The 141,242-nt window shown below is 41.8% G+C and overlaps 9 protein-coding genes and 4 non-coding genes across 17 annotated transcripts; 8 read left to right on the top strand and 5 right to left on the bottom strand.

Moving 5' to 3' along the window:
• The first annotated feature begins 3,119 nt into the window (after positions 1-3,119).
• Positions 3,120-3,192, top strand: trnar-ccu (transfer RNA arginine (anticodon CCU)). Its single transcript has one exon. It is a non-coding gene; the product is annotated as a tRNA-Arg (tRNA).
• An 18,795-nt stretch (positions 3,193-21,987) lies between these two features.
• Positions 21,988-22,059, top strand: trnaq-cug (transfer RNA glutamine (anticodon CUG)). Its single transcript has one exon. It is a non-coding gene; the product is annotated as a tRNA-Gln (tRNA).
• Positions 22,060-22,350: 291 nt separating this feature from the next.
• Positions 22,351-22,423, top strand: trnar-ccu (transfer RNA arginine (anticodon CCU)). The gene has a single exon. It is a non-coding gene; the product is annotated as a tRNA-Arg (tRNA).
• A 911-nt stretch (positions 22,424-23,334) lies between these two features.
• On the top strand, positions 23,335-23,407 carry trnar-ccu (transfer RNA arginine (anticodon CCU)). Its single transcript has one exon. It is a non-coding gene; the product is annotated as a tRNA-Arg (tRNA).
• A 1,872-nt stretch (positions 23,408-25,279) lies between these two features.
• endou2 (endonuclease, polyU-specific 2) lies at positions 25,280-29,015 on the bottom strand. The gene is made up of 6 exons (XM_030793842.1): positions 28,914-29,015; positions 27,480-27,585; positions 27,001-27,122; positions 26,606-26,718; positions 25,986-26,139; positions 25,280-25,531 (listed from the first exon to the last, which is right to left on the bottom strand). Exons 1-6 carry the CDS (start codon positions 29,013-29,015, stop codon positions 25,280-25,282), a joined length of 849 nt encoding a protein of 282 aa, XP_030649702.1.
• Positions 29,016-30,626: 1,611 nt separating this feature from the next.
• On the bottom strand, positions 30,627-36,687 carry rnf14 (ring finger protein 14). Its single transcript, XM_030793841.1, has 8 exons — positions 36,642-36,687; positions 35,863-36,023; positions 35,656-35,786; positions 34,207-34,692; positions 33,796-34,024; positions 32,323-32,495; positions 31,986-32,116; positions 30,627-31,630 (listed from the first exon to the last, which is right to left on the bottom strand). Exons 2-8 carry the CDS (start codon positions 36,011-36,013, stop codon positions 31,573-31,575), a joined length of 1,359 nt encoding a protein of 452 aa, XP_030649701.1. The 5' UTR covers positions 36,014-36,023; positions 36,642-36,687; the 3' UTR covers positions 30,627-31,572.
• Positions 36,688-39,014: 2,327 nt separating this feature from the next.
• Positions 39,015-51,712, bottom strand: hspa4a (heat shock protein 4a). Of its 2 annotated transcripts, XM_030793493.1 has the most exons (19): positions 51,421-51,712; positions 49,802-49,859; positions 49,522-49,662; positions 49,181-49,303; positions 48,768-48,867; positions 48,507-48,640; positions 47,378-47,622; positions 46,762-46,838; positions 46,471-46,622; positions 45,538-45,650; positions 45,204-45,337; positions 44,210-44,391; positions 42,994-43,086; positions 41,261-41,416; positions 40,970-41,095; positions 40,703-40,810; positions 40,455-40,574; positions 39,957-40,118; positions 39,018-39,769 (listed from the first exon to the last, which is right to left on the bottom strand). In XM_030793493.1, the coding sequence occupies exons 1-19, from the start codon at positions 51,525-51,527 to the stop codon at positions 39,566-39,568; spliced, it is 2,535 nt and encodes an 844-aa protein (XP_030649353.1). In that variant the 5' UTR covers positions 51,528-51,712; the 3' UTR covers positions 39,018-39,565. The 2 variants fall into 2 exon arrangements, with proteins under 2 accessions (XP_030649355.1, XP_030649353.1); XM_030793495.1 differs by lacking the exon at positions 42,994-43,086 and having other exon boundaries at positions 39,015-39,769; positions 41,261-41,409; positions 44,206-44,391.
• Positions 51,713-52,783: 1,071 nt separating this feature from the next.
• zcchc10 (zinc finger, CCHC domain containing 10) lies at positions 52,784-55,952 on the top strand. The gene is made up of 4 exons (XM_030793496.1): positions 52,784-52,824; positions 53,270-53,431; positions 54,244-54,288; positions 55,659-55,952. Exons 1-4 carry the CDS (start codon positions 52,784-52,786, stop codon positions 55,906-55,908), a joined length of 498 nt encoding a protein of 165 aa, XP_030649356.1. The 3' UTR covers positions 55,909-55,952.
• A 2,424-nt stretch (positions 55,953-58,376) lies between these two features.
• On the top strand, positions 58,377-81,783 carry aff4 (AF4/FMR2 family, member 4). Of its 2 annotated transcripts, none has more exons than XM_030793582.1 (20): positions 58,377-58,622; positions 67,643-67,769; positions 69,619-70,419; positions 71,921-71,965; positions 72,221-72,307; positions 72,694-72,730; positions 72,880-72,949; positions 73,237-73,329; positions 73,744-73,891; positions 74,522-75,385; positions 76,182-76,267; positions 76,399-76,639; positions 77,073-77,170; positions 77,586-77,649; positions 78,323-78,459; positions 78,701-78,772; positions 79,114-79,207; positions 79,528-79,571; positions 79,865-80,085; positions 80,676-81,783. In XM_030793582.1, the coding sequence occupies exons 2-20, from the start codon at positions 67,647-67,649 to the stop codon at positions 80,801-80,803; spliced, it is 3,453 nt and encodes a 1,150-aa protein (XP_030649442.1). In that variant the 5' UTR covers positions 58,377-58,622; positions 67,643-67,646; the 3' UTR covers positions 80,804-81,783. The 2 variants fall into 2 exon arrangements, with proteins under 2 accessions (XP_030649442.1, XP_030649441.1); XM_030793581.1 differs by lacking the exon at positions 58,377-58,622 and adding an exon at positions 64,839-64,918.
• Positions 81,784-85,545: 3,762 nt separating this feature from the next.
• Positions 85,546-110,126, top strand: shroom1 (shroom family member 1). Of its 3 annotated transcripts, none has more exons than XM_030793706.1 (10): positions 85,546-85,715; positions 94,294-94,393; positions 94,541-94,632; positions 100,550-103,289; positions 103,416-103,459; positions 103,701-104,267; positions 104,391-104,993; positions 105,322-105,448; positions 106,268-106,540; positions 107,335-110,126. In XM_030793706.1, the coding sequence occupies exons 4-10, from the start codon at positions 100,728-100,730 to the stop codon at positions 107,587-107,589; spliced, it is 4,431 nt and encodes a 1,476-aa protein (XP_030649566.1). In that variant the 5' UTR covers positions 85,546-85,715; positions 94,294-94,393; positions 94,541-94,632; positions 100,550-100,727; the 3' UTR covers positions 107,590-110,126. The 3 variants fall into 3 exon arrangements, with proteins under 3 accessions (XP_030649566.1, XP_030649565.1, XP_030649567.1); XM_030793705.1 differs by having other exon boundaries at positions 85,546-85,727; XM_030793707.1 differs by lacking the exons at positions 94,294-94,393; positions 94,541-94,632 and having other exon boundaries at positions 85,546-85,727.
• A 3,932-nt stretch (positions 110,127-114,058) lies between these two features.
• sowahaa (sosondowah ankyrin repeat domain family member Aa) lies at positions 114,059-115,507 on the bottom strand. Its single transcript, XM_030793865.1, has one exon. The coding sequence runs from the start codon at positions 115,505-115,507 to the stop codon at positions 114,059-114,061; it is 1,449 nt and encodes a 482-aa protein (XP_030649725.1).
• A 638-nt stretch (positions 115,508-116,145) lies between these two features.
• septin8a (septin 8a) lies at positions 116,146-131,302 on the top strand. Its single transcript, XM_030793537.1, has 10 exons — positions 116,146-116,231; positions 120,312-120,426; positions 120,637-120,832; positions 121,930-122,116; positions 123,843-124,004; positions 125,195-125,291; positions 128,416-128,584; positions 129,043-129,175; positions 129,657-129,826; positions 131,085-131,302. The coding sequence occupies exons 1-10, from the start codon at positions 116,202-116,204 to the stop codon at positions 131,086-131,088; spliced, it is 1,263 nt and encodes a 420-aa protein (XP_030649397.1). The 5' UTR covers positions 116,146-116,201; the 3' UTR covers positions 131,089-131,302.
• Positions 131,303-134,091: 2,789 nt separating this feature from the next.
• On the bottom strand, positions 134,092-138,390 carry ccni2 (cyclin I family, member 2). Its single transcript, XM_030793864.1, has 7 exons — positions 138,329-138,390; positions 137,594-137,747; positions 137,368-137,502; positions 137,203-137,277; positions 136,874-137,014; positions 134,945-135,175; positions 134,092-134,451 (listed from the first exon to the last, which is right to left on the bottom strand). The coding sequence occupies exons 2-7, from the start codon at positions 137,705-137,707 to the stop codon at positions 134,092-134,094; spliced, it is 1,056 nt and encodes a 351-aa protein (XP_030649724.1). The 5' UTR covers positions 137,708-137,747; positions 138,329-138,390.
• Positions 138,391-141,242: the final 2,852 nt, after the last annotated feature.

The following is a 141,242-nucleotide window of genomic DNA, read 5'->3' as shown; positions in this document are numbered from 1 at the left end:
ATTGTATGCCCAAGGAAGGTGTATCTAATAAACTGGATGGTGATCATGTACTTGCACTTACGTTTATTCATTTAGCAGATGCTATTATCAGAAGTAACCTCCAAAACAGGCAGAATACAAATCAAATATGGCCATGTGTTGGATGGTATATTGAATATTGTCTGTACTGTACACTGTGTTGTGTTGAATATTCTTATTATATACTGATGCTACTGTTGATTAAGTTATACATTGTGTATTGCACATTGTGTTGGCTACAGGCAGAGTAAGTAAAACCAGCATGAATAAGAATTCCAAACCGTATGATATTACAAATAAAATTCTTGCATATTTAATCTTGATGTGCAATTAGCATGAGTTCACATAGAAAACTTCATAGTAAATTTTCTGTTATGATGACGTTAATGTGTAATGCCAACACAGTGAATTTATCATTTCTTACAATATACGAAAAACATGTTACTAAAAAAACAAACAAACTATGAAACAAAATAATTATGAAATGTACTGATTCCATGACACTATTTAATATTCTATTATATATGTATCTGTCTTGTTCTATTTTTACTGTAAATAAATATGTAAATACGTAATTTTATCTATTAAAGTACATACGTTTTCAACAAGCAATTAATGAAACAATTAATACAAGCTCAAATGAAAAAAAGTCTACTGCATAAGCAACATTCACACCGATAAAGCAGATTATAATGTATCCACCACATCACTACTATTTAAAGTGAGCTGTTTGTACAGAATCCTGGGATGTCTGCTGTCTATTAGGACTAATGTGTGTAGTTGAGTTCAGAGGCAGGTGTGAAGGCCAGTCTGTTGTAGTTCAGTAGGCTCTGCATAGAGCCACTGCACAGCTCCACAGGCAGGACAGACAGGACAGTGAGGCTCTCACACATGTCACATAAAATCAACTCAGAAACAATGAGAAATGGGTCACCTCACTTCCAAAGGAGAAAAAAAGAGAGAAAGATCAAAAACATATATATATATAACATATATATATATATATATATGTGTGTGTGTGTGTGTGTGTGTGTGTGTATGTATATGTATGTGTGTATATATATATATATATATATATATATATATATATATATATATATATAACTCCCTCACTCGGATGAACTTGAGCAGGCAATAGAGGGTCTTGATATCAAAATCCTGTCCAGGATGGAGACTGGTAAACTGATGGTATGCGTGAATATATGGCAGACTAGATAAATGACTTCTTTCAATAGGTAGCCCAATCTCAGAAATACAACCAATAGGAATGTTTTAATTTGGAAATTGATCATATCTAACTATTTTAGCTGTAGTAATACGCATTAAAATTACATGAGAAGACAATGGGATATCATTCTGCTTAAATGATTTCTGATGATACACAATTACATGCTTCTAATCATATGATCATGTGTCTGTGGCCTGTCATCCTGAGGGTGGTCTAATTTAAGCCATGTACTAACCAAAGTCACACAGATAGCTGGCGGTTTCAGAGCACAGACAAACTCACGAGAGCTGATATATATGTTTTACTGTATCATCAGCATTGATCAGTAGGACATAATGGAGTTGACCAGAGATTTTGGAATTGATAATTTTGTGCTTTTGAATGTTAGACATGAAAAGTCTGATTAAATAATCAAAACTACAACATGTTTTTCCTCAAATATTTTTGGCATATATATATATATGTATCCTAAAATGAAATAATTTGTTTTCCACATTTATCTTTATACCTTTATCACACAGTGACCAGACTGCACTTTTAGGTGGTTCCATGGTGTAATGGTTAGCACTCTGGACTCTGAATCCAGCAATCCGAGTCCAAATCTCAGTGGGACCCTTTCCAAATTTCCTGTCATGTCTTCTTGTGCTATTCTACCTGTGGAGAATCTGGCTTTTGACCCTGCTTCTTCTTGAATGCTAAATGGGTCACATTACACTAGGAGACTGGCATCCCAGTCCTAATACAATAGATACTATAGGTGTACTCTTTTCAGACACTGCATGCTGACCACGATGACCAGATTTTTCTGGAACTATCAAACGTGTCCACATTGTCCATATATAGAGGCACAGTCAAGTTCCCACTAACCATATACAGAGCTGTTGTCAGAGCAGTCTCTACTTCCAGTTTCTTTGACAGGTGAAGGCAAAGCCGCGGAGACTCAGGCACGTCACCTCGGCAACCAAGGCTCTGTCGGCTCAGGCCTGTCTTTTAGAGCCTCCTCTGCTAGATGAGATTTTAGATCTTTAGTTAAGGGGATTCGTTCAAAAAGGACTGTGCTTGAGCAAAAAGACTGATTTAGGGGAGTAAAAAGCATAATGTTTGTGGTCGGCTGGTGAGCAGAGTGGCGCAGCGGAAGCGTGCTGGGCCCATAACCCAGAGGTTGATGGATCAAAACCATCCTCTGCTAAGCAACCTCTAGGTGATTTGAACCAGGTCAGTTTGGCTGAGTGTTGCTGGGAAGGACTGAGGGACCAAATGAGAAACAATGCATATGGTGCTGCTACAGCATCCATTTCATGCTCCATATGTGCTTTAAATGTCATTCCTTAAAGACATTACCCAATTAAACAATGCAAATTCAGTTATACACCAAGCTTCATAAAACTACAAGCAGTCCCTGGGTTACGAACAAGATCCGTTCCCTAAGTCTGTCTTTCAAGTCAAATTTGTAGGAACATGTACATACGGTGCTTACTTACCTTTCATCCACAACAACCAATGGGCATTATTAAGTGGTTCCATGGTCTAACGGTTAGTACTCTGAAACCAGCAATCCGAGTTCAAATTTTGGTGGGACCTTTTCCAACTTTCCTGCCATGTCTTGTTGTGCTATTCCACCTGTGGAGAATCTGGGTTTTGACCCTGCTTCTTCTTGAATGCTAAATGGATCACATTACACTAGGAGACTGGCATCCCAGTCCTAATACAATACATACTATAGGTGTACTCTTTTCAGACACTGCATGCTGACCACGATGACCAGATCTTTCTGGAACCATCAAACGTGTCCACGTTTAGTTGACACCTGATCTAGTCTAATTGGCAACAATGGCTGACTTTAATAATGAGAGCAAATGGGAGGGGACAACCAGCCCCAGTGGCCTAATGGATAAGGCATTGGCCTCCTAAGCCAGGGATTGTGGGTTCAAGTCCCATCTGGGGTGTTGGTGAGCAGAGTGGTGCAGCAGAAGCGTGCTGGGCCCATAACCCAGAGGTCGATGGATTGAAACCATCCTCTGCTAATCAACCTTTAGGTGGTTTGGACCAGCTCAGTATTGCTGGAATGGGTTGAAGCACCAACTGAGAAACAACACATGTCAGGCAACACATGTGAGTAAGACAGGCCTGTGCAGAGGTTTGGGTGGTGATGGAACGGCACAAGAGGAACAAAGAACCAAACATGCCCTCTATTCTTCGCAGTCCTACGAGAAAATTCAGATCACCTCATTCCACAGACAAGTTCAGATGCTCTTGCCTGAAGCCACGCAATGTTTTCATGAGAGTCACAAAGTAGTGTGTACATTCGTTATTACAAACCATTGTATTTCATTTACATTTTTAATATAACAGAATTTATGGCAATCCATTGGTAACCCAGGAACTGCCTGTATACACTATAAATACATATTTACATAGGTACCCCTTTACAATAAATCTACCCTTATAAAGGATTCACAAATGGCTTACGATTGGTTTATTAAGTAGGTTGTAAACACTTTATAAATCATTAATGAACAGTTATAAGCAAGTTATAACACAGTTTTCATATATTAATGTGGGCTCACTATTTGGCAAGATCAAGTTAATGCAACACTTTTCATCCATCTATTCTGTTAAATCTCAGATCTTGCTAGTTGCTTAGCTCACTTTATGTAGTCTCTTTATCAGAGAGCACGTTAAAAAGTCTTCGTCTTGTTTTTATGACCACTGCTTTACTAGTTACTGACATTTATAACTGGAAAAAAGGGAGCCTTCCTATGAAGTGTAAAACACACCACCATTTACTAATGAGTTGCTGGGTTGTTTCTAGTGTGATGACTATACATTTCGTCTCATACCGAGTAAAGACAGCAGAAATTCTCTACGTGACACGTCATTTTTATTACTTTCTCTATCTTACACTATGGGTAACTTTGCTGTGGCTCGTTTGAAAGTTTCTTCAGGTACAAAAAACATAATGTGTTAGTGAAAGTGAGAAAGGACAAGAAATAGGGAATTCACACTTTCATCAAATAAATTAGAAAAAATCTGCAATCAGAGTAGGGCTGCCCCCTACAGGGGAATGATAAATATATTTTTATATTCTAGAAGGGCTAGCTGGAGTGTTTGCTTGCTAAGAAAAAAAAATCCATGTGACAACATGGGCTGGTGTTTAAATGATGAGAGAAGCTGAAACCCGAGGGGGAGTGGTTGGTAAACTAGACTAGCTATAACCATGTCTCAGAAGAAGTCTAAAGTATGGCAGCATTTAAAACCTTTAAAGGACAACCCTACCAAAGTTAAATGCAAACTCTGTATGTAGAATTCACTTATCATTCAACAACTTCGAACATGGCAAATCAAGAGAAACAGGTAGGTTTCAGAGCAGGTAACGCCGTGAATTTATTTTAAATAGTTTCATTTCTTTATTCACTTACACGCTGTTTTAAATGTTTAAAGTGAAATAAAAAAATTAGTGCTATGAGAGCTTGATTTAAACAGAAACACATGTGTGCTGCCTGTCTCATTATTCTGACAAATCCTTATGGTAGCCCAACATTACATATCAGCAATTCAAATAGGCCACAATTCAAATCACATGCAGCTATTTATTGATTTTAAAAGCTAAAAAATATGTTCCCATGACTCTGTTGCATTGACTGTGTTAAAGTGGTCAAAAGGGTACATCCCTAAATCAGAGTGATGTGATTTCTTATACTGAATATCTTGGGTCGTCTTCTATATCGCTATTATCAGCCTAGCTTCGCTGTCATTTCAGGAAAGGTGATAAAAAGCTCATATTGTGAGTGAGAACTTAGAGATACCAAGGTGTAAATGTTCACTGCACCTTTTCATGTACAAATTCAGAAAATCATGATCAAAAATGTACTTATTTGGGTCTACTGAAACATGATTAAGTATGCAAACCTCATCATCAAAATTTTAATAAATTCCTGAAGAGTAAATCAAATCCTTGGATAGGACTTGAATCACAAGTCTTACAGTCGTATACGAAAACTGACACAACAAACTGATGATAGTGCTCCATCATTTATTGTTCCAAAATAAAAGGGGAAATTAGAGGATGAATGTATGATGATGTGGACAGAAGGAAGAAAAAGAATGCAGAATGAAGGACTGAAGAGAGCTGGTAACGAGGGAGGGCGTCTATGAAATCGTAGAAAATGTTCATTTAGACACCCCGCCTTCTGCCAGATCAGCTCGTATCGGCCTGTGATTGGCTGCGGAGCACAAGCCGGTCATAAATCTGCTGAAGTGTCCGTTGGTCCTAAGGGGGCAAACGTGAGTTACAATACTGATAAATATGCTAATTCAGTTCTAAAACACTGGTTATTGTCTTAAAACACCATTTTTCAGATTCACTTGTAAAGATCCACTGGACAAAAATTCATTAACCTATCGTTAACACTCTAACCCATGCATCGATGCAACTTGTCTATCAGTCAGCACACTCAAAATGATGTAAAGGCGGAACATTCACCTGGGGCTACATTGGACATGTGCTATTCAGTGGGTCCTCAGGCCTGGGTTTGAAAAGGAAGGAGCTTGAATACTCCTACTCCTGAATAAAGAGGCCAGTCTGCTCAGAACCACTTATAGTCAAACTGGCAAAGTTCTGCTTCTGCTGATCCATCATTAGCATCTGAGGGTTAAAGAGAAAGATGGAGAGATCATAAGACAGAGCAAAATCCTGGTGTATTGTACATAAGAGAAATATTCCAATGTTAACTCTCATGGAGAGAAAGCTCCTCACATTTACAGTACTTGTGACTTGATGCATCACAAAGGTGATGTGTACCATATATATATAGACCGAAGGCTGAGAGGTTGGTTTTTAAAAAAATGACATTTCACACATTACGTTTAACAACAACTGCAAAGGACAAGGGAAAACTCACCATATGGAAGGCACCTCTATGGCCTCACCTGGTACATGTGCAAAGATCTGCTGAGAAAAAACATCATTTGGTTACAAATGAGACAAAACACTCAGAACATTGTAAGAATCTAACGACTTGTCCCTGTCCATATTAGCAAAAATTGAACTGAAGCCGACACGTTAGTTCCGACCGATGGAAAGAGAAACTTTTTTACCTGAGGGCCAGCAGCACCTGTCAAATCTCTTGAATCAGGGCCTAGGGATGGACCTGTGGGGGAACCTGGTGCAAATGCTGGGGGCTGAGTTGGGGCAATTCCAGTGGCTGGTCCACAGCCAAATCCCAAGGATAGTCTGTGAGAGAACCACAGGGTTGATTTGTGGAAAACCATGAGGGTGGTCCAGGAGCAAATCCAGCTTGTGGTCCAGGGGCATATCCAGGGGCTGAATTTGGTGCAAATCCTGGTGGTGGTTGAGGGGTAGATCCGCTTGGTGGTCCAGGGTTAAATCTGTGGAAATTCCTGGCGGTGGTGAGGGATTAAATCCAGGGGTGGTGCAAGATTAAAGTCCAGGCGGTGGTCCAGTGGTGAATCCTGGGGGTGGTCCAGGTGCAAACCCTGGGGGTGGACCAGGTGCAAATCCTGGGGGTGGTCCAGGTGCAAATCCTGGGGGTGGACCAGGTGCAAATCCTGGGGGTGGACCAGGGGCAAATCCTGGGGGTGGTCCGTGGGCAAATCCAGGAGGTGGTCTCAGATTAAATCCAGGGGGTGGTCCAGGATTAAATCCAGGGGATGGCCCACGGGCAAATCCTGGGGGTGGTCCGTGGGCAAATCCTGGAGGTGGTCCGGGATTAAATCCAGGGGGTGGTCCAGGTGCAAATCCTGGGGGTGGACCAGGTGCAAATCCTGGGGGTGGTCCAGGTGCAAATCTAGAGGGTGGCCTACAGGCAAATCCAGGAGGTGGACCAGGGGCAAAGCCTTGGGGTGGTCCGTGGGCAAATCCAGGAGGTGGTCTCGGATTAAATCCAGGGGGTGGTCCAGGATTAAATCCAGGGGGTGGCCCACGGGCAAATCCTGGGGGTGGTCCGTGGGCAAATCCTGGAGGTGGTCCGGGATTAAATCCAGGGGGTGGTCCAGGTGCAAATCCTGGGGGTGGTCCGTGGGCAAATCCTGGAGGTGGTCCAGAAGGAAACCCTGGAGGAGGCCTTGGTTCGGTGGGAATTCTGATGGAGTGGGTCTCCTCATGCTCCTCAGACGCCACCACTCCGTCCCGTCCAAATGACACAATGTTGTGTGACCTCGTCACCTCTTTCTGCTGTGATACACACCAAACAGACATGATTAAAACACCAGTTTGCATGTTAGTTTATCACAGTAAATTGATTTTTGCATCTGACAGCTGGACAAACTCTTACTTTGAATCCCAAAAATCTTTTGGTGACCGACTTGGCCTCCCGGCGGTAGGATGTCACCCTCAGAATTTGCCCTTGAAAGTGCTACAACACAAAATGCAGACACTCGATGTTCATGACAAACAAAGAGACTGAAAAAGACTGACTTCAGAAGATAATAGGCCAGCACAAATGAGCCTCGGAATTTACCTTCATGCAAGTGACATCCTGCACTATTGCAAAGCACTCCGGAAGATCCTGGAGAATAAGCATTGAAAACAACCATTGAAGAAGGACAACAAACATATTTCTTACAGTTCATAGACACAGAGGCCAGAGATCAAGACCCTGTGACACTTTCATATGTGTGAATTCACTACCTCTGCATTCAGGGTAAAATACTCCCGCGTTGAGACCCACCAACGCTGGCTCATAGCTCCTCTGACCAGGTCCAGGTGCTGGTATTTCACCTCACAAACCTGTACAAGCACCAGAAAATGTACGAATAGTAATTAAAACCACTCATGAATATGTGTTTATGAAAGAAAATCAAATCAAATCCGTAATTAACAGTTTTGGAAGCGTACCACTGAATCGTTTAACTGAATGAATCGTGACATCTCGAAACACCGTGCAAGGTCTGTGCTTTCAACTTCAGTGGGGTACTGTCACGGAAACACAAATAAACAATGAAAACAGACAGATTAATACTAAGACAAATGCCCTTTACCTCCACAAACAGCAAATTTACCAGTGTAACTGTGTACAATAAGTTCACTAAGAGTACAAGAAATTCCACCAAACTTACTCCTCTAACATGTTCAAAATGTGGAGCCTGATTCTTCTGTGATGACCATGCTCTCTCTCCTGTGCTGAGGACACATCTGAAAATCTGCAATGTGGGAAAAGAACTTCATTAAATTTAATGTAGTAAAACACAGAGAGTAGTTCACATCTTCTCCGTAAACAATGGGTTGATGCACTAATAGTCTGAGTTGTAACTGGCAGATACACTTTCTACTGAGAGAGAGTTCTACCTCCCTCGGCTGAGATGACACCCATTAGAACAGTCTTACCATTAGAATGACCCAGAAATTGTAATATTACAGACCACAGAAAAAATCAAAAGACTAAAAATCAACAGTTCTGTCTGCTCTACTTGTCCTTTGTTGCAGGGAAAGAGACTGAAATCTTACTGTAACTGGCATCCCGAGTCCACAGTCTAATGGTCTGTAAACAGAAGGAAAGAGGTGTTCCTTCAATGCCTCCTGCACCTCTGGAACAAAAGGGCAAATCAGAGGTCTTCCTCACTTCATCATCAAAGAAAAATAGATAGAAATACATGAAAGTACAGTATATACAAATAAGAGAGAAATTATTTCTCACCATAACAATGACCAACGGATCACAGTGCACAATGTCATAGGGAAATTTCTGCACATTATTAGGATTCTTCTCCTACACAGGAAATATGATCACAAAAGATCAGTCAGATGTTTTGGAACCTTAAGACTCCACATACCACAATATATTCATAGATTACTGTATTCACACTCTATATATACTTCAAGATCTCACTTTCTCTTGCATTCTTCCGAGATATTCTTTTATGTAAGTATACATTTAGTGATGAAAGCAATACTGAAGATACAACAGACCAATCAGAAGACCCTAAGGAAGTTCGTGGACCGGAGTGCTCTGTTAAGAAAATACACACTATGAAAAATATACACTGTCTTACTTTGACGGCGACCAAGGGTCCACAGTATCGGGGGCTGTAGACAAAAGGCAACAGTTGCCCGTTCTGAGAATTCAGCTCCTACAGAAGAGAAATGACCCCAAAAAAGCCAAATCAGAACATTTTCATTCTGACTCTCCCCAAGGCTATTTCTTTAATCATTAGCCCCAATAACCCAGAATTCTTAAAGGGGAAAAGATCTCTACCTCTGCTTTGGTGACATCACACAGCTCTATGTCCTTTCCAAAAGTCCGATGTCTCACGGAGTCATCTGTCAGATCGGCAACACACTCCACAGCGATGGCTAGGCCCACACCCTCTCTGGTTACTGATACAAGAGAAAAGACCTGTCATTAATGCTAATTGTCATTGTCAGATGATTGCTCCATTGGGGGGGGGGGGGGGGGGGGGGGTGTAAGAACTTAGTAACGGTTGCCACAGCAATGGAAGACCAAGATGGAAACATACAACGTTACCATGACAGCGCATCAACTAAACCACCTTTGTCAAATGAAGAGCACTTTTTTGCTAATCCTAAATAGCCTATCTAATACATTTACATATTTTATCTAATGACGCTATTTAAATCCTTTAAATAAGTTTAGATACCTTCGTCAGCGGTCTGGCGTTTAGTCTCCGCCGTTTGCTTTTCCCGGTCACTCCGTCCATCGTCATCCCGCAACCTAGAAAACAAATAAAAAGCTCCCACCGCAGCGGCAGCTAAACTGGCGGTGTAAATCACCGGCCGTAGTTTCAGCTGGCCAAAGCGGTTTGTTAAAACGGCAAAGTGAACCTGCATTTGTGATGTTTATCAATTAAACAGTACACAAAGATCAAAAGTTAAAAATTAATCCAAATTACAAATATGTCGTCTTTTAGATGTTGTCTAAACACCAAATATGATTATGAATAAATGAGGATGCAGCCGCTAATACAGCAAGACGTTAGTTGTTTCCCCTGCAGATAGCTTGGTGAGCTAACGTAGGTCCTCGGCGAAGATCCGTTGAATCAAGTAGTATTTTAGATATATCAAATTGATATTTTTGAAAAATGTTACCAATAATAACAAATAATTCGTTATCGGTAATAAAGTTTCAACGGTGGTTTCAGAGTTGTTCGATGTATGAAGAGAAATATCACAGCTGTCTGATCGCTCTGGGGTCGGTTCACGACTGAGATTCTTTGTCATTTTTGGACTTTTTGCAGCATTCTGTGGAACGTTCAGTGCATTCTATTTTCGACGGCATAATTCGCTTAAATGTAATCACGTTTTTTAATGTTTGCTAGTGTCTTGTTCCCTGCACTCAATTGCCGGAAAAAAAATAAAATGAAAAGTGGGAGTAGAGGGAAAACCTCTCTTTCTCGTGGGCCATGTGCGTTTTGGGATGTTTATTTCTCCGCCAAATTAAAGTTGCACAAAGGGCAGAACTAAATAATTAACGTCTCCTTGAAGTAAATCATACAAACGACAATGTACAGACGCTCTTTAGAATCGGGTTAAGGTGTGTGTAAGCCTGTCAGCTCATTTGTCGATAAGTCGCGTTTCATCAATGGCCATGCGACAGGTGATGTGTTGTCGGTCCAGTCTTCTCTAGCAGCAGAAGGACTATGGTATGGCACTAATTCGGTCGGGTCTTTCGTTTTCATCGTTTCATACATTTCAACCGACGACGAGTATGTTCAAGATGTTTTAATTGGCCTTGAACTGGATTTCTTTTCTGAAACACATCGCCTTCCCAATCGCATAGATTCTTTCTTTTAAAATGTCGATCGCCAGACACAACGACATTACAAATACGCGAGTATTTCTTTCTCATGACAAATTAGCACATATTTAATTATATACCGCCTCATTTGCAAATTTAAACATAAATTTCCAGAAAACTTGTAATACTAAAAATAATAGGCTATAAGTAATCAGCTGAGGAAGTTCCATGGTGACATCTATTAGTTAAAATGTTTTCCCTGTTCACCTGTAGAGTCTCGCCTTAAAGCCAAATGAAATATACAGGAACATGGGATAAGACGTCCTCCTTAAGAGAAATGTCCGAGAAATACAGAAAGAGAAAGAGAAATTTTCTCATTTTCAGTTATAAAAATAGGTATATGTATAAAGCATGCATGTTAATGTCCTACTTCACCACTTTCTCACTCAAAAGTGTTCTTTTGTTGTAAAATTGTTTTGTTGTTGTTGTTGTTGTCTGGGTTTCTTTATTTGTTCTGGTTTTTGTTTTGTTTTGTTTTCTAGGTAAAGTAAGTAATACACACTTGCTTAAACCTGCTAGTTTATGCTTATAGCACTGATTAGGCTATGTCAAGTTCTTATCAAATATAATTCACTGTTTTTCATGCCAAATATTTCACAGGAACCAGTTTCAATCTACTGACTTATAACATTACTCTGTAAATGCAAAGATCATACATAACAAGGACAGGCAGTGATGCAAATACATAACAAGGACAGGCAGTGATGCAAATCAAGTCTTTATTTATTTATATGAAAGTTTTAACAAAAACATGATGCAAATCTACAACAGCACTTAAAATAAAATAAGCTATAGCTTGTGTCAAACGGGCAAATATTAGGAATCATTAGTACTACTTAATTACCCGCGATGGTACAAACAAGCAAGCAAACAAACATAGAATTCTCAAAACCAGACCAAGCTGTACTATAAAAATACATTATCCTGAACAGGTGTGCATTTGGCTATTTCACCTGTAATTTCTTCTTCAGAAGCTAGTGTAACAAGGGTTTGTCATTTTGGTTTTAGGTAATTCTTACTCAAACTGTGTATTATCCGCTGGATGAATTCAAAAGTGTGATGTGCACACTTTGGGTAATTGAGGTGTAATGCATTAGTCAGACCAAACAGAAGGCACACAGCTTGTGTGAGGTCCTGAAGTCTGCTTATCACAACCTTACCTTTGAGGTTGATGCCCATGGATGATGGATTCAGATACAGGGATTTAGGATTCTATCCTCCTTCTACACATTGAACAATGAAAATCCCAGTGGGGATGTGTTAGTAGCACTGCTCTACATCAGTGTCCTAAACAATGACAGGGCCTTACAGAAGATTATGCTATGGCTATGAGTTTGGATCAGTTTTGATTCTACTAACATGTGTTGTGATTTCATTTTACAAATATCATATGCTATATCATAGCTTATGATATTATAAATGATAAAGATTTGCCAGTTTTGTAGAGGAAGATTAAGGGACCATTGATCTGAATCCCCATCCAAATTTTGCCGTTTGCTTCTTCTTGCTACTGTGGATAAATCAAATATGACTTTTTGCATCAGAATGCTCAGTGTTCCATTACAGTTTTCACCAGTCAAACACGACAAAATGAGACAGACATGATGCTATTTAGAACTAGAAACTTGTGATGCATACATTTTCCCTGCAGACTAGGCTAATTAAGCTGGCGAATATATTGAAGGTGTGTGATCAGTGGCGGTTCTAGCTTCTATGGCACCCTGGGTGAACCCCCCCCTTCAGCCTCCCGCCATCAACACACAGATGCCGGAGCTGGAGAGCTGGGGCCCCTCAAAGCACCAGCGGGACAGGAGCGTATTTTCAGCATCCAGGGAAGCCTGTGTTAGATGGAATTACAAAGAAACTGTGCTTTACAATCAGAGATACCAAAAGTAAAAGTAGAAGCACTTTTGCCAAAAGAAAATTACTCTAGGTAGAGTTAAAATATCTCTCCTGAAAATGCTTAAGTAATAGTAACATAGTCACTCACTTACACTTTACAAAAATGGTTGTCAGTTTAACTCTTCTTAGAGTACTTTTTTTAGCAAGAGTACTTCTGCTTTTACTTTTGCCATCTCTGTTTACAATCAAGTAATCTCTGTTGGTCATTCCAACTTCCCAAATCAACAAAATACATTGCACAGCCAGTGTACGCTTTCCCCGTCCTCTTAAACATTATCACGTTATGTACCTTGCGATCCTGACGTAAGATTAGCTGGATGTACGGAGTGACATCTTACCAGAAGTCAAAAATTAATCCTAAAATAATGTGGACTGGGCTTCCTATGAGCTCCCTCGTTTATGAGCGAGAACATGTTTCTGCTTATTCTTGTCCAGAGTTTATATGGATCAGCTAAAGAGAGGCAGATGAACTGTGGTTTATTTGATAGCATTTCGTAGTGTGACTGATTTTACTAATTGCATTAGTAATGTACAAAGTTAGAGGTGCACTATTTGATAGATTCCCCCACTCCCCCTACCTCGGGCCTCCGGTGGGGAGATTTGTCACAAATACAAACAAACATGTATTGTTAACAGGGATGGATAAAGTAAAGTACTCTTCTGCGATGGACTGGCCACCTGTCCAGGGTGTTTCCCTGCCTTCTGCCAAATGAATGCTGGGATAGGCTCCAACACCCCCCCGTGACCCTACTTAGATAATGAGTGAGTGAGTGAGTGAGTAGAAGTACTCTTGCCAAAAAAAAAGCGGTTGCGGGTCCCCTTGCGGATGATACGGCGACGTCCGCGACTTGCGGATCCCCATCAAAGTCAGGAGCTCTCGGATTAATCTGCTCTCGAAATCTCTTCCTTGATCCGAATGGATCCTGGCAGGCAGTCCATAATGTATGAAATACTTCTCCATCAGGATCTTTGCCACAACTTGGGCCTTCTGGCTTCTTGTTGGGAAAGCCTGAGCATACCGTGTGAAATGGTCAGTGACCACTAACACATTACTGATGCCTCGGGAGTCGGGTTCCATAGAAAGGAAATCCATGCACACTAGATCCATGGGCCCATGGCTTATGATCTGGTTCAAAGGAGCGGCTCTCTGTGGAGGAGTCTTGTGGGCGACGCAGTCTCCACAATTCCTGATATACTCCTCAACATCCACTGACATCTTGGGCCAGAAGAATCTATTTCTTAGCAGGTCAATGGTTCTCTCCTGTCCAAGGTGTCCTAGGTCATCATGCATGGCCCTCATAACTACCTCTCGGAACTCTCTTGGTAGGACAAGTTGACTGACCACTTCTCCTGATGGTCGCTTACTAAACCGGTACAATAGCCCATCTTTCATGGAGAGCTTCCCAGACTCAATTTTTAACCGTGACAGCTCTGGACTGACGTTCCTGTCCGCAGGCCAGTGTCCATGCTTAATCGCCTGGATTGCAGGTCCAATGGCTTCATCATCTTCCTGAGCTTTTTTGAGACTCTGCTTAGACATCAGTTCCAAAGGCTTTAGCTCCATATGTGTTGGAAAGGCATAGATATCGGGGACACAATGAGGAGATGCCCCCAGTTGAGTGACATATCCTGGTGGACTGTTGGAAGACTCTGGGACACCAACTTGCTGGCAGATGGTTTTGACCCCCGACTGAGGTATAGTCACCCATTCATCTGTTTCCTCTACCTCTGGCATGTTCCTGGACAACAGGTCAGCATCTATATTGTGTCGGCCTGGGCGATACTGAACATCAAACTCATATGTCGATAAGGCAGCTAGCCAGCGATGCCCTACCGCACTGAGCTTTGCTGTCGACAGTACGTAAGTAAGAGGGTTGTTGTCTGTCCGTACTGTGAATTTTGCCCCATATAGATACTCATGGAACTTGTCGACTACCGCCCATTTGAGTGACAAGAACTCCAACTGGTGTATGGGGTAGTTTCTCTCTGATGAGCTCAGCTTTCGGCTCGCAAATGCGACTGGTCTTAGGCCTTCAGAATACTCTTGGTAGAGTACTGCACCAAGTCCTTTTAAGCTGGCGTCAACATGCAGAATGTATGGCTTTTGGGGATTGGCAAACGCCAGGACAGGTGCATGTGTCAGGCAGTGGATAATCTGGTGAAACGCATCTGTACAGGATCTGTCCCATCTCTCCCCAAAAGGCTCAGACTCTTTCCAATAGACTTTCTTCCCATCTTGGACATGTTTCTTACTCTTCTGAGTGGGAGCATAACCCTTCGTGAGCTCAGTCAAAGGCTTAACAATTGCAGAATAGTTCGCGATAAACCGCCGATAATAGCCGCAGAATCCAAGAAAAGACTGTAAGGTCTTCAGGTTTGTTGGTATAGGCCATTTAGTGACCGCTTCAATTTTCTCTGGGTCAGGGGCGACACCTTCTGCAGACACGATATGTCCAAGGTACTTTACCTTTGGCAAACAGATCTGGCACTTATCCACGGAAAGTTTCAACCCAATTTCCCCAAGACGATCTAGGACCTTGAGCAGTCTTGCCTCATGTTCCTCAAGCGTCCTCCCAAAGACAATCAGGTCATCCAGGTAGACTAGAACCTGTAAGAGATTCATGTCTCCAACAGCCTTTTCCATTAACCTCTGAAAGGTTGCCGGAGCTCCCGTGATGCCCTGTGGCATCCTCTCAAATTGGAAAAAACCTAGTGGGCAAATAAATGCCGTTTTCTCTTTGTCCTCTTCGGACATGGCTATCTGGTAGTAGCCACTACGCAGATCAAGTACGGAAAACCATTGGCTCCCTGACAAGGCATTCAGTGCATCTTCAATGCAGGGTGTAGTATACTGGTCAGGGATGGTTCGGCTATTTAGCAATCTGTAATCTATGCACATCCTAACAGTTCCATTCTTTTTCCTAACCACTACTATTGGAGATGCATAGGGGCTTCGCGACTCAGTAATGATCCCAGCCTGCAGCAGCTCTTGTAGATGTTTTCACACATCTTCGATGTCAGCAGGAGCCAGTCGTCGTGATCTCTCACGGAAAGGTCGGGGATCAGAAAGCCGGATTTTGTGTTCCACCCCTTTTGCTAATCCTACATCCCACTCGTGCATAGAGAAGACATTAGACTTTTGAGCCAGTTTCTTACGTAGTCTGTCTTTCCATTGTTCTGAGATTGGCGAGTCTCCGAAGTTTATAAGACTTGCATCAAACTCAGGAGAAACAGTCTCCTTGGCAGGGATAGTAGCGACTGAATCAATGTGATACATACATCCAATCACTGTTCCCACAGGTATGGAAGTCTCTTTTGAACATTCATTCTTAACCAACACTCTGAAGCTGTTGATATCCAATGCCCCACTGGGCACAACCATAGGATGAAGAAATACACCAGCAGGAAGAACGGCTACTGGCGCTGAGTCCATCATTAGGATTTCTTGCTCAATGGAGTGCTTCAACTCTACCTTGCACACAGCATGGGTGTCGCCACCAGGCGGTACGATCAAAGGGCCTGGACCTTGCCATCTGACGAGACCAACCTCATCTTCCTGGACCGGAACACTGCGTGTAAGTTCATCATCTTTGAGACAAACATGAAGGCCTAGGGTTTGTGCAACATCAATACCATTGTCTCTACATTGTTTCACCAAGCGTCTAACATGACTAGCATTAGTGCCAACAATGACAGGTGTCTGATCTTCTGTCCGGGGATTTGGACATATGAGAGCAAGGACAGTTACCATCTGTCTGGTCCCCACCACCTCTGCTGGATACTCTAGATCTACCACTACATAACCACGGTAAGGATAGCTGGTGCCAGATTCACTCAAACCCCAAAGGGACAGGCCAGAGACTGGTTGAATGGGGATGCTAGACAAATATTTCTGGTACCAGGGCTCAAAAATGATCGTCACCTGAGAGCCACTGTCAAGCAAAGCAGTGCAGGGTTGCCCATTTACCTTCATTGGCACAAGGCTAGGCGGCCCAACCAAACCATCAGGAATACGTGCACTGTCTGGCACTATGGCATTGCTGTTCTTAACTGCACAGTTAACCCCACTAGCTGAAACTTCACCTGACGGCTGGTGGTTTTTTGAAACCCTCAGAGCCTGAATAAGTCTCTTGATGACCTTAGTCTGGTTTTCTGGGTTCTGACATTTCCCTGCAAAGTGCCCATTTTCCCCACATCGATAACAGAAGTGCTCCTCCGAGCCCTTGGGTGGTCTCTGTGGTGAACTGGTAACTGGTTTTGAAGCCTCTGCCACTGCAACGGCAGCTTGGGGTTCAGCCAATTTCTTTGAGAATTTCTGGTGTAAATGCTTCATCTGTTTCTTCAGAGCTGTAAGCTCTCTGTCGGAACAGCAGTCACTAGGCGATGCGTTCAGGGGAGTTTTTCCTGCATTGTCAGGCATGGCTTGAGCGGGCTTAGACACTACAGCGGCAACTAAAGACTTGAGCTCTTTTATCTCAGATTTCAAGTTCTGAAGTTCAGTCTGCCTTATGTCAATATCCTGCTTTACATAAGCACTTTGCACAACAGGACTAATCTTTCTCCTTGAGGCTTCATATTCCTCCTCTGCACGTATCTCTTTTAACAACTGAAGAAAGGTAGGTGGTTTCGCTTTCCTTTCTCTTAGACGAAGATTAACCAACATCAGATCAGAAACTATAGCACCTCGCAATAGCTGTTCTAGTCTTGCTTTATCCACACAACCAGGAGGGAGACCACCTCTCTGCACAACCTTATCTAACGATTGTTCTAATCGCCTAAGGAAATCAGAGAGCTTCTCACCTACCTGCTGCTGCAATAAACGAAAAGCAAAATACAGATCCTCTCCTGACTCTGCAGTCCCAAAAGCATGCTCAAGTGCCTCTAGGCAGTCTTCGGGGCTTACCTCAGGATCACTGGATCGCGCTGCTTTAACGATTTCCAGTGCTGGGCCTCTAAGACTTTCCATCAGTCTCCGCCTCTTCTCTTTGAGAGAGCAGTCGCACTCCCCCACCAGGAGCCGTGCCTGCTCCATCCAGTGTTCAAACTGTTCTTCCCCTGGTGGAGTGGGCAATATCCCAGAGAAAAATCGCAGGCGGCGATAACCCCCCTGCTCACTTGAAGGTTTCGATGTTATAGCAAGTAAATCACTCACTGCCCGCAGAATGGCCTCTGTTGGGCTTGTGTCAGCCTCTTCTGCAAGGAACAAAGTGCGGAGGTCCTCCATGGTCCTACCTTCAGCCTGCAACAGTCCTGCTAATTTCTGACTGAAATCTTGGGCATCTGTCGGTGGGTCTTCCCCTACTATGACAATAGGCCACGCCTGCCCGCCTTTAATAGGGAATACCTCTGGAGGTACACTGTCTCCCCTTAACACTTCTCTACATTCACACAGGACCATAAACCTATTGTGCCGCATGTTGAAAGTGCGCCCTCTGACACGCACGCGCCCCAAACTCTTCACTGTCTGCAGGGTCTCTTCAATTTCACTAATGTTCACTTCTTCTGGAGTGACTACCATGAGCCCATGAGCTTCATCTAAAACCTCACCACGGCACCATCCCCTAAGCTCTGATACTAGGTCTACTCGGCTGGTCATATTTGCCAGTCAGTCACAAATCACTATTTACAGCTAAAACGTGCTATTTTTTACTGGTTTATACTACTAATTACTAAAAACCCACTCTACATATCCCATTCTACATATCCCATTCTACATATCCCAGCGGTGCCTCCATTTTATGTAGCCCCTTTACCCCTATGATTGTCGAGTACGAGGCTCTGGGTTCTTTTAACTTACACTACTAACTCTTATATATACACTATGAATTATTGTAGAGGGGTTTCTTATTTATCTTACTAAAAGTCTATGAACTTTCTTGTACTTAAATCTACTTCCTGTATATATTGGATCTATAATAAACACAAAATTATTAAAGTGCAAAAAGTATTTACATTTAATTGAGTTTCAACGATAATAATTCAAATTCAACATCAACTATCAGTCCAAAACATACAATAAGAACATCAAAAGGTTGTGGAAAAGGAAATACAACCTAACTTTGCAAATAACTTATCAATTCAAATAGTAAAAGTCATCACATTCACATATACTTATACACGAATGACAATTATGTACAGAATGACACACTCAAATAAAAAGCCGGCATGAAAAAAGAAAAAAGGAAAACCAACCCCCGTTGCAGGCCTGATCGCTGCAAAATGGCGGCTTCCTCAAGGTCATTTACTTACAGTTCAGCGTCAGTTGTGCGAGCGAGTAGATGTCGATTCGGAGAAAAAAACAGGCACTTACGAAACTCCAACGTCGCCAGAGGAAGTTTGAGCATTCCCGGGTAGCTCAAACCGCTATCTGGGTTGTCCACGGTGCTCCTAATGTGTTCGTCCTGAGGCTCAGCAGCATTCGTTAACTGTATTAGCTGACGTGCTAATAGCTAAGTTATCCCGTGAACTCACACACAACACGGTAGCACTGGAAACGGCAGCCACGCTTCTAGCCAAAGTGTAACAAGTTAGTTTCCCTATACTCACTGCTATCACATAGAATAGATTAATTTTTCATCAATCGTCTACGTTAGACACTTTAAATCACCGTACGTATTACTCGGTTAGTCACCAAGCCCGAACTTCACTCTCCTCTCCCCTTCTCCTCTCACCTTCTCCTACTCTTCCCCCCGTTCCCTTGCTCCGCCCATCTCACCCCTGACCTGAGCTTTAATTGGTTACACCATCTTGTAAAATCAAACAGAATAAACATTTACAATAAGTTTAACAATGACAGTACAAATAACATGCAAACAAAGCATGAACAATATTAAAACAATAACAATATTATTATATATAATTCTAAATTATTAAAACGATTAATTTAACCCTTTAATTCCCTACTGGGTTACATTTAGCTTTAATTTCACTGCCATAAAGGAACATGGATACCATTGTGTGCATAAATTCATGTGATTTGCATGCGTGTGTGTGTTTAATATAATTACACATCATAATTAGGGGTTTGAGAATCTTTATGTCTTAATAGGTACACTCAGGAAACCAAATGAAAATAGATTATTTAAGTGTACCATCGAGGACAAGATATTACCAAATGCTATGTTACTTTAGAGGTCAGAGAGATGACAAAGGTCTGTCTGTGTACAAGGAACAGAACACTGCTACACAGCACACAATGGGACAGAGGGGCAGTTTTACAAACAGTCTGTTATAATACACTGCATCCAGTCAACAGTGGCCCTTTGGTCAGAATCTGACTGTTGATGAGCAGGATAGAGGTAGAGACGGGCTACAAACTATAGTAGACACCTATATAGTTTACCCATATGGTAGACAAACCTCATAAAGTGAGTGTATGCCCAAGGAAGGTGTATCTAATAAAGTGGATGGTGATCGTATACTTGCATTTACGTTTATTCATTTAGCAGATGCTATTATCAGAAGTAACCTCCAAAACAGGCAGAATACAAATCAAATATGGCCATGTGTTGGATGGTATATTGAATATTGTCTGTACTGTACACTGTGTTGTGTTGAATATTCTTATTATATACTGATGCTACTGTTGATTAAGTTATACATTGTGTATTGCACATTGTGTTGGCTACAGGCAGAGTAAGTAAAACCAGCATGAATAAGAATTCCAAACTGTATGATATTACAAATAAAATTCTTGCATATTTAATCTTGATGTGCAATTAGCATGAGTTCACATAGAATACTTCATAGTAAATTTTCTATTATGATGACGTTAATGTGTAATGCCAACACAGTGAATTTATCATTTCTTACAATATACGAAAAACATGTTACTAAAAAAACAAACTATGAAACAAAATAATTATGAAATTTACTGATTCCATGACACTATTTAATATTCTATTATATATATATATCTGTCTTGTTCTATTTTTACTGTAAATAAATATGTAAATACATAATTTTATCTATTAAAGTACATACTTTTTCAACAAGCAATTAATGAAACAATTAATACAAGCTCAAACGAAAAAAAATCTACTGCATAAGCAACATTCACACCGATAAAGCAGATTATAATGTATCCACCAGATCACTACTATTTAAAGTGAGCTGTTGGTACAGAATCCTGGGATGTCTGCTGTCTATTAGGACTAATGTGTGTAGTTGAGTTCAGAGGCAGGTGTGAAGGCCAGTCTGTTGTAGTTCAGTAGGCTCTGCATAGAGCCACTGCACAGCTCCACAGGCAGGACAGACAGGACAGTGAGGCTCTCACACATGTCACATAAAATCAGTTCAGAAACAATGAGAAATGGGTCACCTCACTTCCAAAGGAGAAAAAAAGAAAGAAAGAAAGAAAGAAAGAAAGATCAAAAACCTATATATATAACACATATGTATATATATATATATAACTCCCTCACTCGGATGAACTTGAGCAGGCAATAGAGGGTCTTGATATCAAAATCCTGTCCAGGATGGAGACTGGTAAACTGATGGTATGCTTGAATATATGGCAGACTAGATAAATGACTTCTTTCAATAGGTAGCCCAATCTCAGAAATACAACCAATAGGAATGTTTTAATCTGGAAATGGATCATATTTAACTATTTTAGCTGTAGTAATACGCATTAAAATTACATGAGAAGACAATGGGATATCATTCTGCTTAAATGATTTCTGATGATACACAATTACATGCTTCTAATCATATGATCATGTGTCTGTGGCCTGTCATCCTGAGGGTGGTCTAATTTAAGTCATGTACTAACCAAAGTCACATAGATAGCTGGCTGATGATCACTAGAGCTGATATATATGTTTTACTGTATCATCAGCGTCGATCAGTAGGACATAATGGAGTTGACCAGAGATTTTGGAATTGATAATTTTGTGCTTTTGAATGTTAGACATGAAAAGTCTGATTAAATAATCAAAACTACAACATGTTTTTCCTCAAATATTTTTGGCATATATATATATATGTATCCTAAAATGAAATAATTTGTTTTCCACATTTATCTTTATACCTTTATGACACAGTGACCAGACAGCACTTTTAGGTGGTTCCATGGTGTAATGGTTAGCACTCTGGACTCTGAATCCAGCAATCTGAGTTCAAATCTCGGTGGGACCTTTTCTGACTTTCCTGTCATGTCTTGTTGTGCTATTCCGCCTGTGGAGAATCTGGGTTTTGACCCTGCTTCTTCTTGAATGCTAAATGGATCACCTTACACTAGGAGACTGGCATCCCAGTCCTAATACAATAGATACTATAAGTGTACTCTTTTCAGACACTGCATGCTGACCACGATGACCAGATTTTCCTGGAACTATCAAACGTGTCCACGTTTAGCTGACACTTAACCTAGTCCTATTGGCAACAAAGTTGACGCTAATAATAAGAGCAAAGGGCAAGGTAAAGCCAGCCCCAGTGGCCTAATGGATAAGGCACTGGCCTCCTAAGCCAGGGATTGTGGGTTCGAGTCCCATCTGGGGTGTTGGTAAGCAGAGTGGCGCAGCGGAAGCGTGCTGGGCCCATAACCCAGAGGTCGATGGATCAAAACCATCCTCTGCTAATTAACCTTTAGGTGGTTTGGACCAGGTCAGTGGTGCTGGAATGGGTTGAAGCACCAACTGAGAAACAACACATATCAGGCTGCTACAGCATCCACTTTGTGTTCTGTGCTTCAAGTGAGTAAGACAGGCCTGTGCAGAGGTTTGGGTGGTGATGGAACGGCACAAGAGGAACAAAGAACCAAACACGAGAAAATTTTTTTCTATATATATAACTGCCTCACTCGGATGAACTTGAGCAGGCAATAGAGGGTCTTGATATCAAAATCCTGTCCAGGATGGAGACTGGTAAACTAATGGTGTGCGTGAATATATGGCAGACTAGATGAATGACTTCTTTCAATAGGTAGCCCAATCTCAGAAATACAACCAATAGGAATGTTTTAATCTGGAAATAGATCATATCCAACAATTCTAGCTGTAGTAATACGCATTAAAATTACATGAGAAGACGATGGGATATCATTCTGCTAAAATCATTTCTGATGATACACAATAACATGCTTCTAATCATATGATCACGTGTTTGTGGTAATTTGGTTTCCACATTTATCTTTATACCTTTATTCCACAGTGACCAGAGTTATTCCACAGTAACCATAGCTCTGTCGGCCCAGGCCTGTCTTTTAGAGCCTCCTCTGCTAGATGAGATTTTAGATCTTTAGTTAAGGGGATTCGTTCAAAAAGGACTGTGCTTGAGCAGAAAGACTGATTTAGGGGAGTAAAAAGCATAATGTTTCAAGAGGCATGGTCTTACTCTGGGTTTTAGTGAACATATTCTAATTGGCAACAAAGTTGATGTTAATCATAAAAGTAAAGGGCAGAGGAAAAACCAGCCCCAGTGGCCTAATGGATAAGGCACTGGCCTCCTAAGCCAGGGATTGTGGGTTCGAGTCCCATCTGGGGTGTTGGTAAGCAGAGTGGCGCAGCGGAAGCGTGCTGGGCCCATAACCCAGAGGTCGATGGATCGAAACCATCCTCTGCTAATCAACCTTTAGGTGGTTTGGACCAGGTCAGTGTTGCTGGAATGGGTTGAAGCACCAACTGAGAAACAACACATATCAGGCTGCTACTGCATTCATTTTGTGGTCAGTAAGACAGGCCTGTGCAGAGGCTTGGGTGGTGATGGTTCTGAAAAGGAGCACAGATTCTGTGAAAGACTAATGGAAGAACTCCTATTCCATCCACTAGACCTCCTGTGTCACTTAAATGGCACAAGAGGAGCAAAGAACCAAACATGCCCTCTATTCTTCGCAGTCCTACGAGGAGATTCAGATCACCTCATTCCACAGACAAGTTAAGATGTTTTTGCCTGACAGTCACAGAGCACAGAAAGGCATTTAATTATTGTTCCCCACGAGCCCAAAGCACAGTGAGAGCTGGTCCATGCACTGGCAGGAACTTTTCTGAAAGCTGCCTTCAGGGGCTAATGCCTGATGCAGGCTCCATTTCATTTAAAGACAGTCACACTGACATGGATGGGATAAGCACAGTGGATCAGCAGTCCATGCCCTGACCCACTCGGACACCTCATCTTATCAGTGCCACTGCCCTCAGCTGTGTCCTGCAAGACATGAGAACTGCAATATCTATAGCTAAGCCTATAAGCTCTGGCCTCTTACCTCCTCAGCCTTCCCAGGTGTGTCTCCAGGGTGTGCTCTGCGAAGTGGCTGGGACCCCTTTAACCCTTGCAGGCTGAGTGAAATCCCATCAGAGGACAGTGCATGGAAACAAAACTGAAAATAATCATTCAAACATAATTAAAAAAAAAAAAAAAAAAAAAAAACGCTATCAGAATAACCAAGAGAGAAGTACAGACATGCAGCGTAAACTGGTTTTGGGAAGGTCTGACTGTGATGATGGTCCTCCCTCTCCAACAGCGCTATCTTGTTGATTTGTACCTCAGATTTGTACCTCCAGTTTACCATCGCTGTTACTAGTTACTCGTTGAATGGTGGTAAAATCAATAAATGATTTCAAGAGGCACTTGTAATGCTAATGAGGTATTTGAATTTAAATTTAGCTGCATGTAACCACCTTGTCTCCGCCCCCCTCTGCTTCAGCCATTCAGCACTCAGCATCGCCGATCTACCGATCACTGGCTTGATCAGTTCAGTGATTCAATCATCCTGTCCACCTAAATGTGTTAATCAAGCCTGGGTTCTGTTTGGTATAAAAGTCACTGCTCTTCCTTCGTGGAGTCTTGACCTGACTTAATGTATGTGACCTTGGCGTTATGCTGTGATTCCGGGTGGTGTTCTGTGTCTTTTCCTTTCAGTTTTTTTTTCCTGCTGTATATTTGGCACTCTCAGCGTGATCCTGGGTCTTTGCTCGTGTGAAAATGTGCTAATGAACTCGATGTGTAGTCAAACTATGAACAGTTAGCCTGCAAACTGCACATCATAGTGCAAAAATAACTTCGACCGCTATTGCTAGTCTGTTAACGGATGAGCACTCAATCACTGGTCTTTGTTTGCCGTTGTTAACCACTCATTTTGATACTATGCTTACCTGTCTAGCAGTTTATGGCCTGGATAGCACCTGCCCACTCGTGGGTCTTGCCACATTGCTTTTTTTGCACTTGATGTTACATGCGTTATATTCATGATTCAGATCTGCATAGCTCTTAAATCTCACGTACAGGTGAAATTATTAAAAAAAACACAGAAAGTCAATATTCACAGTCATGTACAGTTTATTGTGTTTTTATTATAAATAAAAATACAAAAACAATACTAGACGGGCGTGACTGCGGCTGGTTTGACAAAGGCTCGTTCTTCTTATACTGTCTGGTATTTAACGAGGACGGGGTAGGTGGTTCCTATGTGCTTCTGGTTGTGATGGTGACAGACGATATCTACCTCGTAGAGGTTGAAGGACACTCTTACGCGCTCGTTAGGCGAAGTGAGGAAACACAAGGTGTAAAGGGCAAACTCAAACTCAGGGCTAACTCCAATGAAGATGCTTCCTTTAGGTTTTATTCCGTTCTTCCAGCTGAATTGTAGCGCCAAGATATGTCTATTCTCATCGGGCTGGTAAAGAATTTGAAACATATCGTTAGGCTCAGATTAATTAGAACAGAAGACACCACGGATACTGAAACAAGATACGCTCAAGTAATAAGAAGATCATAGGAATTTTTGAAAAGAAACAAACTGTTGTGTGTGATTGTGTCTGTCGACTCTAGTCATCTCCAGTCTCAAGAGATATTAGTCTCTTGGACATTTTAATCAAAGCTCGGATCTTAATCCATCATCAAGAGTGGCTATTTCCCTTGTCTCAGTTTGAGTCTACACAGAAGATAAACATTTAAAATGCAATTTCCCCTTTGATCTGGAGATCTCAAAGCAACATAAAAAGAAAAAAAAAACACACCCTGTTCAACCATCAGTATCAGTCATGTCATAGATTTGTAGATGAATCTCTCAGACAATATCTGAATGTTTTGATCAATGAACAAAAACTTGTCTTGATTCTGAAACCTACTTGGGGAGAGTGGGCGTTAACGCTGTAGCCTTTGTAGTCAATGTGTCCCAGTTTCTCTTGCAGGTACAACTGGATCCAGTTGTGAAAACCAATGACAGTGCGACCGCCTCTGGTCTCACCAACGAAGACATGCTCAAAGCCAGATGAGTCCGGTCTAGGAGGCAGAGTTAGAGAGTTTGCCAAGTGAAATCTCAGAATCAATTCTCAGAGCGATGCTGTTTACGAGATCAGACGGTGATAACTGATTTGCAAGTATGTGGTCATATAAAGATGATAAATTTACACTGGATGTTAACTGATGCAATAAGAATATAACATTATCTTCCACCAAAGAAAACTTAATTCTGATAGAGTTTACTTTCATAATAAGGCTGGAAATTTTGAAAGACTCACAAACAGGTCAATAACAACATGCTTATACTACTTAAAGAAATGAATTCCATTTACTTTAATTTCCCAATGAAGCAATCAATCAATAGCTTATTCACAACTCCATGAATTAATTAATGAATAGATCAGTTTGTCACAGTATATAGTGCTTCATGTTATCTGACAACAAATGTCACCAAAGATGACATACGACCACAGAGTCATTTTGCTGTTATGCTTGGTCTACTAACCGGCTAGAACCCCTTCTGGCATACAGCTCAAACCAAATTCGGTAAAGCTGCTCCTTGAACCCCTCTGTGTCCTCTGGGGAAAGATGCTTCTTCGCGAGATATTTATGAGCAATCTGAAACAGCCAACGCAGATTAGCGCCAGATTAGCAAAGCAGTGCTAAAGCAAACTTCCATAATGTCAAATTTACAAATTCTCTATTTCTATTTCCCTGTTGTTTTCAGTTGGATTGCTAACTAGGTAGCCTGGCTCCGGTTTGACATCTCGCCTGTTTGCGCAATCCTGTGACTATTCAGTGCAATGCTTCATACACTCTACAGCATTTAAAGTGTTAACGAATGTGGACATTTCTGCACTTTTATAATACGTTCATTCTTTGTGTCCTTCATTCTTTAACCTTCATTGTGGGCGTCTGTATGATGGAGTCCAGAAACTTGTGATTTTCTGCTTCCTCTTCGGGGGTCACGACCTCTGGTTCTCCAGCATCACTCTCATAGTTATCAAGAAGGGAGATGAAGGCTGGAAACACATATGCAGATGATCGTGTTTGAGTTGATTTGTTTGTTATGTGGTTTCTGCTGACTTGGATCATCTTTACATGCTGTTGAGAGATTATGCAATCATTTAAGATGTAAAGATTCCAAGAGATCATAAAGTCCCATGGGTGTTTCAGACCATATTTAAATATCCACCCCCCCCCATTTAAATGATTCTACTTTTGAAACTGTTGGACCTGTATTGATTTTGTTGTGTAGCCTTGTGTAATACATTTTTAATTATTTTGTAATACATTTTTCATCATCGATGAAAACTGATTTGAGGATAATTCTGTCGTTGCTCACAGGGGCCAAAGGACGTTCAATCCTGAGCCTTTACCTAAGAAAGTTTCCTTTTTGAAAATGTTCTCATCGACATATGTGAACAAAGGGGATCCCGCTCCATCATTTAAGTCATTCAACCCCATCACGTCGCCAGCTTTTCCCTGTGAGGAGCACACCAGAAATACAGAAACATATTAGTTATAACAGATGGTGTTTGCAGGGTTTAAGCCCATCATGTTGCCAGCTTTTCCCTGTGAGGAGCACACCAGAGATACAGAAACATGTTAGTTATAACAGATGGTGTTTAGAGGGGTTAAAATGAGATGTGGTCATAGTTCATTTTTTAGGGTGAACTCTGAATGAACGTTTTCACATGAAATCAGAACGTTTCAAGTGGACTGATGGCGTAATTGTTGACTTGCTCATTTTCTATGCACTAGTTTATGGGGGTCATGAATCATGTTTAGGAGTTTTGTAACAGCATGTTTGACTTTGTCAAAGAAGACAAAGTTTAGTTTAGGAAATGTTTTGGAATACTCTCACTGGAGTGACAAAATCTTCCAATCAAGCAAACTGAATAGTTCTGAGTTGAAGAATTAACCAAAAATGAAGTACTGCAATTTTAGCATTTGGTTTTACAGGAAAAAAAAAAGATCAAATGAGTTTATAAAATATTCACAACATAAATTCTGTGCATCAAGAATTATCAATCATTTTTAGAACTGGCCTTCAGACACTTGGAAATCTTAGAGAATGTCTGTATGAATAAGTTACACGCACGCAGCTGCTGCTGTTTATGTAAGTGAGGTAACATGATACCTGTAACTGCCTCTTACAAGACAATAGATATTTTTCTCTTATGTCACTCATATGTCACAATTATGTCATACCCAAGACATCATAATACATTAAAATAAAACAGCTGTGACTTTTTTGGTGTTATATCTATGTGTTCTGTGAGATTAAAAAAAAAAACAACAATGTGTGGTCATCTTGTGGTCAAACACAAAACCAACATTGCCAAACCTATGAGCATTTACACACTGCTCACTAAATCTTCACGTTTGCCAAACCACAGGCATGTTTCCTTTATGCAGTTTGGCTACAGGTGCAGGTTCTAAAGCGCTTTTGTGCTTTTATTTTCTCTAAAAACATACATTGTTTGGTGACACCAAAGAAGAGCCTGATTTTGTTCAATTTGACCTATGACCTTTTTTTTTTAAGAGACAAATGCACCTGGTATTTCATTTCAAGCCAAGCAACAAAAAAAAATTTTTTCACTTGACAACAGTTAAATAAAGGACTGTCACGTGCTCAATTTGACCTAGGGCTGTTTTTTTTTTTTTTCAATAAACAAATTCAGATGTTGTTTTATTTATAGGGAGATGACAAAAAACGCTTTAGATAAGTACACACACCATAAGAATCCTAGAAACAGTGATTGTATGAACAGTTTTGAAAGTCAGGCACTCTGAACATTTTGTTGTACCTGCAGAGAAATGCGATAGTCAGTTCCAGGCCGCAGACGGTTAACGTCATTGTCCCAAAGCTCCTGGACCATTGTCGACAACTCCCGATCACTCTCTATCATGCTGTGGGATCTATGGATACTTCTTTACGTCCAAAAACTACAGAGCTTCTGCTGCACAAAAGACTTAAAACACACACACACACACACACACACAATTTTTACTGATACGGTACAACCAGTATGGTGGCAGGTAATGATTCATACTGTATTGTCTAGCTGGTAAATCAATGAATATTAGTGAGAAAACTAGACAGTGTATGTTTTCTCTTGATCTAAACACATTCTGGCATTCTGAATTGCCCTGACTCCTCAGCCCTTGGATTTAATCACGTTTAGAAACCAAATCAACACCTATCCATCCCTGTCATAGGAATGCATTGATTCTTAAGTCTAAACAGGGGTAGACAATCTAAAACCATCGCGCAACAAATTGATCTGGAGACTTTCATTACTCATTTGTATGGTCAATTAAATGACTCACAAAATTAGAGTGAAACCTATGGGAATTCCTTTCCCCGTTATGATGAAATAATTAGGTTCGATGCTCTCCACCTGGAATTCCCCAAACAGCTGGCATGGACTCACTTTCCAAAACCGTAAGTCTACTGACCTTATCCTCTCCTTCCTGTATCTGCTTAGCGTCCACTGCGTGTGACGAGCTCTGAAGGTATGAGTGAGTAAAAAGTGGGGAATTTTTCACTAGCGTTACCTACTCGCTTCCAAAAAAAAAAAAAAAAGGAGGTTCCACTGGGATACAGACGTGGTGGTGTCCCACCAACATCACGAGGCCACGGTGCCAGGGACTCAAAAGGGTTATTCAGTGTCAGCAACTCTGGCCAAAGGGATTAAACTGGGCTGGGGATGCTTTTGAAATTCACTCTACAATGTAGGTTGGTGGGTAGGTGGGGGCTTTTGTTCTTTAGTGGCCTCAGTGTTCCTCTCCTAAAAAAAACTCAGGTTTCTCCTCAGGAGAAAAAAAGAGCCAGAGCTTATCTAAAATCACTCCGTCTCCATTCTCCTCAGAGCTCCAAAGAAGGAGAACAGATAGGTTTGAATATTTCATGTTTTGCCACATACTTGTGACGTAGATGATGAATCCAGATAGTTTTTGAGGTGCATATTTGGATTACTGAAAAATTTCAAGAACTCTCCAGGTACTGTCAGCGCTGTATGCTGTCCTGGCACACGTTGGACTGAAGTGCTGGGACTTGCTACTGAGGATTCTTTTCAGATGACATCAGCATCATTGACGTCGACTTACATCAACACCACTTGAAAAGCAATGGAATTTCTGTCAAAAAGGAGCAGACAAAAACGTTCACAGATTGATGATCCTCAGAAAAACTGGCAGTTGCAAACACTGAAGGCATATAAAAATCATTGATAACTGCAAACATGGTAAACTATTGCTTGTCCTAACCGTGGTTGTCCTGTAGTGCCTAACCACCAGGGGGCGACATAACACCTGGTTGTCAGTATCGGAAAGGGACTTATAGGAACACGGCTGCTCTAGATTAGGGTTGGAGAGAGTGGATTAAAACATGCGAGACTACAGTGTGTTAGCATCCTGCCATGCCCTACTGTATCTCAAATTCATTCAAGCACACTCCAAATTCATAACCAACTTTACCTATCATTCAGAAACAAAGAACAGCAACAGAACTCAACAAATAACGGTTTGTTTGAACGTTTATTTATGTATTACATTATAATGTAGTTTCAATAACATATTGCAATGATGTGCACGTCCTGCAAATCCTCATCTGTAAAGTCAACTGAGGTAACTGTTCAATTTGAGAGATGTCCAAACTATATGGTGACAACCCATAGGATGCTCAGTGAGCATGTAGCGAAAAAACAACACAGGGGATGAATTCTTATGCTCTCTGCCTGCCTTTAGAACTTCAGCCTGTTATTTACTTATTTTTTTTTGTCAAACAAAGTAAGAAAAGAAGTGATTATACAACAAGAGAACTGTACAGAACTGTTTTTTTCTGAGAAAATATCCCCAGTCTTCCCAATTACAGGATACAACCTCGTCATACAAGTCTACGGCCTCGAAAACTGCCAGTCACTGCTGAGTAATCCAGAACCCAGCCGGAGACAGTCCAATCATATTTCTGCTTCTTATTTCATTTACCTACGGCTTGGCTAATGATTGTGGGAAAGAAGTGAATTCAGAAAAGAAAAGAACAGGAAACCCTAAGCAGAACATCTTAAATAAAAAGACGATGCATAATCCATCAATCCTCACATTGATCAACTTAAGAATGAAACCATGTCCAAGATTTCCCTGCTTCACACTAATCAAATGAGCTCTTTTTGTCAGTGTAACATGAAACAAGGAAAAAAAACATTATCTCCAAAAAAACTGTTGGTAATTACAGTTTAGTACACTAAAATCTCTTCTTAGGGTTTGTTTCAAATCACACAACTGTTGATTTGAACCCAACATGAGTGTACCAAGAACAAAAAGATGGAATCTTATGGAGACAAAAAAAAAAAGCCAATTTATCGATTAGAACTCCTGCGCTAGAACCGATTTTTGGTACAGGTAATGACAAAGTGCACTAGATAAAGTGCATTCAGATGAAGCTGCTCTTGACTCCAACATCGTCTAATCCTCCTCATCACTCCAGAAGTTTTCCTCCTCTAACGCCACCCCTTGGAACAATCTAGAACAAAAAAACGAAAAATCACATATGACAGACCGACCCCTTTTCATTTCATACTAATCTCTACACAAAACACACCTCAAAGTGTTTCTCTGATTATTCTCTGAGGTTTCGTTTGTTTTTGTTTTTTTTGATTAGCCCATTGAGTAAAAGGTCTTCAATACAGGTGTTCTACACATTCTATGCCAAACAAAAAGTTTTCACACTACCACACAAAAACACAGTAGCTATTAGACGGCAACCCCAACATTGCCGACCCAAATTCAGCTTCAGTAGGAGGGGGAGAAGAGACAGGCTGTTGTGTTTCGGCCTGTGTGACAAGGGTCCGGGAGACGGAGAGAGAACTGATACTCACTGATTGAAACATGGTGAGTTTGGATTGTTGAAATGACTGTAAGGGTTGACTCGTGTCAGAGTTCCCAGACAGATCCAACAGAAGTATTGCTGACAGGACATACACGTCATCTTATTGCAGCCGTGCACCTTCTGCAATGCCCGAGAGAACAAAAAAAGGCAACAACACAACATAAGAGCAATGGAGGTCATTCATCGTGTCAAACAATATCAGAGCGGTACTATACAGGGCTAAAGTACATGAGCCCAGTCTCATTCTAAATCAGTCGCCTCTCAGACCTGTGGCACGCAGCTGTGTGTATATATGAAAGTGTTGCCATAGCGACGGCGGTACTGACTTGTATGTTAGTTCCGCAGCGAGGGCAGTTTTTGCAGTTTTCCTTGAGCCACTCTCTGCTGAAGGACTCCTCCACCGCTTTCTGGATGACCCGCTTCCCGTAACGCTGTTCCAGAAACTTCTTTCCCTCTGGGGTGGCTGCTATGTACTCATCCCTCAGGCCCTTCAATTCGTCTGAAAAAAGAAAAGAAAAAAACCCCCCAAAAAATCATCATCACTTCCTGGTGGGGGTGGGGTGATGTGTAAATCAAATCTACACAGCCAATGGAATGCCTTAGGAGTATTCATACAAAACAGATGACATCTGAAGGCCAAACCTTAGGACACATATAGAAATTTCTTTTCTGAAATTTCCACAAGAAACACTGGCTGGCCCTGGCACCCTTAAGTCACGGTTTGGTTAAATCAGCAGTGAATCATGCCTTAAGTAAAAACTAGGTCCATATATACACTGGCATATATAAGCACTAGTCTACATATACACTAATCTATAAAACTAGGTCTACATATACACTAGTCTACAAAAGTAAGTCTACATACACACCAGTCTACCTATACACTGGTCTACATATACACTAGTCTATAAAAGTAGGTCCACATACACACCAACCTACCTATACACTAGTTTATAAAGCTAGGTCTATATACACACCAGTCTACCTATACACTGGTCTACATATACACTAGTCTATAAAAGTAGGTCTACATACACACCAATCTACCTATACACTGGTCTACATATACACTAGTCTATAAAAGTAGGTCTATATACACACACTAGCCCATTAACTCAGTAAGGCCGGGTGCAACATTTGCACGACCTCTTAAAACCAGGTGGGACGTTTTCGTGCTTCTTCCTTTAGAGTTGGATGCGATGTGAGCGCGTTTTAGATGATGTCATCGTTTTCAAGACCCGTGACCCATGACATGCATTGTGATTCGTTGAAATACACACAGGGCAGGCTAAATGCTTTGTTTGTTTGTTTTTCAGCGCGAAATGCTTTGTTTGTTTGTTTTCAGCGCGAAATGCTTTGCTTGTTTTCCTGAGTGAGGGGAGCGCATCAATGTCTCTCCCTTCGCTCAGGTCGTCAGCCATCGTCACTGTCTGAGGTGCAACTTTAGAAACGCTTTTGCGGTCCAAACGGAGACTCAGAGACGAAGACAAGCTAAGAGCGCTGAAAAAAACAAACAAACAAAGCATTTCACCTGCCCTGCGTGTATTTCAGCGAATCACGATGCATTCCAAGGGTCACGGGTCTTGAAAACGATGATATCATTTAAAACGCGCTCACATCGCATCCGACTCTAAAGGAAGAAGCACGAAAACGTCCCACCCGGTCTTAAAGTGATCACGCAAATGTTGACCCCGGCCTTACTGGTTTAAACTAGGTCTCCATATACCTTGAATAACACAAAAATTATAATTCACAATCTGTATTAATAGACTCCCTTATGAAGTTACCATCATGCTCACCTGCAGTGGGTGTGCAGTGGGAGAGGCCGTGGTAGCCACGCTTACAGAGGGTGCAGAACGCATACTGGCATGACGGGCACATGCCCATCGTCGTGTCTGGCTCCAACATGACGGCCGTGTTGCACATCTTCCTGGGGCAGTAAACCACGTCGGCCATCAGGTCCAGACTGGACTGTAAGAGGAGGCGGTCGTAGCGAGCAAACTCCTCCTCTCCGACCAAAAGCTTCACCTGACGGAGACAAGAGTCGAAAAAAAAAAAAAAACCCCATGGTGTCAGAAGTCGTTTAGACTGCAGTTTGTTCATTTTCTGAGAAAGGTAAACAGTGTCTTAGGCTTATCTGGTGAAATAAAATAATTTTCCAGCAAGGGGGAGGGTCAGAGAGATACTCTACAAACACTTTCACACTCTACCTGAGACGGTGTGGCCAGAGAGGTGCATTTGGGCTCGGGGCAGTTAAGGCACTGGACTTGTCCGTCCCGTATCTGAATTTGGAAGTATTCCGTCAAACAGGCCTTACAGTAAACATGTTGGCACTCCTTAAAGAGCAAACAACCAGAGCCCAACTTATCCACAAAGCAGATGCCACAGCAGAACACTCTAGTCTCAAAAGCCTTCTGCCTCTGAGTTTCATCAAAGTCCAGGAGTTGAGACAGCGTGTCGGAGCTGGGATCCATCTCCTGGACCGCTCGTGGGTCCAGCGGGGGGTCCGCTTTTAAGCCTGCCTCGCTCTTTTTCCTGTCAGCCGGAGCGTCACCAGCGTTGACCACCACCAGTGGGCTCTGGATGTCCAAGAACATCAAGGTCTCCTCCTTGAGAAACTGGATCCAGGAGAAGAGGACTACACTACCCCTGAGCTCCTCCCACACTTCATCCAGGCGTTTGCACAGGGCTGCCAACTGGAGGAGGAAAGAGAGAGAGAGAGAGAGAGAGAGAGAGAGAGAGAGAGAGAGAGAGAGAGAAAGAGAGAGAGAGAGAGGATATAAAACTTATTATTGTGTTATACTACACTAGAGAAAGCCAATATGTGCTATACCATATCAAGGACTGTCAATCATTGACAGGTTATCTGAGGGAAAGACAGCCATCCATTAAAAAAGAAAAAAAACCCTCTTATGTAAACAGTCCTGTTTGTTCTTTGGTCCAGATCTATTGAAGCTATACGGGTAAAAGAGACAAAGGATGAAGAGTATTGAATACTTCTGAGAACTGATCAAAGAGGGAATGTTACACTCACATATTTGAGGGGGGCATGAGATTATTTGTAAAGAGCATGAATTGGTACAGCTCTGATGGTTAGTGAAGTTTAATTGAGTGCTTCCTCTGGGCTAATGATGGAAACTAACAGATTCAAGGTGGGTGCCCAGATTACAAGGCTGTGGTGCGTTTGAAGATAGTTTGCTTGACATGTTTTAGTTGATTTAATTTTTCTTGCTCTGGAATATGTTCATTCTATATGACTTGTCCAAGTCCCTTTCATTGAGGACCTTAATCTCTGACCACTGACTGAACATAAAGCCTTTTTTTCTGAATGTCTTGCTCAAGGGGTTTCTGTCCGAAAGCCACAAACAGACCAAACACACTACCTGTGATTTAGTTTGATTTCTTAAGGTGTTTACTTCAATCTGAACACATCTTTTCATCTTTCAAACAATTTACATATACATATACATACATGCATATACATACATATATATATATACACATATATATGTGTGTGTGTGTGTGTGTGTGTGTGTGTGTGTGGTGCAGTATTGTATTTTTTTCTTCCATTAAAAAATAAAAGAATATGAGGGTAGCAAAAATTGCATCAGTAGAAATGGATTAAACACACGAACACACAAGTACTTGTACACACTGACCTGAGCCCTTGAGAGCCATTTGGAGCTTAACGTAAAGAGCGGTGGGGATGATGAAGGGTAGTCCGCAGGGAGCTCAAAACTCAAGATCAACGGAGGTAGAAAACTTACACTGTACTCGGCGCATTTCTCCCCTGCCGGGACAAAAAAAAAATCGAGTTAAAAAAATGGCAAATTGGTGGCGTACGTGTAGGGGTAATCACGCATTACCTTTCACTGACAGCTTGAAATCCGAAGGAAGCTCGAGACAGATGTGGATCTCGCCCTCCTGCCCGGATTCGGCCCTGCGAAACTCTTCTTCATCATAAATACTCGCTAGAGCCAGCAGTTCGTCTTCTTGTGCTTCCTGGTCCTCCGACATTTGTTCATTCCTGTGAGGTTTACACAGTTCATTCAGTTATTTTTGTGGAATTGCTACTACGCTACAATCATAGATTATAATAAAGTTTCACGACCTCTCCCACAGCTAAACTATCAAAAAAGAGCGCAGTGCATTCACCTAACTAGCTCACTGCGATGTCAAACGCCTCACAACCCGTAAAACTGTAGACCTGTTTGACAAACAGCACAAATATTCGCATGCACAATCTGCATTTATTGGGTCTGAGCACAGAACAGTAAGTGTATGACAGGTCACTGTGACTAGGCATGTTTCCGCTGGTCATACCAAATGTTTCAGATAAGATTCATGGGCGCCAAGACTAAATACTACAACAATATTTTGCAACTTACACCAGTGCACATTTCTAGCTGTGAATACAGTCGTGCCTGCCGGGGACTGTGCATTAAAAACTTTATTTGACCAAAACGAGGCCCAAGTCTGTGAAGTTACTGTTCATCGGGTGACTGATTTTATAGCTGGCTGGTTGGAGACTGACAGCAAAGATCTCGCTTCCTGAATCTGGAGCATGGCAAACATAAAAAGGGGAGTCGACTTACTAGAACTGTAAGCATTTCGAGCCATTTTACGAGGAAAGCGAGACATTTACCTTAGCTGTTCTCAGCCGTCGGCACCTATGAAGCAGCAGGCTAAAAATGATAACTGGAAATGACGAAAGCATTCCGTCATGTATGAGAGAAGAGAGTGAAATGAGACGCTCCCTCTACAGGAGGAGAAGAGTCCGGTTTAAAAAAAGAGTTCACCCGCTGTTGACGGATATTTTGGGTAAGACCTCATCGCTTACTCTAAAACTAATTATAGATATTGCTTTATATAATACACTGAATCATCTATCCACTTATAATCGATTATGATAAAGATTGCTTGGATTACTTCGTATGTTTCTTCGTCTTGACATCTGTATTACACATCACATATTTTAATATTATTGTAAATGACAGTAAAAAGTGTCCGAAACTACCAGAAGAGTGTCAAAAACTGAGGGGCATCTTATTAGTAACGACAGAAACCTTTCGATAACAGTGTCCAATACAATGGGTTACTAAGCTACAACACTATTTAACTTGCAACATAGAGGCTATAGCACTTTGTAAGATTTCCATCGACCTTGCACAGTGTTTCAGGACTAACTACGCCCTTAAATATAACGTGAGTATATACCCTTTTGCCTTGCTTTCTCTCCCTTAATTAATGGAGAGGGTTTTTTTTTGTTGTTGTTTCCCCCCTTTTTTGTTACCTAATAATCTTCATTAGCTTAAGAGTATTTTGAAAGGGAAAGTTGGAAAATAAATCTGAAAATGAAACAAAATATATATATTTTTTGTTTCTGTCAATGTTCTCAACCTTTAGCTGTAGTAATATATTTAGGAGGGACTTCACTACTGAACAAAACACCCCACCTAACAGGACTTCAGAGTACACACAACCATAGGGGAGTCTCTGCTGGCTGAGAGATTGAGCATCAGTCAAAATAAACCAATCAGATATATTGATCCAAGGCCTCCAGGCCAATACCAAATAAAGCAGGGTTACTTTAGATGTATTTTAGGCTAAATGAAACTTGCAAATGATCCAGCTTTATTCAAAATACAAAGTAATGCCTGTGGTGTGAAGCATGGCTTGGGCAGAGTGAATGATATTAGAAAGTTTCTTGTTTGCAGGGGCTTGGAGGTTAGGCAGTGTGAATCAAGACTTGGGAGATAGTGTGTTGTTCCTTGAATGGTGTCGGTTTGGGACAAAGCTGGTCACAAATCCTGAAAAAAAAAATCATGTAAATCTACACTCTGTTACGTTAAATACATAAGAGGCACCCAGGGACATCTGAAAAAGGTGTTCAAACAGGTTTGACTCCATTTTACACATGGTCTTTGATGAAGGCTTTTAAAAGTATCAACTGCTGATTTTCATCCAAACCGACTCCCAACATGAAAAAGACTGGCAAGTAGAAAGATGATATTCTGGTCCTATGAGCATTACGAAGTTATTACTCTCGTCTAAGGAAATACTGTTTATAGAAAATACAGCTTCATTACAAGACATGATCAGAGCGTGCATTATGTAAATTTTGGTGTACAAGGCTTCAGATAAATCTTTTTTCCTCTAGGAAATCCCCCCCCCAAGCCCCCCCCCCCCCGACTAGGATTTTGATAACTTGAAAGACAAAATGCAAACAGCTTAAATAAACAAGCCGAAAACCTCCAGATGTAGTGAAGAAGACCCCATGAGTTTGCTTTTATTTGAATTGAGCAAAAATTGACAGCGAACTCCTGGTGGCACAACAGATCACCGAATACAATCTTTCTGCTACTGCTGCGAGACAGAGAAGATTGAGAAAAACAAACTTAAAAAAAAAAACAGAAAAAGAAAAAAAAAAAGTGTGTGTTTCGACTAGCATCAGTTTATATTACATATACGATTATTACTGTGTACAGTCCTCTCACAGGGTTTTGAAATAAGTCTCATGTGTATATATACCAAAACGTCTGGTTTTATCAGAACACGGGTGAGCGACACCAGAACTGGTCTCAGCCATTCACTCTTTTTTTTTTTTTTTTTTTTCCTTTGTAAGAGTAGAAAAACAACATTCAAGGCTAGAAAAAAAAAACAGCTATCGCACTGACCAGCTCTTTGTCAAATGACACTGGCGTACTGCTTTTAAAAACAGTAAACTCACAATCTACTTCGGCTGTGGACATTTCACACCTCCACTAATACTCACGTCCGAATACACTAAGAACTTTGATTTTTACTTCAGTGCCTCTGCCCTCAGCTCAACTGAAACATCAAGTAAACAGTTCCACCTTGTTTAAATGGACAAAAAAAAACCCCAAACCAATGTCCTCGAGTGTGATGTTCACTAATCTAGAAGCCACAGATCCTCTATGCCAGAAACACCCCATATATTGGAACAGGAAATAAACAAACAAAAATAAACCGAAACATTAATATGCGATTGTACAGTCTCTGGTAACTTTGTCCCTCGTACCACCCCCCCCCCCCCCCCCCTTCAAAAATATTCCTCAAGCCCCCTCCTCCAAAAAAGTAGCAAAAGAAACCTGTAAATGCTTAAAAAGTACAAATTGAACAGTTTCCAACAAGCACCTACAACATGTTTATCTTTATTGTGAAAACAGCCTTGCTGATGTGCGTGACACATATTTATTTATTTATTTATTTCCCCCAACAGCAATAATGGAAATAATAATAAAAGAAAAGAAAACAAACAAACAAACAAAAAAACCATGCCACAAACGGCACAGGATGGCGAATATTTATGGGATAGTCAGGCGTCGTCGTCAGGGGAGTACTTCCGAGATGCGCTTGCTGTTATCGTAGCTCAGAGGCTTTTCCCTCAGAGGGAGAACGGAGGGAGGGGGGCGAGCCAGGGAAGGAGGCAGAGAGAGGGAGAGAGAGAGAGAGACGGAGAGGGAGAGACATGTGTTGTATGGTGGTGTTGGGCTGGGGGTCTGGGGTGAGGTTGAACACAGAAAGAGGCCCAGTGGCAACATTAACTTAGTCAATGTCCATTTCAGGCAGCTTGGCCTGTGGCTCTGGGGCGGGCTGACCCGTGCTGCCTTTCTCTGGGCTGCTGGGCTGTGCCTCTGTGCCCTCCTGTCCGTTTACGGGCCCGTTCTGTTCCGCCGCCTTCTCCTCCTTGGGGAGCTCCACTTTGGGCTTGGGTTTTGTCACAACTGGATTGCAAGTGGAATAAAGCTCCTATAAGGAGAGAGAGTGGGGGAAAGAGCAGACAAAATTCTTTGGTTAGAATAAAATGGAAGGCTGTAACCATGGCAACACACGCCCATGATGCCAATGCTATTCAATAATTTAGAATGCAGGGACACATATCGTATCCAACCATCGGGAATTTCGTTTTTTTTGCTCCATTTTGCTGACACATTACCTTTGTTTTGGCCTGAATCTCGCTGACTTTAACTACAGGATCTTCATTGAGGTTCTGTTTGCTCTGCTGGTTCATTTTGCTGTTCATCCAGACCATGGCCTCGCTCACCAGTTTGTCCACTTTCGTCACCTCCGCCTCATCCAAGTGGTCATACTGCTCGTCCTGAATTTGACAGAAAAACAACCATCCGTTAGCTGTGCATCGCTACGCTATTCAGCTCAAGACAAAAAACAGTCAAACGCCCATCTCCGTCTAATTCATTTCTCACTGCACAGGGGTTAGAACCACGTGGAAAAACTACGATCACTGATAGTTATATAATTCTCACAGGCAGCCACTGGTTTGGAAAATTTACAACTGCCACTACCCCCGCCCAGGTACTAAAGATCTACCAGACCATGACTCACAAACCGTGAAGCGGACTGAACTTTGAGTTGTGTGTGTGGATTGTGACACCCTTAGTTACCACTGATAATCTGTGAGCCCCGGGGACGTTACCTTTGTTTTATAAGCCTCTATGATTTTCATGTACTGCTGGATCTGTTTGCCAAGCTCCTCAAATGCCTTTGGCCTCTCTTCTGCTTCGACGTACCGATCCTGGATCGGCTGCCCCAGTTTCTATAATCGATCAGAGAGACAGTCAGTCAGTTTGGCTTCATTACTTCACATCTCTACGTTCCACCTACACTTGTCCCAGTAATGAGGAGGGGAAAAAAAAAGGACACATTATCTCTGTAAACACGCACCTTTAACTCAGCTAGTTTATCAATGTACACTTGCTTCTGTTGGTCCTCTCCATCTTCATACAGCCAGTTTTCTGTGTCCTCAAGTTTTAAGGAGAAAGTATCTCTATCCTGGAAAAGGAAAAAAAAAAAAAAAAAATAGAGAACGCAAGCGTTAATAACTAGCAACAGGTTGAAGGAAAACTACAGCCATCACCAAAGGATGGCGATGTTTAAATTAGACATGGAGAACACTCGGGACAGCTGTATGGAGACCAGGGGGGTCCTCACCGCCTCACTGACGAACTTCTCCAGAGAACCGTGTAATTTGTCTCTCATTTCGTACACATACTCCTCCACGCAGTTCTTAGCATCGTTCCTCTCTTTCTCCAGCTTGTCCTGCATGATCATCTTCCCCTGTAAGGCAGAGGAAAACAAACAAACAAACACATCCAACGTCAGAAAACCCTTCAGTGCCATCAGCCAAAAATGTGAGATGAAAGCTCTTCATTTAGAGGAAGATGAATGTTTAAACTCATTATGTGCAGTGGTTAGAAATCCCACAAGTTCTTGTTGAATTACCTCATTCTCCACAAACAGATTGAGCATGTCGTTGGCCAGCTGCCAGTGTAGGCTGTTCTCGATGGGGAGGTCGATGGTTTTTGTCTTCACTTTGGCTTTCTTAGCCTGGGGAGGTTGATCGTTCTTCTTCTCCTGTTTGTTCTCCTCTGCTGTCGTCTGAAAAATAAACGCTTATTATTATTATTGTTATTATTATCTTTCTTCAAGACTTGGCCATTTTTGAGGTGGTTCCCATGGGTGAAAACTCATGAAATTCTGTCACACATCAGTGCATGTGACAGTTACTCAGAGACGGAGGCTTGGCCCTGGGTGTGGCCCGGGGACTCCATAGCGCCCCCATATGGCATTGAGTCTTGTGCCCGGCATGTAGTTTCACCTACATGCACCAAATTTTGTAGGCATGTGGGTCTCCCCAAGACGAACAAATTTGCAATTACATTGTATGAGCCATTCCCAACAGAGAGTGAGTTACTCTGGATTTGGCTCGATTTGAAACGTTACATTTTGACGTTCTCCTCCTAGACAGTTCATTGGATCCATGTCAAATTTGCTATATATGATGTCAAGATGTTGCAGGTTTTAAATTGCCGAGGGATTTTTGACATCTGGCGAGATGTTGAAACGGTGAAATGATGAATTTATGTATCGCCACACAAACAGGAATGTGTCATAAATTCTTCATGCGTTGCTTGATGCGTCTGAAACTTCACAGGTTATTGGTTATGACAGTTATGATAACCACATGCCCAGAGTGACACCCCGGTATAGTGCCACAATCTGGCAACAGAAAGAGTGGCTTTTTCACCCATCGTGGCTATAGTGCTCCTAGACAGTTCATCGGATTCATTTCAGATTTGGTGTACATGAAGATAGGTGTCTTGATTTTATACTGTGAAGGGATTTTTGATATGTTGAACAGTTTAGCCATGGGGAAAGGATGAATTTGGGTATCTATGAACACATTTTTAGGGTGTTTCACCAGTCTGATGAGTGACAGGATGTATAACCAATAACATTATGAGTTGTAGCGTGGAACGGCACACAAGAGGGGTGTGGTAGTTCATTACACACTCGCACATGAAGATTAAACTGCACAAAATGTTTAGAATTTGAGCATTATGACTTACATGCCAAAACTGTGCCCTTGTAGGCTACTTGATACGCAAAAACTGATACTTCCAATGTGTAAAACTGTTTAAAAATTTTTGTTAGCACATGCATGTTAAGTAAGGGCAATGTCTGAAAATAAGATCTTACATGCAATTCAGCATCCTGCAGGGAAACAAAGACAATTTGTGAGATGCAAGTGGGTAGGGCATATTATGTGGTTGTGTGGTTTTAAGCCCGAATCCTTTTAGCTGTTGCTATGATCATGTGATTTGGCGCACGCATCTGAGGGCTGTACTACGAAGCGAGGTAACTGGTTTATCCCGGTAACTTCTGGTTAAGTTAACTCAGAGTGCGTAATAAACCTCCTTACAGAAGAGCCATGGCTTTGTTCTGCCAGGAGAATGAAGCCATAGGGGTCTTTTGTTATATTAATATTAAATATTAAGAACTGTATCAGATCGCATCACATCACGGCGAATTATTCCATATTAAAATGTATCGTCCCTGAATCGTATCGTAGCCCATGTATCTAGATGCGTATCGGATCGTCTTAAGGGAGAGATGCACATCCCTACTGGACATGCAAAAGCTTTTGCCCCAAGGGACCTTCTTAATGTCCGTACCTCCATATCCTCTGTGTCTGACTTTTTGTCAGTGCTGTTGGTCTGGGCGTCACCTTGAGCTTTCTGGTCCTCTTGGTCCACTTGCATTTTGGTCTAAAAATGAACAAAAACATTTTTTTTTTTCCTTTCAAATGTTTATCGCCTTTTCTCCAAATTTGGCATGTCCAATTGCCAGCACAGGTCCATCCTCCTATACATGTGAGGTCAGACACCGTGTCTTTCCATCAGTTTACAAACGTTTCCAAGGAAACACAGCACACGTGCAAGCTCACGCTATTTCCCTTGACTCATCTGCAGTTGGAGTCACTGTAACTGACACTAGGAGTCACTGAAGCGCGAGGCTTGGCTGACCCAACCAGAACACGGCCAATAGCGTTCTTGGCGAACCCTAGCCCGGTCAGTGGTAATGCTGGGATTCCAAATCAGACCTTGGGGCAAAGCATAATTTACTGCTATGCGGCCAGAACGCCAAGAAAAGACACATTTTCCAAAGGGTAGCTTCATCTGCAAACAGCTGGGACTGAAACATGTGTTCTTTTGTTTGTTTTGAGGGCATCTTGGGACAGTCTACATGTCGATCTGGTATAAATCGTGTGATCATAGGAAAAGTACAGGCAGAGAGAGAGAGGAGCCCAAAAAAGCTCAATAATTCAGATGTTACATGCCCAGACATGCAGATATGGTTACATTCCCAATGGATGAATGTTTTAGAGGCAAACACACGCTTGGTGTTGAAATAAACCTTGTTCTGGTCTCGGCTTAAACAGTGGGTGGACAAAAATCGTTCTTCCGGGCTAAATATGTGTCCTGGTTTACTTTATACTAAAGGAACCATCTGTATTACAAGCCCTCTGAACTGGACTTCAACTGAACTCAAACGGAACGTTCTGGACACTTGCAGTCCCCTCAGGAAGTCAGTGTCATAGCTCAACATATTAGATTCAAATAAAGCATTCTTATTCATTTACTGTTGGGACAACATACGTCTTATCAGTTCATTTGCCCTTTAAATGAGTCCTTTTTTTTTTTTTTCAGGTTTGACTTTGACTCTTATTTAATTAGCATCATATCCATTCATACATTTTCAACTCTTCGAGGAAAACGGTGGTATAGGGTTCATACAGTGACATTCCATAACTGTCCAGCATTTTGTATCGTAACTATCATGGTTTAGCCGCTCCAAACTTCTACCCATCATCAGCGTAAGTGAACGTACCTCCTCCTCTTTGCCGGGGTTGTCTGTCTCCATGGGCTCCTCCCCCTCGGCTGGTTTGATCACCTCCACCAGGGAGGCGCTGGAAACGCTGAAGACACCGTGCACGTTCACTCGCACCTTCACCTTCACTTTCGAGCTCTCTCCCGACGCTTGGGGCACCACTTTCTGGATCAAGAACTGACCTGTGTTCAGGCACAGTCATGTTAGAGGATGTAATTTTCCATTTTCGTGCACTGAAGGGAAAGCTAGAGACAGAGACAGTACTTGGCACTACTTGTGTCAAACATGCACAAAACTGACTCAGAAGCCATGACAAGCGTCAGATGTAATTTTCCATTCCATATCCATCCATACATAGAAACGGGGCAGCGACTGAGACTTTTTATAGTGAGAGGAATTTAGGGTTTTTTTTCCCTTCATTCGATGTTTTTTATTCTTTGCATTTAACATCGAGAGGAATACATACAAAAGACGAAAGGGAGCTGGAAAAGAGACAGTCAAAAACGCAAGAAATACATTATTCTGGCTACACTGATTCAGTGAGAGAAAGCAGAGCCTCAGAACTTGTGACCTGGTCACGTGTGTTTCCACAATCTTCTGTTCCACCAGGAAACCATTCTTGGGTTTAAATGGTCTTTCATAGGCAAATTTGGTACCTGTTACTTTAGCCTCTGTTCCAACACTACACGAACTGGGTTTGCTTGTCACATTGTCCCAGACTAACACTGATTAGAACAAACTGCAACTAGTGCTTGTCAAGTTGATCATTTTGGACAAGATATCAGTAATACAGTCCACTGACCCATCACTGCTGTAGGAAAAACATACATCTGTCGCATTGTTCAAGAATGAAACAGGGTCAAAATACGGCTCAAAAACTAAATCTAACAAACACGTTACACAACCGCCCTTTGGTCAATTAAATTATATTCCACAATCGACAAGGAATGTGGAATGAAGAGGGAGACAAAAAAAAAAAAACTTCTCACTGTACCTATTGTGGGGTCGGGATAGGGCAGCTCTTTCGGCGTGTTGTAATACGCCTCCAGGGTGAAGGGCTCCTTGCGATAGAAGGTCAGGACCTTAGAGAAGGGTGCTGCGTGGTTCTTGGGGAACACCTCACAGTCGCTGCAATGCGAGAGGCAAACAAGGGGAAAAAAAAAAAAAAAAAAAAGGATCCCATTAGGATTCCTCTCCATTAATTCAATAACAGGGAGAGCGAACCAGGACTTAGCGTCCACATGAGTTTATGATCTCTCTGTAATAGAGCACAAAGGACAGACAGAGGGAATGCGTAAAATGACGACTCAAACGGCACAAGATCTCACCTCAGGCCCCCCTCCTCTGCGGCGTTTGAGCCCCATTTGAGCGAAATGGGGTAGGGAACCACGTCTGTGATGGAAAACTCTCGCACTTTAAAGGCAGGGGACAGGATAGCACACTGAGGAGGAAAGAACGGGACAGGACAGGAGAGGCATCCGTGAGTTTATCTGGTCACTAAGAAAACACTGGAGGTTGCTAGTGCTTGACGGCTCAGGAGGACCGGGCTGGTCATAAATCTACACTTTCCCTGTGGAAGACACAAGCCTGTCGCTCTGGTAGGGAAGATTTACCGGCTAAAAATCAACAAATCCGCAGTTTATCTTACGAAACTGTAATGCAAAATGCCATTTCTAGTGAAATCTCAACCGTCACCCAAAAGACATCATTCATTCTAGAATTTTCTGTAGGCCAGAACATTAAAAGTTTGCCTTAATTCTTAAAGTTATGGGAATTGAAACTAGATAAAGAGAATGTCACAAATTAAAAATATTTCAATAAACTGTTTTGGGTTAATAAACATAGTATTAAGTTTAAATAAATAAATAATGTATTTATCTAAATAAATGTATATTATTATTATTATAACTATTGTCATCATCATAATTAGTATTAATATTATTACAATTATTATTATTATAAGTTCCAGACTCAATTAGGAGAAAATTACAAGGAATTAATTTTGTCATGTACTTCAATGATAGTCCTCCAAAACACTGCCCATAAACAGTGCAAACAGATACTTTGAGAGGTGTCACTGCAGTAAAAATGTATCTCTCTTAATAGCCAGCTGTTTATGCCATTGTTTTTCTGAAGATGATCCACTGGGCTTTTACTGTCCCAGACTCATCAGTCTTTACAACGAGTGATCATGAGCAAGCCTGTGCTGAACAGCTGTGAGCGATGATGAATGACAGTGAACTAATCGATCAGAGACGGACCTGGAGAGCACATCCTCTGGCCACGGCCTCGTCAGCGTTCAGCGTCGTGCTCAGCTCCTTCCCAAAGAACTTGCTGACCCGCTCCTTCACGGCAGGCATTCTGGAAGCGCCACCTACGATCTCAACCGCATAGATGTCTTCCTTCTTCAGCTCTGTAGGAGAGAGAGTGAGAGAAAAAAAAAAAGGAAAAACACAACACGTAGGTGGTCAGCTCCAGCTGTCTGTGTCATGAGCACGTGATGACGTGGGAGCAGGGGGGTTAGGCTTTCGGGTGGGTGATTGTGTACTCACTGGCTTGCTCCAGTATACTCCGAAGGGGGCCTTCCACTTTGGCCAGCAGCCCTGCACACATCTCCTCAAATTGGCCCCTGGAACAAGAGCGTAATGCGATATTTTTAGTCGTACCAGACCAGGCTCCTTACGTCATGACGCACATGGAGTGAAAACAAACCTTCAAGTCCACTGCTGACCACCACGCTCAAGTTCGGACTTTTCCTAAAGCCTCTGGCATGACATCGGGGTGCACGGCTATGAACTGGGCAGACCTGTCGCTTTTACTGACGCTACGAAAATGGGAGGGTCACGACTGTCTGCCATATTCATAACGGAAGCTACAGATTCAGAGCGCAAGCTCTCACAGTCTCTGGCCTTACTGGACTTGGCAAACAACATAAATCCTAAGTAAACACTTTCAGGCAAAAAATTCTGAGGTTCTATGACAGATTTCTATTACAGAATCTGGACCGTTTTATAGGGGGGGAAAAACTGTTCAAAACTCATACGATGCCGATTACATCCTACTAAAATTCAACAATTATGTAGCCACAGCCACTCCCAACGGGTTACTGAACAGCACTCTCTTACAGACTGAACCTTTCACCCTAGCGACAGTTTTCTGTGCACTGACCTGTTGAGTTTTCCACTGACGTCGATTTCATTCATGAAGCATTCGATGTTGAGGGGCAGGTCAGAGGAGTTGGCACTCATCAGCTTCTTCAGCTTCTCACACTCCTGGTAGAGACGCACCAGAGCCCTGGGTTTGGAGCGAACGTCCAGCTTGTATTTCTGAGCAAACTCGTTGCAGAAGTGCTGCACAAGGATCTCGTCAAAGTCTTTGCCACCCAGCTCGGGGTCAAACGCAGACGCAAGGACCTGGAATCACCACAAATTTACTCAGAGCTTTTGAAACAGCGAACAATGAAATACATAAATTAACGTATGATTTAATGACACGGTATGTAATGACCATTTATTTGTTAAGCATCTGGTCAAATCTCTCCCTGATTAAAAACGTTTCCACTCAGTAAACACTGTATTAGCTTCTTATGCATGATTAAGACTTTACTCACGAACATTATCAATAGATTATTTTGCTCATAAATTACCCTTTAAAACTGATGTACTGGTATGAAGGGGGGGAAAAAAAGGAGCAAACAGCCTCGTGTTATTCCGAGAGCCAACAGTCAGTTTGTTTTTCAGTGAAGTTTTCCGTTTAGCGGCATGTGTGTCTCCTTTGTTGTCTCAACACAATACACTGGGTCAGATTACTGACTAGCCATTTAACAGGAGCACGCTCTAACAAAATGCAGTTCCATGAGGGTGCAAGCAAAGACCACTATACTGTTATTTTGCAGTTAAAGTCTTGTGCTTTGTCTCCGTTTCTCGAATAGTACTGATATGCAGTCACCTAAAACATTTTTCCTTCCGAACACAACTCATTAAAACACAATATTTCATTCATACTGACATATTAACTTTGACACTCGTTTAATTCTAAACATTTTAAAGACAATCAAAAGACCAAACACAAAAGGACACTATGTTGTTCAGAGGCATGTGCCAAATACTTAGAAATACGTTTAATTCAGTGGAAATGGTGCATTAAATCAGCTTTTACAGGCACATTAATTGTAATAAATTAGAACCCACATTTTACTGGGTAACCTTAACAAGCATGACGTCTAATTCATCGACCGTGTGCGTTTCTACTCATGTAATAACCACATCACATAGATTCAAAATGAATATCAGCTCACCTTCAGTTTCCCCTTGTTGAAGGCGCACACGGAGACCTGGTACCCGGAGTGACCCAGATCCACGAAAACCACGGTCCTGGGTTTCTCCTCAGGCGCGGGGAGGTCCTGCTTATAGATTCCGTAGGCAAGAGCAACTGGAAAAAACCAAAAACATTCATCACAATTACAGCACCACAATTCAGTTAATCAGAGGATAAATGGAAGCTGTGGGGAGGACGACACTGGGGGCTGAGGGGAACCGGGGCGGGCTCGCTGGTTTACCTGCCGTGGTGTCATTCATCAGCCGTAGACAGTTCAGACCAGCAATCTGTGCTGCATCCATGACTGATCGTCTCTCCGCATCCGAGAAGAAACTTGGGACCTGAACGGTGACAAAATGATTACAACTCGATTCAAACTGACAGTTATACTGACAAGGACTTAAATCTTCTGTCTAATTCAGCATGAAGGGTAAGAGGCAGGATCACCGCAACTGTCCGACATGACAAACGTTATCAAATTATATCTTTAAAAAAAAAAAAAAAAAAAAAAGTGTGTGTGTGGAGCATGAGACAAAAATACAACAAACAACATGTGTTATCATATGGAATTTGTTGAGGTCTTAAGAAACAAAATATTCGTTCTGTTCATTAGCCATTATGACACGTTTTAAAATTTATTGGAGATGTACATACAGAAATGACGCAGTCGGCAACTTGTTTTTTAAGTGCGCTCTCAGCTGTCTCTTTCAGTTTGGTCAGCAGCATGGCAGTGACCTGCTCAATACTGAAAACCTTCTCCTCTTCCATATACATGACCTGCAGGTGCACATAAACAGCAAACACAACCATGAGAAACATCTCTAGGCTTCAGCAAACAAGTGGTCATTTAAAACAGCAAGAACTGCTGATAAAACATCACAAGCAACAGGCCCCCCTGTGTGTGTGTGTGTGTGTGTGTCTGTGTGTGTGAATGGACTCCTGTCGCTGATTTCCATTCAAATCTTGGCTGTCTCCTCAGACATTTAATCCATTACCTTGATGCCGGTGGAGCCCGTGGGCATCTGGGCGAGGTCATAGACCAGGCTGGACTTGGTTGACTGCACATAGGGATCTGAGAACGCCCTCCCATGAAACCTCTTGAAGCCTTGCACAGTGTTTTTACAGTTTGTGACAACCTTATTTAAAAAAAAAAAAAATTAATAAGTAACATGATGTGGTGACCATAAACAAAAGAATTCAGAATATTTGCACTTCGTTTAACAGAGCGAGTAACTGTTGTGTCTTTGAAATATTTACAGTGAAAGTAAAGTTTACCTGACTCTTGGCTGCTGCTCCTATTGAACGATTCCGTGGGCCGAAGGAGACAAATGACCTGAGAAAACAAATTCCGAAGTCAATAGTCTGATTCCACACGTGACGAACTGAGTTTTCCCTAAACAAACTGATCGCCGTGATTAATTAATGCGTTGCATTAAAGTACATCTCGGTCACTATCCCTAAACCCTCTTCGACCATTTCTTTTCCTTTTAAACTCCACTCTATGAATGTGGAGAAGACAAAAATTACAATAAAATTGTATCAGTGTAACTCATTGAGAATCTCAACACTAACTAAAATGACCTCCATTAAACAAAACTAAGTTTTGTTTTGGACCCTCATTACAATAATGGGTATTCAGTTCTGAACATACAAAAAAAAAATTCCCCTTACTTTGTACGAAGCAATACTTTGACCTTTTTTCTATGAAAGCTCATAAAAAAGTAAAGTTTAGGTGAAAGTAAAAGTAAAAGTGAGGACACCTGTGCTCCTGTAATCTGTATACCGTTACTGCACAAGTTCTCTTCATTCAGGGATCAGCAGGTGCCAACAGCATAACGATTTGTTTCAAAGCACATGGACCCAACATCTAATCATACTGGGTAGCGCCCTAATTTTTAATTAATTTATTTATCAACAGCAAATAGCACTTCTCTAGAAATGATCTCTGTGACATAGATTGAATGCGGCAAAAGGGCTGGGAGGCTGATATGCAAATAACGAACATAAGCCCACAACCGCCACATCGACGAAAGATATGTCTTATCATGAACATTAAGCAATAAATTGTTTGGGGAAACTAATAGTAATTCATAAAAATTCTGGTGCGTGTTAAATAGCCACATACACATATAAACGTCAATATTACGACATAACGTTACAAGTCTTTCTAATGAAATCACCTGACCACCAAGTCGGCAATGACTCTAATTAGATTAGCTAGTAGCCATCTATGTTATTAGCCGCACAATTGCTCGCCGCTGCCTGGAAGCGTGCGAAGGCATGGGGATACGGTGGCAGGAACATTAGCACAGAAACAGTTTCATATTGGGCCAGATAAAGTCATTAAAGAATTAAGATATCCGTGTTCGCACTAACACATACGGTTAGGTGAGAATGACTTCTTAATCATGTAACATCTTCTTAATTTACCCTGCGCATTCATTTCACACTAGCAATGAATTGCTAGAATTTTCCTACCGGTGACAGCCCGCTGTCGTCATTGCTAGCTTTAACTAATCAGCCAGGCTACTTGGCTATGCTAAACCTAACTCACATGCAACCTAACCTAACCTAGCTAGCTCAGCTATCTTATTGCTTAATGCGTAGCACTGAACTGCTTACACAAAATGTATGAAGTCAAAACATTTATTTTTAGTTTCCGTCCCGTTCTCTCCGGTCAACTTTGAGCTCCCGTTACAACCGACAAAACGATGAAAGAAAACCTCAGAACAGTATTGTAAAAAATTAACCAGGAGGTGTGCTTCATTCACGTGCACTGTAACCATTAGGCCGCTGACTGTCTCAAATGTAATTTCTCTCAATCTCTTGAGCATGAATTGCAGTGAAACCAGGACTACAACTAAAAAGTATCACATCTATAAAAATTTACTTACGGTGTACACCGGTCGCTGTATTCGTTTGCAACAGTCTCGATTCCTCCGGCTCGGGCTACCGCAACATAACAGCTTTGAAAGCCTAGATCGAATCCCACCACTGACATCTTTACGGTAAAATTTTAGCCAAGTTGTGAGTAAACCAGGCTACAATATCTACGTAATAGTATTCTGAAGTGTCGTCGAAAACAAAGAAGAATATCTGCAACACTTTAAACGCTCAATGGACAGTATAAAAAAATCTGAGGATGAATCGGACGCTCAACTCGAAAGCATAATCCACAACACTACACTAACTGCAGCGTTGAATACCGGTGCCTGCTCTGAGACACAAGCTGTTCTCCCGAGTTCACGCTACATTTTTCACTTTTATCGCGAGAGTTCGAGTGTTCTAGATTGCTCTCGATTTTTCCTCACGTTGCGTACCAGTTCTGACGAAAAGGTTGTGGACGAACTACAGCGAAGAAACCGGGAGGTTTTTTTTAAAACGCGTGAACTCCTGAATTTTCGAGAACTTTTCAGTCAACAGGGCAGGGTCTGATGTAAATATGTTCTTATACATGTATATATATATATATATATATATAGACTCTTACAGATAAGAAAATAAAAAACTTAAGGTTGTGTTTCATTTTAATGTTTGTGTCAGTAAATTTGAACGTCATTCATATATAATTGATATTACAATATTGTGTCAATGTATAATTATTTAATTTAATTTCAATTTTGTTAATTTTATTGTATTATAATGTCTCATTTTGTTAAATTTACTTGAAATGTAGCTCTATTAAGCAATGACAGTATTATAACTTAATGTTCCTTCATGTATTGGGAAATGAATGTTACATCTAATTTATTTTAAAATGTTTTATAACAATTAATATATTATTATGTTATTAATGATTATATATCACTATACTTTATCTGGTAATTTATAAAAGACATATAAAAAGTATCATTTGAAGTAACAGAATTTTAAGTAAGGTCTGAATCTTTAGACCTTGTCTTACACCGTGCGAAGAGTTTTTATTAGTAGCCAACATTAAATTAAAAAAAAAAAAAATCCAAAGACAAAACATTGACAAAGTCTACAGTATATGTATTTACATTGATAAATTCTTTGATACCTTGTTTTTAGAAAAGTACAAAACGAAAAATTCAATATTTTTATTAAACACATGTGAGCACAAAAATAGTAACATCATCAGCAGCAGCATTATTAATCACGAACAATGTTTAAGCACATATTTACCATATTAGCTCGGGTCAGCAAACTCATGCCAAACACCAGATGGCGCACAACTTGTGCTGGACACTAAAAAGATGCTGAAAATCAGAGGCGAAGAAGACCCGAAACTTCAATATGGCGACTCCTATGCACAGATTAATTGCCCGTAGACAGGCGTAAGTTTTCTTAATCAAAAACATTTCATGGTGCAAGCGTACGTACAAATCTCTTGTTGTTTTTCTACGCGACATTATGGTTTTTCTAGAAACAGAACTATCGACATTTTACTTGTTACTCAATGTTAAGAATAATACAGTTGCTAACTTAGCCAGCTAATGTTAGGTGCGACTAACGTGCCGTTGGTGATAGTTAGCGTTCAAACTTTTAAAAGAAGTATTAAGAAAAGTAGCTGTGAATCATGTAAATAAACAAACCGTTCAAGTTTCCTGTACAAGGACTGATACAGTAGAAACACTGGATCATATTGAGAAAGCTTACACCCATATATCACGATAATAATTTATAACAGAAATCACGTAGGTCAGTTCTCTTGTTTTACCAACCTACCTGCTGAATGCTTGGTTACCGACGGATGCGAGATAACGTCATTCTCTGTTACAGGGAAGCGAATAAACAGCATGTTCGTTGTCAGAAGTGCCTGGAGTTTGGTCACTGGACATATGAGTGCACTGGCAAAAGGAAGTATTTGTACAGACCGTCGAGGACTGCTGAGATGAAAAAGAACCTCAAAGAGAAGGAGAACAGTGTACAGAATGTCAAGGGGTAAGGACTTTACACGTGTGGCAAAATCACGCAATGCGCGCTAAAGCAAGCAATGCACTATATAAACAGTTGTAAGGAAGCATATGTTACGCTAGTGATGTTTAGATGTGGGAGAAAATGCATTGTTTAATGAATCAGTCGTATCTCACTCGTGTCTGTCTTCAGAGAACTTTTGAGAGAACATAGAGTAAATACACTCTCTTTATTCCAGAATGTGAAGCTAGTGCCAGACTGTTCCATGAGCAGTGTATTTTATTTATGTTTCAGGAGAGTCCTGTATATGTTTTCATAATTCCAATTTTAAGAGTCTTGTAAAGAAAATAGGTTCCAGTTTTTGGGGTTATCTCAACTTTTCATTTTTGTGAGTAGTACTATGCCTTTTTGATGTACCTGTTGATGAAATAGGTAAATGTCCTACATTCTTGACATAACTCATACTGCAATTGCTTCACGCATTATCAGAGATAAGAACAGTGTTAGCTAATATACACAACATGTTGACATGTAATTTTATGATGTATGGGGCTAAAATTTCAACTCAAAGGAAAACAGTGACGCCTGCTGGCTTTGTGAAAAAGTGCAGTCAAATTTTGAAACTTTCGATCCTTAATAATACTGTGTGGTTTTTTGGTGTGTATATGTGTGAGGTTTTATGGCTGAGCTATTTTAGCATATTTGTTAATGAGAAGATATGATTTTTTTTAAGTAGCATGTTTGATACAAGTGACAGGTCAGTGTTGCTCAAACTGCGTAAATGAAATCCTGATGAAGTTCACTTACCACTGTTTCATGTACGCATCATTTTTTTGCAGTCCGGGGCAGGAATCCCTCAGTGAGAAGAAAACAAAGAAGAAAAGGTATTGAAATCCTTTTTTTTTTCTTTTGTGATTCCCAACAGTGTATACCTTATGGGAGATACACAAATGTAAATGTTTTAAATTTGAATATGTAAAAAAAAACCTGCTCCGTTTTTGTGTCAGTTTTTCAAGTCAATTTGAATAATTTTAAATGCTGTGAGATCTTAAGTGATTAAGAATAGCTCAGTGTTTTCATGACCGTTTGCCTAGGCATGTGCATAAAAACCTTAGTAAAGGATAATTCTTTAGGAACAATGTACAGACTCTCAACCCAGCCCACTGATTACAGCACACCCACATCATTTTCATTATGCATGTGAGTGAATCAGATGTGTTGGCCCTGAAATGGAGCAAATTATAATGTATGGCATGGGATGGTGCTTGACTAGACTGGGTTGTGTCACCGCAACATAAATCTATCAGTGTGAGTTAAGGGCGTGTGCGATACTGACAAAAAAACCACATCTTGATATTTTCTGGGATTTTGTCGATACGATAATTAGACGATATTTTGCATCCTTCATAAATATCTTATATTGTACTAGTTCGCGCTTGTTAATAGGATATTAATTGCTGCTTACTAATGACATTAATGGAAACAACATATTTAAGGAAAACGGGTCTTACTTACTCACTTAAAACTGAAGCATTCAAGTAAAAACAATGCAAAAACATTGAAATCACCAGTGCAAGTATTACTGAGATCAAACAGTTCACAGATGGTGAAACAAGTTAGTTGTCGAGCTATCGTTAATGGCAACCGATTTCCCGACCTGGTTTGCCGATTGCCGTCTTTTGAGCAACAGCCGTCTTTTCAAAGCCAAACCACCTCCATGGGAGTGAGGATGATCCACGTCTAGTAATTAAATCTAATGACGTAGATCACGAGGCTGGTGGTGTCTGTATTTTGTCACCTGGTGCTGTTTGTTCAGTCACTTTTAACTCAGTCACGCATTTTTTAGGCAGCTATGCCAGCTTAACCTGTGGTGCGGTGACCATGTACGCCTATACTAGCACGCTGCATGCACTCTCACCGCGCATGCGCAGTAGTTTATCTTACTAGGCTACATGATGCAGTGAATGCGTGCATTATCAAGCCACGTTTTTGATTGGTTTTTGCAAAGTGAGTGACATACTCGATAATGTCAGCTCGCATGTCGTTAAAACAACAATTAAGATATTATCGTAGACGATACATATCGCACACCCCTGGTGATGACCCTAAAACAGGCCATTCCCCACAGGATTCATATGGCTGAAAACAATGCACGGTGGTGGCAGGCTGTACATGGAAGATGCTGCTAATATCTGGGTAATGGCTCCTGTTAAAGGAAAGGAACTGAACCCTGGCTGTCGCTTGTGTTCCGCAGATCTAAGGACTCGAGTGGTTCCAGCAGCAGCAGCAGTGACTCAGACAGCTCTTCCAGTGACTCCTCCTCTGACAGCAGCGATGACTCCTCGTCCTCCTCCTCATCCTCGTCCTCCTCGTCCTCCGATGACAGCAGCAGCGACAGCGAGGACAGCTCCAGCTCCTCGTCCAGTTCCAGCTCTGACTCGGACTCGTCTAGCTCCAGCAGCTCCGACCAGGGGCCTCCCAAGAAAAGAAAAAAGAGGAAATGAAACGTGCGGTTGTCGTGCTTCGCTCGTCGGACGCAACGCCGTTGTTTTTGTACGCTGAACGTGGTGGTCGACTTTTTTAAGAATACGTTCAAGAGGATTCCTGACTCTGTTTTTTTTTTTTTTTTTTTTTTTTTTTTTGTCAGTGCTAACATTTACACAAAACAACTGCATTGGTGACCAGACTGGGTTCCTGCCAGTATTTTTTGAATTCTCCTACCTGAGTCAGTTCAGGTCGACTAGGCAGCTTAGCCTGCAGCTAGATTTGTTCCCGGATTTCCTTATATGTATATTTCGTCCGGTCTCCCAGACCGCTTGAGTCCATGTCCAGTTACAAATGACGCGGCTAACTCGGTCGCCTGCTTGACATGAATTATTCTAATGTTGTTGTCTGCTTTGAAAAAGTGATTTTTTTTTTTTTTTTTTTTTTAAACCCGTAAATCTGAGTATGTGTCTTCATCAACGGTGGCTAAAAATGTTTTCAGAAGCTAAAGCTAATGGAAATGGCACCTTGCTTGAAGTGAGTGTGTTGGAATTGATTACTCACACAACCTGAACAACCTGTTTGTTACCCAGTAGCCTTTTTCATTCTTTAATAGTTAAGTGGCAATTATAAACTGTTATTTACCATGAGTAATCAATCATAATAAACATACACTTCAAGCAAGATATCCCTTCTCTGCAGGTTTTTTTTTTTGTTTTGTTTTTTTCACCTTCACTAAATTGTCATTTTATGTCATACACCACATCATATAATGTATACTTTTATTTTCGTGAAAAAGTTTTTTTTGTTTTGTTTGTTCTTTCTTTGGCATGGTTGCTCATAAACAGGATTTTTGCCAGTGCGGGCTTAACTAGAGATAAACATACTGCGGAGTTGTTTATAATTCTCTTCTAGATGTAAAAAAAAAAAAAAAAAAAGCTCTACCAGCTTAAAAAACATGCAATTACACCTTGTCACTGAAATAATGGGCTTCATTCATTTCTCATTATACTGTACTTTCCTGATACACGTAATCAGTCCAGATCTTTCCAGCTGTTTTGCGTCCCCTTCCCAGGTATGTTAGCAAGTGAAGCACTGTCCGTTGATGTGCCTCTCATACATAAAGCTTTTTTGACTTCGATGTTGCATATGAACAATTTTGCAATTATTAATGCTGGATGATATTCTAGGAGTGTTGAGGGACGAAACACCCCCACGAACCTGGGCTGAATCTGAACATATGACTTAAAACGAAGTCCTGCAAGTTTTTACCTGTTGTGATCTTGAATAAAACTTTCTTTTCTACTGGTGTACTGCTATGATTTTTTTAAGAGGATTTTTTATTTTGTGTTTTGATGTCATCACCTTTAGGCTCAATGACAAAACCTATTTACATTAGCAGCATTTGACTAATTTTCTAATTTACAGGAGGGGGTTTTGCGTTACTGTCGTGAAACAAAAGTAAAATCTTGGGGGTAGAAAGTTGTTTTATCGTCGCACAGCCATGTCTGAACGCATTGGCATGTTCTTCGGAATCAGCCTGGCAAAGTGCGTTGCGGCTAAGGTCGTAAATTTGGTCTGAGGAGGATTCTCGATAGATGTCGTGATCTGTTACATTTTTAATGCTTACTATAGTACGATATATTGCTCTGTTTGGTGGTATTTAACACAATTAATTACAGATCGCAGAAGTGAAAACTAATCAGGCAGCGGACGTGACTTCGGACTATGTGCTGCTTTTCAGGTACCAAGGCAGAACCTGTACTAAGTTCATTACCTGTAGCTACCTACAAAAGTCTCTTATTCAAATAGCGTTAGTTTTTGATTGAAGTTTCGTTTTTTTTCTCATGTTACAACGTAGTACTTTTCCTCTGTTGTGATTGGCACTTCAGCCTGGTCCAGAGTAATGTCTGAAAAAGTAAGCACTTCCTGGACTGTGAGATATAAGTTGTCCGTTTATGCAAATCAGACAACAGTTTTGCAGTTCACCCCTCACATATGAAAGATATATTTATTGTGAGAGGAAACACTTTTATATGAGAGTAAAAGGTCGACAAAGTGCGAGCGGCGTACGTCTTTCGCTAAACATAGTTTGGAATTCCATCTTTTAAAACAGTAACTCCGCTTCTATAATTTCCAAGTGGAAGGTCTTACATCATCATTTTTAAACGAACTGACCAGTGCCGAGAAATGCCTTTGCGTCTCAACATCAGATAGTTTCTCCTTCTTTAAGCGCTCATGTGTTTTCAGTAGAAAGGCATCTGGCTGATGCAAACAGTTTATACTGCCAGTTTATACTACTGGAGCTTACTGAGTCTGATTTGGTATTATGGCTCGCCAAAGAGTAATTTGATCTGATGTGGGCTACTTCTGTTAATGCCTTATTGCTCGATCTACAGTTCAGCAAGGTATTCCTGGGCGAAGCGCCGTGATCACGTGACTAAGTTTAGGGAACCGAGATCAACCACCCAGTTGCTTCCATGATGCACTCTCGAAAATGGTCTTTAGGTCTTGTTTGAAGAATTTGTGTAATAGAACAATGGCAAGTAATTGTCCCTCAATCTTATGGCTAACCTAGACGAAGAGGGCTTGTGCTTTTAACATTTAGAGAAGTTTAATCATCGTTGATGACAGTTTTATTGAGGCGCGATTAGCTGTAGCTACTGCAAAGTGAAAAAAAAGACAAAGGGCTTTCAATAGCTAGAATGGTTTGGGCCTAAAAGGAAGACAAGAGGTAAGCGGATTAACATTACATTTGTCATTATCATAACATCACTAATTTATCTGGTCATATATTGAGGAAACAAGTTAACATTTGGAAAAATGTTGCAAACGCCATCATGACAAATTGATCAAAATGCCAATGGTTCGCTAATATACTAGCTAGCTTGCTTCTCCCTATGGGGAGAGATCTTGTTTTAGCACTAGCTAGATATGTCTCGAGTTGGTCCAAGATTTGCAAAGAACCAGACAACAGAGTGACACATTTACTTGTCGAAATAGAAAGCTTTGCGTGTAGTGAACAGGACAAGAAATTCCGAAAATTACAATCGACTTGTCTTTATGAGTATAAGCAAAAAAGTGAAATTATGATACTGTGTCCCTGTTATCTGGTTAGCTTAAGTGGCTAGCCAGCGTCTTCTGTTCTGATTGGAAGATATTAGTTGGAAATTTCGCGTTTTATATTTGGCTTTAAAACCTCACACCAAATTCAGTGTGGTTTATATTATAAAACTAGATTATTTGTCAAAATGTAATTATGTTCTCGGAATTGTACCTGCAGCCACTCATAAGTGAGTCACTTGCTTCTAGGAACAGTAGGTAGGAGCACTTTGATCTAGCAATAGCCCTGCTTAAATTATGCTTGGGCTTTTTACAATGGATACAGAAGCATTTTATTGATTAACTCCAGTCCAAAAGTCTCTCTGAGACTTGCAAGGCCACGCTACATGCTCCATAATTTTACTCTTCTTTAAAGTGACGTCAATGCTTTGTTCTCGTCACAATTTGTAAGCTGACTTGATAATGCAAAGAACGTCTACGCAGATAAATTAACTTCCTTCTATTAAACTTCCACATCTTCCTACTTACAGTTGACCACAAAGAGAAATCAATAGGTACACGGAACCAAATAAGCAAGCGAAAGTGATTTATTTGTGCTTACGACGACATATGCGTGAATGTTTTTCAAAATGACCACTGGACTACTGGATGGAGAAATATCACAGCGCGTGTCATAAACAGGTGCGCATTGCCTAGACCATTCGTAATTTTACAAAGTTAGCAGAGTTACGTGAATATGTATTTTGTCACTTTGTGTCCTCTTTCTACTTTTCCATCGCAGGTTTCATAGTCCTCTAATGTTAGTGTTTTTGCAATGGTGGGTCGCTCGAGCACTGATCTTATCTCAACAGGCAGTTACGATTACTGCTTATACAATATCAAGGAAACGAGCTTTCAAAGATGAATTAATTATACTCTTTAATAACTTGTAAGCAGATATTCTGAACTGCCTGTTTGTTTGTCTGTGTGTGTGTGTGTATTTTAAATAATTTATCTTCTTACTTTAGGGAACCATTGTCAGGTGAGATCTATAGTACAGTAACTACTAGTGAATTGATGACTTCTAACTGAGATTGCATTGAAATGCACCTTTTTGCCTAGCAGCTGACTTTGTATCTTAGAGGCCATTTTAAGACTCAGGATAGAGGAGGAGTAGTAACCAGGGTAAGTTTTGCTGTGTCCTAAGCCTACTCACTCAGGCATGGCCTTGACCTCTAGCAGACATGATCTCTGGAGCTCAGGCGATAGGCTAAGTCTTACAGCCTCTGTCTTTAAAGAAGAGAAAAGAAGAAAGATGGGTAAATGAGTCAGTAAATGCTGAATCAGTGAAACTGATGTCAGCTGCCATTGGGTGCAAAGATGTTGACAAGACCAGCTTCTGTATGCAACTCTTGCATCATGTCTTTGTGTGGTGTTCTAATAGATTAAACAAATTGCTTTGTGAAATATCTGCAGAGACTTTACAGATGAGAGCGATTCGTGTCGTGTTCTCTTCGCTCTGTGTAATTTGCGTTTGTTGTAAGTGAGACTGGTCATAAACAGTGTTTCATGTCCTCTCTACAGAGCTTCCTGTTGAGTTTCAGTCTTTGGCTTCAGTTCACCATTTCCTCTGTGGGTCTGTGGTACACTAAGAATGTGAGTTGTTGCAGACAGACCGTTGAATGTTTAGACTTTCATCAGAGTGGTAGGCTATGTTGACTGAGAGTTATACAATCAGTTATGTGTGTAGGGGGCAGGAAAAAAAAAAACAAAAAAAAACGTTTCTGCGGTGTTCTGACAATGTTGTCCTTCCACAGCGTGTTGGACATGAAATTGTTTATGTTTATGACTGGGATATTTTTGTTTGGTGTTTTCCTTTAGTTTGTCATTGCTCATTATTGTGATCCCTGTGAGACAGGTAAATACTTGCCTTAACAAACAGGACTAGCAAGGGAGAATAATGCGGTGCTCGGGGAAAAACTAAAAGGACATTTATTGTTGAGTGTCTTTTCTCTGTCACACTCAGTGAGCGAACTGAATGTAAGGTTTGAGCTTGGTGTAAATGGATGCTTTGTTTTATTCATTTATTTAATTATTAGTTGCCTTTAAAGGCAGCGTTTTTTGTAGAGAAGTGGAACACAAGAAGCACTTTTTTTTTTTTTTTTTTTACTGGTGTTTTCTGCACGACTGTAGTTCTGCATCGGCTAGGCTCGGGCCGCGGTCAGTTTTCTAAAACCTCTTAACTACTGTTTACAGAATCAAAATGGCACCAAGTAAACCACAGTAAACAAGTTGTCCATTCAGTTTTAATTAAGAAGGCAGCATTAGATAACGCACCGTTTCATAATGTGAAACAAACCCCATGACCGGTGGTCACGTTTCACAGGGACGGCTTCTTTTAGCCCTTCATGTATCAAAAACACACGTATGCGCCGTTTGTGTGCTTGCACGACATGCTAATGTTCTGATTCAATCTCCGTTTTTGTACATCATGGCAGTTCTATAGCCATGACCTTTTCGTTATGGTGCCCCGTGTCACAAAGCAAGGATTGTGAACCTGCGGGGTTGAATCGAGTGTTACGAAGGCTCGCGTTATCGAACATCGAGGCCAAAGCTGAGATGACCCACTTGAGTTCTAATCTTACCGTAGCTGTGAGGTGAGCAGTGAATCATAACTCGATCAGTTTTCTCTCTCTCTCTCTCTCTCTCTCTCTCTGTCTCTCTCAGGGAACCTTTAAAGAAACAGTGAAACCTTCCTAGGCCCAGTGAACTGGTCATGAAGACCTCTGATTCACCCACCCTCTGATATTATTCTTTAAATAGCCTGCGTTCCTAACCACTCGTGCTCTGTTGTGCTATGCTAGAGGAGTAACGGCTCTGCTCGCGTGTTTACGTCACTCTGAGTGCAGTGATTTGCGTGATGAGGCGCTAATGCAGAGTCCATTAGTCATAGCCTTCTCTTAACCGTTACAGAACTCTTTGCTTTATCAAACATGTTTGTCCGAAGAAACGTGGTATCCACTCATAAATGTCATCCACTGGTAACCGGGACAGCTTGGGATCATGGGTAAATTATGCTCTTTTCGGCCGTGTCTCCTCTTGGGTGTTTTTTATTCTGAGCGTCATGTTTTTGCTACATGGTTTGACTTTGGATGTATTTTGGCCAGCGTTCTCTGTACTGTCCTAATGCCCCCCCCCCCCCCACACCCCTCAAAGTCCAGTCAGAGGTGTAAAAGTACACACAGTTCATAGTTCGGAGCTTACCTCTGATCGGAGGGGCAATTCGGAGGGGAATTCAAGATATAAGATGCTGGTTTACGGGCCGTTGCTTGTGACTGAACAACGAAAGCAGGACAGTTCTGGCTTTGACATGTCATCCATGAGTGTTCATGTGAAAATCTTCACAACTGGTTAAGAACTGCACGTCATAAATGATATGTTCTTCCAAAAGTCCCAAGGCGCAAAGCCTGTAGTGCACAGTTTATTATGACTATACAACCTGCCACAGCCCTCACTGCTCTGGACGTGTTTGTTTCAGCTCCACACGCACACCTGATTCTGCTGGTTGGCCAGGTACCAGTCAGAGTATCGCTTAAATCAGGTGCGCTAGTCCGAGGCAGAGAGACAAACACGCGGGGCCAGGCAGACCTTGAAAACTGTGCTGACTGAGACATGCTGATGTAGGCGAAAATAAACACATTTGTAAAACCTCAGTAAGATTCTCAGAGAGATTCTGGAACCATCAGAACTGCACACTCCGTGGAGGCCTGGTGTGTCTTCTGGTAGTCAGCAGTCCTGGGGCCCCTGCAGTAGCATGGAGGTAGTCCTGTGTTTCTATTTACAGTCCAATATGCAAGCACACTAAAAATAGCACCAACAGTTCCCCTCTCAGCAGTAGTTCAGAGGTGTAAGGAACTACCAAGAACAGTAAAGAAAGAAAGAAAGAAAGAAAGAAAGAAAAAAAAAACCCCAACAACAGTTAGGAATGTCGCAAAACAGAACAGTTGAGGAAAGGTATTGTTAGCATGTACTGTGAGCTGTGAAGTGAGGAAGGACAGAATGTGAAAAATGGAACAGCGAGTTTGCCTGTTAGTTGATGTTGCTGTGTGTCTGACGTGACTGTTTTGTGTCTGAGTAACCAGAAGCTCTGACTACATTTAGCCATCCCAGTACACCGCGTTACGCTACCCGGCCGCTCTCTTCGTTTGTACAGAGGTGTCATAAATTTAAGGGGTTATTGCAGGTCAATCCTCTGACAGGTGTTTTTTTTTTTTTTTTTGCTCAACACAGCAATAAAAAAGGAAAACCTCATCAGTCGGTTATGAAAATACCTCTTGATTCGACACCGTAAAATGGACTCAGTCAAAGCTCTGACTCGATAGCTCTCAGTTAGTATTTTGTATAATTTGTGACTTTGCATTCATTTGCGTATTACCTAAGAATCCAAGTCACGGGCACTCCTGTTCCACTCTACAACAGCCTCTGTAGAGTGTGGTTCAGGGCAGGGAAATACCATAATGATTAAACTGTACCCACACAGGTCATAAACTGGATCGTCACCCTTCTCTGTTTGTAGTTTAACCTCCTGCTGTTTCAGAGATACAGTTCTCTGGATGCTTATTGGCGTTACACGTTAGTATATACATATATATGTGTGTGTGTTGACTTGCTGTGTATGATTACGTGGACTGTAAACTGTTTGCCTTTACAGTTAGACCATTTGATCTACTTGCTACATGTGAAAATTTGCTTTGAAACTGGAATCCAGAGGATCTCTTGGATAGAGTAATTAGTCTTGTCTCACTATGCCTGCTCTAGTAAATGATTTATAATTTATTTATTTATTTATTTATTTTTTACATTGCACGGTGAAATGACTGTCATGTCCAACCCTACCACGAAAGCAAAGGGAAATGTCTAACAGAACACAGAATCTTCCCTCACAGTGAGCTTGTTTTAAAAGAAAAGCCTCCATGACTGACTCTGCTGTTTCGCCAGCCGTGCTGGTTGTTTCGATAGGGATTTCCCTGGTCGATTAGAAAACAGGTGCTGTTACTTTAAAGAAGTTTACGCTTGTGCACTTCTCCAGGCACTGGAGGGGGGAAGGAGACTGTTTACTGTAAGGAGGTGCTTGATTGGTTGGAATGTGCTCTAAGTTATGACATCACCAGGAGGAGTGGAGCGTTGGCATAAAATAACATCTCCTTATAAGGAGTGAGTTGGACTGCTCCATTTTCTGGGTGAAATGGAGATGTCTCACTCAAAGGTGAAAACTGAACTCTTTAATCCCTTCAAAATTTCCTATAAATTTCCTATAATTAATGATTAGATAATAAATTATTTTATTTACTGTCCCTTACTTTGTCTCTCCTTTCATAGTATTGTTTTGAGGTATTTACTGTGCGGCAAAGTGTGTTTTGATGTTTTAATGATCCTATTGGTTCTCAGGTTTATAAAAGGCACTTTTATAAGACAACACACCTTTTCATTTTCAAACAACTGACAGGTCTGTGATTTCTTTCCAGTGATAATATTGTTGTTCGGGACCTTTTTAAAATGAATTTGTTGCTTATTTAATATGTTTTGTCGGTTCAGTTAGCCTACTCTCCTAAAACAGCTTGAAGAATGGTGAAGTGCTGTTGACTGTGGCAGACACTGAAACTTTGTCTCTCAGCTGCACTGCCCAGACCCCCTTCATTGCATTCACATACTGTCTGTCAGTGGTCCACCCCCATCCTTATCACAGAATGGTACGGCCCTCGAACTGGCAGTAACCTCCCTTCCCTAAGTCAGATTTATCCTCTTCCCAAGGAAATTCAGCACTGGCGTTCTTGTGTGTGTTCTTCTGATAAAGAAAACCTTCAGTAAATGTAACTTACACCAGTTGAGGAGGACTTCGGTCTAGAAACCAGCTCTTATTTGTTTTGGAGTTTCGTGGAATTCCTCTTCCAATGGTACATTGGCTGAGGTTATGGCCTCTTTGTCAGGGTAGGCAGCTGTGTGCTCTGTGCTGTGCCATGTTCGTTGTCAGTCGCTGTCTTTTTGGACTGTGTTTCTTAAGCAATGCTGTTGTCTTCACTTGTCCACTGTTAAGAAAATGTTGAGTGATGAGGAAACTTACTTTTTTTTCCCCCCAAAGTGTTTTGCTATAGTTGTTGTAATGTGCGTTTGGGTTGCCTGAGCATGCCAAAGCAGGACAGTCTCCTCTTACAGTAAATGTCTGTTGGCCAAAGTGACAGTTTTTGGATAGTGATAGCAAATGTGTAATCTAGAGGTGAATGCTTTTACTGTATAAAAAAGCAACATGCGCATCTGTCGCACGTGTATTATGATAAAAAAAACAAAAACAAAAACAAAAATGGAGACATGAGGGTGACTTGTGTGTGAAGCCGCTGCAGACTCAGGCCTAGTTCCCAGTAAACAGAAACCTTTTCACGTAAAGATAACACAAAGCGTCAGGCGTGTCGTAAGAGGCATTGATAACACGTGAAATGGTAGGCTTACTTTTGTAATGGTTCAGTTGTCTGATTTGAAATTGAATTTTACTGTGGATCCCAGTGCTTATCACACCGTGCTTCTTTAATAATCAGCAAGTTTAAATAAACCTGGGTTGTCTTCATTTGTAGCTGGAGCGTGAAACATACTTTGTTGTCTCCAGCTGATTCACTTTACACCTGATGTTACCGTCCTTGTCTTTCACTATGACGATTTGTGCCACTCATGGTTGATGCTTTGTCTGGAGCAGCAAGGCCTAAACAATGAACAATTAGCATTTTGATTGAATTAATCAAAGGGGTGTCGTTGTGTGTACACACAAACTTGGGAGAAGAAGTTGGAATGAGGGGGGGTGTGACCCGCTGAGTGAGTGTGTTTTGTTTTGGGGTTTTTTTTATTTTACCCCCTACGCCTCTAATTTGCAGCTGAACTTGATTGTTTGCCTTCAGAGTGACTTAAGCCTATTTTATGGAGTTAGTGTCTGTCGTTAGCAGAAAGACATTGTATCAGAATTTTCGAGGCTTTGTCTTGCAGAGAGAGCGTTTACAGCGGTTTGCAAATTGGTTTCTATGTTCTCGCCATTGGTGTCCATTGAAGTAAAAAATTAAGTATACAGCTGACAGTCTCGGTTTCAGTCCATTAATAGCTTTGCAGACAGTAGGTACCATCATCATTACCTGAGAGCAGTGTGGTCTTTGGATGAGGCATTGACAGTCTGTGTCAAGAAGTGCTGTATTTGGTGGTCTGTTTAAGTCAGGTCGTGTCATCGTGAGTAACTTGTATTTGATGGATGTGCTTCATAGTTGTGCTTTTATGAGAGCTCTATAGAACACACCACTTCTCCACTGGCATTGTGAATCTCTATTGAAGAGATTCAAGAGACTCTGTTTAATTTTTTTTTTTTTTGCCCCATATGCAAATTGTTTATCAAATTACTTTCTCATTCAGGTTGTGTGAATTTTAATTGGTGCTTAAAAGATGAACAGACGGGAATAGATGATTGGCTGTGCCAACCTCCAGTCAGTGAAATCCTAAATAACTCTATTTTTGACATGGTTTAGAAACCTAAAGTTTTCAGTATTTCTTCAGAAGATGTTCTTTTTTTTTCCCCACACGGGCTGTTGCTGCTCTAGCCTTGATATCGTTCTGTAGATCTCAGAACTTCCTCAGTGTTGTTAACCGTGATCAGTTGATCATATCGATCAGCTGGTCAGGAAACTCCCTGCTCTTCTCTGATAATCTCGTGGTGTCATTTGTCATTCTTTCGGCGTCCGACGCAAACCAAAGTTCCGTTGGGTGACCAAACTGAAGAGAAGACTAGGCAACTTCCTGTGTCCAGCGTGTCATTTCTCAACCATGGCTCTTGCACATGAATCAACATGGAAAATACAGACAGTCTCTCTTATTTCATGACTCAGCTATGAAAATCAGCCATGACAAACTCAGTCTCAGTGTTTTTCATATCGTTGCAAACCACTTTCATGTGGGATTGTTAACCAGCTTGAGTGCTCTGAATTCTGAAGTCACCAGTTAAAATGCTAACTGTGTGCTGGTATAGCCAGCGCTCCAGGTGACAGCTTAACTGCAGTAAAGTCTGACCCAGACTATGTCATAGGTATTTGTTTAGCTTGCTGCTGTCAAAATAGGAAAAAAAAAAAAGTCTAACCAACAACCAGTGCTGTGGAAGCCTGAAGTCTGTAAATTGCGTCTCATGGTCCTGTTTTTAAACTGTACCAGTGTCATCCCTCAGTCAGCCCAAAGTATGCATCTCTGCTGTTTGCATTGTGATTGAAAGTTGTAGGTGCTTTGAAACCTATGCGAGTCATAGCTTCTTTTTTGAACATGCTGCTAGATTATACTTTCAACTGAGCTGAAATTGTTGACTTGACAAATGTAAATGTAATTGCAAAAATATGGTATTTGATTGATTCTCCAAATGTTTTCTTTAAGAGATCATTTTCCCCTATTTGTGTAGCATAGATTTGATGGCTTAACAGTATCTGAAGGTATAGGTCTACTTCTCAAAAGACCAGTCTGAAAACACTGGTTTTCAAATACATAACCAGTGAAGATTCATTCTACCAAATGCCTACCAGAGCGTCAAAGTCTTTTGTCGTTGCAACTGTGCATCTGTGTAAATATATGGACCAAAGCACTGGAAGGTTGTCTTTGAATTTACTCCATGGTTAGTGACTCTCTGTCTCTGTCTTTCGTTAGCAACATGAACCGTGAGGACCGGAATGTACTCCGCATGAAAGAAAGAGAAAGGAGAAATCAAGAAATCCAACAGGGAGGAGAGGCCTTCCCCGCCAACTCACCCCTCTTTCCCGAACCTTATAAAGTTGTAAGTGTTTTTGTTTATTTATTTATTTATTTATTTATTATTTTAAATTGGATTCACCGTTCTTTCCTCTCTGGTCCCTCTTGATTTCCTCCCTGCGGTTTAAGGAGCCTAATTTTCAGCTTTGGGTAATTTATGTGTTGACCATTTCCTTAGGGTTTTGACCTCCCTGCAGTGAGAGTTCTGTTGTAATTGTAGTCGTTTGGTCTAAAGTTGCATTCCTGATACTGATCTAAAATGGCAGCTCTGGGCGGCCAAGAAAACTGAGACTTTGTGCATGGAGGTTGGTTTCTTTCACTGGAGACATACGTTGTTTTTTTTTTAGCTGCTTTACACTCTGTGTAAAGAGGTAATTATTCACTCCCAGTATCCACTGCCCCTGCAAAGACCTGGTGACACTCTCTTGTCTTGTCTTTCTTGTCTCTCTTGTCATTTGGCTATGATGAGTCAGGTGACTTCTTCTCAAGTCCTCATGGGCAGAAGAACATTGAAAGTTCATTAAAACCAAACTGAGTGCCCTTAGGCTAAACTTTTTCTACAGTCTGAAGTTCAATCTTAAGAATCCTTCGCCCAGATCATCGTCTCCTGAAGTATTACACCATATTAAATTATTTAGGATATTTATTGTCTGACCACAGTCAAAAGCTATTGCAGGCAGATTCAGTATCTGACACTGGCTGACACAGAGCAGTGAGATGGCATAGATTAGATCTCGCCGACAGCATGACTTTTAAGAGGATTCCAGTCTGTCTCAGTCTAATCGTTGCTCCTAAACAGCTTTAAGTAGAGCTGAGCACTGGCTTTCTCCGCGGCAGAGAACCTGTGGAGTCATTTGGAGGAGAGAGGGCTCGGGGCAGGTTCAGAGGAAAGTCCTGCTAGCTCTTAGAGTTTTCCCCCCAGTCTGTCAAAAGACAAGGGCAAAAAACCGAGTATCTGGGAAAGCCCCCTGTTTCAGAGATACCACCGCGAGGCTCGTGTGAGGCAAGTTCAGGGCACGTCCGAAGTTCAAAAAAAATTGTATGAGTTTGTCACACGCAAATTGGTAGCATCTGTCTCAAATAATCGCGATCAAAGCCAAAATACGGCTAAATTCAGATTTTTGTTAATTGTGGTCACTTGATCGCCATAATCGACTGATCAGGAAACTTCCTCGTCCTCCTCTGATAGTCTCATTGTATTACTTGTCACCGTCAGAATCCAACGCAAAATAAAATTCCGTTTTGTGACCAAACACAGGGGAGCACGCGGTGTCCTCCCGGTAAGTTCACAGCTGTGGTTCTCTCTCACATTAATCAGAACAGAAATGGTAGGCACAGCTAAGCCTGTAGATACAGATAAGCTGAAATTTTTGCAAAGCCTCTGTTTCTCCCCACATTCTGACCTATTTCTCTGCTAAAAACTGATAAAAAGTTGCTTCTACTTCTTTTTTATTATTATTATTATTATTGTTATTATTATTATTATTTTGGAAAGCTTATTTAGTGGTGTTTGTGTATGCGTCTTTTGTGTGACACATTTTGCTAAATTTCATGAAATTCATCGAGTTTGATGGTTTATGCGACAGTAAATGGGGTTATGAAACACTATATGGTTGTTGTTGTTTTTTTTTATTCTGCAGTAGCCAATAGAAAGAACTGATCTCTCTCTCTCTGTTTTTTTTTTAAGACTCAAAGCCTTGTTTGGTCATCTGTGATAATCAGAATGTAGGGCAGTTATGTTGTGAGATCTTACAGAAACAAACGCCATTGGAGATTAATGTGCTTTAGGCATTTATTAGGAGGTAGCTTTTAGTGCACTGTAATTGTATTCTTCAGAATGCAAGGTTAACTTGTTTCTCTGTGTTTGTTTATAGTCCAGCAAAGAGGACAAACTTTCTAGTCGAATCCAGAGCATGCTAGGGAATTACGACGAGATGAAGGAAACCATTGGAGAAACTCCTATGTCTAAGCTTATGACGAAGGCTTCCGGCTCCTCTTCCTCAGAGGAGAAGTCTCTTTACAGCGAGCAGCGAGGTGGAGCAGGGAGCAGCCAAAGCCAGAGCAGCAAGTGGACTCCGGTCGGCCCCGCGGCCGCCGGCTCATCTTCCTCCTCGTCCTCTTCCTCCCAGTCTCAGAAACGATCTGGCCTGCAGGGCAGCCACAGCAGCAGCCAGAGGAGCGGCGGTGGTAGTGGCAGCGGCAGCCAAAGACACGAACGCGACTACAGCAGCGGCAGCAGCAACAGCAAGAAGTCCAGCAAGCACGGGTCTTCGGACCACTCCAAGTCTCACACGTCCAGCCCGGCCAAGAGCTCCATGAGTTCGGGCGGACACGCGCGCTCTCTGGTCGCCGAGCACCACGGCAAGGAGCGCTACCGCTCCAAGTCGCCGCGGGAACGCGAGGCTAACTGGGATTCCCCGTCGCGCGTCCACTCGTCCTTCCCGAGCGGCCAGCACTCCAGCCAGGCCTTCCCGCCGTCCCTCATATCCAAGCCGGGCTCCATGCCCCAGAAGCCCACGGCCTACGTGCGACCCATGGACGGGCAGGAAACGGGAGAGCCCAAGACATCGTCGGAGACGTACGGCGGCCAGTCGCACAGCAGTGGCATGGGCGAGATGAAGGCCAACGGCAAGGCCTCGCTCACCAAGCTCAAGATCCCTACTCAACCTGTAGAGGTAAGACTGTCTCCTTCAGTCCACTGTGTCTATAAAACGTCCTCGTAGACCTCTGTCAGCGATGGGTACCTTCTAAAACACAGGTGTCAGACCCTGGTCTCTGAGGGCTGCCGTGTCCACAGTTTTTTTTTTTTTTTTTTTTTTTTTTTTTTTTTTTTTTTTAATCCAGTCGTGCGTTGCAGCACCTGTTGTACTCAGGGTTTGATTGTGCACCCCTAGACACTAGAGCCCGACTGATATAGGATTTTTCAGACCAATAACGATTTTGATATTTGATGATTAAAAAATCCAATAATGATATATCAGCGGATATTCTTTTTTTTTTTTCCCCAGAAACACATAACATAAAGATTTTCCCTAACATTTGTTGCGTGTAGTTATGTAAGAGTCCTCACCAAGATAACATGACATAATGCAGTTTAAAAATAAGCTTGTTTTATTGTCATAAGTAGTACTTTGAACAAAGGTACAACAAAATATATTACATTTTGATAAATAGTGCAGTAAACTGATACAGTGAGCTAGAGTAAACGCTGCTGTTGACTACAGTCATGTAGTATTAGATGCATTCATGTCATATCAAGGATTTGCGACTTTGGGATTTCACAGTACACGTTTAAAAAAGAAATGAGATAACTTTGTGTGGCTACCAAGCCATGTTAGATACTTGCTCAGCTCATGTTTATTTACGTGTCTCCTCTGGTTTAATAATCTTCACTGACTGTACCTGCAGACATACGAGTTGCAGATATATTTGCCATTGCCTCATTTTGGCAGAATAAGTTAAACGATGCAGTTTAATCAACAGCAGTTCGTCAACAGCTTAGTCTACACCACCCAACTAACATAACATTAAACGTAATTTAGATGTTTGACTGATTGACTGTCCCTGCTTTCACGGTCCTGCAGCAGAACCGGGCATGGCTGTCATGAATGTCACGCCATGGTCGACGGGTCCATCTTTCGTCTTCTTTTTTTTGTAATTGTCATTTATCGGCCGTTACAAACGCTGATACCGATTTATCTGCAATTAGCTCATATCGGCCAATTATATCGGCAAGCCGATTTATCGGTCGGGCCCTACGAGACGCAGATAGATGGTGTGTGAAAAAGGCAGGTCTGAGAGAAAAGATTCCTGATGATCTATTGGACTTGTAAATGTTCCACTAAAGATTTTCAGTTCCAAAGATTTTCAGTTCTTGAACTAAATGTATTCCAGAAAGACTGGACACATATAGGCTTCTCTCCGGTAGTGTTATTTTGGGATTTGAGGTTCTCTCAGCGACTGACCTTTGGTACAGGAGGTCCTGATTATGAGATAGTTGAGGTATCCAAAGAACTCAGTTACTGGGTCATGTCCCGTGTGTGAATTATATGATATTATACGTTATTCCATATTATTATAGGATATTCCACTCTGTACGTTCTGGTCGGCTGTGCCTGGGAACACACCTGTTGTATTCTGTTTTATGGATTTTTTTTTTTTCTGGTTCATTTACAGGGATCCATGCCAGGAGACGTGAGCTGTGTCGATGAAATCTTAAAGGTCAGACTGGTGTTGAAGAACGTCTTTTTTTTCTGTAGTTTTTTTTTTTTTTTTTTGAATGATCAGTCATCACGTGCTTCTCTTTATGACGTATGAATGATTTCGTAAAGCAGATATTGCAGTTGCTTGGGACTAGAGGTGTTTTTTTTTTCTGTCATTGCTGTAGCAGTGGAATTACATAAGTGATCTTTTTTTTTTTTTTATACCTCAGACTGTCTCAGTAGCTTCTCTCTCCCTCTCTCTCACCTCCAACAGGAAATGACTCAGTCCTGGCCCCCTCCACTGACAGCCATTCATACCCCTTGCAAGACAGAGCCGTCTAAATTCCCCTTCCCAACCAAGGTCAGTGATGACTGAGCACTGCCTCAGGGCTTTGTTTCCCCTACTCTTATATGAACTTTAGTGGGAGGATATTAAGACACAATCATAGCAGTTATGAAGAAATATGAGTCAGTGATGAAGGGGGGGAAAAATCCTTTATTGAGTGTTCCAATAAGCAGCTGTTGCAGTGGGGTGAGTTTTCAAAAAGATGTCAGAAAGCTGTCTAGGAGTATCTTCAGTAATTTTCAAACACAGTTTTTCTTCCCTTGTACCACCTGACCCCCCCCGATCCGGCTCACGTAAACACCAACACATATTTATTTAAGAAAACAAAACAGAACAAAAACACATGGGCCAGTTTTTCTCTTTTCTTCTTTAATCTCATAAAAGCTTTCCTTCTGTTATAGGATGCCCAGCATTCAAGCTTTAACAATGGAGGACATAGTAAGTATTTTTTTCTTCTTTTTTTAACCTTCACGCTAGCCAGTCAGGCTAGGCTAACATAGCGCTAACATTGGGCTTATTCTCAGAGGCTGGTGCTTTAGCATGTCAGTGCTAACTGATAAACCTTATGCTCTCTGTAACTCTCTCAGAGAGAAGCATATCTGGGAAGAGCTCTTCCACTGGACACCAGTCCAAAACATGTGATGGAGACCAGGCAAAGTAAGTCTATCTACCTACCTATCTACCTGTCTGTCTATGTTCCTATCTATCGAGTATTAAGGGTTCTGTTGACCCACTTTTTCTTATTGCTAGCAATAACTGAGGTCTTTATGAACACGGGCATGATACACAATTCATTGTATGCTTTTGTTTTTTTTTTAAAGCAGTCCGAGTGAAAACAGTTTTAACTTGTTTAAACAGAATTCTCGGTGAGGGGGGAAAAAAAAGGGCAAACAACCATTGAGTGCTGAGCTGCGTGTGAAGTCTGTGATGTTTTGTTTTTTCAGTATGCTTCAGGATGACCTGAAACTGAGCAGCAGCGAGGAGAGTGATGGAGAGCAAGACTCCGGCAAGAACGTGTCGAGAAACGCCTCTGCCAGGTAGCCCTTTTTTGGCTTTTTTCTTTTTGGCGTTGACTCAGCACATGCCGGCAGCACAAGGTGCGCTGTGCGGGTGCAGATCCCTTTAGGCGTGTCTGACTCACTCACTCCAGCAAGACCCACGTGTCAGCATGTGTGTAGTGCCGTACCTAAGCTGGTGTGTGTTCGCGCGTGTATGTGTGTGATTGCCTGAACTGGGTGTGTGTATGCATGTGTACTTATTCATTTCTCTGTAATAACAACACAAGAACCTGTTTGTGTGTGGCGTGTGTGTGTGTGTGTGTTCATCCAAGGATCTGATCTGAGGTGTGTCTCCTTTTATAAGATTAAGAAAGTGTGTGTCGCTCTGTAGCTTACCTGCTGTGCATATGTATGTGTATCTCATTTCTGTGTGTGTGTGTGTGTGTGTGTCAGTAATAACAGTAATAACAGTGAGGGAGTGGAGAGAGAAGACTCCAGCAGCCACAGTGGGTCAGAGAGCAGCTCTGGATCAGACAGTGAGAGTGAGAGTAGCTCCACTGAGAGTGAGACCAATGAACCTCCGCGGGCTCCCTCTCCTGAGGTGGGTGTACACACACTACAACACACACACACACACACACACACACACTACCACACACACACACACACACACACACACACTACAACACACAATACAACACACACACACACACATACACTACAACACACACACACACTACAACACACACTACAACACACACACACACTACAACACACACTACCACACACACACACACACACACACACTACAACACACACACTACAACACACACACACACACACTACAACACACACACTACAACACACACACTACAACACACACACACACACTACAACACACACACTACAACACACACACACTACAACACACACAAACACACACAGTTGTTCCTTGCTCCACGAACCACCTGTAGGAAATAGCAAAGTTATTCTAAGTGAAATTGTGTGATACGTGATGGATTAGATTTATCAGTGCCTGAATGGACATATGGATAAAACATATGGATAGACCAAGTTGAACAATGCAGAGGGTGATACATCACGGAGTTTGTGCTCCTTAAAATGCAGAATGTCTCCGAATTGACACTGAATTGAAGCCTGCAGTCAGCATTCAGTGTTCTGATGTTCAGTTAGCTGGAGCGATCTGATTGGCTCTCTCCTTTTCCCCCAGCCTGAACAGCCCACAGCCAACAAATGGCAGCTGGACAATTGGTTCAAAAAAGTGAACAAGTTTTCTCCAGCCTCCCCCGTGGACAGCAGCAGCAGCAGCACCCCCATGAAATACAAGAAAGAGGGTCGCGATGCGGGCTCAAGCCGCGCCTACAGCGGCCAGGGGGGCGCCAAAGACTCCGCCCTGGCTCCGTCCCGGGATCTGCGGCCCAACCAGAAGGGTTCGGAGAGCGGACGCGGCCGGCAGAAGTCGCCGGCCCAGAGCGAAGGCGGCACGGGCCAGCGGAGGACTGTGGGTAAGAAACAGCCCAAAAAGCCAGAGAAGCCACCCGTGGTGGAAGAGCCCAAAGGCGGGCTGAAGGTAGAGAGCGAGCCCACACCCGAAATACCTCCTCACCGGGCGCGCGCGCCCAACAAGGGCCTCCGCAAGCCCAACATCAAGAAGGACTTAAAATCCTCGCCGCGCCCCGCCCAGGAGAAACGCAAGCCGAAAGCATCGAGCAAGAATTCGCCCAAGTCCCGAGAGTTCGTCGTGGACTCTTCGTCGTCGGACTCGGAAGGCAACGAGAGCATCCCGTCCTCCTCGCAGACGCCAAAGTACACGGAGAGCATCCGGACCCCCGTCTGCGTGTTCTCCCCCATGGAGGAGAAGGAGCTCCTGTCTCCCCTCAGCGAGCCAGAGGAGCGCGTCCCTCCCAAGCTGATGGTGAAGATAGACCTGAGCATGCTCTCCAGGGTGCCCGGGAGGCCGTACAAGGACACGGAGGTCAAACTGGAGAGAGACGTGACGGCCGAGAGAGAGGGAAAGGACTTTCAGAAGCAGACCAGTGAGAAGAGCACCAGTAAGGGCAAGAGGAAGCACAAGGTATGAATGAAAACCCGTTATGAGGCCTGTTTACGAGCCATCTCTTAATTTCTTTTTTTTTTTATTTTTTATATTTTGACCCCTCCCCCTGCCGTTGTGCTCATGGTTAAGGTACAAAACTACAGTTTTCCAATTTCTCAAGCATCAAGTTGTTTCCCCTCCAATCAGACAGATGTCTTCAGTTTTCATACACTGGTGAGAAGCAGGACTTGAACCCAATAAAGATGAAACGTAGAGCTGTTTCGCATAGAGCCTGTGTTTGCATATGGGGAAAGTTCACTGAAAAGTAGCGTAGCCAGTTCACACTCAAACATGCGCTACTACTGGCGTTTGCCGCTAATAAGCTAGCTGCAAAAAAAAAAAAAAAAATAAATGCTGTTTGTAGACACAACCTCTGTTACGTGGTTTTCACGTCTAAATGTGAGTCTTTTTTTCTGCACCTCGGCTGTGGTGCTGGCACTTTCTCTGTATCACGATAACTACATATGTAAATGTCTTCAAACAAAGTATACGGCGATAAACTAAACTCCCATTATTACACTCAATAGCTATTCTCTTATCGCTCGTATTGAAATTAAGCAAATGCTCTGAATTGCAGTTTGCACGTAAAGTTGGTGGTGTTATAATAATGTTGTAAATGATGTTTACCAGGCACTGATTAAGAAGACAGTTGTTTTTTGTTTTTTTTCTCCTGTTCCCTTGGGCAAGGAGTCCCATCTGCCCCTGTCACTTACCATAATTTAGGTAATTAATTAAGTTTGCGTGTGAATATTTTTTATTGTTTGTTTTTGTGCAGGGCGATGATGACGGCCTCAAACAGGAAAATAAAAAATCAAGACAGGAAGACAAGTCTTCATCGCATCACAAGTCCAGCAGCAAAGAGTATGTCATATCCTATCACGTTCCAAATGACGTGTTTTTTTTCTGTTTCTCATACATAATCTGGAACATGTAACATGGAAGCGTCTTCTTAAAAAAAAACCCAAAAAAACCCAAAACAAATCTGTTTTTAGCTCGTCCAAACGGGGCGCGGACCGAAAAGAGGAGCCGGTACCGTCTCCCTCCATGGCCGGCCTGCAGCGGACGCCCAAGTCAGAGCACCAGGCCCGCAAGCGCACGGCCAGCCAATCCTCTGCCTCCCTCTCCAGCACGGCCAGTAGCAGCAAAGAGGGCGGGCACAGCGGGAAGAGTAGCTCCACCTCCAAACACCGTAAACTGGAGGACAAACAGGGGCGTGGCACCAGGGAGGGCAAGGTGTGTGTCAAGAGGGTGTGTGTGTGTGTGTGTGTGTGTGTGTGTTGGGTGAGGCACTGTGTGCCGTTCCCCTCACATTCCTCGATAACATACGCAGTCGTAGTACACCATTTCGCGCTCTCAGACTCAACAGAATGCCCGTTCACTTCACACACACGCTTTAGGTAAATTAAATTCCATAATCGAACGTACTCTCTTCCTCCCGTGTTGGGTTTGATTTTCCGTATAACCCTGTAAAATCTTTGCAGGTGCATCTTTGGATTGTTTGCAAATGTTTGCTTTGCTGAAAATATTCAGTGGCTCGTTATTCAGTTCATTTAAAAAACGTTAAATCATTTAATAAAATAAAACACGTAATAAAGTCAAATGTAAACTTGTGTTGACTCCTGGTCCGGCTGAGTGAATTTTGAAATGACTGTGTTTCTGTCTGTAGGAGAAGAGCTCAAAGACGTCGGAGAACCAGCTGGCTGTTCCGCCGCTTCCCGCTGACGGCTCCAAATCGATGAGGTCCAAACTCAACTTTGAGGACAGGTGAGAGGGCACGATGTTCTGTGGACTAGCCCTGTGGAGCAGGGCGGCTCTTACTGCTCTGTCTTTCATCTGCAGAAAAAAATGAAAAAAAAAAAAAACCCAGGATGGAATGCGTTTGAGGACACTGTGTTTGCGTGTGCGTGCATGCGTTTAGGATGTGTGTGACTCCTCCTCAATAGCTCTGTGTGAACATTTGATCTCTTAGATACACTTCCTTCCTCTGAACCGTTGTTTATGTTATTTGAGAAGCGTGTGTGTGAGTGTGTGTGAGTGTGTGAGTCATAGTTGCGATTTGAGAAGTGTCTCTCTTGTTCTTTTACTCTTGGGACACAAAAAGCCACTTGTGCACACGTTAAAAAAAACATGCAGAGACCTCACCCAAACTTGTCCTTTTCTCTGTGTGTTTTCTGTACAGGGTGCACTCTGCCGACCACTACCTGCAGGAAGCTAAGAAGCTGAAGCACAATGCAGACGCTTTGGTAAGAGCCGACTGGTTCAGAGACGGGGAACCAGCTCCATCTCTAGCGTCCAGTAATCTGGACGACATCTCTCTGACTGTGTGGCCTGTGCTTTGATCTTGTGTCTTTAAGTTTTGTAAAAGAGGGCACAGAAGGGTCGTAGAGCATTAAAACCAATCCGATTGTTCGATGTATTTACTATGGACGAGGAGATCTTTAAATTGCTTTCATGTGAAATTGCTTAGTGAAAAATTTGATTAGAAAAGACTGTTTACTAATCAAAGACCAGAAGGAGAAATCTGGGGGACGATGTTGTGTTTGTTTAAGACTCTTAAGTGTTTGACGTGGATTGGCTTTCACAGAGGGAACATTTTCGTTTGCACAGCCTATTAGTCACTGAATTCATGCTCTCAGTTCATTTGGGTCTTGTAATCTAATTGAGTAGTGCTTACTCCTTGTACAGGCTGACAGGGAAATTTCTATACAAATTTTTTTTTTTTTCCCCCCACCGACTGAACTTTGGCTCAATTGCAAAAAAAACTTTTGTTCTATAATAATTACAATGAAATATAATAAGAAGAAATATAACGTGTCAATGAGTTGAACAACTGATTATGTCTGAAGTGTCATTTCCTCCTCTGAACTTTATGACTAACTATTACCCTCCCCCCCCCCCCACACCGGCGTTCTGCAGATGGACAGGTTTGAGAAAGCCGTGTACTATTTGGACGCCGTTGTGTCCTTCATCGAGTGCGGCAATGCCCTGGAGAAGAGTGCCCAGGAGGCCAAATCCCCCTTCCCCATGTACGCCGAGACGGTGGAGCTGATCAAGTAAGAGCCGCCAAAGCCCGCTCTGATTTCCCGCCCCCGTTACGCGGCTAGCGCGCGGCTGTCGGGGAACAGCGTGTGCTGTAATGGGAACAGCGTGAGGACAGTAGTTTCACTCTGAACTCTTCTCACACCATGTGATGTGTAAGAACCTTAATCTGCCTTTGAGGATAAACCGGAGTGTCGTGTTGTTTTTTTTCCCTCTATCTCTGTGTGTGTGTGTGTGTGTGTGTGTGTGTGTTAGGTACACTATGAAACTGAAAAGCTACATGGCTCCAGACGCTACGTCGGCAGATAAAAGGCTTGCAGTGCTGTGGTAGGTTTCTGCATCTCGTCAGTTGTCGTTTCACAGGGGTTTGTTTTTTCTCTGGCGTGATACTGCGCGTTGACTCATCAGCCTCGTTCCTAAACAGAGCCCTAGCCATCGCCGTTCTGTCAGTGGAAAGGAAGGGGTGACAGTGAGAAAGCGGTATCACTCCGCTGCTCATAGACGCAGCTATAGATCAAAAAAACAAAACTGCACATCCTTGAGATTCAGATCACAGATCCACATCTCGAGTCTTACAGTTGTATTTCTAATGTGCTCTCACTCTTGCTCTCTCTCTTTCTGTCTCTCTCTCTCTCGCTCTCTCTCTCTCTCTCTCTTTACACTTAAAGCCTACGCTGCCAGTCCCTCCTCTACCTGCGGCTGTTCAAACTGAGAAAAGAGAGTGCACTGAAATACTCCAAGACACTTACTGAACACTTGAAGGTGACGCTTGGTTTTATTGAGCCGTTTAAAGAATAAACCTCCATTTTTCATTAATGCTTTTCTTTTATCCTCAACAAAAACACAGTACTTAATCTACACTGTACAGTTGTGCAAATACAACGAAGGTATAAACAGGAAATTCGGCTTTAAAGCAGTTCTGTTTGATGAGGTGTTGTCGATGTAATGAAATAGCTCGATCTTTGCCCATATTTCACGGTGATAGGTTGTGAATAGCAGTGAAAAACAGTCTTTGATGGTGTGGACCAGCTCTACTTTATATATTTGATTTTTTTTTTTTTTCTTTTTCTTTTCTTCTCCAGAACTCATTGAGTAACACTCAAGCTCCTTCTCCAGGAATGGGAAAGTAAGAAATCTTGATTATTGGTTTCACAATAACACTTTTTTTGTTTTGTTTAATTCTAGACTCCCTACATGGTATTTACATGGTGAAGTGTCTCATGACCAACTTACACAAGTCTGTTTCAGTGTCATAAGTGTTTACTGAATCTCTAAAGACATTAACATGTAATCTGAATAGCGGGATTATTAAAACAATTGAGATTGCACTGTCCAGGCGAATAACACCTCTCTCTCTCTCTCTCTCTCTCTCTCTCTCTCTCTCTCTCTCTCTCTCTCTCTCTGTCTCTCTGTCTGTAGTAAAGCGGCAGGCATGCCCTCCCCAGTGTCGCCCAAGCTGTCACCGGGCAGCGGTGCGGGTGGATACTCGTCCAGCAGCTCCAACCCCAGCGGCAGTTCCTCCGTCACCATTCCACAGCGCATCCACCAGATGGCCGCCAGCTACGTACAGGTCACCTCCAACTTCCTCTACGCCACCGAGGTCTGGGAACAGGCGGAGCAGCTGGCCAAGGAGCAGAGGGGTGAGGAGTGACAGATCGTTGGTTATAGGGGTTATAACTGGGACTGCTTTATGCCCTGTTGTATCCTGCACACCCTTAGGGTGCGGGAGCCTGACTGCTGGCCCTTGGTGTGTTTTGAGTTCTCAAACCCTTAGTTTTGTCAGATACGTTGTTTTATCAGCTATCAAAAACTGAGGATTTAAAAAAAATGACTTTAACTGGGCCCACAGGTAGGAACTAGAAAGTCAAACCTTTGGTAGTGTTTGTCTGGGTGATGTGTGACTACAAGGCAGTCTGCACCAAATACTCAGCAGTTTTTAATATGGCGTTTGTGACAAGTGTTTTGAAGTGGGTCAGGCTTTATTCCTTGGCAAATGAAAGGCTTATTTCACACTTTCAAAAGACACAGGGTTTCCACCACAAAGCAAACACAACCAACTCATTAAAAACCTCAGAGCTCTGTTGTTTACCACACTAAAAACAAAAATCAGTTCACCAGAGGTTAGAAGTCAGAGGTCATGTTACAACAGAGGTTTGTTTGTTCTTTTTTTTGTGTGTGTGTGTGTGTGTGTTTTGCTGACCATATTCTTCCTCCCTCTTTATTTTCCCAGAGTTCTTTGCTGAACTGGACAAGGCCATGGGTCCTCTCATCTTCAACACCAGCAGTATGACTGATTTGGTGCGTTTCACGCGACAGGGTCTGCACTGGCTACGGCTCGACGCTAAACTCATCCCATAGAACACAACGACATCGCCAAGGCCACGCGCCGTTTCCGTGACAACGTGCAAACACTCGCAAAAACTTATCTGCCTCAGACATTTCTTTGACACTGTGTTCATTTCGTACACCAGCTTGCCAAAAAAAAAAAAAAACAACCCCACAAAACAAAACAGAAAGACAGAACAAAAAAAAAAAAAAAAACCCAACAAATAAAGCAGTGATAGACTTATAATGCACACACCATCATGAAGTCCCGCCCCCTTATTAATATGTAGTAGGTGGATGTATCCAGTCGTCTGCTTGTCAACAGGTTATTCTTTTATGTTTTCAGAGATGTGTTTTTTTTTGTTTCTTCAAAGAGCCATCTTCAGCATTGAGTCGTGTCAGGCCTGCTATGTCCATTGTACTACAGGTTTTCATTATGCTTATTTTTTTCTTTGTTTTGCTCTGTTATGAACATGAATAATTGGCTTTTCAGATGGATATTTTTTTTTCAAACCAAAGTACCTCCCTTTAACCAAAGGTGCTTTAAAACTATCCTTTTTTTTATCATTTTCGTGCCTTGTATTTGATATACAGGAAAACTAGGAGCTATAATATGCTGAAATGCACACGCAGAAAGGTCAGACACAGAACGGAACAGGAACTCTCAGAACAGGAACTCTTTCAGGTGAAGCTGGAGAACCATAAAAGACTGACGCAGTGGTGACGTGCGTTTGATGGCATTCCTGTTCACGCACAGTACACCGACGTGTGGAGCTCGCTGTCAGAATGATATCATGGCTTGCACATATATAAATATATTTATGTCGGCAGTCCTCTGTGGTCCTGAGCCGAGGAGTCAGGCGGTCTTTAGTTAAGGCTTTAGCTGTAATCCCTCTCAGTCTCTCTCAGATAGGCCACACACTTTTAATACTAAAAACAAAATGATGTGATGTCCTGAGGCATTGCCACGCTGATGGGCATCAAGCGTCAAATTTATAGGTCGCCTTTTTTTGTGTTTGTTTGGTTCTGGTTTTTTTTGTGTTTGTGTGTTTTTTTTTGTTTTGTTTTTTTTTTCTTTTCTTTTTTGACCCATGAACTATGTCACTTTTCCAATGTTTTTTGAATTTTTTTTTGTTTGTTTATTTTTTTTTTCCTTACTGTCACTAGAAATATTGTTCAAGTTGTATTTTCTTAGGAACAGCAGGGTGTGAAAAATGTTCTGGATAGTCTCTCTTTGATATAATGGTCACTCTTTACAAAAGACCCCTCTCTGCGGTATTATTGGTCCAAAGCGAATACAGAGACAAATATCGTGAGTGTCGCTCGTTAAAGCTAAAGTTGCATAGCGTGGCAGTCGCGTAGCTAACTCTTTTTTTTTTTTTTAGCCATAAATGTTCTCTTTGTAAGCACAGGAGCATTTTAATATCGTAAATGAAAAAGAAAAACCCTAACCCAAAATATATTTTAGTTAGAAAGAAAACAGGAGGTTGCTTTTGCTGCAAGTTGCATTTTCACTCTCAGAGTTGTTGACTTAAATACAGGGTTGTAATATGAGATGATTTAAAAAAAAAAAAAAAAAAAAAAAAAGGTTTTCTATCATGTCTGAGAATATCATATTTAAATATTTAAATGTCAGACGCCAGAAGTTCCCTTTAATAGGATCATAGTTATCTGTGTGTCGTTAAAAAAAAAAAAATCATGTAAAGATGAGAGAAGTCATTTTAAGAAATATATTTGATACACATGCTATAGATAATTACACTTCACATTATGTACAGGACGTTTGGAGATATTCTTAATCGTAGTCGAGAACCTGTCCAGGTTTTGTGTGGCATCACTCATTTCATTAAGTTCCGGTGTATGGCCGACAGACCACCGGGAGGCAGTGGTGGTGGGGGGCATTAGGTTTGGGGGGGGGGGGGGGGGGGGGGGAGGAAGCGTGTTAATTATGGAACAGTTCTGTGTTGTCCAGAGAGCAAACCAATATCTGGTAAAAGATCTGAAGTGTGTTGGTCAGTCAGTCCATTTCTATTCACTATGCTGGATAAAAGCCACGACTTGCACTAGAGTCTTCTCTTATGTCGGCTCCCTGTTGGGACAAACTGTTATCGCTCTCTCCTTTTGCACTCTTCTCAGAGTCAACGAAGAAAAACTGGTCTATGCAGGCATCTTGTTTTTCTTTTTCTTTCGCTCCCCCCCCCCCTCCTCAGACCTGTGTTTCTTCTCTTTTTTTGGGGCACTAGGTGAAAATTAGGATCTATCTGACCATGTTTTGAATGTTACTTCAAGAAGTGTTCCACAGTGGCTAGGCTATCAACTTGCTGGTTCTTAGCCTGTTTTTGGCTTGATATCATATCACCATTAGTTTTTACTCTAAAACATTATTCGCTAGTCAGCCGTCTATGTTGGAATAATTCTTAGGGTTTGCAACCTTATCATTTGAAATGACTTAGATACGTTTAGCAAACTGAGTGCGAATACATTCAGGGTCGTGTTATTGTGCATTGACTTGTACGTGTATATCAACTGCTGTGATTTCTGTAAAAGTTCTGGAACGTTCTTAAAGTTAGAGCTGATGAATTTTTATTCGAGGAATATTCCCATGGCCTTCACTCTTTTAGACGAAAAGGTTATTTATTATATTTCTTTCTTCCTCCTACTACTCTGTAATGTGTTTTTTTTTTTTTTTAAAACCAGCTTTTGTCTTCTCTGTCGGGTTTCAAAGCAGTGCTTTACAGGTTTTTTTGTTCTCGGTTAAATGTCAATAATAATCCTTTATTACTGTAACTTGAATCCAGGGTAAGATGACCTTTTTCTCACATCTGGTAGAAATACGTAATAACTGCATGTTTCTATTTAAATATGAAGCTGTACAAATGTGTATATAGATATATATATAAATATATATATATATATATATAAATATAAAAAATATTTCTTTTAGGGTAATTTTTTTTAAACTACAGTTCAGCCTTTGTATTAAGTTGTAAATAGAACATGAAAATACTATATGCACATTTTCATTGCTGAACTTTGCTTTTATTTCTCTCAGTCTTTCATTTTTTGTTTGTCGTCAACACTTTGGACAGAACACTGTATGGTAGTATGTTTTCAATTATATTATTTTTTTTTTGTTGTTTTTCAATAATTCCTAACTGTATTTTTTAGTCTTGTCTTCAGCCTCAGTGCTGACCATATTATCACAGAGATTCTTAGATTGAAATTAAGTATCTGTTTTTTGTATAATATATGGAAGAGTGTGTAATATCATGGAGTGGATATTGTTGATCTGTTAAAATGTTGTTATAATAAGATGTATTGTGTTCAGCAGAAGGAACATGTTTCTAATTACATTACGTTGCTAATTCATTTTTTAGGTAGTTTATTGAAGCCTAATTTGTGTTGTCCCCTTGAGACAAGAGTGTTTTTTTTTCTTTTATATGTTTAGTACTTCTGGGTGTTTACATGTTTCATAATTGTTTTGTAATTCCTAAAACGAGGCCTCTCAAAACAGTTAAAGGCAGTTCAAACTCCCGAGAAGTTTCACAGTATTTCAGAAGAGATTTACCAGAGAGATCTACGTCAATATATAAAAAGGATGCAATATGATTTAAGACTTAAAGGTACTCCCTATGAATTTCATTATCCAAACTTGTCATAAGTTGTAATTTAAAAAAAAAAACAAAAACAAAAAAAAATTGTGGACTGAGTATTACTGAATACTAAGGGGTTTTCTGAGTCTGTTGTGAATATTCTTTGTATTTTGCTGTATCAAGAATAAAATATATATATGATTATAGAATCTTTAGTTTTTCTCCTGTTTTGTATTGGTATTTAAAATGTACCATGGCTGTATACTGTTGATACATGTACTGTATAGCACGTTTGCATCTGTTATGTTATTTTGTCATGTACTGCGACACGGCTGTACTCCTTCAGCATCGCAATGGGATATCAGCTATACTCGCAGTGTCATGGCAGTTTTAACTCAAAAAAAAAAAAAGATTATATATCGCTATGCAAAGCTAGAAGACTGTCTTATCTTGTAATTTAGTTCACTATCTGTGACAGGTTAATAAACCTCACACGCGTCTTGTGTGGTTTTAAGAGGATGCCCGAAGGAGCCAAGCAGTATGAACCCAAAGGAGTCCGCGCTCTTGAAAGATTCTTAAACTTCAGTAAACATCGTGGTACTGTGAACTCATTCACCACTTCTTTACAAACATGTGAAGGTTTGCGTCATTGTAGTTGGGATTATTTTTGTAATTTATTTGCTGAAATAACTTAAGATGTAAACGTGTCGTTTTCATGCACAACGACAAATTACAGAAAACAAAACATGCTGAGGAATAACGTTGACTTTTGTTCAGTTGTCAGGCTGAGCGACAGATAAATATTTACACGTCTAAAATGTTTACAGTGAACAAATGACTCGGTCCGTTGCTTATTAATCTGGTTCAAAACCTTTACGCGTGACGTCGATGTCCAGGTTCAAAGACAAAAACACTTTCACTTCAGTGTTCTGAGGTATACAGTATAATCAATGAATCAGACGACACATTGCACAATGTATTGACTCCTACTATTGTACCTTAGAACATACCACACACATCCGTGAGCAACTGCACCGCACAGCTCACTGAGGAGGGGGAACAATGACCCCCGTTTACACAGATCTCACCTAGTCAACTGGACAGAGTTAACTCCGCCCATTACTTTGCTCATTGGTTTATTCCGAGAGCTACCTCCGCGAGTTCACTTGTTTTTTTGGTGAGCGATATGAAATTGAATAAGGTGGACGTGCCATCCTTTTGGCCTTCTAAAAGACTGTAAGAGGAACGTTTATTTTCCAGAAGGTCCCTTCTGACAATGAAGATACCAATAGAGCAATGATGATGTACGCCTGAACTCCAGGGCAACACCGGGAGCAAAACTTCATTTCACGGTAATTGAAGAGGTAGGCTGTGTTCGTGATGTCTATATTGTGGTTTAGGTATCGCTGACTGCGCGCTCTGATCACGAGAGAGTTTCGGTCGTCAACGGCTGATTTAGACAGGTGTCAATCATGTGCCCAACTAATACTAACGAATTCTACGATACGAAGCAGATTGTTGTAGACTAGGTTAATGTTTTAAAGTTGTTAACATTATACCCGTGTTTAGTTCTGTAAAAGAACTTAAAACTAAACCTTTGTCTCACAGTAGTGGCATAACACACACCGTGCTCCGTCGGAATAGTTTTACCAAGTGACCAGTTATACAAGTGGCCTAACAGTGTGCCAAAAATGTGTACTTGGCTCGCTTCAACGCAATGTTAAATCGACATAAGTGAATTAATCTGTCAAACTTGCTGTAAAACATAGATCCTATTAAACAGATATTGCACCTTCTGGAAGGTTGGCAGGTACGTATTTGTGGTCATTTTTTAATAACAAAAAGAAAAAAAAGCAACAATGAACCTGTGTAGTCTCACTTGCGATACAACTTCAGTATTTATACGACTGAACTAAAGTAGGCTTAAAGCTAGCCTACAAGTAAATTTCATGCTTGAACAGAAGAGTTCCCGCATGCTGAGTGTTTGTAATGTCATGTGCCCTCAGCTTTTTCACTGAACAGGTTTTGTAATAGGTTTTACACAGCATTTGCAATACCAGCTGTTTATTGCCCACGAAGGAATGCCGTTACCATAGAGTTTACTGAATAATTTAAAGATCCGCTTACGACTTGACGACATTCGCATGTTTAATTTAAAGAAGAGACAGATGACAATATTACCGCACATTGTCCGGAAGAAACCGGACACTAGGCTTTTGCCCAAGCGCTGTAACCGAAGAGCTCATTTTGTTAGGCACTGCCTCCCTGCGTTTGTCACCAGCCGGGGACAAGGCAAAGCCACGGGTCTAGCGGAGGACACGCACGCATATATCCGCAAGAGAAGGGCTACACAGACACACACATAATCACAAATTACCGCTGTCATCAGAATTGTCACACACGCTTGCAGTCATTATCAGCACAAATAAGCTGAGTTTGAGGACTTTTAACAGATATGATGCCAACAGTGTTGTTCATCGTCAGTGTAGCATTCCTCCCTAGTCACACAATTTACCACAGTATCAACCACCATGCAAATCTGCCAGTCACTCGTCCTTTATTCCATTTGTTAACCAAGTCACACCCAAATAACAACGCACACACACTTGTTGCACCTCATAAACACATTTTCTCTCACACTGCTGGTCTCTCTTTTTTAACCCAAATTTGGGATGTCCAGTTACCTGAGAGACACAGTCTGTTTACAGCTATGTCAGCTATGTGGTCTTCATTGATGGCATAGGACAGAAGGCATAAAACAGAACTTGGAATCACGACAGCTGAACAGGATGCCAAAACAACATGGAACACACATTCATCAGAGCGGTCATGGGCAGTAGTTCTCCAGTGCTCAGACTCATTTACCCATAACTTCAGCTATTATAGGAGAGGTGACGAAACTGATTTCAGGTCAGTGTCAAGCAGCGACATCTGTAAAGCACCTCATTTGTAGTCCTAGTGTGGTTTTGCCTCCATTGTTTTTTTTTTATTGGGCTTAGAGAAAAACAGTCTCAGAATTTAGATTATTCCACGCTTCGTTTACCACATTCACAAACCAGTGGAACGAGGCCGCGTCGCCAAGTGGGCCGTGGACTCGGAATTCTTGTATATCACGCACTGAAACAAAATGATGCAAACAACAGAAATTGTCGGAGGCCAAGCGTAGGTAACTCAATCTCTTAATATTGTACCTGAGCTCTCTCAGCTGAAAAATATTATCAGCCTCACCAGAAAACGATTAGTACTAGCACCATATTAAAGGGGGTGTGTGTTTCATCCCTGCCTGCAGCTACATTTAACTGCGAAACAGTACTCTCGACTGTATTTTAGAACACCGTGACAGTTCTGTCCAATGAACACCCTGATTTTCAGATTAGGGTTACACGACTGTTTTACATGACAGTTTCAGCTTGGTCTAAAACTGCTATGTCATTTCCTGTTCAACCAGCTCTTCCAATCTGTCTGCTCAGCCTGTTCACGCGTTTATCTTTTCCTCCCTTTCATATTCCCCTGTACTGAGAACAGGCTTTGTGGTTTATATGAAAGCCATTGTTCAGATTTGTGCTGTATTTGTTCATGGTCATGGGTAAGAAACATGGTAAACAACAGACTCGTCGAAAAGAACCGTGCGCTTGAAGCTTTTAACTCATATGTTTGGCGAGATAGGCCAAATGGTACGGAAATGGTTCTAAATGGCTTTCAATATCAATGTATTTTTTTTTTTTTTTTTGTTAATCTGCATTCCATTATCAACAAAGTTTTATCTAAGCACTCTTAGAGGGCCTTGGAATGGGAGAGTAAAGAGACTTTTGCTCATTAAACTGCACCTGGGTCCTCTGATCTGCATTGCTTCGTTCAGCTTGATCTGCAGTGGAATTTCATGAGCCAATCATGCGTGACCGTGATTAGACGGAATTTTCTTAGGTCGGAGATGTTTGGCTGTGGCAGGCACCGGGAAAGGTGTGAGAGTGCTGAAACCGTAGAATGGAGCAGAAGGTTTCCGTACCACGGAGCAAACGACAAAGGCGAAATACATACAGTAATGTGAGATGTCCTGCATTCCAAACATTCCTGGTGGTGTTGCCTTATGGGTAATCTTCTTTGGTTCTTGAGAGAAAATGTAGGCCCACCATGACTTTCTCCTATCTAGGGGGAGTCTCTCCTCTGCAGATTTACTAGCTAGCCCTCCAAGTCTTCCTTTGTTTATGTTATCAGACAGTTTGTCTGAGTTATCAGACTGTTGGGTGCCTTTATGAAGGATATACTGCTTTCTGATAATAATAATATAAAAAAGATACACAACTGGAGTTTTCTGTTTGTTTGCAGAGCTAAATTTACAGAATTCTTGGATCTCATGTGGGTTTCTGTGACAGTTTATCTACTGTCAAAATCTCACCACCATCTCTAAACAGAGTTATTCTGAATGCAGGCAATGATTAAGCAAGGTTAGTTTGGCCTTGCATGCTACCTTTGTGCAAAAGAATACATCGGGATTACGATTAGACCTTGGCCTAAGCCTAATCTAAACCGTCACAAACAAATTCATTAACCAGATTTCATGATGCAGATTCTGTGTTACAGTGAAGAACTAGGACTGCATCATGAAACAAAGAGAAAGAATGAGAAAACTAGAGGCCTGGAAATTTAGCTCACTGCTCTTCTCTCCATTCACCGAGGCTGGTACACCATTTTGTACCAAAAAAGTACAGAACCTTGAGGCGGTCTTAGTTCTCTGCATTTTTCTGTGAATTCTTGGCCTTGGACATAATTAACCTGCACAGTCTGTGCGTGCTAACCTCTCCCCAAAGCCTAAGTGTTTTTGACCCAGTCGTGTCTGATGAGAAGGTGCGCGTGATGATCTAGGATGGCCGAGGCAAAAGGAATGCAGTGAGCATATGAACTCATGGAAGAGGTATTTACTGTGTGCTCACACAAATGAACCATGGAGTTATCACAGTTACAGTTCAGGCTCTGTTTTAAACATTCTTTCTTTCTTTCTTTCTTTCTTTCTTTCTTTCTTTCTTTCTTTCTTTCTTTCTCTCTCCCTCTCTCTCTCTTTCTTTCTTTCTTTCTTTCTTTCTTTCCAAAAGTCAGTCTATAGTAGACCATTGAACTGTTTGGTTGCACTTTATGAAAATAGGTCCACTGCAGTAATGGTGGTATGCTTCAAACATAATCTCAGATCAGCATATTTTTGTCGTTTAAATTCACAGCAACATGCTGGTCAGAAAACCTGTTGAGTCCATCCATCATAATGACTGAGAATGGTTGTAGTCTTTTAGTTTATTCATTTATTTATTTTATTTTATTTCTGCTGCTTCATCTTCCTCAAATTCAAACGAGGCTTTATTTTTCACGCCCTCCCTTACCCTCCTTCCCTCGTTTCATTCTGGGTGCTGTGACAGAGTAAAGTTTAATCGCTTTGTGTTTTGTTTCAGCAACTATTCCTTCTCTCTCTCTCTCTCTCTCTCTCTCTGTCCTTCTCTACCCCCTCTCTCTTTCTCTCTGTCTCTGTCTGTCCCTCTCTACCCCCCCCTCGCCCCCCCCCCCCCCTCTCTCTCCCTTCCAAAGGGTAGCTACTTGTATTACTTTACTCTGAGGGCTTCTTAGAGAACCAGGCCAGAGTCATGAAAGGGATCAGAATGGAACTAATGAGAACTAAGACACGCTTGACGTTTGTCCCCTCAGGATAATGATCTCCGGGTCTGTAATTGCTACTATTATCTCGTGCAGGCGTGCACATTTTACCTGTTAAACCTTTGTAGGCATGTCAGCAGTCTGTGTTTAAAAAAAGACCAGTCACTTTGAAAACCTCTTTTTGGTGCTTCATTCAAGCTGCTGGTGAAAAACTCTTAGTTGTTGGAGAGTTTTATAATTCTTAAAATGAAAAAGAATCAAGAGAGATGGAAGAAACACCCCTCTGACAAAATGGAGAGAGAAAAACAACACCACCACAGTGGAACAGATTTCTATCTATAGTCTGTAATAACACGAGCAAAGAAATGTGCTATGATTGACCAAAAATGAGTGGGTTCTCTAATGGATACTGTTATGTTTAGATATTCTTAGTCTGCACTCTCGAGGTTTTAGGGGGTATAGTTAACATGTGAGGGGTATAACCGACTTTGGTGTTGATGCATTTTGCTTTAAGGGAGAGATCTGGCTTTTTTTCTGACATATTAGCCTAATGTAACCCTCACCATGGTGTCTGTCAGTACCTCAGTCATTTTTTTCCTGTAACACTATTGGGGTTTTTTTTTTTTTTGTGTCTCTCTCCAAACCCCTCATTTTTTGTAACAGGCTAAAACAGGCACAAAATCACATTGATTTAATGGGCCCATGTGTCCATGCACCATATCATACACTTTATAAGGGAAGCACCAAGAGAAAGGGCTCTTTTTTAGAAACCCTGTTTATGGTTTCTAAATAGTTTTGTTTAGACATCTCACAGAATCTTGCAGCTGAAGGTTTGTTGTTGTTGTAATGTCACATGAGTGAGTTTCGTGAGAGTAACAGATTTCTTTTACCCTCATGAAACTCGCGGGCAGTTGCGACCAGTGTTTATGAACGAAGTGAGTGTAAGATCGTTGAATTAGTTGTTGGTCAGGCCACATGGTATATGTGTTCGTTAATGAGACATCTTGCCAATATTGTGATTCTTATTCAAGAACAGTGGCAATTCAGATTTATGCTGCTGTCGGATTTTAAACGCTCCATAAGCTAAAAAGGTTAGCTCTGTGGAGGTTGACAGTCGACCACACCGATTATTGCAGAACCGTGTGGACGGAGAGAGGGGTTGTTTTGCAATTCAAATTCGACACTGGACTATGCAAACCTACCCCAGCATGTACTAGCATTGCCCCTGTCTTTCCCCCCACTGGTAAAACAGAGAGCGTATTGTGATAAATCAAAAGGGGGATGGATAGGTCTGTGATGCACAGCAAATCTCTGTGGCATCACGGTTTGTAACGTCTACTGGATTCATGCTAACTACAGTGAGACAGTGTAGTTATGCCTAGTGTTTTTTTTGATGTGGCTAATGTGGTTATTGAAAAGACAGGTTTTGCTGAGTTTATACCAGATCTGATGATGCCAGCCTGAGATTAAAGAGGGACCCAACACAATCACTGACTGAGAGAATTGAATCAACATGCACTCTGGACACAGCTGTTAATCAGTAACCTAAAAATCCGCAGAATAAAAAAAATATATGTATGTTTCCATGGTTGGGTATTTACCCATGTAAATGGGTGAGTGTTTACAAAGGCCGGGAAGTGTTAGCTGGCACAGATGTGAGGCACTTAAAGCGGAGAAGTGTGAAGCAGACATCCGCCTTCCCCACTTTCACCCTGTTCAATTCATGAAAAAGTCTAAAATCGTACGTTTCTGTGAAAAGTTCATGTTAAATGAACCCGAGTAACCTTCACGAGTCTCAATGACTTTTCAGTGACGCCAAGCGTTCACCGTGCTAGCATTTCTCTGCCTCTGGAGGCCTGTCACTGCTGTGTCTCATGTGTCTCCAAACGGATGAAGACACTGTTGAACAGAACGTAAAGCTTATACCGTTCATTTTATACAGTTAATTTTGAAGTTTCTCGTTCAGTGTAGAGTCTTTTGGTCAAGGAGCCCTTGGGGCAAACATTCATTAACGTTCCAACATTTGAATAAGACAGAAAAGGGGGAATGTGTTTTGTTTCCACGTTTTACCGCTTATGCCTTTCAGTGTGACTGACGCCAGTCTGTTTGGCACAAATCCTCTGCTTCCGTCCTCTGGGGCAAACCTAACGGTGCGGCGCTGTAAGACCGGCCAGGCTCGTTATGACCGTGTTGGGTGTGAACGTCCAGCCCTTGGGTGGAATGGACCATCCACCCCTGGCTCTCTTCATGTGCAGGACCCACCTGTGACTGTTTGGGAGGGAAAGAGTTCTAAATCCCAGGAGTGACCAATCAGTACAGAGCTTGCACGTTGTAGCTTTGACCAGAGACAACGTGTACTTGTTGCCTTAAGGGTGAATCACTTGCTGAGAGTGGGACATTTTGTGCAATGATCTTGGGTGATAGCGAGAACACCTGCTTGTCTGATGGAAGAGATCTGTCCTGCTCTGAAACGAAACCAGGGGAGACTTCAGTCATTTTGTTCTAAGGAACAGAGTCATATCTTATCATTAGCTGCACATGAACTGCTATGAGTTGGCATTGCTTACATATTTTGAGGGTATGGGGGGTAGAATCTTTGTCAATAAGTACTTTAATCATGGCCGAGTAAGGCACATGCTTTCATTTAATCATTAACGTCGTAAACAATCCATGAACAATCCCTCCAGAGAGACCAACGAGCCATTCCCTAGGCTTGGTTTTTCCTTTTAGCTTTGAGGTGTTATGTAGGATCTTTCATGTTCTTATAAAGACTGATGCCGAAGTGAAAGTTTAGTTTGTGTGTCCATATGTAAAATGTGTTTATAAGAGAAGGCCTATGAGATGTTTGGTTGGGGTTTAACTGGTTTTGTCTGTCCGGCAGTCGCCCTGCTAATGCTCTTTGCTGGGGTGATATTAAGTTCTGGACACGTGTAGGGCCACTCGGAGTGGACTGATTGGCATCTTTAGGTAGTCCTTGTTCTTGGGTTTCTCATACGAATCACAAAACCGTAATTTGCAACTGTTTTCTTTTGGCGGATTAGAAATTATGTAATGAGAAATGAAAATTAAACTTTGTCCTTATGGTTGCGGCAAACTAAAGGTAGACGACACAAACAGTACAGTTTGTGATGCTGGGTTGTTTAGTTCCATGCCTGCAGTATTGGTTCATATTAACCATATAATATTATACATATATATATATATATATATATATATATATATATATATATATATATATATATATATATATATATATATGCATGCATGCATAAAAATAGGCTAATATGAGAATTTGTGAATCGAAGACATTTGTTAATCAAAGACATTTTCAGAGAGAATCATCATACACTACAATACAAACATGATGTATGTGCACAAAAAAAAACCAAAACAAACAAACAAACAAAACACACAAGTCAAATAACATGACCCCCCCCCCCCCCCCCCCCCCCCCCCCCCAAAAAAAAAGGCCCAATAAAAAACAGTAAGAGACCTGTCAGTTTTAGCTGAAGGTTTGTGAATGTACATTATGTTTGTCTTCCCATGGACCCGGGGCAGATAGTGCTTGTGCCAGAGGCATATGACATAACACACGATGTACTGCAGTGTGTTTGCTCTACCTGAGTTAGCTTATCATGCGCATTCCTTTCCCTGTGTAACTACCTAAACAGGCTGTGCACATACCTCATTAGTGAGAGTGCCACGCTGACACACATGTCCTTGCAATGGTACACCACAGCACTGAACACCAAACCAGTGCTGAACGACACCGTCTTTGTTGTTTCGAGACGTTTGGAGTTCTCTCTTTTGACTTAGTGCCACCCCTGAAGCAAGCCAGAGTATGGAATTTGATTACTGAATGTCACTATTGAATGTCGCTTGTTTATTGAACAGATTAATGAATTAAGGATTAAGTATTTATTGAATTTTTTGGTGAAAGTTGTGTTTGACATCTCATTGGCGTGTACCTGTTTTGAGTAGTGTTAATTTAACTTAAACCTCATTGAAATGTCATGATTGTAAGCTGCTCTTGAAAAGGTACTTAGGGAACATTGTGGAAAACAGGGTGCTTAAAAGTTCTACATATCTGACCTTGATCCTTGAAGCCTCGAGCCAAGGAACTGTATAGACTTTTACAAGACTTTTACAAGAATAGCACTTTTTGATCCTTATGATCTTTAAGTCTATTTATATGGGTTCTCACCTTTTCATGTGACAGCAAAAAAACATGCTATGGAATTTCTTCTTTTTTTTTTTTCCCCCCTAATGTCAGTGTCTGTCATTTCTTCTTAGAAAGCTACACCGCCTTCCTGATAAACGACACTCGTCTGAAGTGCTAACGCATCGTTTATTGTTGAAGGCGCTGTCGTTCCCACAGGAACTGCCGTTCAAAGTATGTAATACAGATCAAGCCTTGTGCCTTGTGTTTGCATTGTGAAACCTGTTATTGAATTTCCCTTCAGAGGAGGGAGAAAAAAAAAACCCCTAATGACATCATGGTCTTCTGGCTGTTTTCTTGTCTCTGAATCTTTTGCTTCAGACTCTGGAAAGGCCCCCCCTCCCCAATCTGTGAGAAAGGGAAACTACACCTCCCTCCAGATCTCTCCTTTTTCAGTTCATCAGTGACATTTGGTGAGTATTCAGACGTCTGACATACCCTAGGCCTATTACTGAGACTGTACTTTCCATTCAAGTCGTATTAACCTATAGGCCAATGTGCTCAGTTTTCTTACGAGACTTCAGAGGAACAGGGCGGCCTTTGGTACGCCTCTGGGTACTGTTACTGCATTTGCTCCCACTGCATTTACTGTTGATGGACGCACGAGCAGAGTTTGAAGAAGGCTACCGAAAGGTCTTCGGAATCCATGGAAAACAAGCTGGCATTCAAAAGTGAGACCAGCCCAGTCTTTGAAAATGGGTCATTTCCTTCCCATTTGTCCTGCTCAGCCTGCTATCCACGGGTCCTTTTGTGCTACCTGCCTCCCTTTGTATGGTGTCATTTCACCTGGTGTCTCACAAGGGTCTGACTTTGTTTTTGACCTCAACGCATAGTCCATGGCAGGGGTGAGGCTAACATTACATTCAGTCTGATTGTCAGTTGGCACAGGAATAGCTGCACTTGACCACTAAAATGCCCACTCCTTGCTTTCTTTCTTTCTTTCTTTCTTTCTTTCTTTCTTTCTTTCTGTAAGAATGTTACAGAAATATTAGGTGCAATGCTATTTTGCATTGGAAAGAATGTCCTGGAAAAAAATGTGCTATGAAATGCAGAAACCCCTATAAAAAAACATTGGAAAATGGGTCAAAGCAACGTTGTCTCAGCGATTCGTTGCAGCTGTCTAAATGAGCTCACTGGGTGCACACATTCGACAGTCAGAGTAGGACAGAAGGCCTGAATTATACATCCCCTAGCTACTGGACAAGGTAATGTTTAAGATCATTTTGTCTAATGTACCAGCAGATCCAAGTTTTTTTTTATCTTGAGTAATCTCCTCATGGCTGCCTTTAACGTACCTTTGTCTGTTTGAGGGTGTTCTATTTTAGTTGAATGAAGTTAAACATCGCCTTGCACTTATTCTGATGTCCTCTTACTCCTTAATTACAGCAGTTAACTCCGTGAAGATTAATATTTCAGGAGCCTGTCACAGCCGTACTGTGAGTCCCAGTGGATTTAAACACTGAGATGGGAAGGAGCCTTTTACATCTATTACATTTCCCTTTATTCATGTAACAGACACTTTTATCTAAAGCGACCGTCCAAACAGGCAGAGTCCAAACTGAGCCTGGACTTTCAGCCTTTTCTCGGTACTGTACCTTTTTTAGGCCACTGCCCCACATTCCTCTTTCATGGCACCAGGTTTCAAAGTCTAGCCTTGTTATTTTTTATTAAACACTAAGGTCTGTGCCCCTGTGCTTTACTGCCCTCCCTCTCTCTCTCTCTCTCTCTCTCTCTCTCTCTCTCTGTCTATCGGTCTCTCTCTGTCTGTCTCTTGTCCTCTTTCCCTGTTGCTTTAAATATTTTGTTGACTTGTTTTCTTGACCTCTTTGTTCTACCAAGGGAAACGACTTATGGCTTTCTCCCTGTGTTCTTTTCGATAATGCAGCTTGAGTTTTTGGCTCGTGACTCGTGAATGCGGCCTATGTGAATGTATGGCTGATCACGTATTTTTAACATTAAGACATTGCTAGCACCCCTGAAAACCTGGCTTCTTGACATAAAGCATTATATTTGTCTGGGCCGTGTCTGGGTCAGAGGTCAGAAACTACTTTCATGCACCATGTAATCCAGTCTAGGACTGAATACAAATTCATCAAACCAGGCCAGTGTTTTTTTTTTTTCTTCTTGAATTTTTTTGAGATTTCTTTGACTCGAATCATTCGAATGAATACTCACATGATATGTAGCAGGGTTGTTTTTTTTTTCTTTTTCAATATGGTTGGATTAGCCTACTTTTCTCTCTTTGACTTGGACGTGCCTGTGTTTTATTCTATGCCTTTAATTAGCTTATGAAGTTAAAATCATTTTCATTTGTTTAACGTGAAAGTATGGACTGGGACCATGTGACTGGGAGTTTGGTGTTTAAGAGGATTAGTTGCTCGGTATGACATCAGCGTGGTGGAGAGACCATCCTCTGCTCCAGGTGGTCCAGATCCTGTGACAGAAGTAAGGAGGTTACATTGGTCAAATAGCTGAAACTTAACCAAAGGAATTCTCACCGTCCTTGCATGGAATAAAAAAGACCTCGCTACCCAGGGTTAAACAGCATTGAATGTGCTAGAACAGTGAACTTATGCGCTCTCCCTCTCTCTCACTCTCTCTCTCTCTCTCTCTCTCTCTCTCTCACTCTCACGCTCACTCTCTCTCTTTCTACCAACCTGACATAGTCCAGTTTGGTTTGTGAAAAATACAGTCTCTAATTAGAGGCTAGAGACAACAGTGTGGGTATAGCTGATGTGTAAATAGAGACAGAGGAAACATTTGCTTCATTTGCTGTTGTACTCTTATACCAATTGCAAACTTCTGCAGCTGGACCTAATAGAGGCGACTGTTTTGAGTTTGAGTTTTAGCACTGTGGCAGTAAGCTGCTGTGTCATAGTCTTGACTGTCAAAAATAGCGTTTCTCTTTTCTTTTTTTTTCCCTGTCCGTGTCTGTTCTGAACCTTTGTGAGCCAATCATTCTGCTCACAGGTGAGTGTGACAGGAGCTGAAACATTCGGTGACACTAACAACCCTCTCTGTGAGTGTGGAAGTGTCACACGCCTCTCTCAGAACACATGACCTGTCCCTTTCCATTAGGACACACTGGAACTTACATACAAGTGCTGATTAAACGTGGGCGCGTGGGTGCGGTTTAACCAGTTCTTATTGTAGAGTTCAGACAAGGGAAGGTAATCACCTGCTTGTACTTCCAGATAACACTTGCTAAGAACAACAGCAAAATAAGAATCGTCAGTGAGAGTAACAACAGAGGAATCTTCCTCCAAGATTTTTTAATTAATGTGATGGCCAGAACAATTGGGAAACCACTGGTGTATTTCGTACAAACCAGAGGACACTGCAGAGCGATTGTGACGCATTACGCTAAGATGGCAATAGGAAAATGACTAGGGTTCTTCCTTACCAGCAAGACAGGGTCAGAGTGTATTGTGAGCATCAGCTGTCTGAGGTCTGAAGTTAAGGAGATGGCTGAAGAGTTTTGGCACAGACTTGATTTTTTTTTTCTTTTCTTTCTTTTTTTTTTTTTTGAATGGAGCAGTGACCTTTTTTTGCGGGCAGACTCCAGAGTGACGAAAGCATGAGAGCTAGGGTATCCGGTGTGGTGGTGTGGTGATGGGTGGGTTGAAGGGGGGGGATACCCTATCTTTGTGAAGGGTTTAGGGATCTGGAGAGCCCAGAGAGAATGCCTCTCCCGCTTGGCAGCTTTCCCCGTGTGCAGAGGACCAGGGGAATGAATGCTGCCGGGGCCCTGGTCTTTCTTTGAAGCCAGCCAGGAATGCAAGGCCTTTTTTTTTTTTTTTTTTCGCCCTTCTGTCCTCAGACGCCATTATCAGCAGTGAAATATTCCCTCTGCTGTGCCCATTGTGCGAAGCGGACAGCACAGGCATGCGAGACCGGCCTCTCCACAGGGTTGGTGGGAGGTTGGGGGGGAGTGGGGAGGGAGGGATGGGGGGATGGGGGGGGGGGTGTGGAGGAGGGAGGAGGTGGCACTTGCTAGAGATCCTTTCTTCTCTACGCCTACAACAACAAGGCTCTGTCTACTTCCAGTTTACAAACTTGCAAACCTTCGGCATCAGTGCCTGTGCGGTATGTGTCACTCCCAAACAGGATATCTGACAATCGATTGCTTTTTGCGTTGGAGCTGAAGAGTTCCCAACCATCCACTCTGGTAAGATAACTTTTCTGTTTAGCGCTTTGCTATGGAAGATTGTTCATTCTCTGATGAACTTGGAAAGTCTCGGTGCTGTGAAAGTCTCGGTCATGTGATTTTGTCCAGTGTTGCCTCCACGGGAGCTGGCCCATGTGAGCGTGTTCTGGGAGAGTTTTCTCACTCCGGCTTCTCTTTTTTCCCCCCTCCGCACATTTAGTCACTGGCTCTTGTTACTTTCTCTTCCAGTTGATTACAGCCCTGTGTTAGAGTGTGTGTGTGTTTGTGTGTGTGTGTGTGTGTGTGTGTTGGATTGTTTGGTAGAACAGTCTTCGATGGCGCACATAAAGACCCATGTGTGCCCATTGTGCACATGCAGTATTTGTAATCACGATTCCCATGAGGTCATTCACATATGGAATCTCTCTACTCTGCGGGTGTGTTTTTTCCCCCCCCAATTCACTCTTGATTAATACAGTAGCGTTGCGATGCAGTCTATTCAGAATTACAATCAGTCTAATTAGAATCAGTGGTGATACAGAGGAGCCTCATCTTCTTTTGTGAATTATTCAGTATCGTCATAACTGTTTATTTAAATATTGAATGTTAACATTATGTTGAGAATGATTCGTGTTCTGTGTGGATGAATCTAAGGGCTATTAAACAGCGTGACGCATCACTTGTAATAGTTAAAGTCATTGACCTGGGCTTCTTGCTTTACACTGTGCAGTTTAAGCTGTAAAGAATGAAGCCATCTGTTGACTTCTCTGCTTGCATATTTAAGTCTTCCTAAAGACAGAATCACCCCTCCCAGTAAAACCATGTGAGATGTACAAATGCCAGTGTATCCTTTGTGTGTTTTTTCCCACTTTGCCCATACACCAATACAGTTAACTGACAGTAGTTGACATGTGGTGTAGGTAGTGCCTGTTAATTTATTTATTTACTTAGTTGGTTTTGCATCTATCGATGCACTTTGTTAATCATATTACCAAACCATTTATATGTCTTAATGGCTGTGGATGGGTTTATGATTTAAGTACTTGGATACAGGCTTTTGAAGGTAACGTCTCAAACACGTTTGTGTGTTTCATATGTTTTAGTCATCCACATGCAGATTTCTCATGGTTTTTGCTGCATAGTCTGCTCATTGCTAATGCATGTAGAGCACATAAGCAGCATGTAATCCATTCCAGAATTTTCACATGATTAATAAACTGGGTTAACATACCATTCCATTTATGAACACTTTTACATACGCACGTGCATTACAGTTTGTCGAGACAGATTTATGTCGTACAGCATTTTCTACTGATCTCAAAGAACATAATGATATTTTCAATTACAGTTCAGATTTGTTAGCTTCTCTGCCAGCACAGGATGAAGAATAGCCTACTTGAAGCATTGCTAATGCGCAAAGAAAGAGGACTGTAAGCTGTTCTGTACTGTAGCCGAACTGCTCTAGGGTAATGAATTGAATCCTTTTAGCGCTGACTGCTGACTTGTAATTTGCAAAATGTTTGTTAATGTAGCAAAGAGTATTTGTTTTTTCTTACAGGATTTCAGTATGCATTTTTAAAACACCAGTAAATATCTATATACATACATATTGTATGTATATACATACATACATATATACATACATATATATATATATATATATATATATATATATATATATATATATATATATATATATATATATATATATATATACACACACACACACACACACACACACATATTGCTCCTGAAACTGTTGTATGGCCAATTTTTTGTATGAATCAATCAAACGTGAAAATTTGGAATTTCTGGAGATATTTTAATGCTTGAAGATAGAAGGAATGCTGAATGTTGCTATTGGTTACTGGATTGTGTTGCGTGATTATTTAATGTCCTTGCCCTTGAAGATATGCGTTGATGGAAATCAAAACAAACATACTGTTTTTAGTCAACATAGATACCCTGAGAGTGCTCTGTGCATGCCTCAATTACCCAGTGATGACTATCTGCAAACAGTTAACATGGAGGAACTATTAAATGGATGATGTTGGAGTTGTTCCACCAACATACCAGAAAATAAATTAAACATGCTTATTTTTCTAGGAAAGTTTCAGTCAGATAACATAACTTCTAACGCTCTTTTCTTTTCTTTTCTTTTCTTCTCTTTTTTTCATTTGTAGGTGCTACTGGACTCATGTTATAGAAGCAATGCCTCTTGCTCTTGCATTAATTTTCATAACCGACACAGAGAAAAAAACAGAAAGATGCCCAGAGTGAAGAGGAAAAACTGAGAGATTGAGAGACTGAGCTCTGTGTACGTTATTTCATCTTGGTCCATGATTTCATTGACCTGTCCAGATGGATTCTTTCAACTTTTACTTTGAGAGAATGAGCAGTCTTGATCTACATCATCTCAGTCTTCCTGTTAGTCGACTTTCACCGGCAAAATCCACAAGCAGCATAGACCAGTACTCTCACCACCACGGAAAGGGAGACTCTGCATACAGCTCTTTCTCTGGAGGCTCCACTGCCCCTGACTACCCTTCTCCATTCCCCTCTGATGAGCTTCAACCACACAGCTTTCACTATGCAGACCTGAAGTACGTGAAGGCTGTATACAATCCAAACGTCATTGACTCAGACTCAAGCATTGACAAGCTGTATCGTTCCATGGAGGCCATTTCACAGCACTACCGTCAGGATAACAGCAATGACTGTCTTAGTAGGCAGGATCCTCCTCCGTCCACTCCTGCACACCCAACACCACCACCTCCCCCTGCCCGTCTTGACAGTTTCATTACCATCAGGAACCTCGAGAACTCACGGGTACGGCAGAGTCCCGAGGGACAGGTTGCAGATTTGCCCTACCTGAGGTCGCAGGTGGCTGATTCCAGTGCCTCCAGTTCTAGGCCCGATTCCGGCCGTGGTCATCGGATCTTTCAGCAGTTTCAGAGGGACCAACTGAACCGGAACGTTGCGGATAAGACGCCTGAGCCGCAGAAGTCAGCAAGTGTCCTAAGCCGATTTCCTCCCCGTGCAAGTCAGCCCGGGCACCCACGGCTGCAGCAGCAGCAGGTCATAGCTGGCCAGTCTGAGAATCTGCGGAAAAGGGCTCATACAATTCATGGGCACCCTGAGCAACAATGTGCCATCAACTCCTGGCATCCAGCTAGTAACACGATCAATGGAAATATCCAGCACAAAGGACCGTTCTATTTTGTTACTGGCACATACAAGTCACCCGAGTGTAACGCCAAACAAACTGAACGTCCTTCAGAAGACTTTACAGTTGAGCACCGCAGTCCAGCTGAAAGAGAACAATGCCGCAGCGTGATGGATAACATGGTTGTGGGTGGCCAGCACAAAAGGCAGAACAGTCGTGATGTCTATAATGAGCAGGATGAAGCCTTGAGTATGAAAAGCCAAGATGAAAATCATCCTAGAGATAGTGAATATAATCATGCTTACAATTCAGAGAACATCTATGGCATGGAACAGAGCCAGAAGGTCACGAATCGGGAAATTGGCAGATATCACACCACAAGTCACCCTATCTTCTACTGTGGCCCAGAGGAGAGTGTTCCTTCTCCACCATCCAATATGCTTGATCAAGCTAATATGTCCACAGTATCTGTAAAGGACCAGACCGTTCACCAGAAAAAAGATGATCAGCTTAGGAGGAATAAGAAAGAGCCTTTTGGAGAACTGTCCTGTGAGAAGATCAACAAGGAGACCACTCCACTGTTGTATCATCTCACTGGTGCCAACAGAGCTGCACTCATGAACACGTTCAAGAATCGTAGCGAGCCTGGTAAGGAGTTCAAGAACACAGAGTGGACCAAAAGCAACCACCAGAAAGGAGGAAAAGAAGACTCCAGTTCCATAGGTTCTAGCACTGACTCACAGCACAGTGCAATATCCAAGGAGGGGATGCCAGGGATGCTTTCTGACACCTGCAACACATTGGACGATTCCTTCAAAAAATATTACAAAGAGAAGTTAAAGGATGCCCAGTGCAAAGTTTTAAGAGAAACCTCATTTAAAAGGAAGGACCTGCAGGTCTCCTGTTCTCAAAGGGTCAAGCACTGTCTTCAACAGAGGCCTTCAGTCCTACCCACTGTATCCCAGGAGACGCAGCTCTCTTTGGAGGACTCCGGCCCTTCCCAGTACATCTCTCCAGGGATGGACAAGGAGAATGTGATGGAAATCACAAAAGATTGTTTCGGCGAGATTGAGGAAAGGATTGAAAGAGAAATCCAAAATGTGGCCCAACCACAGGTAGCGCGTATAGGGGGCAGGAAACGACTAACTGCAGAGCAGAAGAAACTGTCCAACTCTGAGCCTGAGAAACTTCATCACCTGGCTGATGGGATCTCTCATGCGACCTGCCACTCACTTGACAACGAGACGGAAGGTCAAACCACAGAAGATACACAGGGCCTGGTCGCTGCCAGGAGGAAGGTGTTTGAAATGCGGGGTCGTGCTTTGTCTGCCTCCAGCATATCAAAGACTTCCCTCAAGCATCTCCAGCACAAGGCCTTGGTAGCTTATATGGAACGAAAAACAGGTAACAAAGGTGCAGAGTCCCAGCAACCTATTCCACAGGTACCCAGCCAGAGGCACTCTACTGCTGGAAGACCGTTAGATTTCGGATCAAGGGCTCAGCCTAACAATATGGGCTCCAAAAAGAAACAGCATAGACCGCTCTCGGCGGGTCGCATTCTGGATTCATCGATGAGCTCCGTCAGGTATGCTCAGTTCAGCTCTGCTCAACCTAGTGGCCACACCCGTCAGTCCAGCTGGAAGGAGACGCTGCGTCCATATTCAGGGAAGTCTGCGTCAGTTGAGAATCTCCTTGATCAGCCTGAGGCACCAGGTGGCTATCGCGCTCGTTCCACTTCAACTCCCCATACCTTCCAGGTAAAGATGAAAAAGATCATTCCTATTCTTTTTTTTTTTTTTTTTTGTCATTGTGGATTATGCATAAAAGTGCATGTGTAAGTGGACATTTCTTTAAAGAAATGTTGTTGTTTTTTTTTTTACTAGGTCCAGAATAGTACAAGCATTGCTCCAACTTCTCAAATGTCAAGGTGAGGTTTTTTTTTTTTTTTTTTAACTCATTAAATTGACTATAATAATTATGCCCTTCTTGAAGGGGGGTATTAATGACCTGTGTTATCTTGAAAATGGCATTAATCACCTATATTCCACACAGGTTTTCTGTTACACCAAAGTTACACTATAGCGGTAATGCCTATATTTAGGTAAATGTTTAGTTAATGTAAACATTTCTAAAGCATACTTTTTTTTTATTTTTCATATGTTCAAAAGCCACCAGAGGGTCGAAGCAGAAACAGCCGTGCATAAGAGTCATGCTGCATCAGTCCCTGATGAGCGACGCGTGAGGATGGTGAGCCAGAGAGGGAAATCTATGGAGGAACTCGGGGTGACGCGAGTCAGTGAGCCACTGGGTCTCAGTAAGAGCTCTGAACAACTGGACCAGCTTCTGTCCCAGCACACGAGACTGGGGAGAGAGAAGAGAGCGGTCTCAGTTTCCCATGACAACCAGGCTAAAATCCCGGAGCACACCTTCAGGAAACCTTTCCTCAGTCAAGGCTCCACCCCTCTGATAATCAGCTTCGATGATTCCGTTACTGGTCCAAGGAACCACTCTCCATCTCAAGCCACAGGACTGGCACCTTCTACACAGGCCAAGGCCTTGTCCAGTTCTCCAGCCTCCTCCACCTCAGGCTCTGTCCATGGAGACACTGGTGTGGGTTCTCACAATGAACAACCCCCTCCACCAGCACAGGATCAGGAGTATAATGACACAGGCGTCAGATCCATTTCCATGCCCAGTCTGCTGAAAGGTCACAGTGAAGGTGATACAGGAGACAGGTATGTATCACTGCACTGCCCCATGGTGAGAATGTAAATTTATAATTCAGGGGTATTGCAGCAGCTTTAAAGCCAATACCATGACTGATAATATTATAATCTTTTTTTTTTAATTTATTACAGTAAAATTAAGACGGTTGCTCCACCGCAGTCCCCGACAAAGGAATTTTCATCAAAGGATGAGAGCGAGACAGAGAATTCTAACCCTAGTCCTAACCTCAGTGAAGAGGTGTGTCTTAGCCCCGGGGTTACGACCGATCGTAGTCTTTGGGTCTCGCATCCTGAAGCGAATGAGAAGGAGGCTGAGTGTTCACCAGGTCATGATAAGATGGATGTAATGGAAGACAAGATGCCACTGCCTTCCCCTCAGGGCAGTGAGCACCAGAGAGCTCATTCCCACACTGTGCCTGACTTTGATGTTAGCCAGGGCTCTGAAGAGGGAAGGGAAGTCGAGACAAAGGAACCGGAGTTGAATGAAAATCCAGTAGGGGAAGCCGAGGGGATGCAGGTGAATGGTTACAAAGACCAGTCACCATGGGAGGTTCTGGTAGAGGAAGTGTTATCAGCGGACCAGTCACTGGCCCGTGCCCTGCGACCTGTAACCAATCGAAAGACTGCGTTAATGTTGATGGAGCAGCTGTTGTCAGAGGACACTCTCCTCATGGAAGAGCACTATAAGACAAAGCAAACGCAGAAACTCAGCAGTGATGAACAGCCCATAAATAGGTGACTAATGTTCTTTACCTTTTACAGAGAACAGTTGCATAACAAGACACTGAACCATAAACTTTAGGAGGCTGCTTTTATTACTCTTTATCGTAATGGTTGAATTCCGGTTAACAAATTTGTATCATTTAAAAAAAAAAAAAAGACATTCTAAAAAGTGTCTCTATGTAAGTTACACCTCTAATTTACATTCATCAACTTTAATAAGGTAAAGACTTATCTTAAAAGATGCTTAATGTTTTTCACTGGTCAAAATAAAAACTTTGTTCGTCACTGTTCTGCTGTAGCATGTGTACGTGCACTAAAGGACGTCTTTCTTTTTTCCAAGTGCTGAGACGGCCGAAGATGTTGAGAAACCCCCTTGTGCTTTGGATCCGACAGACGAGGGCGTTAGCACGACCCCCCAGGCACAAGACACCAAGTGCTTTTCAAACAGTGACATCACGGAGAAGAAGGTAAGTATTGCTCTTCAGTGCTGCGTGGTACACTCTTCTCTTCTTTTAATATTATTCCTATAGCACAGAAATGTCCCCAACCCCGAAAACCCCTTGAACTGCAATTGTCTATGAGAGAAACTGCTTAAAACGTCCTAAAGTGGGAAAAACCCTTTGTGTGTGGGGGGAAAAAAAAATCAGTAAACTTGTTAGGAAAAGCTATAATATCAGTAAATGTCATGAATAGAGGCAGAGATCAAGATTCACTGAACCATTTCAGTGGTTCACTTTGTCTGATTTCTTTTCACACAAAAGGTATATAAAGTATAAAGGTTTATACCGCAGTGCATTTATGCAGTTTAATGCTTCTTAAATAGTGACTCTTCTTTTTTGAAGTCACTATTCACTAGAGTCACTATTTATGCAAGCAGAGTATACTGATAAATTATACTATATTATGTTATTATAGTGTCCTTAATGTATACGTTACTGACTTGAAACCTTAAGCCCTTGTCCTTAACCAGGTTCTGTAACACCTGTACCTATAATAGAGCATTATGATATGTAAGTGTCACACATGAGTAGATTTGTGAATTGTTAATGACACAACAATCTGCCATTTCTTGTGGTAACATTTCAGCTGGTTCCCACAGTCACTGTATATAACACATCTAGACAACCATCTGTTATCATTCTTGACATTTTTTTCCCCCACACAATTATGGAAATTATGAGTTATTCTTAATTCCTAGGTCCTCACTCTCATTGACAGTTTTCCAATAATTGCTGACTAACGCTTGCTCCTGGTCTGTCCCTTCTCTGTTTCTCTCTGGCGTTCAGAGGCAGCTGATAGCGCGCATCGAAGAACGGCTTCGCTCTCTGGAGGAGAGCCGTTCCTCTCTGCTTGGGGAGGAGGAGGCGAACGGGGCTCGGGGCAACGCCATGGAGGCGCTCGTGCGAGAGCGCTGCGTCCCGGCAGAACACGAGCGTTACATGCTTTTCGTCGGCGACTTGGAGCGCGTGGTGAGCCTGCTGCTCTGCCTGTCGGCCCGTCTGGCCCGGGTACAGAACGCCCTGAGCACCGTGGACGAGCACACGGACGCAGAGGAAAAGGTGAGGAGCACAGGTGTTTGTTTCTCACCGTGCTGTGGTTGTCATTAATGTCTGGGATTTTTTTTTTTTTTCCATTGTGTCTTGAATGCCCAGGACTGGCAAGCGCCCAGTTTCCTCTCACTCTCGTCAGTACTTTTATTGTTACGTGACTGTGCCATTTACAGGGCTCTTTTCCCTTTCTCTTTACTTTCATTTTAATTTGAGCAAGTGACACAAGTCATTATTCGTTTATTGTTAAACTCATAATGGGGTTACAATGTCTTTTTATTTTTAAATATTTTATAATTTCACTTATATTTATCCATTCATACTGCGAAAGCAATGCTTTAATTTAACGTTTGTTGTTAGTTTTTCTGTGGTGACAGAGTTCAAAGTAGAAAGGCAGCTGAACTCTTTGCTTGGTCATAGCCTGTTCTTCTGTGTTGCTGTAATCAGCGCTGCTGGTGTCAACACAGCGTCATCGAAACTGTCCTCCGGTTTCGATGGGTTTGTGTCCCTACTGCCCTCTTGTGACAAATATTTAAGCAGCCCTGTCCTGCTGTTGACCAAACACTGGAGAACTGCGTTGTATTAAGCTCTTCATACAAAGTGCCAAAGATCACACGTACACACACACACACACACACGTACACACACACGCACGTACGCACATGCACACACTCAAACGCACACACACACACACACACACACACACACACACGCAGATAGGTAGATTCATATATATATACATCACTACCAATGCAATACATAAAATGTTATATATTGAGCCATCTGCACTTTTCTCTCAACAATAGCAATCTCTGGACAACCGTCACCGCCTTCTATGTAAGCAACGGGAAGACGCCAAAGACCTGAAGGACAACTTGGACCGACGAGAGCGCGTGGTGTCCACCTTTCTGTCCAAGCACCTGACGGAAAGTCAGTTTCAGGAGTACCGACGCTTCGTCCAGACCAAGGCCTCTCTGCTCATCCGTCAGAAGGATCTGGACGAGAGACGGCAACTGGGAGAGGAACAGCTGGAGGCTTTGCTCAGCAGTCTCTCCTCCTGAACGGAGGCACACGGAGGTCACAGAGTTTCTTCTCCACCCAGTCACACCTGCACCGCTCATTACTCATCTGCCCAGTACAAGTTTGCCTTCCTGCTATAGTTGTGTTTCTGTCGAGGGTTTTCCAGAGTAAACTCCTGTAGTTACAGTTTTTATGCAGATTGTGTCGAACTGACTTTGAAAGCACTGTGTGAAGCTTCAAGCTCAAAGCGTGATTGGGGTTGGATGCTACGGATGTGAAACTTTCTTATCAGCGAAAGGCAAAATAGGATTCCCTTTTTAAAATGACTTATCTCTCACTCAGTCACTCAGCTCAAGTAAAGCAACTCTAAATAAAAACCAAAAAAAGGAAGGATAAAAAAAAGCACTTTGATACTTGACTGCACATTTCTGCTGTACATATCTTACTTTCTAAAAAAAAGAAAAAAAAAAAGAATAGAAAACAGTTTTTGTTAAGCTAAAAAGCACCAAGCCTTTATCTCATCCCATGAAATGTATTTATTTGATTAATGATAAGAAGTAAACGTCCTCACATTGCCATTAGATAGCACAAATATGTAAATGTAGCTTTGTGAGTGTGACTGTTGAGTTGAATTTGTTGAGTTTTGTCATTTCAACGTTGCATATTTCATTTACCAACATCGCAAAACCTACAGGACATGTTCTCAAGGTTATGTCTTGTACAGAAACTGTACAATTTTTATGAATGGATAAGAGTAACAGTGAATTTCACAATGGATTCTTCAAGTCCACCTATGTTTTCATAAGGTTAGCCAGTGGTAATGAATGTTGTGGTTATTTAACAAATGGTTATGAATAACAGTGGATTTTAAAACTCGCTCTCCACCTAGTTATCCGTTTGTTCAGGTAACGCTCCACTCAGATCCTCAGTGAAAAGACTCATGTAATGGTTAATGCAGCAGTTAAAACAAACGTCCGTCAAAGCTTTTGAAAGACTTTCAGGAGACTCTCTCCAAAACTATGAGAGTTATTGGGCAGGGCTGGTCTAACAGATTTTTGGTTTTAAGTTCAAAGACACTGTAATGTGAGCGAGGTCCTTTTTTGCGCGCTCTCTCTCTCTCTTTTTTTTAAATAATACCTATAATAGAGCATTATGATATGTAAGTGTCACACATGAGTAGATTTGTGAATTGTTAATGACACAACAATCTGCCATTTCTTGTGGTAACATTTCAGCTGGTTCCCACAGTCACTGTATATAACACATCTAGACAACCATCTGTCATCATTCTTGACATTTTTTTCCCCACACAATTATGGAAATTATGAGTTACGTGTCATTTTCAATAACTGTTTTACCTCTCTGTAAAAGAAAAAGACACCCACATAATGAGGAGGTACATCTGTTTATCTGGATTAATAATCTATGGTTGTGAATTTTTTAGGGCAGTGTCTTTCCAAATCCCATACGGGGGCCTTTTTTTCAATGTAGCCCCGCTCTAACACCCTTCAATTAACTTATTCATGTTTTCATTAATAGACAAAGTGTACAAGACATGTCGGCAATGGATTAGTGTGATGATTTTCCCTCCACTGGAGCTCCAGGGTTTGGTTTGAAAAAACAGTGCTCTAAGGAATTTGTTTGAGAAAGTTCGCACCCTTTTCCTGTTGTATACAGTGTGTTTGCTTTGTGCACGTTTGATCCTAGATTTTCAGTGTTTCCCATGAGAAAAAATGATCTCGGTTCTGGCCATTGTTCTCAAGATGAATTGTGTTATTTTGCTTCTTAACTGACAGTCAAACAATTTCATAATTGATAAACATCTCAGCACTTAAACTAAGTTGTGCAGTTGTACAACATAACATACAACATATCTTGAATACGCTGTTCCATTACTAAGACAAGTTAGATTAATTCTCTGGGTTTTTTTTTTTTAATTCTTTGGAGATAAGTATCCATTGCCAAGTTGGTTGCTTAAACAAAGGAGTGTTTGTTTTGGCTTTTTGTACAGAGGGCAGCCTCAAAGGTTTGTCCGTGTTTATGCGGCCTCAAGGAATTCCAAAAGCATATGAAAAACCAGCGGTGTTCTCCACAGAAAACACTCTACCACCAACAAAGCTGCACATTTTTGCCTTCAACAGCCCTGGAATGTTTCCTGTTATGTGTATATACATTTACTGTGTAATGTGTCATTTCACACTGGTCTCGGTGTCGTCAAAAGGCGGCGTTCTGTTGTGGTTTCGGATCAGGCTTTGCTATTCCAGGCCCAGCAGTTCCCCTATTCGGACGGACCAAGGAATTATGTAACGGGACTTGAGCCTGTCTGTGAAATTCCATTGTCCTACGAGTTGTTTGAACCACATGTGTCTTCAACGCTTGGTGTTAAATGTTTGCTGTTTGTGATTACGTGCTTTGAGGATCCACTGCTGTTTCTGTTTTTCTTTGTTTGCTACTGCACTGTTGTGCTGTATAACTCTTTTTTTCCTCTTTAGGCACGTGTTACTGTTTGTAATGTTTAAGATATGAATTTCATTTTTTTGTTATAATGTGAATAAATTGCATCCTTCTTTTCTGTCCAGAAACGCATGAAATTTTTAATGTGAATGGGATCTGATATTTGATTCCACACCAAATCTATTCTTCTCTGTTCCAACAAGTGTGTTTCCTCAATGTTAGCGCTGACCTATTGACATTGCAATGCTGTAATATAAAAGAAACATCTTATATGTAAGAGTCAGTGCAGATGTGTGCTGATTTGCAAGCATAGTCTGACAGAGTTTTAGCTATAAGAGATCTTAAGGTGCATGGAAGTTGTGTTGGTCTCTGACTTTTAATATGAAGAAAAAACTTAGAGCAGAAAAAACAGTGGTATGACTAAACAGCAAACAATTATTAATCAGTTAGGGAATGCCCGAAGTAAAAGATTAAAGAGGAAAAACTATGGAAAAAAACATTTCCCAAAAATGAAGAAAAGGGTTAGTTAGGATATCTTAACACACTTCCTGATTCTCCCCCATCACGTATCATAGTATCCACATAGTATCTGACAAACTATATAAAACAAACGTCTGAATAACAGATAAGTAGATACTCAGAGATTTCAGAGGTATAAGATTGATTCTTTGCTATCCTCAGTGACAGATTTAGGAGCATAATTAGGTTCACCTTCACTGATGAAATATAAGGCTTGACATGTTCGTGGGATTTGTTTTGGTGCTAAGATACACATATAGTTTACATGACGTGTGTATTGCACCTGATACATGTGATATACTGCACTGAAGAGAAAACATTTGACCAACAGCAAACAGGAGCTGAACTGTTCACACTGGTGAACAACCTTACAGCAGTATAAACAGAGCACTCGCTGTGTACACTGTTCATAACAATTTTTCTCCACTCACTCCAGGACCTGGAGTTGTGTTGATTTTCAGTAAAGGTCAAATAGCAACCACTGAGGACAAAACATAGGTCTTAGAGTGGACAGACACAGGCCTGGACCAGACAGTCACTGAACATATGTGAATGAGCTCAGTCATTTGATTTCTGCAGATAGGGACCAGAATGGTCTATGTCAAACCAAGGTTTTCCAGCTGGAGCAGGAAGTACATCCTCTAATGTGCTTCCTTTCTGATTGTGGTGATAATCTTTGTTTTGTGGAAACAGTAATTCCCAGGAATTTTGGGGGGGGACAAAAACTGCTGCACACTCACAGTTACACTGCTGACCACTAGGGGGAGAATTGTCAGAGTTGTGATGCTTGCAGAACACAATCAACTTAGTAAGTAAGTAAGTGAGTGATTGCACACACACACTGTGAACAGTGAGCAGTGAATTTGTCCCTGATGCTGGGTGACCCATCCATCCCCCCCCCCCCCCAACACACAAGTAGTGAACACACACCAGACGCAGTGGGCAGCATTCCTTGTGCCCGGGGAGCTATCCGGGGAGCATTGGGGTTAAGTGCCTTGCTCAAGGGCACACAGCCGTGGATGTTGGACCTGGGAATCGAACCGGCAACCCTCTGGTCACTAACCTTTATACCACGGCTTCACTGTTTTAAACTGGAGGTGGATACTGGCACTCCCTGATGCTGGGTGACCCATCTCCCTTCTGTGGTGCCATCTCTGAACTTGATTAGCTTTATGAGTGGGTGTCTGGCGGTACCGTCATCAGAACACGAGGCGGTGAAGTTGTAGGGAGAACGCAGAGCCCTAACTGCACATGGAGGGGAGCTTACAGCTGCAGGCATAGCCATACACGTGTCTTCTTTTTGTCTAGAAGCTGGTAATCCCCTTATAGAGACTGGGAGAGCACCATCCAGCTGGATCAACTTAGCGTGTGAGAGTTCCAACACGATGGTACTGAGGGCAGAGAAGGAGAAAACAAACAAGATTCTGGTGTCCACGCCTGGGGAGTGCAGATACTGAATGACATGGTGCTGGCCAAAAATACAAATTATAGAGCATCATGGAATAAGAAGAGAATTAAATGCTCGATACACCTCATTATGACCGCCTATTGTCTGTAGTCATTAAAGCAGGTCCTGATTGTCTTTTGTGATGAATTAGAGACTGTTCCCAGAACTGGCTGAATATGCCTATGAAAACGAGGGTGCAGTGGTTCAGTGCAGTGATTAAGTACTACATGTGAAACATAACTAATTATATTCCTGCTCTTTAGCATCTTGGAGGTGTGTGTGAATGTGAGTGTGTGTGTGTGTTTGGTGGGAGGGTGGAGGTGAAAATGTTCAGGGGTCTTATAACGTGTACGAGAAACCGTCAGGTACTTTTTTTTTTTATAAAGAACATTCATGCCCATGTTGACAGTCCAAATCCTGGATTTTTTTTTTTTCCCCATTGTTCAAGCATTTTTCCCCCCGCAATAACAATTAAATTCCATAGATTTGCATGACAGTGACAAATTCAGTCAACTTGAGTTAGCTAACACGGGTTTAATATACAGTACAACAAAGTTAGTATAGGTCAGAAGCACTCCTCCACAGTTAACAACGTTAAGAAAACATTCATACTGGACAAATGATGTGGACTGTATGCAGCAACTCACTTGGTAGATGACTCTTCTATTAAAGTCTTTGCGATAGTCACTCATGCACGAGTGTGTTTCTGTGTCAGCCTGCCCGCTGTGCTGTAACTGAGTAAAGCAAACAGGACGTTTGCTTTGCCCGGGGGCCTGGGATGAGCCATGACACATACATCGACTCTGCCGGGAGCAAGGTGACATCATGGGAGAAAAAAAATGCAGCTTTAGCAAGCCTGCTTCTCGTCGTATTAGAGCCGAAGGGCCAAAGTTAGCTTGATCGCTGCTGTTAAGTCGAACGTGAACCAGCGCACATGACTGACAAACTACGTTAGCAAAAACCACAGCTATTTTTCCCCTCTTATGTCGCTGGCTTATTTGCGCGACATTAACCAGACGCATCAAAGACAAACTATATGCCAAAATAGCTCAGACGGTGCGAATGAAGTAACCGAAAATGTCTAAAGTGAATGTAGCGCGCATGCACTTTAGACAGAGTTACTTGCATGCACGTTAGATAGAGTTACTAACTTTTGCCTGTACAGGAACTGACTCAAATGTTCCTGTAAAGAAAAAAAAAAAAATCTAAAATTTGCAGTGTATTCGGATGTGCTCTAGTGCAGCGGTATCAAATACACAAATAATCATAAGCCAACAAATGATTATTTTCCACGGTAATTTATAAATATGCATTATTGGCATACTTAACAAGGTCAGGTTTCAACTCTATGCTGCTATATAGCTGAAGTACGTGGCGCACTCTATAGTACACGGTAAAATCTGCATCACAAGATCACTCAATTTCTGAGGTCAAGTTCAAAATGTGCTGATTATATGACTGAAGAATGAGGTCAGTTACTAGTCAACATAATTAAACAAATAGGTCAGTGTCCAAAAATGATGTTTATATGGATCGAATCGCACTTTGGACGCAGTAGGAAGCATTTGCATAGGATGGTGGCTTCATAGTTGGACGAATATAAGTTATGAGAAATCTAATGTGGTTAACACTACGCATAGTGAGGAAAACAGGTTGAGTCATTCAAATGCATCACTGTGTTACCACACCCGGCCAAAAAAAACAAAAACCTCATTAGTCTTCCTTGTTGTCAAAGCAACACTTACTGACTTCCAAAACATCTCAGTAATATGTCATAATTAGCCTGTAACATGCTACCTATATATATGTTCATTTTACTTTTGTTATTACATTAAGAAAGTCATTATGTTTTCAGATTCTCACATCCAGTCAAACGTGGAAAACTGCACAGTTGAAATACCTGACTTGATTTGAAAAGGCATTTTCAGTTCATTAAGCATAGCTATTAAGTCTGCCCTACATTATCAAAATTCACATACAGGCACTACAGTTGATATTATAAAATGCAGCTGAGAGGATTTCTCAGCATTAAATGAAATTTCAGTCTCAGTTCAAAGTAACCACATCATGCGTGTGAGTCTTATACCAGGTTAGGTAAACACATCAGAAAAGAGTTTTTGGATTGACGTTGGATCGTCTTTCTCAGACTCTTCAGCCAGAGACAGGAAGGCACTCCTGTGCTTGTGTTTTTTCTTATGCCCTGGGTGTGGGTGGCCTTGGAAGAGCCTGCTGATGGTATTAGAGTGTTTGAGATGCTCCATTTCATCCCTGTCCTGAGGAACGTCCATCTGATGATGGTGCTGGATTAACCTCGGCTGCCCCAGAAGTTCCCTCACCTCTGCAGACACCGCTTTGTGGAGGTAGTGGTAGGCCCTCTTGCCACTGTTGTCTCTGATAGTACTGTCAGCTCCGAAATCTCGCACCAAAAGGATCATCACATACTCCTGATCGTGTAGCGCTGCAATGTGCAACGGAGTGTACCCACAAAACGTCTTGGCGTTGACGTCCACATCTTTGCCGTTCTCCCTGGACACGTCGATGATTTTGTAGATCATGTCACTGTTGCCGCATTTTGCTGCCCAGTGAAGGGCTGTAAAACCCGATATGAAATCTCTCTTTTCGGACAGTTGGGCGTCCTGCAACAAAAGGCCATAGACTTGGCTCCAGTGACCTGCTGCTGATTTGACCATCCACTCGTGCTCTGCAGGCTCCAGGGGGACCGTGTCCGTGAATCTAGGCTCTTCAGCGGGCTTGGTGTTCTTGCAGTGTCTCCTTAGTTGTGGTGAACCAGACATACCGCTCTCCACAGGCCTGCGTTTGCATTTAGGGGAACTGTGAACATCTGTGTGTTTCCCTATGGTCCCAAACTGGTCCTTGGCAGATTTAGTGTTACAAGGGTGAAAATTGCTCTCAGATGGGGCCATTCTTAAAGGTAACGCAAATGGTTTGTATGTGGAAGTCCCTGTCTTTCCAGGAAATACAGCACCTCCCTGAGCATTTGAGTTATCATTCAACTTTTCAATGAAGGTGAAGTTGAGAGCTCTTTTTGGTTTAAAGTCTACTGATTTGCTTCTTTCTAATGCCTGTTCTACCACTGAATCTCTCTGTTTGGTAGAAGACACAGGTTCACTTAACTTGTGAAGCTCAGAATTCTCACCTTCTACATCTTGAAGTTGTGTTGAAGTTGAATTGTCTCCTTCTACATCCTGAAGTTGTTTGTTGTGTCCTGTTCCTTCTTCTGGTGCATACGTTTCAGGTCTTGGCTCTGAAACCTGTTCCTTTATTTCTGTGTCATTGTCTTGATTGTCTTTCAGCATGTGCTGATACCTCTTCTTAATTACAATATACTTGACGTCGTCGATCTCTTTAACAACAGCGACATTGTTCACGAACGTCTTAAAGAGTCCGCGGTTTTGTTTCTTCTCAACCGGATCACTACAATTCAAGGAATCTTTGAACTTATTCAGAATATCTGAATTCTTCACCCTCCCATTATTTTCTATTAGCACAGACAGAATCGTTTCTTGGGTTATATCCATTCCTCAACGCCAGTGGATACAAATTTTAGGAATGACACACTGCTGCGGCTTGGAATATAAGACTGCCCACGTCCCCACCTGAGACTACACCTTATTCTTTACCTGCAGTTTCCGGGGATAGTGACCACGTGGGGAAAATTTGAATAATATATGCATAGTTGGACTGAAGAGGGGATGGAACTACATTGGTTTCTTGAGGTAATAAAATGTCTTTAAGGGGATTTTTTCTTTTGGGTATCTTAATATAGGCTACCACCCTCATTTACTCTTTAAATCTGTCATAACCTGTATGCGTGTATGTCTAGAAAGGCAACTTGATTTTTTCATAAACAGTTAAATTCAATATAAATTCACGGAGAAGTGCTCGTGTTGTAAAACTACAAATCCCGTCAACATTCGTGAGAACGGTACAGAAAATCATTTCTCAGTGCATTCTGTAATGCTCAGCTGTAACGTAGGCTATCCTTTTGGAGAGGCGATGTGATTATTATTTGCATGCATCTTTATTAGGGAGCATTATCGTGACTTGGCTTGTGAACGGCAGAAAAAAGGCATTCCTGAACCAAGTGGGAGTTTCCAGGAAGTAGCCATATTGAAAGCAGTGGGTTCATTCCAGTGTGTCAGCCTACGGAGAGAGTGAGACGAGGGAAGCTCCGTTTCGCCCAGATCGGCATTATAATAAACATTCCGCATCATGGCTGCCACGGATGTTGATGTGTTTTCCGTAAGTACATTTTCGCTCATTTCCCAGTGTTCGCTGATACATTGCTTGTAGTCTTACGTGCTGCACTTAATGAATTTCTCCTCTCCAGTGAGTCTGGCTTGTAAGCTAACTTGCTATTCCAGTTAGCCTCAGGGAGTCTATCGACAAGCTCCTTTATACAACAGACAGAAACTGATGTATGTTTGGCGTGTCCTGAGTTGTTATTCTATTTGCAGATAAGTTTTTTTTTAATGGACTCATTTGAAAGAAAGCGTGGTGTTAGATGTTACTGGAAACATCCTGGACATGTACTATACTTCTACGAATGCAGTCTGTCATGTGTTGAGGAACACGTCTATCGCTAACATATAGTTGTTTACATGGGCGTCTAAAGCACGATTTCATTTTGCACTCACTTGCGTAGTCTTCAAATCATGTAAAAGTCTACCGGAGATAAATGATTTAGTAGCCTAGATTATGTCGTCTGTCACGGATATATTCATGAGGATATATCACGCTCTTGTATATATACTATTCTCGTAGAAACCTGAGAAGCGATACAGGGATATAACTCTGTTGACAGCACAGTAGAATTAGAACTGTCATTGAATTGTGGATGATTTTAAGCTTCAGTTGCTACTGTGTTGCCCGCGTTTTCCTGTCGCACGCCCTGAAAGTAAACGCATGTGTGTTGACTGAAAATTCGGTCTGCAAATATTACTCAGTCGCCCCGAGAAACTAAACTGACCATAACTGTTAATTAATGAAGAGTGACATTAAGTCTCATTCAATCCCGGCACCTGTAGTCTGGGGAATATCACCCGTACCAGACGCCACAGCCGAGAAGAGTAGCTTACAAACACTGGCACTTAATTCAAAAGCCGGTGTTGACAGAGACCAGGGGAGTGTAAGAGCCGTCAGAATGTACCCAGGATCAACAAGAGTGATTAACTCGCAACTCTCCAGAAAGAGAGGCCTAGCACTTGTTGAAAAGGAGGGTGAGTGCTATGCTGACAGGATAAGTGGATTACCAGCGTGTGATGCAAAAAAGCTCTCAGAGGGACTCAGGCATAGAGGAACTGCAGGACGTGAGTGACAGGATTATGTGATGGTGACATAAACTGTGACATGCAGTGGTCAGAAAGACAAAGTTGTGTGAGAGTGTGTCTTGGTGGTGAGGTAGCGGCGGTTGCAGTTTATGTGTGATAGGTGTCGTCTCCTCTGGAGTCTTGAGTTCAAGTGGGTTTTTTTTTTTCGGGCGGTGTGCGAGGTGACAGCCCAAGCAGGCCTCCATTGTGCGGTTTCGTTTGGGCCCGCATTACTGAGTAACGAACACAAACAAGAGCTGTTTGTCTGCGACAATTTGTCGAGACTTCTCCGGTCCCTACTGGAAGATGCACTCTGGTTTTAATCACATTGTCTCCTCTGACTCAGCTGAACCGTCTCTGTGACTTCAGAAACATCTGAGAGCAGTGGTTAGGCTTTTATGGCCGTTTCTGATTTTACATGCATATTGTCAGTAATGTAATTACTATTTGTAAGTAATACATCTTTAGTTACTGTAACGGCATTGGTGTTTCCTGTTTAGTAGCTCTCTTGTTTGTTTTTACTACTGTGAACGTGACCATGCATAGACTAACCCCGCATTGATTTTGTATCTCTTCTTTTGTTTTTGTGGTCATCTTATATTATTATGATGTTTTGCATTTCTCAAAACTGTATTGATAATCAGTGAATGTATAATTGTCTCATAATCCACTGCATAGTTTGACAGTTCTGTTTGCAGGATGATGCTCTCTCATTGGATGTTATCAGGAATGCACTGTTTATAACGTGTGTCCTGTTTTTTGTTGTTTTTTTTTTGGTGGGGAAAATGTAGGCCTGTATGTTGAAGGGACTGTAACTATGTGTTTTGAGCTGAGATATTGGCTGAACAGAACCAGCACTGGGCCCGTGACTTTGCTTCAAAGGCACGCATGTCAAGACCGATCAATGTTTTTGATTAGTTTGTGTATTGATCCTATTGTGCCATGAAGGCTTGTTTTGGCTCTTATTATATAACTGAGAGAATGAAAAAGTTCAGAGCTGCTCACTGGCCTTTTAAACAGGGGAATGGACATTACTGTCAATACATGCTGTCTCCTTACATTTCCCATACTGTTGTAATGAATGGGCTGCCTTTAGGTTCCGCTACTCAGCCAAGTCTAACGTGCCGAACACTGTTGTGTAAAGTGTTATGTCAGTAGATTTTGTTTAGTGACAGTTTGTCTTGTGGTTAATGCTCACAGTTGGCTTCACGCTGATATTATTCAGCATAATCAGGCTAAGCTGAGTCAAACTCATTTTTGTGGAGTGAATTTCAGCATCTTTATGTCACGTCTGTGAAATACAATGAGCGCCAATGACACAGAATGGATCCTGACGACGTAACTGCCACTACCGACAAAAAAGGCTTGACTGTCTCCAGACAGACTATTGCCAGACCAGTTACAGAGCTATGTGCGTGACACTGTGTTGATAAAAAGAACAGATATGCTGTTTTTTTTCTTTTCTTTTTCTTCCCTCTCCTTTTTTTCATGGAAATGGATGGTGCCATGCGATGACCAAATCGCGGCAGCCATCTGCGTTTTTGAAAGCACGCTCGTCTCCTGCCGTTAGCCGACAAGCGCTGCCAGCAGCAGCCGTCTGTCAGCCAGGCCGAGTGTTTTGTCAGTTCACCAAAGCGCGCACACACACGTAGGTACACACAGACACACACACACCCAGAGGACCATACACATGCACGCACACGCTTATCTCAGGTGTGTCTGGAAATGAGTTCACTGCATTGGATCGGGTCAGCTCTGCTGGAGGCTTCGTCATCCATCTGTCTGGGGAGTGACAGTCTCCAGGGCCCTTTGGCTTTTTCAGCAATCCCTCAGAACGACACACATGTCAGATGTAGGCGTGGCTGTATTGTAGTATTTTAAATTTATGACGTGATTGGGGAGTGTTTTTTTGTTCTTTTTTTGGTGTGTGTTGCATTTATCATGACTGTTTAATAAAGAAGCACCTACGGCACACAGAGACTCCACCTAACTGACGTTTTGAGCTTTTTAGGAACACTAAAATTATATGGATTTATTTTCATGTATGTAAAGTGCTGTTTTAGTGCATAGGATGTTTTGTAAATGTCTGCTTCAACCAGACTCTTCAAATGCATATGTAGTGTGAAGGGAAAAGACTGCCAGATGGTAACAGCATGAGCGGCAGGGACGCTAAATTCAAAAGTTCACCTAGAATGATCGGTTTAGATAAATTTGTCTCACGAAAGCGGAACCTTTTTTTTTTTATACTCAAGCAGCCCCCACCCCCCTCCATTACGTTCAAATTGAAGTTCACACCTTTGAGGGCATCTTCGCCTGAGACAGCAGAGTCTCAGGCGATGTGGAAATCCGCTCTCCTTCAGCTGGTGAACGCTCGGCTTCGGCGGTCGCGTTCGTGGTCTCGCGCTAACAATGTGGCTTAATGTCGTCGACTCTGAAAGTCAGGGCTAACGTTTTTTCTGCGTGCATTCCTTTGGGCGCCGCTCATGTTATAGTTGCACCGCTGCCTGCCTTAGAAGTAGCACTTCGCTCTGGCTCTGTCCACTGACATCACCCAGCAAATATGCAGGCCTACTGGGAAAGTCTGTAGCCGGCCGCAAGTATTATGATGGTACAGCAATCTCAAGGTGCTGAATCCACACGCCAGTGGATCAGCATGCTACAGTTTGTTTGTTTGTTTGTTTGATTGATTTTCCACTGAAACGAGCGCGCATATGGACCGTTTCACTGTTTAGCAATGTCATTCTTTAAATATAGGACATTTTTGGCTCAGAAATGTCCTCGACGCTAAATTTACTTGCTGTCGTCCATCTGTGAATTGTGTGGGCTAACGCTAAAAATTACCCGGGGATACTTTGTGGCCTCTCGGATTTGCTTATGTAAATTGGCTGGGATGGGGAACTGGTATAACTTTAGAAACTTTCCGTTTTGTTCCTGATACACTCCTTTATTTACCGTTTTTTTTTTCAGTGCACGTGACTGCTGACACACTGTAATTTGTCTGTCTGTCTTACAGAATGAAGAAAAACGGAACCTTAATTTGGGTGGACATGTCGGCTTTGACAGCCTGCCCGATCAGCTGGTCAGTAAATCGGTCACACAGGGTTTCTGCTTCAATATCCTTTGCGTGGGTAAGCAGCAATTCATGAGTACTTACACTCAGCCAAGTAAGCACCTTCGATCCAAAACAGAGGAACTGAGAGTGGTCAATTTCCCATCTCTCTCTCTCTCTCTCTCTCTCTCTCTCTCTGTCTCTCTCTCTCTGTCTCTCTCTCTCTCTCTGTCTCTCTCTCTCCCTGTCTCTCTGTCTCTCTCTCTCTCTGTCTCTTTTGCTTGTCTAGGTGAGACAGGCATCGGCAAGTCGACACTGATGAACACGCTTTTTAACACCATGTTTGAAAACGAAGAGGCTAGTCACTATCAGAACGGTGTTTACCTGAGGCCGAGGACATACGACCTGCAGGAGAGCAACGTCCACCTTAAGCTGACTATAGTGGACACCGTGGGCTTTGGGGACCAGATCAACAAAGAAGACAGGTACACATGTAAATTTAACCAAAAACACAAACCCTGCCAGCAAAAGCATCAGAATACAGTCATGTATGCATTGAAAAAGGGGTGATGTGGAATGGCCTACAGACAAGGGAAGTGGTCCAGTGACCAGAATGCTGTGGGTTTGAGCGTCTAGCTCGGTTACTATCTGCTGATTGGCCAGTGAACAACACATTTAACTCCAAGGGTGCACCAGAGGCGTGGGGCCTCTGATATCAATAATGTTATCAGTCTATCCGGGTAAGTGTCAGCTAAATGTATTAATAGGAAATGAGTAAGTGCTGGAGTCAGCGTGATTACAGATCATCTTTAAGGTCAGATGGTCCCGGAAAGCGAGCACCGTGTAAAAAATGAGCTGAATAACATCGGTGTGATTCATTTGAAGAAGACGCAGAGGAGGTCTATTAGGGGCGGAGAGCTTAAGGAAAGAGGAAGTTGTTATTTCAAACACAAGATCTCACAGCTGCAGTCTGAGGGAGAGAGAGTGAGAAAGTGTGAGAGAGAGAGAGAGAGAGAGAGCGAGCGAGAGAGAGAGAAATTGCGTGTGAGAGTGTGTGTGTGAGGGATAGAAAGTGTGCATGTGTGTGAAAGAGATAGAGAGAGGATGTGTGAGAGAGAGAGAGAGAGAGAAAGAGAGAGAGAGGGGGGGAGGTCCTGGTAGGTTGTGTTGTGGAATGCTGCCATAAGTCGGCCTAGCTGAGAAAACACATTCATCAAAGCCCAAACTGATGGGAGCCCTGAAAGTGCAAGTGAAGAGCATGTTGGGAAAATGGCCCTGAGGAGTGGAGGGAAAGGTCAGGCATTGTAAACACGGTCATGGCATAGCCCTACACAACTACATCATTCTGTCCTGGAGCAGCAGGGGACAGATGGAATGGGCCATGTCTTTTTAAACACACACACACACTCACTCACTCACTCACTCACACACACACACACACACACACACACACACACACACACACACCATAAATGAGATACTTTACTGAATATAAATCTATAAGCAAAAGTTACATGTTTTGAAAATGTAAACAGACGCTAAAATGAAAGCCTTTTCCATTTTCCTCTGCTTCCCACGGCAGTTACAAACCCATCGTCGACTACATCGACACACAGTTTGAGAACTACCTACAGGAAGAGCTGAAAATCAAACGCTCCCTCTACAACTACCACGACACCCGAATTCACATCTGCCTGTACTTCATCGCACCCACTGGCCACTCACTCAAGTCCCTGGATCTAGTCACTATGAAGAAACTGGATAGCAAGGTATGTGAGTGCTATAACCCCTATAGGAAAAAAACACTGTCTATCAGAGGTCATTTTTTTTTTTAAAACAAAAAAAGAAAAAAGAGAGAGAGAGAAGTCAGGAAATAGAGGATTTGACAGTCATGGGAGCCAAGTGTGTTGGGCTGTGAAAAAAAAAAGAAAAAAAAAACCCTCAGTACTGCATCGAGTATTGATGTGCGGCCAATGGAAAGTATAGACCAGCAGGCAGTGGCTTCCCTCCAACTGAACTGGTGGAAAAGGAGCGATCAATTTTTCATTTCCTTTAAGCGCTGGGCATAGAGTGTCAGACAAATAAAAAAAAATGAATAAAAAAAACGGAGGGAAAAGACGGGATGGGGATGCCTAACAGATCCAGTGCCTGGGAAGTCTGGCCCTGTTTTTTTTTTTTTTTTTTTTAAAGCGATGCCAACAGGCAGATTAAAACACTCTGGGCTTTCACAAGGCGAGGTCTGCACTGTTGTTTGCTGGGGAGATCATCAAATTACACAACAAACAAAGACCATACGTGAATTTTAAGCATGTTTTGACTATGTTTTTGCTCTTTAACTGGTATGTAAGAGCTGCATGCATTTACCAACAAACGTCCCACAGTGCTCACAAAGTCCTCATCACCAGTATAAATGGATGTGTTGTATTTCGATAGCAGAGCAGAATGGTAGTCTTTAGATATTCGGAAATGAATAATCTGCACCAGCAAACATTCCTCAAAAATACAACAGCTTGTTTGCAGGAGTCGTGTTGTTTTTTCGGAAGCTGTAACGGTTTCTCTGGTGTTATGTTGACCAACGTTGGTTTCCATTGAGCAACGATTTATTTGGAAAGAAGGATTTTTTTTTTCTTCCTGTCCTGTAGACAGCTGTTGATTGGGTGCGTTCTCCGAGCAGGAAACACGTCCTCTCTCACATTTGGCCATAAATGTTCCATTTAGGCCGATATCTCACAGTCTAGGGACTTGGCTGTCGCTAATATGATGACTGAGAAGTCAGATACGCTTTTGAATAGATACTTCAGTTAATCGTTGAGTCACATACCAAGAAACAGCTGTTTGAACTTCCTCACAACGGTTTTATCTTTCGAAGGCCATTAATCATATTTCAAACTCAAAAGTTACTCACAGTAAAACATAAAGTTTGACTTCTGAAGCCATAGGGATTGCACAGACTGTCTTGGAGATGATATTCATTACACGGTATCATAATTTCACTGTAAAACGCTTCACTCCTTTGTCGGTCTAATTAAGGACATGCTTGGATGGCCATACTGTCATTTTGGCTTGAAAACCAGAGAGCAGTAAATTCCGTTTATTTCATAAAATCTATGTTTTTGCTCCTAAACCGTAATGAGCTTGTAAGCCTTCTGTTTGTGGTTTTATTTGTTTTATTTCTTTAACGTAGTTTTCTTTTGTCTGATTTATTAGAGCTGAACCATAGAATTAGACAGAGCAGGAAGATGTAATACTGGCCTCTGTAGTCTTATTCATACTCATACTTTTCTTTTGACTTTATGAATGGTCTGTAATAACACATTCCATCCCAACCATAATCTCATTTGCATGATATAACCAAGATTTGAGGCAGTTTAATGGAAAACAGACCAGATGTGGAGACGGATCAGAAATTAAAGCTTAAAGCTGCTTTTTGGTTCAGATGCAATAACTCTCTCTCTCTCTCTCTCTCTCTCTCTCTCTCTCTCTCTCTCTCTCTAGGTTAATATAATTCCCATTATTGCGAAAGCTGATACAATCTCCAAGAGTGAGCTACACAAGTTTAAGATTAAAATCATGAGTGAACTGGTGAGCAATGGAGTTCAGATCTACCAGTTCCCCACAGACGATGAAGCCGTCTCAGAAATCAACTCCTCTATGAATGTAAGTCTCCTCCTCTCCACCCCTGTATAATGCCATACACAGGGGTAGACACACTCGGGGTTATTATGTCTGTGATTCACAGATCTCTGCTAGCTGTCTGTGGGCTCGAGGGAACTTTTTCCCATGACTAGAATAACGTCTTCACTTATTTGACTTTCATATAGATTTTCCTAAATAAACATTTGACGTATCTGCGTCAGTCATTTGACAAAGCATTTGTATTTTCACACAAACCCTGTCAGTCTCTAATTTCACAAATGGTTTTTCCATTTAAATTTAAACGTCTGATATTTTCATCAAAACAACAACAACAACAACAACACCGGTTATGTTCAGGGCTCAGTCAAAGCCGTTATGTCAGATTATGTGAAGGAGTGACAGGCTGAGGGACCAGAGGCAGTTTAAGCTAGTGGGGCCTGTCAGTATTAAGGTCTGGGCCTGCAGAAGGCTAGTGCTGTGCCTGGTGGTGTCTGGGTGTCTGCCCGCATGGAGTGCACCACCCAGCTGATTCAGGTTTGGCTAAATGGCTCTTTTTTTTTTTTTTGTCTGTTGGACTTACTTTTTTTTTTTTTTCCAGTAAGCCATTGAAGAGGGACAGCAAACTCGTGACAGCAGTCCAGAACAAGTATATTAGAAACTGAAATACTGGAAAAGGAAAAAAAAAAAAAAAAACATCATTAGCTAACTGTGTGCTGAGGATGCCTTTCTTATGAGGCAAAGGTTTTGTTTTTTTTTTGTCTTTCCCCTCCGGTTCTCCCCTCTCAGAAGAGCGAAACCATATGTTAATTACACTAGTAAACCACGCAGAGTATTTCCATTTTTCATCACTGTCGACCGTGTTCCCACTGCGTCGGATATTTTATGGCAGAGATACTAACAACGGACACAAAGATGTATCTTTTTTTTTTTTTTTAATGTCTTCTTACGGGAAATCACACTCTGTACACACTGTGGCCCAGTCATTTCTCTAAGCCATCAGTTCATACTGCAAATTAGTGCAAGAAAAGACACCCAAGTCCACATGGCTTCAGGCTGCCATTTGACTTTGCGGGAGACGTTCAACTCTGAACTGCTGTTCCTGAGTCAGTGTTTCTGTCTGGCTCAGGACAGTTAGAAAACCTGGGAGAACTGATCCCAGGTCAGTTGGGCTGAAGAGAAAGATATGACTTTGAGCTCTTTGACTGTTCCAGGCTCATCTGCCGTTTGCTGTGGTGGGCAGCGTGGAGGAGGTGAAGGTTGGTAATAAGATGGTGAGGGCCAGGCAGTACCCGTGGGGGGTCGTCCAGGGTGAGTGCTCTCTTTTTATTCACTCTATAACAGTCCTGCTCCTGTAACTCACCATGTTCAGCCGCTCATATTAACTAAACCTGCTGACAGCCCTGATTAATGGTCATTGACTTTAGCCTTCAGTCTCAGGATCCTGTCCGCTCAGATGTGCACACGAGGGACAATATTTGGCTTTGTGAACCCAGTCCAGGACGCCAAAGTCCGTCAGCCCTCCCCAGTTCAGACAGCACACTGTCACACTGTCACACTGTCACACTGGCACGTGAGGCTACTGAAACGCCATCGTTCTATTGGATCAGACGCCCAGTGTCAGCTAGTGCAGTAAAACAAGTTTAAAGTCTGAATACATTCCATACTTGCAACAAGTTTACAAAAAAAAAAGCATTTTAAAACCACCAGGCGACTGGTGAAATGTATTAGCCTGGCTGAAGATTTTATTTGAGACCAGCTTTCCATTATCCTGTAGCATGTTCAGTCTCTCCCCCTCTCCCTCTCCCAGCGGACAATGATTAACGGCTATTTTTAACGACGGATGTCGTGTGAAAACAGCTCCATTCGTCAACGTGGCAACAGGAGACAGTGGTAGATACAAGTCAGTGATGCCGTGCTCACTCACTGGTTAGGAACTGTCTCGTGTATCAGAACACATTACACACCACTGGTTTCTTTTCTTTTTAGTTTACTGTCCAGCTAAGTTAATAAACATCAGCTGCCCAGACGTCCACTTCCAATCAGACTTAATTAAAACAAAAATCTTAGCGGTTAGGGCATCGATTTTTCTGTCTTGTCTTTTTTTTTTTTCTGAGGGATGTGAACCATTTTGATTAGTCTGTTAAATTAGATCATAACAACAGATTCAGACTCTGCTATATTAGGTTAAGCTTTAGAGCACATTTTGCATGGTTTTATTGGTGCCAAAGCTGTATTGTACCACAATGTTTCCTTTAAGTGTACAGGACTACTGTTCTTGCAGTGACCAAACAATATCACTACGAAATTAGTCTCTGCGAGTGCTTTGAAACATTGAACAGAGGTCTTGGTGTCGTAGGGGTTTTTTTTTTGTTTAAGACTGAGAGTGCTATAAATTTTTGAATCTGAGATTGTTATCTTGTAAACTAATCTCTAAGGTCCAGATGGTTAGTGAGATCGGGGACTTCTGGTATTTCTCCCTTGCTTGCTATTTTTGGGCCTGTGTGTTTAGAGTGGGTGACATTTCTTTTTCTTTTCCTGTTCGAAACTCTCAGGCCCCCTTTGGGGCCTTTAAGACACGGGTCAAGGGTCAGTGGATTGCTCAGGGGATCACAGCTGGAACATTCGACGGAGGCAGTTGTTACATACCAGACGCTACATCTTTTTCTCTCGTTTACGGCCCAGAAGAGTCCACAGAGGCTGTCCGTGAACCCCTCTCCCAAATTCCTTCCCCGTTGATTTCACAGCGGTTTCCCTGAACCACCTAAACAGTCTTCTTATCAGGCTATCCTTCAGTTGATTTTGTTTACAGACCTTTTTAGGCCTATCCGGTTAGCATGTTTGTTTATTTAGTTATTTATTTAGTTTTTATTTTAATTTTTTTTTCCCCACAAAACGCCATCAGAATCGACAGTAAATTTTCCTTTCGTAATCACGACCTGTTGAGTGTTTTCCGAGAAAGTAATTTTGAGCATTTTGTCCAGTTATCTCCAGCGTAGTCTGATGTGATGTTTCAGTCTACACCACGCCCTGGGACGGTGTTTCTCTCCAATGTCACGTTTAGATGGAGGAAATATCCTCCGTTACTCCTGTTTGTGGGCGAGTGAGAATTCATCCATTAAAATAATATATGCACTATGTCCAGAAGCACAACTAATTCAGTCACGGCATGACTCCCTTTTTTCAAATAGACTTTCCTGTCTGGCTAGTTACAGGACACAGCTCATTTAAAAAAACAACAACAACAACAAAAAAAAACCCCATTTTGCCTCGCCTGTAACATTTGACCGTTCTGTTTGTCTGTGTGGAAACTGACCGGCTGCTGCAGGTTTGGCTTTATCATTAACTACCGAGTACACAAGAGTTAACGGCTAACTCGTTAAGCGATTGGTTAGAGTTCCGTTTTGGACGTTCACTCCCTAATTGTGAAGTATCTGGGGGAGCTGTTCTGAAATGTTGAAATGAGGTCTCCATTGTCCTTCTCTAGCTGTCTAAAGCTTCACTAGCATCTCCACACACGGTTTAGCTCCACATTCGGCTAGTTGGCAAGTCGTGCTGTGTCTTTAGTGGTGTTCTACATCTGACCTGAACTGAAAGGAGCCCTGTGGGCATAGAAGTCTCTTTTTAATAATTGCTAAGGTTCTCTATCACAATGGCTGCACCCTGTATATTTGAACCGTTTTGGAAGACTGATTAGAGACAGAGCGAGAGAAAATTCAGAATTCTTGCCCTTGCTTGAAATTTCTCTCTCTTTCTCTCTCTCTGTTCGGTGTGTATGTGTCACCCCCTGTGTGTATGGGAAAACTGGTTGGACTTGTGTGTCACCCTCTGTGTGTATGGGGAAAACTGATTGGACCTGTGAAACAGATGGCTTGAGTTCAGTTGCTGGAATGCTTTAGAGTGTAAAGAATGTTGATGGTGTTTTGCGTGGGTTTGAAGGGCGCTCCGTTTCCTCTTCTCATTAAAACTTCCTTTCTTAATCGCTACTCCTTTTAAAAGGTCATTAGTCTCTACAACCCAGAAGTTCAATCTCATTCCAAGGTCAAATGTGCCGCCTCTCATCCCTCACGGTCCTTTCAAGTGAAAAAATGCGGTTCAGTCGACCATTTGTAAACAAATACCAGTGTTACAAATGGCCTGACCTTCACATTGTATAAAATGAACGTTAAGTAACATGGAGCACTCTTGGTAATGTTTTTGGATGTTTGGGTCTTTGAAACAGCAGGTGACAGTGAGTTAGAGTGTGCTGTGAACTGTGCGTAGAATTGTCGACCGTTAGGACGTTATGCAAGACTGAATATAGTTTTATACTGTGTTGTAAAATGGTGGTGAAGTTGTGACACGGACCATGACTAAGAGAGGGGACCTCATTGATAACATAGGTTTGATGGCAGATGTTGCTTTGATGTTTGTTAAAGGTTGTTTGTGTTTACAGTGGAGAATGAGAGTCACTGTGACTTTGTGAAGCTGAGGGAGATGCTGATTAGGGTAAACATGGAGGACCTGAGAGAGCAGACCCATGCCAGACACTATGAGCTGTACAGACGCTGTAAACTAGAGGAGATGGGCTTCAAAGACACTGACCCCGACAGCCAACCCTTCAGGTAGGTCGACGCGCCCTTTCCTTAGAAACATCCAGAAGTTCTTTTAGCCCAGTGCATTCCATGGCAGTCTGAACTCTTAGGGGCGGTCAGGTTAATTAGGTGGATAAAATGTTGAGAAATTACGTGATGAATTTTCATGAAATTTGGAGGAGTTATTCGCCTTTCAGAGATGAGGAACTATGCACAAATTCAGCCAAACTGGTAAAGAAACTATGAAGGAGCTGGATTTGGGCTTTTTGAATAGAGAGTTTTTGACCTCCTTACGGGCGACAATTAATACCTTTTATTGATAAAGTCATATTCTGTTTGTGAGGTCCATTGATTTTTTTTTTTTTTTTGACCCTGAGTTGGTGTGTGTTGAGTAAGTTGGTGAGTTTGGTGTATGTTAAGTTGGTGTGTGTTAAGTAAGTTGGTGTGTGTTAAGTAAACCTGCTGCTCTGTGTCCTGCCACCCCTCAGTCTCCAGGAGACGTACGAAGCCAAGAGGAAAGAGTTTCTGAGTGACCTGCAGAGGAAGGAGGAGGAGATGAGACAGATGTTTGTCAATAAAGTAAAGGAAACTGAAGCAGAACTCAAAGAGAAGGAGAGAGAGGTGAGAATGGTGTCCCATTGAGCACTTTTTGGCAGGTCTCTCAAACACCCCTTTCATTAGACGCTCATCAGAACATTTTCACATCAGTTCTTTTAATCCCTAAGTTAAGTGTAGTGACACTGCAGAGACAGGGAAGCACAAATTAGACCACCAGGAATAGTCTCTGGGATGTTTGGTCTTTGAGTCATTCTAAAGAGGTTCAGAGAAACATACATCTGAAATATCTGTAGAGAAATGTAATGTACATAACTGGGAATAGTAAGGGTTATGGTTAGCCTGCACGCTAACTGTGATCCGTAATTTATCAGATGAATATTGCATTACACTATGTTAACATTTCTGCAGATAGTATCAGATTTATCAGTCGGTAATGTTTTTTGCAGCCTCAGAGTGTAATATAATAACAGTACCTTGGGGATTGTACGGTTGGATCTGGTCTCCTATTGATCTGTCTGTCTGTCCATCAATCTGCCTCCTCCAGTTACATGACAAGTTTGAGCAGCTGAAGCGAATGCACCAGGACGAGAAGAAGAAGATTGAGGAGAAGAGGCGGGACCTGGAGGAGGAAATGAACGCGTTCAACAGAAGGAAGGTGGCAGCAGAGACCCTGTCGCTCTCCCAGCCGCTGAAGAAAGACAAGGACAAGAAAAAGTGAGCGATTCTCTCTCTTTTCTTCTCCCTCCTGTCTCACACACTCTCTGTGTCCTCCTTCACATCCTGCCTGATTTATAACTCTGATTGGCTTGAAGTGCAGTTAGGATGTTTTTCAACTTCTTGGACTATTAACCTCAGTATTCTAATGCCTGTGTCTTTGCAGTAAACACACAAATCCTTTTTGTTCTGTGTGTGTGTGTGTGTGTGTGTGTAGGCACTGTTGTATGGCACTTTTGTTTGGGTAACTTTTTAGGCTGGGTAGTATCAGTTGGTGACTAAATTGCAGGGGAAGATGCTAAAAAAGTGCTAAAACTTTGTGGAGACACTGAGCATGCATTGGGTACAGCGTTTGAAGGGTCTTTCTCTACGAGACATTAGTGTTCTCATTTCACACAAGCCTGTTGCATTAAACCGACTGATGATGGACAGAGAAGACCTAACCAAAGTCTGGTCCACTGGCTGGGGACAGGCAAGATGAAGCTACAGGTCCTAATGATCCAGGAAGGCTCTGGCTCCATCTAGTGGTGACAGGCAGTAGATGCCTTAGTGTTGAATTTTCTCAGTGCATCCATTTTGTGCCTTGACTCTGAGCTGATGTTGCACTGATGTGATCTTGTGTATAGTAGCATTTTTATTATTGTTTATTATTGTTTATTAGTGTGAAGCTATTGCTGGTATAGATAATTTGTAATGTCTACAGCTGCCTTAAAGTGGTTTGAAAATGATTTGACAGTGATCTGAGAACCAGAAAATCCAGACTTAGAACAACGTGTAGAGTTCTGTCAAGCAGGCCTTCATAAAACCAGATTCATCCCAAGTGTCCTTGTTTCCCTAAGTAAATTTCTGGCATTAGTATTCAGTGTTGTTTTAAGGAAGATAGAAATTAGACATGAGGCGCCCCCTTCAGGTCTAGTTGGGAAATTGCTTGGTCAGTATGTCATACTAACGAAATGTCTTTTTGTTTCATCACCTCAGTCCTGGAATTCCATTCTCATTCCATTTTTCCCATTGCTTTGATGTTGAGAAAAGATTTATTTGTTGTTCTTTAATGTACCCCACCTCATGACTTTTAGTTTTGTATTTTTGATATTGCTCCGTGTGTAGGCAAACTTTCTAACTGAAATTTCTGTGCAAATTCATGTGATGTCATAAGTAATTTTGCATGCCTCCACCCAAAAGAATTTCTTTTTTTTTTTTTTTTTCTTCGGTTGTTTATTTTGTCACATTTTTTGCCATCTTTGTTTTTCCTTTTCAGTTAATTTATGAGCACAGCATCCCAGGCTGAACGTGGATTTGTCTCCCATCACCATAGAAACGCCAGCGTTTGTGTTCTGACATTGTTTCCATCTTGACATTGTGTAAACGGACCAAAGACACTGTGGGGACGCCACACACACAGATGCATTGTGGGAACTTACATACTTATTGTGTGGCCATTTCCTTCACTAGGACCATTCAGGTTTAATTAGTGTAGTTTGGACATTTTATACACGTGTTTTTTTCCATTTTATTTTTTTGTGACCTGTTTGTTGTTGTTGTTTTTTCTGGGGGTTTTTTTTGGCTCACAGTTATGGTTTATGACAGAAGAGTGTGAAGATCATGAACCTTCTCTGCTCAGTGTTTTGATTTTTTTTTTCCTGGGGATGGGAACAGCCAATGAAGTGTGTTCTTTTTTTTTTTCTTAGTATAGCAAGCCAACGTGGTCAGCCACGTGATGTTACATAGTACCTTTTTTGCCATAATGTACAGTAGTGTTTAAAATCTGAGCCAAACTCAGCCCAAAATAACTCGCATAGCCTAACAGCAATAAAGCACCTGTTTATATGTTATATTTTTGCAAATATACCTAGGTACCACTGAAATGAACTATTCCTAAGTCTGTTAAGATGTTATGTTTTGTTTTGTTTTTTTGTTTTGGTGCTGTCGCATTATGCAGGATTTGTATTAGAGTATTTTAATAGCTTGTTTGTTTTTGACTCGGATATGCAAATGAGACTGTTTTGTATTGTAAATGTCAGATGTCCATGCAGTGTTGTGTGTTATTCAGTAAGCCAGTGATAAGGGACTGACTGACAGTCCCTTCACCTGACCGGACCACTGTCCACTCAGGGCAGAAGCCTGACCCGGGCCTGTAACAGGAATGAAGACCAGAGCAGTGAGAATGTTAATACCAAAACAGTGGAGGAACAGTTGTATTCTCTGGCAGTGGAAAATAAATCGAAACACTCCCCTCTTGTGTTCCTTGAGAGCTGGGATTTCTTTTGTATTTTGCATTTGAATGTAGATTCAGGGGTATATTAAATACAAACACACATTTATACACACACACTCATCTATCTGAATGACGTTTTAATGCTGCACTTGATGGTAATGCTAGCCTGCACTGTTTATCGCTGTAACTCAGCTTCAGAACCTATTTAACAAAAGCACTGTGAGGTTATTTTTTTCTAAATACAGAATGAAAACTGGGACCATAAAGTCCCCGTGGAGGCAGAGTTACACTCGCTGCCAAACTCACTCGTGGTAGTTCTTAGTCTTAGAGAGACTATTTTAACTGCAGATATTTTCTCCCTAGTAACAGCACACTGACTGTGCAGTGGACTCAGACTTGTCTGCTCCTACTGGAAACACCTGTTTGTGCAAAAAGGGACAGTCTGTTGATCTAACCTCTTTTTCTGTTACTACTATGCTTTGCTCTTCTATTTTTATATGCAAGTGGGCCTTTAATTCACTGTAACAGAACGCAAGCCTTAAGCAAATACAGTCTGATAGTATTCCTTTTAATAACAAGTCTGTTTAGTACCAAAAGGTCCCAGGTTTTAAAATGTTAAGTCTTTTTTTAGATGTACCCTGTCCCTTCCAGCCCACCTTTCCACACACAGCCACACCCCTAAGACATTTAAACCCTTTAAACAAAACCCCTCTGTCTTCTCTCTAAAGGCCATCTAGTCCTTCACTAAGTGTTAGGCTGAAAGGACAGAGAGTGTCGTATATGCCTGTCTGAAAGAGTCCCGCCAAAGTATACCTCTGTGTTTTAGACTAAAGGAGAAAATGTATCAGATGAAGGGAAAGCTTTCAAGATTTTATCACATGTTTATCACGTGTTTAAAAAGAAAGCTAGCCAGTTAAATTAACACTCAAAAAAAGAGCTTTCAAGTCAAGGCAGAACAAAAACTCCTTAAGGAGTTTATCTTCCCTCCAAAAAAAAGAACAATGTTAAAATGTTGACCTTAACCACTTCTCATAGAGAAAACGCGTCTCCTGCTTGTTTTCTGTCAGGAACGAGTTTGAATTCACCTCAAGAGTTTCACGCATGACCAAAGCTGTCACGTGCGTCAGAAAGAACGCTGTTTTCTCCTCGTGTACAGTGTGTCATCACTCTCTGAACCGCACAGAATTTACCCATAAGGCCACGGTTCCACACGGTGTTTTCCCCTGACTGAGCACCACCCCTGGTTATGTCAATACTGTAAAAAGAACCGTACAGACCTACATGTATGTGTTTACACGATCTTCTCCCTTGTGGAAAATAAATAAATAAATAAAATAATGCTACTCAAATGTGGTGTTTAATAAAACATCAATAAGACATCCTAATGCCAAAAAAAAAAACCCTTTTACTGAAACACAAAACCAGTGCATTTTAGATTTTCAAAGAAATGTCACTGAAATGAAAGACGTCATTATTTTAATATTAGGCTGTGCTCTTTAGCTCTCCAAGCATTATTTGGAATGTTATAAAAGGTATAGCTGCCTTTTCAGAAACAATATTCATCCACTGATCATTCACATTGGAAATCAAAATCACAATGGAAAGTAACATTAAACATGACATGAAAGCTTTCACATTGTGGTATTTATCATTTTTTGACAGTGCTATGAAATACCAAAGCAATGTATTAAAAAAAAAAAAATCAAATAATATGAATGTTATTGGTAGTTCATGAAGAGAGGCATACTGACTGAAATATGAACCGTAACGAAAATGAAACTCAACCTGTTCCACAACCTGTCCACTCAATTAAGCGCTCTGTAATATTAGCAATCGTAAGTAACACATGAAATAAACATGTCAAAGCAAAGAATAGATTAAAAAAAGTGAAAATACAAATAAAGTTTAAAAAAAAAAAAACTATATCAAAGTGCTGAACTCATAAAGAGGGAATAATCTTTTTTTTTTTTTTTTTTTTTGGAATGGACATAGTCGTCCTCGCTCTCAATCTCAGTTCTCTGGCTCGAGCTATGAAGTGCTCAGTAGCTTATCAGGCAGTGGGGGGCTGGAGGGGGGGGCAGGACAGGACCTTCTCCTGGCCAGACAAGCACAGGTCTATGGGGCCGCTGTGCACCGCCTCCGTGCCCACCCCCTCGTTATAGAGGTGCTCAAAACCGTCATAGAACTCGTCCACATCGCCTTCACCGCGGCTTCTCTTCCCCCCGCCCCTCCCTGCCAACGACCAGGGCTGCCTCACGCACTTTCTCTTCTCCTCCTCCATGCCGTAGCCTCGAAAGCACAGGTTGGTGGTGTCTAAGATGTAGACCGCGTTGGTTGGCACGGAGAGCTCCAGACTCGTGAGGTATTCATCCACTGTCTCCTTACAACGGATAAACTCTGTACTCTCAATCTATAACAGACAATAAATGTTTTGTTTAAAAAAAAAAAAAAAAACCCACAAAAACATATTGAACTTCCAAAGTATCTGAGGACCAAACTAGTATCTTCAGCAATTTTTTTTAAACCTAGCGTAGGTTGGAGAATGTGGAATAGCTCTGCAGTAAAACCGACAGAATTAGAGTCAGTCAACTTTGCATAATATTCAAAAATATCTATGTACACACATAGATATTTTAACTGCAGACTGCTCCCAGATTCCTTTTGGTATCATAGCCAAGGTATCAAATCATAGCCTAAACCATAGTGTGTGAAATAATACAATCAGGTCTTCTGATAACGCAAATAGTTTGCGTACCTCCTGGAAAAACAGAAACAGTGTTTTATAAATTAAACCAAAACCACACCCCAAAAAGACAAAAAACCTCTGCATTATTAACCTCCCCACTCTATGAGGTGACCCCCCCCACCCCCCTTCCTGATGTCATTTCCTGTTTGACGCTTACCTGTGCTTTCTTCAGCAGATTGGTAAAAAGCGAGAACCAGTCGGGGGTGCATCTCTCCAACTCCAAAGTGATGATGGCCAAAGCCAACGTGGAGCCCTTGAATTGCCAGAACTGGTGGAACCCCATACAATGCTGCACCTGCCTGGTCCACAGCTCCAGCTGGAAGCCCGGTTTTTTCTGAGAGAGGACGAACGGAAGCCGAGGATGTCCAGACACCAACAGGCTGTGAAACTGCGAATCGAAAAAAAAAAAGATTTAACCAACGTAAACGTTCAGAGTCTCAGACTGGAACATAGCCACTGTCAACTACCACTCTTAACAATAACTACAAACTGGGGGGACGGAGTTCATTCTTCTTTGTTCTTAAATCTGTTCGTCCGTTTCACCGTCGCCTCATTTTTTTTTGGTCACGACAAACGTTTTCTGATTCTCAGTCAGGCTGCAATGCTTCTCTTTGTGGTGTGTTCATGTCTCGTATGGTTTCTCAGAGACATAGTTACTGTAACTCCAACTACCCTGAAGTTCTTGTTATTGTGTACGCCAAACGATTTTTTTTTTTCACTCCCTCACGTGTCGTTAACGGTAACGTTTGGTCATGCTCCTCTCCGAAAAAAGCCATGCTGTTAAAACAAAGAGAGAAGGGTGTGTGATGTGTTTCAGGAAAGAGTTACATATTGAAGAAGTGAGAATGGTGATTATGAAAATGGGATTATGGATTAGGGGCTCAGCCTTAGACATGTAGTGAAAGGGAATGTATCTTCCCCTAGGGTTAGATGCATACTTTGAATCTGTGTGAGATATGACCACTGTAGACTCAGATTACTCTCATGGTCCCCTTCTGGGAGTGTACTGTCAAACACTGGAGATTTATCTGAGAAATGTTACGTAAATGTATTTTTTTAATGATAGATTTTTTTTCTGCTTTCATTTCACAAATAGCAGTATTTTTGTTTGAAGGGTTGTCGATGAAAGAATATGTCTATATAGATATTAAGAATTCATTTTCATTTCTGTCTGTATATGAAGATAGCGTTTATTTTGAAATGTAGAGAAATTCCGATCACAGAGATACCTTTTTAAATGGGTTTTCTTTAACGGGAGTTCTTAATGTTTATAAAAGGCCAGTCGCGGGTAATCGATTTCCATAGATAGCATTTCTCTTGTGTGCCAAGGCTAAATCGCCACATAAAGTCATTTCTAAGATATTCCATTAACAAAAAAAAAAAAAAAATTGTAGTTTGGTAATACCTTCAGTTTGTTGATGCAAAAACACAGGTGTGTTATCTAATCTTGAGCTTGTTTTCCAGGCCTGTGCTAGCACAATGTTCAATTTAATTTGACAAGAGCAGAGAACATACTGCATGAGAAATGTCAACATTGCCTGAGTGCCAACAACCGCTGAAAAGTCCTCTCTCTAGAGAGGTTTTGGATAATCTGAGGCTTTTTAACACCAATCTTTATCTGTAAGGCTGAGTGTAGCGAGTTTAAAAAAAAAACAAAAAAACTGAAGCTTGAATGCCCCCCCTTCTCTGACTCCCCCCAAAGCAGGGGTGTCCTGTCTGCTTTACCCATAACAGCCAGAGTTGTGCCTTGGTCATTTACACATCACACTTAGCTCCTTGTCTTGATGACAGCTCACCAAAGGTGCCAAGCGTGATCACTAAATTAGTCCCTTCTGGCCTGTCAGTCTTTCTCGTGGCTCAGGATGAATAAAAGTCTGATTGGTGCACAATTTTTAAGGACCAAGATTCCATTTTGGTAAGTTTCGCAATAGCTACGTTGAAAAAGAAAGAAAAATGAGACTTGATGTGTCCTCTTGTGCATTTTGTACCACTGTGGGGTTTGTTTTTTTGTTTGTTTGTTTGTTTGTTTGTTTTTTAGTTTGAAGCGAAGTGAAGAAAAGGCTGGGGTCAAACTGCTGTGACTTACGATGTGAATGAAATCAATGGGTGTTGCTGTGTAGAGGTCCCAGTGCAGCTTGTCCAGAATGATCTTTTCCATGCGGAGAATCTCTCCCGTAGAGAAGTTGCATCCACTTTGTGCCAAGAGATCTTTGACAGGTGCGATGACCTATTAAAAGACAGACATTAAAGAAACCAATAAATCAAACTAACTATGGTTACGCTTTGAGTGTATTTTATGAGTCCCTTTGTCATATGCATGCATCATTAATAATATTCATCCATATTTTGAATAGTTTTATTGAAATGTAAGACTGTGTATATTTTGTTAATGAGAAATCAAATCCATAATCTTACCTCATCCTCTTCATTAATTTTGGCAGCAAGAATCAATGAGGTGATGGCAATGCACTTGAGATATTTGGATTGGGCCTGCAAAAACCAGGTGGAATTTTTTTTTTTTTCAGTTTACATGTTCAACACAGTTTTGCAGATTGAAATGATAATACGCTAGTTGCTAACCTTCACAGCTGCCAAAAGTCTGTTGAGAACACAGACTCCCATCGCAAAAGTGTCCGAACAGAACTGGAACATTACGCATAGCTCACGCAGCCATAAAATAACCTCCTGGTATTGGGATGGGATTATATCGGTACCCTGCGAGGAAACACACGGCTTCTGTTAAGAATGAAGTAGCGATGACGGACAAAAACGAGACGGAGTTGGCAAAATATCTTGCTAGAACAACCTGGATGCGACCGTTTTTGAGGACTGGCGATCTCCACAGTCGCGTTTCCCTGGCCAAAGTCCCTTCCAGCAAGTTTTCCAGCCGTTGGTTCTCCTCTGAACCAAAGAACTTCATTGTAATGGCGTAAGCCAGACTCCCCTATGGGCTGGATCACCTGGCGGAGATATATGCTGTTAAAATAGCATAAAATATTCTGTTTGACAGGGGGAGCTTAGCCAGTGCTTGGCGCTAAAATTTGCACTTAAGAACACCTGCTTCAAGTAACAAATATTTGGTCGTTTGCACACACCGAGTCGCAAAACAACATCATGCCCAAGATGCTATAAAGTAACATGATATTGATTAAAGGAAAACAGATTCAGCCCAAAACCAGCTATGAGCTCACTCCTTTAACTGAACATTTATCGCCCCGATTTCGTATTCCTTCATACACAGAATGGTGCTTATGCGAGGAAGTTGGAAAACCAACACAAAAACATCAGGCTGTAATTTCGTGAATCTGCTGAACAGTAACGTTGATTACTTGCAAAATTGGGGCAAACAATACTAACACTATTTCATCAAATGCACACTCGACAAACTGACATCACATAACACAAAACAATATATTTGTTGAATCTTTGCTGCAAATAACAGAATATGCGACATGGGCGGGACTGTTGTTGAACCCAGTTCCCTCTCCAAACAATGTAACAGAGGCATACGACTCACAAGTTTCTTTGTTGTTTCTCTTACCTCTTCAACAGCGAATTTGGATGATTTCTTTGGCGCCCACCACATTTATAACCGGGTGTTCAGTTATCCATTCTTTACAAATGTAAATGTTCAGACAAGGAGAGTGTTGAAATCAGAAACCGTTTTGAACATAAACACCGCACAGCCGAAAGTATACCACATCGTCGTCCTGTCACAACGAATGTGAGCGTAATGTAACACTAAAATGACCGAGTAATCCTACAGCACAACATTAAGGTTACGTATCAGAAATCAAAACAAACGTCGATCCTGGAACTACTGATTCTTGTTTTGAACCGCCAAGGCCCCGCCCACACTTCCGTCACCCCAATGGAAGAACACCATGAAAAGTGTGTTAGTGGGTCGAACATACGGGGCCCGTTAGACAAAATGGGGGATCGGGTCTGTTTTTCACTTCGGAACCACTGAATGCGAAAAAAAGAACAGCAAAAAACGTTGGAACTGTGAAGCGGGAAGGTCATTTCTGCGTATTGATACGGCTTCCTCTTCCTCATTTTTTTCAAACCTCTGTTACATGGAAATATGTGGCAGCTCCTCGGAAATAGAGCCAGATGTAGATTACGTTATCAAAAAACAAACAAACAAATAAGCAAAAAAAAAAAAAAAAAAAAAAGACTTGTTTTGAATAGACCTATTGCACAGTTTATGATTTGAATATTCAGACTTAATTTCCGGTTTCTATGCACAGCAATGACAATGTGGGTAAAGGAGCGCTCAGGGCGAGCTTTCTGTTAAGCGGGAGGGGGGAGAGGGTCGCCAAAATGATGCGTTCTCTTGAAAAGGGCCACTGGACATTGTGCAGATAAATTATCATCTAAATGAACATACACCATCTGCTGCTCTGGAGCGGCTCTCCATGTTAGCCAAGGTGGGTTTTAAAGGGGAAGGAGGCTTATTTTTTCAGCGCTTTATACCCCTCACCTGTTAGTACCACTGACCGCTGGTGTACTGAAAGAAGTTATACTGAAAAGCGCTGTTACAAGATGTATTCGAGCCGTGGCAAACAGGATAGAAGATACGTAAGATAGGTTTGGTGTTGAAAATGGGTTGTTGAAGTAGAGCCTATAAAAATGGAACGGATAGAAAAACGCTCTGAAAAGAGGAGGGTCAAATGCATGTTTTTAAAATGCGTGGTTTTAAAAATGCGCACGTTTAATTTTGCTTTTCAGTGCCCAGAGCGTGGCTGAGGATGTAGTGAGTTTGCTCACGCTGTTAAAACATTAGAAGGAACATTCCCTTAATGTAGATTGAATGAAAACACTAGACACTTAGAGTCAATATTGTAATTAAGTTTGTACGAGAACATCCTCCTCATATGAAATTCTTAAAAAGAATTCAGAGGCAGTCGCTGGAAGATGAACCCTCATTCTTCTGCCACCAGGGGTTCAAAAAGTACAAGTGGAAGTAGTGTTACCAAGACAAAAAGTACTCTCAGTAGAATTAAACTGATAACCGTTTTTGTACATTGTAAATGAGTGACTATTTTACTCTCACTTAAATACTTTTAGGAGGAATACTTTAACTCAGATTACTTTTTTTTTTTTTTTTTTTTAGTAGCAGTACTTCTACTTGTACTTTTCCACCTGGTCTGTCACTACTGACGACAGATGATTTAAGCACCTTTAGCCAATTCCAGTTGCTTTCAGTGATCCACCTATGCCTCGGTTTACTTTGTCTGAAGTTTTCTGGCTCGGGCCCTCAAATGTCTTGACCTCTGTACTTCCTGTGATGGATTTTCTGTGTGAAAGACAGGCTTAGCATCTATCGTTCCCCGAACGCCTGGACCAGCTGCTCCGTTCTACGCTCCTCGCCGTGAATTCACACCAGTACCTCCTCATGCAAGAGGGGTCTAAACAGTTCCATGTCCAGGAACCATCTTTCTCCTCCTTCCCTCATGAGTTCCAGCTTGCTGTTCAAATCCCCTCCCTGCCAGTGTAACCACATCGGCTCTGTGGTTTTTGTCCCAGTTGTGTGTCCATTTCCTTCCACAGTTTCCCAGCATCCCTCAGCCACTCTCTACTGGGAAAGAGTGACTGAAGCCACTGGGAAAGCTGTTGGTGTGTCCTCCTGACTTGCTAGTACATTGAAACTCATCTCAGGTATGTGTTGCAAGAGTATGGTGTCTCTTTATCCCCATACTGACAGAAAATGCCACCTGCTGCATGTTTTCTGCACGTCCCAGAGATATCCAATCCACCGTTTCATGACGTGGTTCCCAGCCCGGGTGCAACGCGCTCCGTGTGAGTGACACTGTCGGTGATGTGTGGCTTTGCGCTGGGACAGGAATAACCTGTGACCAGATCAGAACTTAGCCAGTTAAACCAGCAGACTACACTTTGATTTACCTTCTGTAAGAGCAGATACCTGCTTTTTGAGGTCCTGGATCATTGTCAAAAACTGCCCCCATCACTGTCACCAAACTACCTCACCACCTTCACCTCCAAACCCTCTGGAGTGAGCCCCTTCCCTTCCTGCCTGTCCTCCGTCGCTTTCAGTCAGGTGATGTCATCAGCCAAGATGGCCTGTGTCTTTCTCCACCTTAAAGAGTTCTCTTGACTTCAGAAAATACAGAGCAGCTCACACTGTCTTACGTGTCTATCTAGAACTCTCGACCAAGCAGCGCTCAGCCAGCCATTCACTCACCTCTTAAAGAAAGACCCTCTTGACTTCAATTAATTAAGCTGCAAACCTGGATATAATGGGTTTTAATGACTCCAGTAAGAGACATCTCTTATTGGAGTCATTAAAACCCATTGTGCACTGATAGAGTCCTTCTCACTCTCCATCCTCATTCTTTGAAACCTGTCTGCCGCCTTTGACAACACTAACAAGACACTTATTGCAAGAGGAAATGGGCATTCCAGACTGAGGAGTGGTTCTGTGAAGTAGCTAA

Source organism: Chanos chanos, chromosome 16 (assembly GCF_902362185.1).
Source record: "Chanos chanos chromosome 16, fChaCha1.1, whole genome shotgun sequence".
NCBI classification, from domain to species: Eukaryota; Metazoa; Chordata; class Actinopteri; order Gonorynchiformes; family Chanidae; genus Chanos; species Chanos chanos.
This window is presented reverse-complemented; position numbering and strand designations above follow the sequence as displayed.

Excerpts from the sequence above, each read along its gene's own strand:
- shroom1 (XM_030793706.1), top strand. The coding sequence starts at position 100,728 with ATGGATTCTTTCAACTTTTACTTTGAGAGAATGAGCAGTCTTGATCTA. Across the intron at positions 104,268-104,390 it reads GAAGGTGATACAGGAGACAG|TAAAATTAAGACGGTTGCTC; the intron begins GTATGTATCACT and ends AATTTATTACAG. Across the intron at positions 105,449-106,267 it reads GTGACATCACGGAGAAGAAG|AGGCAGCTGATAGCGCGCAT; the intron begins GTAAGTATTGCT and ends TCTGGCGTTCAG.
- ccni2 (XM_030793864.1), bottom strand. The coding sequence starts at position 137,707 with ATGAAGTTCTTTGGTTCAGAGGAGAACCAACGGCTGGAAAACTTGCTG. Across the intron at positions 137,278-137,367 it reads GACTTTTGGCAGCTGTGAAG|GCCCAATCCAAATATCTCAA; the intron begins GTTAGCAACTAG and ends TGGTTTTTGCAG. Across the intron at positions 134,452-134,944 it reads ATCTGCTGAAGAAAGCACAG|ATTGAGAGTACAGAGTTTAT; the intron begins GTAAGCGTCAAA and ends TGTCTGTTATAG.
- rnf14 (XM_030793841.1), bottom strand. The coding sequence starts at position 36,013 with ATGTCGGAGGACCAGGAAGCACAAGAAGACGAACTGCTGGCTCTAGCG. Across the intron at positions 34,025-34,206 it reads CTCTGGCCACACCGTCTCAG|GTGAAGCTTTTGGTCGGAGA; the intron begins GTAGAGTGTGAA and ends TGTCTCCGTCAG. Across the intron at positions 31,631-31,985 it reads AACTCACCATGTTTCAATCA|ATTGTTCCAAGGGGTGGCGT; the intron begins GTGAGTATCAGT and ends TTTTTGTTCTAG.
- aff4 (XM_030793581.1), top strand. Across the intron at positions 70,420-71,920 it reads TCCCTACTCAACCTGTAGAG|GGATCCATGCCAGGAGACGT; the intron begins GTAAGACTGTCT and ends GTTCATTTACAG. Across the intron at positions 78,773-79,113 it reads AAAAGGCTTGCAGTGCTGTG|CCTACGCTGCCAGTCCCTCC; the intron begins GTAGGTTTCTGC and ends TTACACTTAAAG.
- sowahaa (XM_030793865.1), bottom strand. The coding sequence starts at position 115,507 with ATGGATATAACCCAAGAAACGATTCTGTCTGTGCTAATAGAAAATAAT.
- hspa4a (XM_030793493.1), bottom strand. The coding sequence starts at position 51,527 with ATGTCAGTGGTGGGATTCGATCTAGGCTTTCAAAGCTGTTATGTTGCG. Across the intron at positions 49,663-49,801 it reads GAGCAGCAGCCAAGAGTCAG|GTTGTCACAAACTGTAAAAA; the intron begins GTAAACTTTACT and ends TTTTTAAATAAG. Across the intron at positions 45,651-46,470 it reads CCAGAGGATGTGCTCTCCAG|TGTGCTATCCTGTCCCCTGC; the intron begins GTCCGTCTCTGA and ends TTTCCTCCTCAG.
- zcchc10 (XM_030793496.1), top strand. The coding sequence starts at position 52,784 with ATGGCGACTCCTATGCACAGATTAATTGCCCGTAGACAGGC. Across the intron at positions 52,825-53,269 it reads TTAATTGCCCGTAGACAGGC|GGAAGCGAATAAACAGCATG; the intron begins GTAAGTTTTCTT and ends TCTCTGTTACAG. Across the intron at positions 53,432-54,243 it reads AGTGTACAGAATGTCAAGGG|TCCGGGGCAGGAATCCCTCA; the intron begins GTAAGGACTTTA and ends ATTTTTTTGCAG.
- septin8a (XM_030793537.1), top strand. The coding sequence starts at position 116,202 with ATGGCTGCCACGGATGTTGATGTGTTTTCC. Across the intron at positions 120,427-120,636 it reads CTTCAATATCCTTTGCGTGG|GTGAGACAGGCATCGGCAAG; the intron begins GTAAGCAGCAAT and ends TTGCTTGTCTAG. Across the intron at positions 120,833-121,929 it reads CAGATCAACAAAGAAGACAG|TTACAAACCCATCGTCGACT; the intron begins GTACACATGTAA and ends TTCCCACGGCAG.
- endou2 (XM_030793842.1), bottom strand. The coding sequence starts at position 29,015 with ATGATAGAGAGTGATCGGGAGTTGTCGACAATGGTCCAGGAGCTTTGG. Across the intron at positions 27,123-27,479 it reads CAAAAAGGAAACTTTCTTAG|CCTTCATCTCCCTTCTTGAT; the intron begins GTAAAGGCTCAG and ends ATGTGTTTCCAG. Across the intron at positions 26,719-27,000 it reads TACAGACGCCCACAATGAAG|ATTGCTCATAAATATCTCGC; the intron begins GTTAAAGAATGA and ends TGGCTGTTTCAG.